This window comes from Cryptomeria japonica, chromosome 4, assembly GCF_030272615.1.
Source record: "Cryptomeria japonica chromosome 4, Sugi_1.0, whole genome shotgun sequence".
NCBI classification, from domain to species: domain Eukaryota; kingdom Viridiplantae; phylum Streptophyta; class Pinopsida; order Cupressales; family Cupressaceae; genus Cryptomeria; species Cryptomeria japonica.
The window spans coordinates 573,859,399-574,003,577 of record NC_081408.1 but is presented as its reverse complement, the minus strand read 5'-3'; the positions used below and the strand labels follow the sequence as shown (position 1 = coordinate 574,003,577).

At 34.4% G+C, this 144,179-nt stretch overlaps 2 protein-coding genes across 2 annotated transcripts; both read left to right on the top strand.

The window, feature by feature from the left end:
• Window positions 1-74,517: 74,517 nt before the first annotated feature.
• On the top strand, window positions 74,518-87,089 carry LOC131071038 (probable LRR receptor-like serine/threonine-protein kinase At1g05700). Its single transcript, XM_058006737.1, has 4 exons — window positions 74,518-74,749; window positions 85,318-85,867; window positions 86,178-86,659; window positions 86,938-87,089. The coding sequence occupies exons 1-4, from the start codon at window positions 74,518-74,520 to the stop codon at window positions 87,087-87,089; spliced, it is 1,416 nt and encodes a 471-aa protein (XP_057862720.1).
• A 1,930-nt stretch (window positions 87,090-89,019) lies between these two features.
• Window positions 89,020-122,438, top strand: LOC131071039 (probable LRR receptor-like serine/threonine-protein kinase At1g07560). The gene is made up of 12 exons (XM_058006738.1): window positions 89,020-89,196; window positions 118,957-118,967; window positions 119,326-119,397; window positions 119,828-119,899; window positions 120,059-120,130; window positions 120,276-120,451; window positions 120,542-120,759; window positions 120,859-120,985; window positions 121,470-121,538; window positions 121,619-121,808; window positions 121,906-122,038; window positions 122,142-122,438. Exons 1-12 carry the CDS (start codon window positions 89,020-89,022, stop codon window positions 122,436-122,438), a joined length of 1,614 nt encoding a protein of 537 aa, XP_057862721.1.
• The last annotated feature ends 21,741 nt before the right edge of the window (window positions 122,439-144,179 follow it).

Below are 144,179 nucleotides of genomic sequence, written 5' to 3'. Positions count from 1 at the left end.
ACTAAATATAATAGTATGTAGAAGATATAGAGTAGAGGACAAAATTAGCAAAAAAAATATAAGAGGGAAACATAGAGAGGAACCTAATACTAAAATATAAAGTAGAATATGTCAAACAAAAATATTGGCTGCCCTATTCTAGAGGTGACAAATGATTTGCGAGACAACTAAAAATGGAATTAGGAAGCTCTGTACACTTTTCTCCTAAAAATTTGGGTCAAATTAGTAGGATAGGGGCACTAGTAACCCTAGTCTATGGGTTTTCATCCATTAAAAGGATTGCATTATCTATCATTAGCTACTATACTCATATTTAGCTTTCTTACTCTCAAAGCTACACCCGCACACAGAGAATAGGAAAAAATGGGTTGTGTCATATAGGGACTTACCTAAGTCAAACCTAGTGTTAGTGTTCCCAATTCTACAACAACTAATGATATGATAATCCATGTGTCCTTTCAAGGAGAGAGGATTAACAAATGATGGAACCTGAAAATGACAAGATATTACCTTAAGTATGAAATCCTACCATGTAATCTCACAAAAGGCTTGATGTGATGCTCATGAACTCCTACAAAATTTTAGAGTTTTCTTGCAACATGATATGACATAACATACTTGACAATAATTGTTGTATTAGATTTGAATGCTTAGACTCTTGAGTTTTGAGCTCCTTAAATATTCTTGATTGATTATCCTTTTAAATATTATAAATTATATGTTTAGAAAGTGTTATAATGTTTGATAGACTTTGAAATAGTAAAGGAAGTTTTATTTACATAAAAATAACACCTTTTAGAAATAACATTTCAAGATAGGCTTACAAAGAAACTTTGATTCATGTAAATTGCAAGGTCAACTTTTATCCCTTGAAATTTGAGCCCATTTTTCTTTTACCACTACTTTCCTTTTGATGGATTCTTGTCTTTGGCTATCAAAGTTGACTCTACACTCTAAATTTTATTATTCGTATTCCTTGTCCTCTCTTCTTCTTGTATAAGGATACCTACCAAATTCTCAAATGGCTCTGGTGTCTTTTCCCTTGCATCTAAAATAGTAATGAAGACATGATAATCACTAACCATTCAATTAAATGTAATAATTACTAGATCATTACTAGATACTTGTTCACTAATATCAACTAATTTATCCCTTAACTCATTAACTTTGGATAAATTATAACTAATAATTTCATTTACTTCCATTTTGATTGAAAGTAATTTATTGTTTCAAAATAAAATTCTAAAGTGTTTCTAATCTCATACAAACCTTTCAAAGTTCTCCATGTACCATTAGAAGTAGTGATATCACTTATATGAGAGATGACTAAACCCTTTACAGACATCCACAAAAGAATATTAGCTTTGGATTCTCTTCTCTACCAATCTTGAATAGAAGATTGAGGTGCAGTAGGTTTGACTTTAGTACCATTAACAATGATTCATGCATTGTACCCTTCCATTAAATTCTGCATCTTGAACTTCCAATTAACATAATTGGAAGCATCTAGCTTGTTCGAATATGTTAGATAATAATCTGTGAGATTTTTCATATTAAAAAGATTAAACAACAAAAAATTTACAGGTCTCTTCAATCAATTCTACCTTATTTTAGTCTTTTCTTCGAAGGATGTTAGTTGTTCAAACTCTAATAGATCCTCTTTTCGTTTACGGGCAGACATGATGCCCAAACTCCAAAGTGATCATTTGGCCAAGAACAACCTCTTATCACCAATAGCAGTGAGAATCTTTCCTCTTCCAATTAATCACTATGTTTTAGAATGACACATATGGATTCCTCAAAAATGTAATTACAATTATAGTAGCATATAGCTCTATCTTTGATACCAAATTTAAAAAATAGATCATAGAGCATGAACAAATACTCACAAAGTAGAGCAGCTGAAGAGCCTGTTAGTTAATGCAAGAGCAAACAAGCTATATTTCTAGTTGCATAATGCCTAAATAACTTCCTAAGAATCTGCTACTTACTTTGGCGACAAACTACTGGAGATTGATAGGTAGCTAGAAATATTTGATAGCACAATGAAGATATTTGAAACCAAATAGAACACCTCCAGTTGTTTATTGATACCTAATGCACATTTAATTATACATCAAAAACAAATGTATAATTTTGTTATGAGTTATTCTAACAAATTAATCATACTTTATCCACTAAATATTGACTTATTATTTCCTCCTCTACCTAATGATTTTTATATATTAAGTGGGGAAGAGGCCCAACCCATTACAGTTCCAAATCGAAAACCACAAAAAAAGGCTTGGATATCAAGCCCATCAAACATAGGTTCATAAAAGTGTATAAGAACTACATATTGGAAATGGTCATGTCCACAGATAGAAAACTGAGAATAACAAAAAACACTAAATAGAACAACACTAAAAATAGGGTCACACTATGTCATGTAGTCTCAATCCTCTAGCATTTGGTCCAATGCATATTCCTAGGGAAATGACACATTAATCTATTTTCCCTTGGCCTTGCCTTCATTATTTATCACTGGCTCCTTTTTCTTCTTGTTTTTTTTCGTCTTCCTACCCACAATCACCACTCCTATGACAAACTTCTTCATTGGGTCAAATATCAATATTCACCAAGTTCTCAATTCGTTTTTCCAAACTTGTAATCTATTTCCTATTCTTCTCACAACCTAAACAGTTTTGAGGGCTCTCCAAATTTTTCACTTGAGCTCCAAGGTCTTCAAGCTTAGCTGTCAACACCTACTAATTATAAGAAGAATTTCCTTAATGTTAGCTTTCGTCCCCCTAACTAATTAATTTGTAAATTAATCAAATTAATTAATTTTAGCTTCCATCCCCCTAACTAATGAATTAATTAGTACTTTCTTTGTTGATTAGATCAATTAATTTTTGCTTAATATTTTTGTCAATTTTAATAGTGCATATCCATACTCGAAGAAAGAATTCTCTTTTCCTCCAACCAATTAACTAATCGATGCTTTCTTAGGCTAATTAATCCCTCTCCACCATTTTTATTTTAGATTCCTCATTCGTCGACAAAATAATTTGACTTTTAATATCCACCACCAAAATTATAAACAAATCAAATCCTCACTATATAGTCTCCTAAGTGCGAGAGGAGAGATATGTCCCCTCCCTTTCTTGTGAGAAAACTTGCTCTCACCTTGCATCTCTTATGAAACACTCTTCTAAAAGCTAAAGACTTGCTCATATAATTAGTCTTGACCCTTGATCCATCTCTTAATCTAAACAATCACTTATTAACACCCTTAAGATGTCAAATAAATACCTAAAAGACAAGAGGATCTACATATAATGATTAATATGCATCATCAAACATAATGCTTTAATTTATTTTACCTCCATTATTGTTTTATATGAATGTTGCTTCCCTTTGAATTTTTGTGTTTCATTATTTGCATTAATTACAGCTCAAATAGAAGATGCACAGAATAGAATTGTGGTAAACTTCACCATGAAAAGAAATAAAAAATAAAAAATTAACAATAATAATTATAGAAAGGGAATGAAGTCTTTATGATTGTGATACGGCTCGCATAAATATATTTCAAATTGATCGAATAATGGTAACCATTTGGAAGTTAGCCATTTGGAAGTTGTGGCAGAATCTAACGTGGGAGTCTAAACGACATTAAAAGGGAAGTCGATGTCAAGTCAAACTCCGTAAACCATTTGAGACGGAGGAGCTATTATCGCCAACTTTTTAATTAATTATTATTATTATTATTTTAAATGGCAATTGATGTTGTTATTAATGATTTTGAATTGTCTCCTTAAAATAGCCGGTCTGTTGCTTACAAGAAATATCAATGTCGAGTTTAAAACTACTGACAACTACTTTATTTCGGAGATATAGCCCAGAAATTGTTCGCTCTGGTTTATACCAAATGAATATTCTTTTGCACTTATCTTTTACTATTTATATAATACTTGAGAATATTTATCACTACCAACTTGGATAATAATGTGTGGTCACAAGAGATATATGTCATTGCAAAAACACCTCCAATAACACAAAAATTTAAAATAAATTTTTCCTTCCAAATTATGCTATAGGTCAATATATCGCTACAATTAGAATAAGGAAATATATATATAGCTATTAGCAGGTAGGATTGTCACTTCAAATAGGCTTACAAAACTAAATAATATTGTCTAGGAGTAATGATGGATTGAATGGAGGCGAGTTCTGAAAATTTTAAGAATTTTCAACGCTAAAATGATGTCGAATCTACAAACATGGCTATGGGAAAATGAATATCAAATCTCTTATCAACTAGTCAATTGTCTGAATGAGAAGGTAATTTACCTAGACGAAGCTTTGATAACATGTTGGAGAGATAAGGACCCATCATGAAGTTGTAGACTTCAAGTGATCAAACTACGAAAATAATCAACCATACACGAGAATGTTGCAACTTGAGCAATGGAGAACAATGAGAACGTAATGCAATGCTATACAAGAATTCACTATGAATTGATATGATATAATGTACAAATCATGAGCTTTCTTATATAGGCAAGTAAGGAGTGATTAGGTTTTGATTAGTGTAAAATAAGTTTTATAGGGACCCGAATCCCATACAAAAGAAATATTCATTAAAGACAAATCAGATGCCAAGCCATACTAGGGCAATAGCAACAAAAACAACAAAAAATAAGGCCTAACAACCTAGTAAACAATTTTATTTAGCATTTGAACAACTTCAACACTTTTAATAATAAAAGCCCTATGGATTTCAGCGAGCTCCTCCATATCACTAGCTTTGACTTGCTTACCTTTATCCCTGCTACAAGTTTGAGTTGAAGGTCCCTGATTATTCTAGGCCTCACCTTCCAAGATGGACTCCTTCACCTTACCTTTGCACTGCAAACCGAAATGGAGGGGGAAGCATGTGTGGCCGAGGGAGAAACATTAAGAGATTGAGCTTTTTCGTTTAGCATCCGAAGACCCTCTGTGGTGTTAGGCATAGTTGTTCTTCTCACTTCAACAATAACTCTCATCTTCTCATTGACCTTATCCAAAGCCATCTCTAGGTTCATTATTTTTTCTTCATGGTCATTCTTCATGGCTTTGACAGTCATCACCAGTTTCTGACTAAGACCAAGAAGTTTGTTTGTGTTGTCCAGGGAGGGTGAGTTCATGGTACTCTATCTTTGTGAAAGGTTATTGATCTTGATTTTCAATCCAGATATCTTTAAAACCACCTGTTGTGACCAAGTCACACATCGCCCCATTGCAAATGGGGACCTCTACTTTTTTCGTAAGAATAGTTGTAAATATAGGTGTCGTAGTTTAGTATAGCTTAGAATTAGTGTCTTAACAATGATTGATTGAAGGATATTTAATCGAGGTGGCGAATGGAAATACACATGATGCGAACTACTTGAGCAACCTACAAGGCTTGGAATCTCCATTATACAACTCTAAGATGCATTCAATGATCGATGTAGAATTTGATGAACAAAACCAAGATTGGCGAGGATTACAAAATGACGAAGCATAAAAGGAAAGGACGGGCATCTCAAGTTCATTTCTTTTAATCGCTGCTTTGTGTTGATTCGACAAGAATCAATAAGGTGGCTAAACTTACAAGTTTCAAGGAAGGTTTGATGCATCTCAATACCGAGCGATTAAGAGATATTTAATGAAAGTGACAAACTTTGTACTTGGTTATTCGATGATCATTCAAGGCATTGCTAAGTGCGTTGCTGTTCATTTAATGTATTGTGATTAAACTTCAATAAAGAAATGTGACTTGGGGTCACCTTCATTTCCAAACTCAATAAAATCATTAAGTGAAAGGCAACGAAAGTCACAAATTTTTAAATGCAATCCATTTAATAGAGATCGCTTAAACTTGTGATGAGGTACGAGCCTCTTTGAGCAATTATAACTTTCAGATTGATCAAACGATTTGATCAATGTGACATCAACTTTGCCTTCATATGTGCGGCTATCTGATCATTTGATACCAGTGATCTATATTTTGGCCATGACTTTCAACTAGGAGGCGATTATTGTTTTATGTTCCACCAAGATTACAAGCTAAATAGCGCAACTAAGAACAACGATGCATACCCAGGTAAAGGCAAATTCATGTGACGGGTAGCTCTGATTCAAACAGCTACAAGGACCATCAAGAATAGTGAATTGTTTTCATGAATCGATGAATTTGTCAGAAAGGACAACGATATTCTGGTTATAGCAAATTGAAGCCCAGCGCTCCTCATTTTTAGATATTTCTTACCAGCAACTTCATTTTGTCAGCAATTTAGATAATCAATTGGTGTTTTGAGGTGATTTTAAAATGATATAATTTTCAGTTCGTGAAGGATGCGATCAGCTAGCACATCATTGACTATAACCTTCACTCAATCTGGGCTGCATTCGAATTCATGGTTATACAGCGAATTATATCTGATTGAAGAGAGTGAATTTAATCACAACTCTCAATTTGATTATCAGATTTAATTCTGTCAGGATAATTGCTTTCTTAACAGTTCGAACTAATTTGATATCCTCAACAATCAACGATTTTCTTTGAACTGTCGAAGATAATGCTTTGATCTCGTTATTATACCACAGCAAACTTATAGCGAAATCGCTTCTAGGGTGGCGACTTTGGAGAATTCATTCCAATCAGCGATTTGTGTTTTCATTCATTCCAGGTTCCCGATCTTTGCATCAAAATACATTGTTATCTTGGCATTAGTTTCAACAGAGATTTTTATTTATAGGCGATTTTTTATCCAAACAACATATCAAAAAGAGATTATCCAGCAACTTTGAAAGGTGGTGAACTTGTCACATCAAATTCATATAAAGGAGATGGCACTATTTTGAATGTCGATTTACGTCTATTTTTATTATTTTGTTCCACTTGCAGGTTGGAGATCGGTTCACTTGATGACTTGATTAACGACAAAAATCAGATTGTACCTTATTGTGATTTCGATCACTGCATTCTCTTGATTATAATATTGAGGGCGTCGCTTAGAATTGCAATATTTTTAATAAAGTTTTCATCCCTAGATAATCGATTACATATTCGCAAGCGAATATCATTGCGTGACACTAATTTAGTCAATTTTCGTAGCTACATGGAAAGTAGCATCGTCAAGGCAGCTGGCTTCCCTTTAGCAACACAATGCAATGAGCTCACCATCGAATGCATGAGACACTACGATCTCGATACCGCAGTAAATGGCGACAGATTGAGTCGTCACAGATAAGCGAAAACAAGAAGTTTTACAAGAAAGATTAGCGTCACCCAAGCCAGTCAATGACGCAGCAGATACTGACACATACATAAATATTGAAGATGAAGATGAGCAACATGTGACATCTACATCTCCTCGATGAGAAGGGAAATAGGTGAAAGAGAGACAAATTGTCAAAGAAAGTGATCGTCAAGTTGCAAGATCACGCAAAGAGAAGTAGGATCAATGCATTTCAAGGCATGATGAGGACCATGTATAGGTGATGATAGGGTCGAATGCAAGAAATTGCTGTGATGAACAACTATCAACATCAAAACAAAAGATAAGTGTCAGCGCCATGCACTCAAGAAGAATTTTTACAATCTTGAATTTCCTTTGGAAATCCAAGAATCTTTGTCTGTATAGCCTAGTGAAAGCTCATTAATGTAGGTGATCGAGACAAAATGCTGATTTCAAAAGAATTCATCAACGTTAGAAGGTCAACATGAGCGGAGTCATCGCCACATCAAGCACTTGCACATGTTGAGTATCAAAAGACATGCCACAGTCAATTGCACACTTGTGATGAGTTACAAAGATTAAGCAAGTTGAGGTGGCAACTATTCATCATTACATCCAATCACATTATTTCAAGGGAAAATGAACCTAGCTCATCCAGATGAGTACTACAAGAGCACGAAGATTGAAGTACCTACCCTCATCATCTATTGGTTGGATTTTGTAAGAAGGAAATGTGTCCTATCAAATGTAAATATATCATTGATGAAGCATTTAATACTTTGTAATGGGTTCAACAAACCCTAATTAGGGTTTCAATCTATCGATCTTGGCCATTGAAATGTAATGAGAGCAGTATAGAAGGCCTCACTTCTTCATTTGTAAGGTTAATAGTTAGTAGTAAATAGACATTAGATAGATAGTATTTTAGAGTAGAATAGAAAGAGAAGGCATTTAGATTGTTGCTAAGACACTGTTGCAAAAGACATGTTAACTTCATTGAAGAAATGGTGAATTCTATGTGTTGATTCAACAATTTGCATGGTCTCTATACTTCTCAATTTCATTTCAAGTTATTTAAATGAATGGAAGAACTATGTGTGATCAATGGTGAAATTTGTATATCCATACTACTAAAACTTTGCTAATGGTAAAGTGCCTTGAATTATCAACTAGATCCCTATTAGCCCATACTTAACTTCAATTATCAATCCTTCATTGATATGCATCAACATGGTGGTATCTATGCTTGTGGTGGTGATTTGAAAATCATAAAGCTTTCCTTAGAAGATCGCACTAGCCTTGTAGAGATGTTCGTTGCATGTCGAAACAAGACTTAGTTAGAGTTTCATCAAAGATTGTTGATTGCTCTTACATTCTTGGAGTTAGAATTAAATCTCTCTTTAACCCTTATCTTTTTTTTCATTTTTTTAAAAATCAAATCCTTGAAGTCCCATGTTCTAGCAATATCCAAAGCAATTCGAGCATTTAGGTATTCAACATAAGTCCCCTTGCAGGTACAACAAATCACATCAATACCATTGAAGCTATCTGACATGTTGAGACCTAACATAGAAGAACCTTGGAGTCATCTCAAGTGTTCCTTCGCAGATCTTCAACATTTGAGAGTCTTTCTATCAATAGAGGACAGAGTACCATTGGTATTTTATTCTGTTTTTGATAGTGCATCAAAACACGATCAACACAACCCAGTTGAAAAAACTAGTTTGACCTTCCTTATCCTCCCTCACCACAACCTCTCTAGGCCCCAGAATCCACCTCAAAGGAGCTTGTATCTTTACCCACAAGGGTCGCCTTTTATGCTTCCATTGAAATTTCAATGTGAAAGTCCAGATTCTATTGATCCCCAACAAACCCAATGGGATTTCTAGTCACTTTTTCCTTGGGCACTTTATTTCCTTGATATTCTCCTAGTGGGGGAGTTTTCTTTTCACACCAAAGGTAGAGCCCAGCCCAAATTTCTTATTATATCTATCCGATGATGGGGTATAGGGGCTTTACCCTTTTGAGCAGAGCTTGGCTTATAGGAGTAAGGAACTAACTCATCCACATTGTTGTCCAATCTTTGTAAGGTAGTGATCCTTCTCTGGGTTGTTGCACTTTGTTGTATTTGAGTAGCAAGCTTTAGATATTATGTGTGAATGTATGTGAAATCCCCACTGTAATATTTACACATACTACTCTGGTGTTTCATCATATTGTGGGTAGGTTGCCATCATGGTTTTTCCTTTAATCAGGTTTTCCATGCCAAAAATCCTTGTGTTAGGTGTGTTTTCGATGTGAAGTTTGTCTTTTCTATTGTTGTTCCTAAGAAGATCTAAAGTTGAGGTTAATTTATTTGAGTTCAATGGTGAAAACTGATTCACTCTGCCCCCCTTCTTAGTTTTCCTGTATTGTTGTTGCGTTACTGCCAACATAGCCCTAGCTACAATCCCTAAGGAAGAGCTCTAGGCACTAGAATTCTGTTCCCTTGTTGTAAAAGATTGACATAATGATGTTTGTACCAATGAACTAGGCCAACAATGATTAAATGACTAAATATAATAGTATGTAGAAGATATAGAGTGGAGGACAAAATTAGGAAAAAAATATAAGATGGAAACATAGAGAGGAACCTAATACTAAAATATAAAGTAGAATATGTCAAACAAAAATATTGGCTGCCCTATTCTAGAGGTGACAATTGATTTGCGAGACAACTAAAAATGGAATTAGGAAGCTCTGTACACTTTTCTCCTAAAAATTTGGGTCAAATTAGTAGGATAGGGGCACTAGTAACCCTAGTCTATGGGTTTTCATCCATTAAAAGGATTGCATTATCTATCATTAGCTACTATACTCATATTTAGCTTTCTTACTATCAAAGCTACACGCGCACACAGAGAATAGGAAAAAATGGGTTGTGTCATATAGGGACTTACCTAAGTCAAACCTAGTGTTAGTGTTCCCATTTCTACAACAACTAATGATATGATAATCCATGTGTCCTTTCAAGGAGAGAGGATTAATAAATGATGGATCTTGAAAATGACAAGATATTACCTTAAGTATGAAATCCTATCATGTAATCTCACAAAAGGCTTGATGTGATGCTCATGAACTCCCACAAAATTTTAGAGTTTTCTTGCAACATGATATGACATAACATACTTGACAATAATTGTTGTATTAGATTTGAATGCTTAGACTCTTGAGTTTTGAGCTCCTTAAATATTCTTGATTGATTATCCTTTTAAATATTATAAATTACATGTTTAGAGAGTGTTATAATGTTTGATAGACTTTGAAATAGTAAAGGAAGTTTCATTTACATAAAAATAACACCTTTTAGGAATAACATTTCAAGATAGGCTTACAAAGAAACTTTGATTAATGTAAATTGTAAGGTCAACTTTTATCCCTTGAAATTTGAGCCCATTTTTCTTTTACCACTACTTTCCTTTTGATGGATTCTTGTCTTTGGCTATCAAAGTTGAATCTACACTCTAAATTTTATTATTCGTATTCTTTTTCCTCTCTTCTTCTTGTATAAGGATACCTACCAAATTCTCAAATGGCTCTGGTGTCTTTTCCCTTGCAACTAAAATAGTAATGAAGACATGATAATCACTAACCATTCAATTAAATGTAATAATTACTAGATCATTACTAGATACTTGTTCACTAATATCAACTAATTTATCCCTTAACTCATTAACTTTGGATAAATTATCACTAATAATTTCATTTACTTCCATTTTGATTGAAAGTAATTTATTGTTTCAAAATAAAATTCTAAAGTGTTTGTAATCTCATACAAACCTTTCAAAGTTATCCACGTACCATTAGAAGTAGTGATATCAATTATATGAGAGATGACTAAACCCTTTACAGACATCCACAAAAGAATATTAGCTTTGGATTCTCTTCTCTACGAATCTTGAATAGAAGATTGAGGTGCAGTAGGTTTGAACTTAGTACCATTAACAATGATTCATGCGTTGTACCCTTCCATTAAAGTCTGCATCTTGAACTTCCAATTAACATAATTGGAACCATCTAGCTTATTCGAATATGTTAGATAATAATTTGTGAGATTTTTCATATAAAAAAGATTAAACAACAAAAAATTTACAGGTCTCTTCAATCAATTCTACCTTATTTTAGTCTTTTCTTCGAAGGATGTTAGTTGTTCAAACTCTAATAGATCCTCTTTTCGTTTATGGGCAGACATGATGCCCAAACTCCAAAGTGATCATTTGGCCAAGAACAACCTCTTATCACCAATAGCAGTGAGAATCTTTCCTCTTCCAATTAATCACTATGTTTTAGAATGACACATATGGATTCCTCAAAAATGTAATTACAATTATAGTAGCATATAGCTCTATCTTTGATACCAAATTTAAAAAATAGATCATAGAGCATGAACAAATACTCACAAAGTAGAGCAGCTGAAGAGCCTGTTAGTTAATGCAAGAGCAAACAAGCTATATTTCTAGTTGCATAATGCCTAAATAACTTCCTAAGAATCTGCTACTTACTTTGGCGACAAACTACTGGAGATTGATAGGTAGCTAGAAATATTTGATAGCACAATGAAGATATTTGAAACCAAATAGAACACCTCCAGTTGTTTATTGATACCTAATGCACATTTAATTATACATCAAAAACAAATGTATAATTTTCTTATGAGTTATTCTAACAAATTAATCATACTTTATCCACTAAATATTGATTTATTATTTCCTCCTCTACCTAATGATTTTTATATATTAAGTGGGGAAGAGGCCCAACCCATTACAGTTCCAAATCGAAAACCACAAAAAAAGGCTTGGATATCAAGCCCATCAAACATAGGTTCATAAAAGTGTATAAGAACTACATATTGGAAATGGTCATGTCCACAGATAGAAAACTGAGAATAACAAAAAACACTAAATAGAACAACACTAAAAATAGGGTCACACTATGTCATGTAGTCTCAATCCTCTAGCATTTGGTCCAATGCATATTCCTAGGGAAATGACACATTAATCTATTTTCCCTTGGCCTTGCCTTCATTATTTATCACTGGCTCCTTTTTCTTCTTGTTTTTTTTCGTCTTCCTACCCACAATCACCACTCCTATGACAAACTTCTTCATTGGGTCAAATATCAATATTCACCAAGTTCTCAATTCGTTTTTCCAAACTTGTAATCTATTTCCTATTCTTCTCACAACCTAAACAGTTTTGAGGGCTCTCCAAATTTTTCACTTGAGCTCCAAGGTCTTCAAGCTTAGCTGTCAACACCTACTAATTCTGAGAAGAATTTCCTTAATGTTAGCTTTCATCCCCCTAACTAATTAATTTGTAAATTAATCAAATTAATTAATTTTAGCTTCCATCCCCCTAACTAATGAATTAATTAGTACTTTCTTTGTTGATTAGATCAATTAATTTTTGCTTAATATTTTTGTCAATTTTAATAGTGCATTTCCATACTCGAAGAAAGAATTCTCTTTTCCTCCAACCAATTAACTAATCGATGCTTTCTTAGGCTAATTAATCCCTCTCCACCATTTTTATTTTAGATTCCTCATTCGTCGACAAAATAATTTGACTTTTAATATCCACCACCAAAATTATAAACAAATCAAATCCTCACTATATAGTCTCCTAAGTGCGAGAGGAGAGATATGTCCCCTCCCTTTTTTGTGAGAAAACTTGCTCTCACCTTGCATCTCTTATGAAACACTCTTCTAAAAGCTAAAGACTTGCTCATATAATTAGTCTTGACCCTTGATCCATCTCTTAATCTAAACAATCACTTATTAACACCCTTAAGATGTCAAATAAATACCTAAAAGACAAGAGGATCTACATATAATGATTAATATGCATCATCAAACATAATGCTTTAATTTATTTTACCTCCATTATTGTTTTATATGAATGTTGCTTCCCTTTGAATTTTTGTGTTTCATTATTTGCATTAATTACAGCTCAAATAGAAGATGCACAGAATAGAATTGTGGTAAACTTCACCATGAAAAGAAATAAGAAATAAAAAATTAACAATAATAATTATAGAAAGAAAATGAAGTCTTTATGATTGTGATACGGCTCGCGTAAATATATTTCAAATTGATCGAATAATGGTAACCATTTGGAAGTTAGCCATTTGGAAGTTGTGGCAGAATCTAACGTGGGAGTCTAAACGACATTAAAAGGGAAGTCGATGTCAAGTCAAACTCCGTAAACCATACGAGACGAAGGAGCTATTATCGCCAACTTTTTAATTAATTATTATTATTATTATTTTAAATGGCAATTGATGTTGTTATTAATGATTTGGAATTGTCTCCTTAAAATAGCCGGTCTGTTGCTTACAAGAAATATCAATGTCGAGTTTAAAACTACTGACAACTACTTTATTTCGGAGATATAGCCCAGACATTGTTCGCTCTGGTTTATACCAAATGAATATTCTTTTGCACTTGTCTTTTACTATTTATATAATACTTGAGAATATTTATCACTACCAACTTGGATAATAATGTGTGGTCACAAGATATATATGTCATTGCAAAAACACCTCCAATAACACAAAAATTTAAAATAAATTTTTCCTTCCAAATTATGCTATAGGTCAATATATCGCTACAATTAGAATAAGGAAATATATATATAGCTATTAGCAGGTAGGATTGTCACTTCAAATAGGCTTACAAAACTAAATAATATTGTCTAGGAGTAATGATGGATTGAATGGAGGCGATTTCTGAAAATTTTAAGAATTTTCAATGCTAAAATGATGTCGAATCTACAAACATGGCTATGGGAAAATGAATATCAAATCTCTTATCAACTAGTCAATTGTCTGAATGAGAAGGTAATTTACCTAGACGAAGCTTTGATAACATGTTGGAGAGATAAGGACCCATCATGAAGTTGTAGACTTCAAGAGATCAAACTACGAAACTAATCAACCATACACGAGAATGTTGCAACTTGAGCAATGGAGAACAATGAGACCGTAATGCAATGCTATACAAGAATTCACTATGAATTGATATGATATAATGTACAAATCATGAGCTTTCTTATATAGGCAAGTAAGGAGTGATTAGGTTTTGATTAGTGTAAAATAAGTTTTATAGGGACCCGAATCCCATACAAAAGAAATATTCATTAAAGACAAATCAGATGCCAAGCCATACTAGGCGAATAGCAACAAAAACAACAAAAAATAAGGCCTAACAACCTAGTAAACAATTTTATTTAGCATTTGAACAACTTTAACACTTTTAATAATAAAAGCCCTATGGATTTCAGCGAGCTCCTCCATATCACTGGCTTTGACTTGCTTAACTTTATCCCTACTACAAGTTTGAGTTGAAGGTCCCTGATTATTCTAGGTCTCACCTTCTGAGATGGACTCCTTCACCTTACCTTTGCACTGCAAACCGAAATGGAGGGGGAAGCATGTGTGGCCGAGGGAGAAACATTAAGAGATTGAGCTTTTTCGTTTAGCATCCGAAGACCCTCTGTGGTGTTAGGCATAGTTGTTCTTCTCACTTCAACAATAACTCTCATCTTCTCATTGACCTTATCCAAAGCCATCTCTAGGTTCATTATTTTTTCTTCATGGTCATTCTTCATGGCTTTGACAGTCATCACCAGTTTCTGACTAAGATCAAGCAGTTTGTTTGTGTTGTCCAAGGAGGGCGAGTTCATGGTACTCTATCTTGGTGAAAGGTTATTGATCTTGATTTTCAATCCAGATATCTTTAAAACCACCTGTTGTGACCAAGTCACACATCGCCCCATTGCAAATGGGGACCTCTACTTTTTTCGTAAGCATAGTTGTAAATATAGGTGTCGTAGTTTAGTATAGCTTAGAATTAGTGTCTTAACAATGATTGATTGAAGGATATTTAATCGAGGTGGCGAATGGAAATACATATGATGTGAACTACTTGAGCAACCTACAAGGCTTGGAATCTCCATGATACAACTCTAAGATGCATTCAATGATCGATGTAGAATTTGATGAACAAAACCAAGATTGGCGAGGATTACAAAATGATGAAGCATAGAAGGAAAGGAGGGGCATCTCAAGTTCATTTCTTTTAATCGCTGCTTTGTGTTGATTCGACAAGAATCAATAAGGTGGCTAAACTTACAAGTTTCAAGGAAGGTTTGACGCATCTCAATACCGAGCGATTAAGAGATATTTAATGAAAGTGACAAACTTTGTACTTGGTTATTCGATGATCATTCAAGGCATTGCTAAGTGCGTTGCTATTCCTTTAATGGATTGTGATTAAACTTCAATAAAGAAATGTGACTTGGGGTCACCTTCATTTCCAAACTCAATAAAATCATTAAGTTAAAGGCAACGAAAGTCACAAATTTTTAAATGCAATCCATTTAATAGAGATCGCTTAAACTAGTGATGAGGTACAAGCCTCTTTGAGCAATTATAACTTTGAGATTGATCAAATGATTTGATCAATGTGACATCAACTTTGCCTTCATATGTGCGGCTATCTGATCATTTGATACCAGTGATCTATATTTTGGCCATGACTTTCAACTAGGAGGCGATTATTGTTTTATGTTCCACCAAGATTACAAGCTAAATAGCGCGACTAAGAACAACGATGCATACCCAGGTAAAGGCGAATTCATGTGACGGGTAGCTCTGATTCAAACAGCTATAAGGACCATCAAGAATAGTGAATTGTTTTCATGAATCGATGAATTTGTCAGAAAGAACAACGATATTCTAGTTATAGCAAATTGAATCCCAGTGCTCCGCATTTTCAGATATTTCTTACCAGCGACTTCATTTTGTCAATAATTTAGATAATCAATTGGTGTTTGAAGGTGATTTTAAAATGATGTAATTTTTAGTTTGTGAAGGATGCGATCAGCTAGCACATCATTGACGATAACCTTCACTCAATCTGGGCTGCATTCGAATTCATGGTTATACAGCGAATTATATCTGATTGAAGAGAGTGAATTTATTCACAACTCTCAATTTGATTATCAGATTTAATTCTATCAGGATAATTGCTTTCTTAACAGTTTGAACTAATTTGATATCCTCAACAATTAGCGATTTTCTTTGAACTGTCCAAGATAATGCTTTGATCTCGTTATTATACCACAGTGAACTTATAGAGAAATCGCTTCTAGGGTGGCGACTTTCGAGAATTCATTCCAATGAGCGATTTGTGTTTTCATTCATTCCAGGTTACCGATCTTTGCATCAAAATACATTGTTATCCTGGCATTAGTTTCAATAGAAATTTTTATTTATCGGCGATTTTTTATCCAAACAACATATCAAAAAGAGATTATCCAGCAACTTTGAAAGGTGGTGAACTTGTCACATCAAATTCATATAAAGGAGATGGCACTATTTTGAATGTCGATTTACGTCTATTTTTATTATTTTGTTCCACTTGCAGGTTGGAGATCGGTTCACTTGATGACTTGATTAACGACAAAAATCAGATTGTACCTTATTGTGATTTCGATCACTGCATTCTCTTGATTATAATATTGAGGGCGTCGCTTAGAATTGCAAGATTTTTAATAAAGTTTTCATCCCTAGATAATCGATTACATATTCGCAAGCAAATATCATTGCGTGACACTAATTTAGTCAATTTTCGTAGCTAGATGGAAAGTAGCATCGTCAAGGCAGCTGGCTTCCCTTTAGCAACACAATGCAATGAGCTCACCATCGAATGCATGAGACACTACGATCTCAATACCGCAGTAAATGGCGACAGATTGAGTCGTCACAGATAAGCGAAAACAAGAAGTTTTACAAGAAAGATTAGCGTCACCCAAGCCAGTCAATGACGCAGCAGATACTGACACATACATAAATATTGAAGATGAAGATGAGCAACATGTGACATCTACATCTCCTCGATGAGAAGGGAAATAGGTGAAAGAGAGACAAATTTTCAAAGAAAGTGATCGTCAAGTTGCAAGATCACGCAAAGAGAAGTAGGATCAATGCATTTCAAGGCATGATGAGGACCATGTATAGGTGACGATAGGGTCGAATGCAAGAAATTGCTGTGATGAACAACTATCAACATCAAAACAAAAGATAAGTGTCAGCGCCATGCACTCAAGAAGAATTTTTACAATCTTGAATTTCCTTTGGAAATCCAAGAATCTTTGTCTGTATAGCCTAGTAAAAGCTCATTAATGTAGGTGATCGAGACAAAACGCTGTTTTCAAAAGAATTCATCAACGTTAGAAGGTCAACATGAGCGGAGTCATCACCACATCAAGCACTTGCACATGTTCAGTATCAAAAGACATGCCACAGTCAATTGCACACTTGTGATGAGTTACAAAGATTAAGCAAGTTGAGGTGGCAACTATTCATCATTACATCCAATCACATTATTTCAAGGGAAAATGAACCTAGCTCATCCAGATGAGTACTACAAGAGCACGAAGATTGAAGTACCTACCCTCATCATCTATTGGTTGGATTTTGTAAGAAGGAAATGTGTCCTATCAAATGTAAATATATCATTGATGAAGCATTTAATACTTTGTAATGGGATCAACAAACCCTAATTAGGGTTTCTATCTATCGATCTTGGCCATTTATCTCAAATCAATCCGAGCCATTGAAATGTAATGAGAGCACTATAGAAGGCCTCACTTCTTCATTTGTAAGGTTAATAGTTAGTAGTAAATAGACATTAGATAGATAGTATTTTAGAGTAGAATAGAAAGAGAAGGCATTTAGATTGTTGCTAAGACACTGTTGCAAAAGACATGTTAACTTCACTAAAGAAATGGTGAATTCAATGTGTTGATTCAACAATTTGCATGGTCTCTATACTTCTCAATTTGATTTCAATTTATTTAAATGAATGGAAGAACTATGTGTGATCAATGGTGAAATTTGTATATCCATACTACTAAAACTTTGCTAATGGTAAAGTGCCTTGAATTATCAACTGGATCCCTATTAGCCCATACTTAACTTCAATTATCAATCCTTCATTGATATGCATCAACATGGTGGTATCTATGCTTGTGGTGGTGATTTGAAAATAATAAAGCTTTCCTTAGAGGATCGCACTAGCCTTGTAGAGATGTTCGTTGCATGTCGAAACAAGACTTAGTTAGAGTTTCATCAAAGATTGTCCATTGCTCTTACATTCTTGGAGTTAGAATTAGATCTCTCTTTAACCCTTATCTTTTTTTTTCATTTTTTTAAAAATCAAATCCTTGAAGTCCCATGTTCTAGCAATATCCAAAGCAATTCGAGCATTTAGGTATTCAACATAAGTCCCCTTGCAGGTACAACAAATCACATCAATACCATTGAAGCTATCTGACATGTTGAGACCTAACATAGAAGAACCTTGGAGTCATCTCAAGTGTTCCCTCGCAGATCTTCAACATTTGAGAGTCTTTCTATCAATAGAGGACAGAGTACCATTGGTATTTTATTCTGTTTTTGATAGTGCATCAAAACACGATCAACACAACCCAGTTGAAAAAACTAGTTTGACCTTCCTTATCCTCCCTCACCACAACCTCTCTAGGCCCCAGAATCCACCTCAAAGGAGCTTGTATCTTTACCCACAAGGGTCGCCTTTTATGCTTCGATTGAAATTTCAATGTGAAAGTCCAGATTCTATTGATCCCCAACAAACCCAATGGGATTTCTAGTCACTTTTTCCTTGGGCACTTTATTTCCTTGATATTCTCCTAGTGGGGGAGTTTTCTTTTCACACCAAAGGTAGAGCCCAGCCCGAATTTCTTATTATATCTATCCGATGATGGGGTATAGGGGCTTTACCCTTTTGAGCGGAGCCTGGCTTATAGGAGTCAGGAACTAACTCATCCACATTGTTGTCCAATCTTTGTAAGGTAGTGATCCTTCTCTGGGTTGTTGCACTTTGTTGTATTTGAGTAGCAAGCTTTAGATATTATGTGTGAATGCATGTGAAATCCCCACTGTAATATTTACACATACTACTCTGGTGTTTCATCATATTGTGGGTAGGTTGCCATCGTGGTTTTTCCCTTAATCAGGTTTTCCATGCCAAAAATCCTTGTGTTAGGTGTGTTTTCGATGTGAAGTTTGTCTTTTCTATTGTTGTTCCTAAGAAGATCTAAAGTTGAGGTTAATTTATTTGAGTTCAATGGTGAAAACTGATTCACTCTGCCCCCCTTCTTAGTTTTCCTGTATTGTTGTTGCGTTACTGCCAACATAGCCCTAGCTACAATCCCTAAGGAAGAGCTCTAGGCACTAGAATTCTGTTCCCTTGTTGTAAAAGATTGACATAATGATGTTTGTACCAATGAACTAGGCCAACAATGATTAAATGACTAAATATAATAGTATGTAGAAGATATAGAGTGGAGGACAAAATTAGGAAAAAAATATAGGATGGAAACATAGAGAGGAACCTAATACTAAATTATAAAGTAGAATATGTCAAACAAAAATATTGGCTGCCCTATTCTAGAGGTGACAAATGATTTGCGGGACAACTAAAAATGGAATTAGGAAGCTCTGTACACTTTTCTCCTAAAAATTTGGGTCAAATTAGTAGGATAGGGGCACTAGTAACCCTAGTCTATGGGTTTTCATCCATTAAAAGGATTGCATTATCTATCATTAGCTACTATACTCATATTTAGCTTTCTTACTATCAAAGCTACACCCGCACACAGAGAATAGGAAAAAATGGGTTGTGTCATATAGGGACTTACCTAAGTCAAACCTAGTGTTAGTGTTCCCATTTCTACAACAACTAATGATATGATAATCCATGTGTCCTTTCAAGGAGAGAGGATTAACAAATGATGGAACCTGAAAATGACAAGATATTACCTTAAGTATGAAATCCTATCATGTAATCTCACAAAAGGCTTGATGTGATGCTCATGAACTCCTACAAAATTTTAGAGTTTTCTTGCAACATGATATGACATAACATACTTGACAATAATTGTTGTATTAGATTTGAATGCTTAGACTCTTGAGTTTTGAGCTCCTTAAATATTCTTGATTGATTATCCTTTTAAATATTATAAATTACATGTTTAGAGAGTGTTATAATGTTTGATAGACTTTGAAATAGTAAAGGAAGTTTTATTTACATAAAAATAACACCTTTTAGAAATAACATTTCAAGATAGGCTTAGAAAGAAACTTTGATTGATGTAAATTGTAAGGTCAACTTTTATCCCTTGAAATTTGAGCCCATTTTTCTTTTACCACTACTTTCCTTTTGATGGATTCTTGTCTTTGGCTATCAAAGTTGAACCTACACTCTAAATTTTATTATTCGTATTCTTTTTCCTCTCTTCTTCTTGTATAAGGATACCTACCAAATTCTCAAATGGCTCTGGTGTCTTTTCCCTTGCAACTAAAATAGTAATGAAGACATGATAATAACTAACCATTCAATTAAATGTAATAATTACTAGATCATTACTAGATACTTGTTCACTAATATCAACTAATTTATCCCTTAACTCATTAACTTTGGATAAATTATCACTAATAATTTCATTTACTTCCATTTTGATTGAAAGTAATTTATTGTTTCAAAATAAAATTCTAAAGTGTTTGTAATCTCATACAAACCTTTCAAAGTTATCCACGTACCATTAGAAGTAGTGATATCACTTATATGATAGATGACTAAACCCTTTACAGACATCCACAAAAGAATATTAGCTTTGGATTCTCTTCTCTACCAATCTTGAATAGAAGATTGAGGTGCAGTAGGTTTGACCTTAGTACCGTTAACATTGATTCATGCATTGTACCCTTCCATTAAAGTCTGCATCTTGAACTTCCAATTAACATAATTGGAACCATCTAGCTTATTCGAATATGTTAGATAATAATCTGTGAGATTTTTCATATTAAAAAGATTAAACAACAAAAAATTTACAGGTCTCTTCAATCAATTCTACCTTATTTTAGTCTTTTCTTCGAAGGATGTTAGTTGTTCAAACTCTAATAGATCCTCTTTTCGTTTATGGGCAGACATGATGCCCAAACTCCAAAGTGATCATTTGGCCAAGAACAACCTCTTATCACCAATAGCAGTGAGAATCTTTCCTCTTCCAATTAATCACTATGTTTTAGAATGACACATATGGATTCCTCAAAAATGTAATTACAATTATAGTAGCATATAGCTCTATCTTTGATACCAAATTTAAAAAATAGATCATAGAGCATGAACAAAAACTCACAAAGTAGAGCAGCTGAAGAGCCTGTTAGTTTATGCAAGAGCAAACAAGCTATATTTCTAGTTGCATAATGCCTAAATAACTTCCTAAGAATCTGCTACTTACTTTGGCGACAAACTACTGGAGATTGATAGGTAGCTAGAAATATTTGATAGCACAATGAAGATATTTGAAACCAAATAGAACACCTCCAGTTGTTTATTGATACCTAATGCACATTTAATTATACATCAAAAACAAATGTATAATTTTGTTATGAGTTATTCTAACAAATTAATCATACTTTATCCACTAAATATTTACTTATTATTTCCTCCTCTACCTGATGATTTTTATATATTAAGTGGGGAAGAGGCCCAACCCATTACAGTTCCAAATCGAAAACCATAAAAAAAGGCTTGGATATCAAGCCCATCAAACATAGGCTCATAAAAGTGTATAAGAACTACATATTGGAAATGGTCATGTCCACAGATAGAAAACTGAGAATAACAAAAAACACTAAATAGAACAACACTAAAAATAGGGTCACACTATGTCATGTAGTCTCAATCCTCTAGCATTTGGTCCAATGCATATTCCTAGGGAAATGACACATTAATCTATTTTCCCTTGGCCTTGCCTTCATTATTTATCACTGGCTCCTTTTTCTTCTTGTTTATTTTCATCTTCCTACCCACAATCACCACTCCTATGACAAACTTCTTCATTGGGTCAAATATCAATATTCACCAATTTCTCAATTCGTTTTTCCAAACTTGTAATCTATTTCCTATTCTTCTCACAACCTAAACAGTTTTGAGCGGTCTCCAAATTTTTCACTTGAGCTCCAAGGTCTTCAAGATTAGCTGTCAACACCTACTAATTCTAAGAAGAATTTCCTTAATGTTAGCTTTCGTCCCCCTAACTAATTAATGTGTAAATTAATCAAATTAATTAATTTTAGCTTCCATCCCCCTAACTAATGAATTAATTAGTACTTTCTTTGTTGATTAGATCAATTAATTTTTACTTAATATTTTTGTCAATTTTAATAGTGCATATCCATACTCGAAGAAAGAATTCTCTTTTCCTCCAACCAATTAACTAATCGATGCTTTCTTAGGCTAATTAATCCCTCTCCACCATTTTTATTTTAGATTCCTCATTCGTCGACAAAATAATTTGACTTTTAATATCCACCCCCAAAATTATAAACAAATCAAATCCTCACTATATAGTCTCCTAAGTGCGAGGTGAGAGATATGTCCCCTCCCTTTCTTGTGAGAAAACTTGCTCTCACCTTGCATCTCTTATGAAACACTCTTCTAAAAGCTAAAGACTTGCTCATATAATTAGTCTTGACCCTTGATCCATCTCTTAATCTAAACAATCACTTATTAACACCCTTAAGATGTCAAATAAATACCTAAAAGACAAGAGGATCTACATATAATGATTAATATGCATCATCAAACATAATGCTTTAATTTATTTTATCTCCATTATTGTTTTATATGAATGTTGCTTCCCTTTGAATTTTTGTGTTTCATTATTTGCATTAATTACAGCTCAAATAGAAGATGCACAGAATAGAATTGTGGTAAACTTCACCATGAAAAGAAATAAGAAATAAAAAATTAACAATAATAATTATAGAAAGGGAATGAAGTCTTTATGATTGTGATACGGCTCGCATAAATATATTTCAAATTGATCGAATAATGGTAACCATTTGGAAGTTAGCCATTTGGAAGTTGTGGCAGAATCTAACGTGGGATTCTAAACGACATTAAAAGGGAAGTCGATGTCAAGTCAAACTCCGTAAACCATACGAGACGGAGGAGCTATTATCGCCAACTTTTTAATTAATTATTATTATTATTATTTTAAATGGCAATTGATGTTGTTATTAATGATTTGGAATTGTCTCCTTAAAATAGCCGGTCTGTTGCTTACAAGAAATATCAATGTCGAGTTTAAAACTACTGACAACTACTTTATTTCGGAGATATAGCCCAGAAATTGTTCGCTCTGGTTTATACCAAATGAATATTCTTTTGCACTTATCTTTTACTATTTATATAATACTTGAGAATATTTATCACTACCAACTTGGATAATAATGTGTGGTCACAAGAGATATATGTCATTGCAAAAACACCTCCAATAACACAAAAATTTAAAATAAATTTTTCCTTCCAAATTATGCTATAGGTCAATATATCGCTACAATTAGAATAAGGAAATATATATATAGCTATTAGCAGGTAGGATTGTCACTTCAAATAGGCTTACAAAACTAAATAATATTGTCTACGAGTAATGATGGATTGAATGGAGGCGATTTCTGAAAATGTTAAGAATTTTCAATGCTAAAATGATGTCGAATCTACAAACATGGCTATGGGAAAATGAATATCAAATCTCTTATCAACTAGTCAATTGTCTGAATGAGAAGGTAATTTACCTAGACGAAGCTTTGATAACATGTTGGAGAGATAAGGACCCATCATGAAGTTGTAGACTTCAAGCGATCAAACTACGAAACTAATCAACCATACACGAGAATGTTGCAACTTGAGCAATGGAGAACAATGAGACCGTAATGCAATGCTATACAAGAATTCACTATGAATTGATATGTTATAATGTACAAATCATGAGCTTTCTTATATAGGCAAGTAAGGAGTGATTAGGTTTTGATTAGTGTAAAATAAGTTTTATAGGGACCCGAATCCCATACAAAAGAAATATTCATTAAAGACAAATCAGATGCCAAGCCATACTAGGCCAATAGCAACAAAAACAACAAAAAATAAGGCCTAACAACCTAGTAAACAATTTTATTTAGCATTTGAACAACTTCAACACTTTTAATAATAAAAGCCCGATGGATTTCAGCGAGCTCCTCCATATCACTCGCTTTGACTTGCTTACCTTTATCCCTGCTACAAGTTTGAGTTGAAGGTCCCTGATTATTCTAGGCCTCACCTTCCAAGATGGACTCCTTCACCTTACCTTTGCACTGCAAACCGAAATGGAGGGGGAAGCATGTGTGGCCGAGGGAGAAACATTAAGAGATTGAGCTTTTTCGTTTAGCATCCGAAGACCCTCTGTGGTGTTAGGCATAGTTGTTCTTCTCACTTCAACAATAACTGTCATCTTCTCATTGACCTTATCCAAAGCCATCTCTAGGTTCATTATTTTTTCTTCATGGTCATTCTTCATGGCTTTGACAGTCATCACCAGTTTCTGACTAAGACCAAGAAGTTTGTTTGTGTTGTCCAAGGAGGGCGAGTTCATGGTACTCTATCTTGGTGAAAGGTTATTGATCTTGATTTTCAATCCATATATCTTTAAAACCACCTGTTGTGACCAAGTCACACATCGCCCCATTGCAAATGGGGACCTCTACTTTTTTCGTAAGCATAGTTGTAAATATAGGTGTCGTAGTTTAGTATAGCTTAGAATTAGTGTCTTAACAATGATTGATTGAAGGATATTTAATCGAGGTGCCGAATGGAAATACATATGATGCGAACTACTTGAGCAACCTACAAGGCTTGGAATCTCCATGATACAACTCTAAGATGCATTCAATGATCGATGTAGAATTTGATGAACAAAACCAAGATTGGTGAGGATTACAAAACGACGAAGCATAAAAGGAAAGCAGGGGCATCTCAAGTTCATTTCTTTTAATCGCTGCTTTGTGTTGATTCGACAAGAATCAATAAGGCGGCTAAACTTACAAGTTTCAAGGAAGGTTTGACGCATCTCAATACCGAGCGATTAAGAGATATTTAATGAAAGTGACAAACTTTGTACTTGGTTATTCGATGATCATTCAAGGCATTGCTAAGTGCGTTGCTGTTCACTTAATGTATTGTGATTAAACTTCAATAAAGAAATGTGACTTGGGGTCACCTTCATTTCCAAACTCAATAAAATCATTAAGTGAAAGGCAACGAAAGTCACAAATTTTTAAATGCAGTCCATTTAATAGAGATCGCTTAAACATGTGATGAGGTACGAGCCTCTTTGAGCAATTATAACTTTTAGATTGATCAAACGATTTGATCAATGTGACATCAACTTTGCCTTCATATGTGCGGCTATCTGATCATTTGATACCAGTGATCTATATTTTGGCCATGACTTTCAACTAGGAGGCGATTATTGTTTTATGTTCCACCAAGATTACAAGCTAAATAGTGCGACTAAGAACAACGATGCATACCCAGGTAAAGGCGAATTCATGTGACGGGTAGCTCTGATTCAAACAGCTACAAGGACCATCAAGAATAGTGAATTGTTTTCATGAATCGATGAATTTGTCAGAAAGAACAACGATATTCTGGTTATAGCAAATTGAAGCCCAGCGCTCCTCATTTTCAGATATTTCTTACTAGCAACTTCATTTTGTCAGCAATTTAGATAATCAGTTGGTGTTTTGAGGTGATTTTAAAATGATATAATTTTCAGTTTGTGAAGGATGCGATCAGCTAGCACATCATTGACTATAACCTTCAGTCAATCTGGGCTACATTCGAATTCATGGTTATACAGCGAATTATATCTGATTGAAGAGAGTGAATTTATTCACAACTCTCAATTTGATTATCAGATTTAATTCTGTCAGGATAATTGCTTTCTTAACAGTTCGAACTAATTTGATATCCTCAACAATCAGCGATTTTCTTTGAACTGTCCAAGATAATGCTTTGATCTCGTTATTATACCACAGCAACCTTATAGCGAAATCGTTTCTAGGGTGGCGACTTTGCATAATTCATTCCAATCAGCGATTTGTGTTTTCATTCATTCTAGGTTCCTGATGCTTGCATCAAAATACATTGTTATCTTGGCATTAGTTTCAACAGAGATTTTTATTTATAGGCGATTTTTTATCCAAACAACATATCAAAAAGAGATTATCCAGCAACTTTGAAAGGTGGTGAACTTGTCACATCAAATTCATATAAAGGAGACGACACTATTTTGAATGCCGATTTACGTCTATTTTTATAATTTTGTTCCACTTGCAGGTTGGAGATCGGTTCACTTGATGACTTGATTAATGACAAAAATCAGATTGTACCTTATTGTGATTTCGATCACTGCATTCTCTTGATTATAATATTGAGGGCGTCGCTTAGAATTGCAAGATTTTTAATAAAGTTTTCATCCCTAGATAATCGATTACATATTCGGAAGCGAATATCATTGCGTGACACTAATTTAGTCAATTTTCGTAGCTAGATGGAAAGTAGCATCGTCAAGGTAGCTGGCTTCCCTTTAGCAACACAGTGCAATGAGCTCACCATCGAATGCGCAAGACACTACGATCTCGATACTGCAGTAAATGGCGACAGATTGAGTTGTCATAGATAAGCGAAAACAAGAAGTTTTACAAGAAAGATTAGCGTCACCCAAGCCAGTCAATGACGCAGCAGATACTGACACATACATAAATATTGAAGATGAAGATGAGCAACATGTGACATCTAGATCTCCTCGATGAGAAGGGAAATAGGTGAAAGAGAGACAAATTGTCAAAGAAAGTGATCGTCAAGCTACAAGATCATGCAAAGAGAAGTAGGATCAATGCATTTCAAGGCATGATGAGGACCATGTATAGGGGATGATAGGGTCGAATGCAAGAAATTGCTGTGATGAACAACTATCAACATCAAAACAAAAGATAAGTGTCAGCGCCATGCACTCAAGAAGAATTTTTACAATCTTGAATTTCCTTTGGAAATCCAAGAATCTTTGTCAGTATAGCCAAGTGAAAGCTCATTAATGTAGGTGATCGAGACAAAATGCTGATTTCAAAAGAATTCATCAACGTTAGAAGGTCAACATGAGCGGAGTCATCGCCACATCAAGCACTCGCACATGTTGAGTATCAAAAGATATGCCACATTCAATTGCACACTTGTGATGAGTTACAAAGATTAAGCAAGTTGAGGTGGCAACTATTCATCATTACATCCAATCACATTATTTCAAGGGAAAATGAACCTAGCTCATCCAGATGACTACTACAAGAGCACGAAGATTGAAGTACCTACCCTCATCATCTATTGGATGGATTTTGTAAGAAGGAAATGTGTCCTATCAAATGTAAATATATCATTGATGAAGCATTTAATACTTTGTAATGGGTTCAACAAACCCTAATTAGGGTTTCTATCTATCGATCTTGGCCATTGAAATGTAATGAGAGCACTATAGAAGGCCTCACTTCTTCATTTGTAAGGTTAATAGTTAGTAGTCAATAGACATTAGATAGATAGTATTTTAGAGTAGAATAGAAAGAGAAGGCATTTAGATTGTTGATAAGACATTGTTGCAAAAGACATGTTAACTTCATTGAAGAAATGGTGAATTCTATGTGTTGATTCAACAATTTGCATGGTCTCTATACTTCTCAGTTTCATTTCAAGTTATTTAAATGAATGGAAGAACTATGTGTGATCAATGGTGAAATTTGTATATCCATACTACTAAAACTTTGCTAATGGTAAAGTGCCTTGAATTATCAACTAGATCCCTATTAGCCCATACTTAACTTCAATTATCAATCCTTCATTGATATGCATCAACATGGTGGTATCTATGCTTGTGGTGGTGATTTGAAAATCATAAAGCTTTCCTTAGAAGATCGCACTAGCCTTGTAGAGATGTTCGTTGCATGTCGAAACAAGACTTAGTTAGAGTTTCATCAAAGATTGTCCATTGCTCTTACATTCTTGGAGTTAGAATTAGATCTCTCTTTAACCCTTATCTTTTTTTTCATTTTTTTAAAAATCAAATCCTTGAAGTCCCATGTTCTAGCAATATCCAAAGCAATTCGAGCATTTAGGTATTCAACATAAGTCCCCTTGCAGGTACAGCAAATCACATCAATACCATTGAAGCTATCTGACATGTTGAGACCTAACATAGAAGAACCTTGGAGTCATCTCAAGTGTTCCTTCGCAGATCTTCAACATTTGAGAGTCTTTCTATCAATAGAGGACAGAGTACCATTGGTATTTTATTTTGTTTTTGATAGTGCATCAAAACACGATCAACACAACCCAATTGAAAAAACTAGTTTGACCTTCCTTATCCTCCCTCACCACAACCTCTCTAGGCCCCAGAATCCACCTCAAAGGAGCTTGTATCTTTACCCACAAGGGTCGCCTTTTATGCTTCGATTGAAATTTCAATGTGAAAGTCCAGATTCTATTGATCCCCAACAAACCCAATGGGGTTCTAGTCACTTTTTCCTTGGGCACTTTATTTCCCTGATATTTTCCTAGTGGGGGAGTTTTCTTTTCACACCAAAGGCAGAGCCCAGCCCAAATTTCTTATTATATCTATCCGATGATGGGGTATAGGGGCTTTACCCTTTTGAGCAGAGCCTGGCTTATAGGAGTCAGGAACTAACTCATCCACATTGTTGTCCAATCTTTGTAAGGTAGTGATCCTTCTCTGGGTTGTTGCACTTTGTTGTATTTGAGTAGCAAGCTTTAGATATTATGTGTGAATGCATGTGAAATCCGCACTGTAATATTTACACATACTACTGTGGTGTTTCATCATATTGTGGGTAGGTTGCCATCGTGGTTTTTCCCTTAATCAGGTTTTCCATGCCAAAAATCCTTGTGTTAGGTGTGTTTTCGATGTGAAGTTTGTCTTTTCTATTGTTGTTCCTAAGCAGATCTAAAGTTGAGGTTAATTTATTTGAGTTCAATGGTGAAAACTGATTCACTCTGCCCCCTTCTCAGTTTTCCTGTATTGTTGTTGTGTTACTGCCAACATAGCCCTAGCTACAATCCCTAAGGAAGAGCTCTAGGCACTAGAATTTTGTTCCCTTGTTGTAAAAGATTGACATAATGATGTTTGTACCAATGAACTAGGCCAACAATGATTAAATGACTAAATATAATAGTATGTAGAAGATATAGAGTGGAGGACAAAATTAGGAAAAAAATATAAGATGGAAACATAGAGAGGAACCTAATACTAAAATATAAAGTAGAATATGTCAAACAAAAATATTGGCTGCCCTATTCTAGAGGTGACAAATAATTTGCGGGACAACTAAAAATGGAATTAGGAAGCTCTGTACACTTTTCTCCTAAAAATTTGGGTCAAATTAGTAGGATAGGGGCACTAGTAATCCTAGTCTATGGGTTTTCATCCATTAAAAGGATTGCATTATCTATCATTAGCTACTATACTCATATTTAGCTTTCTTACTATCAAAGCTACACCCGCACACAGAGAATAGGAAAAAATGGGTTGTGTCATATAGGGACTTACCTAAGTCAAACCTAGTGTTAGTGTTCCCATTTCTACAACAACTAATGATATGATAATCCATGTGTCCTTTCAAGGAGAGAGGATTAACAAATGATGGATCTTGAAAATGACAAGATATTACCTTAAGTATGAAATCCTATCATGTAATCTCACAAAAGGCTTGATGTGATGCTCATGAACTCCTACAAAATTTTAGAGTTTTCTTGCAACATGATATGACATAACATACTTGACAATAATTGTTGTATTAGATTTGAATGCTTAGACTCTTGAGTTTTGAGCTCCTTAAATATTCTTGATTGATTATCCTTTTAAATATTATAAATTACATGTTTAGAGAGTGTTATAATGTTTGATAGACTTTGAAATAGTAAAGGAAGTTTTATTTACATAAAAATAACACCTTTTAGAAATAACATTTAGAGATAGGCTTAGAAAGAAACTTTGATTGATGTAAATTGTAAGGTCAACTTTTATCCCTTGAAATTTGAGCCCATTTTTCGTTTACCACTACTTTCCTTTTGATGGATTCTTGTCTTTGGCTATCAAAGTTGAACCTACACTCTAAATTTTATTATTCGTATTCTTTTTCCTCTCTTCTTCTTGTATAAGGATACCTACCAAATTCTCAAATGGCTCTGGTGTCTTTTCCCTTGCAACTAAAATAGTAATGAAGACATGATAATCACTAACCATTCAATTAAATGTAATAATTACTAGATCATTACTAGATACTTGTTCACTAATATCAACTAATTTATCCCTTAACTCATTAACTTTGGATAAATTATCACTAATAATTTCATTTACTTCCATTTTGATTGAAAGTAATTTATTGTTTCAAAATAAAATTCTAAAGTGTTTGTAATCTCATACAAACCTTTCAAAGTTATCCACGTACCATTAGAAGTAGTGATATCACTTATATGATAGATGACTAAACCCTTTACAGACATCCACAAAAGAATATTAGCTTTGGATTCTCTTCTCTACCAATCTTGAATAGAAGATTGAGGTGCAGTAGGTTTGACCTTAGTACCATTAACAATGATTCATGCATTGTACCCTTCCATTAATGTCTGCATCTTGAACTTCCAATTAACATAATTGGAACCATCTAGCTTATTCGAATATGTTAGATAATAATCTGTGAGATTTTTCATATTAAAAAGATTAAACAACAAAAAATTTACAGGTCTCTTCAATCAATTCTACCTTATTTTAGTCTTTTCTTCGAAGGATGTTAGTTGTTCAAACTCTAATAGATCCTCTTTTCGTTTATGGGAAGACATGATGCCCAAACTCCAAAGTGATCATTTGGCCAAGAACAACCTCTTATCACCAATAGCAGTGAGAATCTTTCCTCTTCCAATTAATCACTATGTTTTAGAATGACACATATGGATTCCTCAAAAATGTAATTACAATTATAGTAGCATATAGCTCTATCTTTGATACCAAATTTAAAAAATAGATCATAGAGCATGAACAAAAACTCACAAAGTAGAGCAGCTGAAGAGCCTGTTAGTTTATGCAAGAGCAAACAAGCTATATTTCTAGTTGCATAATGCCTAAATAACTTCCTAAGAATCTGCTACTTACTTTGGCGACAAACTACTGGAGATTGATAGGTAGCTAGAAATATTTGATAGCACAATGAAGATATTTGAAACCAAATAGAACACCTCCAGTTGTTTATTGATACCTAATGCACATTTAATTATACATCAAAAACAAATGTATAATTTTGTTATGAGTTATTCTAACAAATTAATCATACTTTATCCACTAAATATTTACTTATTATTTCCTCCTCTACCTGATGATTTTTATATATTAAGTGGGGAAGAGGCCCAACCCATTACAGTTCCAAATCGAAAACCATAAAAAAAGGCTTGGATATCAAGCCCATCAAACATAGGCTCAAAAAAGTGTATAAGAACTACATATTGGAAATGGTCATGTCCACAGATAGAAAACTGAGAATAATAAAAAAAACTAAATAGAACAACACTAAAAATAGGTTCACACTATGTCATGTAGTCTCAATCCTCTAGCATTTGGTCCAATGCATATTCCTAGGGAAATGACACATTAATCTATTTTCCCTTGGCCTTGCCTTCATTATTTATCACTGCCTCCTTTTTCTTCTTGTTTATTTTCATCTTCCTACCCACAATCACCACTCCTATGACAAACTTCTTCATTGGGTCAAATATCAATATTCACCAAGTTCTCAATTCGTATTTCCAAACTTGTAATCTATTTCCTATTCTTCTCACAACCTAAACAGTTTTGAGGGGTCTCCAAATTTTTCACTTGAGCTCCAAGGTCTTCAAGCTTAGCTGTCAACACCTACTAATTCTAAGAAGAATTTCCTTAATGTTAGCTTTCGTCCCCCTAACTAATTAATTTGTAAATTAATCAAATTAATTAATTTTAGCTTCCATCCCCCTAACTAATGAATTAATTAGTACTTTCTTTGTTGATTAGATCAATTAATTTTTACTTAATATTTTTGTCAATTTTAATAGTGCATATCCATACTCGAAGAAAGAATTCTCTTTTCCTCCAACCAATTAACTAATCGATGCTTTCTTAGGCTAATTAATCCCTCTCCACCATTTTTATTTTAGATTCCTAACAACAAAAAATAAGGCCTAACAACCTAGTAAACAATTTTATTTAGCATTTGAACAACTTTAACACTTTTAATAATAAAAGCCCTATGGATTTCAGCGAGCTCCTCCATATCACTGGCTTTGACTTGCTTAACTTTATCCCTGCTACAAGTTTGAGTTGAAGGTCCTTGATTATTCTAGGTCTCACCTTCCAAGACGGACTCCTTCACCTTACCTTTGCACTGCAAACCGAAATGGAGGGGGAAGCATGTGTGGCCGAGGGAGAAACATTAAGAGATTGAGCTTTTTCGTTTAGCATCCGAAGACCCTCTGTGGTGTTAGGCATAGTTGTTCTTCTCACTTCAACAATAACTCTCATCTTCTCATTGACCTTATCCAAAGCCATCTCTAGGTTCATTATTTTTTCTTCATGGTCATTCTTCATGGCTTTGACAGTCATCACCAGTTTCTGACTAAGATCAAGCAGTTTGTTTGTGTTGTCCAAGGAGGGCGAGTTCATGGTACTCTATCTTGGTGAAAGGTTATTGATCTTGATTTTCAATCCAGATATCTTTAAAACCACCTGTTGTGACCAAGTCACACATCGCCCCATTGCAAATGGGGACCTCTACTTTTTTCGTAAGCATAGTTGTAAATATAGGTGTCGTAGTTTAGTATAGCTTAGAATTAGTGTCTTAACAATGATTGATTGAAGGATATTTAATCGAGGTGGCGAATGGAAATACATATGATGTGAACTACTTGAGCAACCTACAAGGCTTGGAATCTCCATGATACAACTCTAAGATGCATTCAATGATCGATGTAGAATTTGATGAACAAAACCAAGATTGGCGAGGATTACAAAATGACGAAGCATAGAAGGAAAGGAGGGGCATCTCAAGTTCATTTCTTTTAATCGCTGCTTTGTGTTGATTCGACAAGAATCAATAAGGCGGCTAAACTTACAAGTTTCAAGGAAGGTTTGACGCATCTCAATACCGAGCGATTAAGAGATATTTAATGAAAGTGACAAACTTTGTACTTGGTTATTCGATGATCATTCAAGGCATTGCTAAGTGCGTTGCTGTTCATTTAATGGATTGTGATTAAACTTCAATAAAGAAATGTGACTTGGGGTCACCTTCATTTCCAAACTCAATAAAATCATTAAGTGAAAGGCAACGAAAGTCACAAATTTTTAAATGCAATCCATTTAATAGAGATCGCTTAAACTTGTGATGAGGTACAAGCCTCTTTGAGCAATTATAACTTTGAGATTGATCAAATGATTTGATCAATGTGACATCAACTTTGCCTTCATATGTGCGGTTATCTGATCATTTGATACCAGTGATCTATATTTTGGCCATGACTTTCAACTAGGAGGCGATTATTGTTTTATGTTCCACCAAGATTACAAGCTAAATAGCGCGACTAAGAACAACGATGCATACCCAGGTAAAGGCGAATTCATGTGACGGGTAGCTCTAATTCAAACAGCTATAAGGACCATCAAGAATAGTGAATTGTTTTCATGAATCGATGAATTTGTCAGAAAGAACAACGATATTCTGGTTATAGCAAATTGAATCCCAGTGCTCCTCATTTTCAGATATTTCTTACCAGCGACTTCATTTTGTCAACAATTTAGATAATCAATTGGTGTTTGGAGGTGATTTTAAAATGATGTAATTTTTAGTTTGTGAAGGATGCGATCAGCTAGCACATCATTGACGATAACCTTCACTCAATCTGGGCTGCATTCGAATTCATGGTTATACAGCGAATTATATCTGATTGAAGAGAGTGAATTGATGGGTTAAACCTTAGCATCTCGTGGCACCCTCTTCTTCTTGCCCTCCAGCGTCATCCCCGCCCCCCTCCCTGACTTCTCCTCCTCTTTCTTCTTCATTTATGCATCGCCCTCTCCCCCTTTGGTCTATTTTCCTATTTGTTTATTTAGTTTATAATTGATTTTAGACCTCCTCTTGTGTTTATTTTTATATGCTCATTCTTTTGGAATTGTAATTTTCTCTTTTCTTATTTGTTTCTGGTTTTTGTCTTTTGGTCTATGCCTTTGTGTTTATTCCGTTATGTATTTATAATCATTTTTTTATTCTTTTAGTTTTTTTTTTTATTTTTATCCCATTTTCTCTTCTTCTTTTTTGTTCTTTAGTGGTTTTGATTATGGTGCTGAGCTTTCCTTTTTTCTTTTTTGTGGGTGGTTTATTCCTTGGAGTGTTTTAGGTCTCTCATCCTTCAGGTGGTCTTTTCCTTTTCTCTTTCCTCTCTCCTTGTTTCCCGTGCCTTCCCCCACCCCTCTCCTCTTTATATTTTGCCTCAAATCTGCAACTCAACATCTTTCACATCTTGGGAATTCTTTTCATCCTGATGATGAATCACGGAGTGTGATTCGAAACGTTGATGGAAAAATATACACACAATCGAATCCAGAAAAAAATACACTAGAAAAGATTTAATTCTATCAGGATAATTGCTTTCTTAATAGTTTGAACTAATTTGATATCCTCAACAATCAGCGATTTTCTTTGAATTGTCCAAGATAATGCTTTGATCTCGTTATTATACCACAGTGAACTTATAGCGAAATCGCTTCTAGGGTGGCGACTTTAGAGAATTCATTCCAATGAGCGATTTGTGTTTTCATTCATTCCAGGTTCCCGATCTTTGCATCAAAATACATTGTTATCTTGGCATTAGTTTCAACAGAAATTTTTATTTATAGGCGATTTTTTATCCAAACAACATATCAAAAAGAGATTATCCAGCAACTTTGAAAGGTGGTGAACTTGTCACATCAAATTCATATAAAGGAGACGGCACTATTTTGAATGCCGATTTACGTCTATTTTTATTATTTTGTTCCACTTGCAGGTCGGAGATCGGTTCACTTGATGACTTGATTAACGACAAAAATCAGATTGTACCTTATTGTGATTTCAATCACTGCATTCTCTTGATTATAATATTGAGGGCGTCGCTTAGAATTGCAAGATTTTTAATAAAGTTTTCATCCCTAGATAATCGATTACATATTCGCAAGCGAATATCATTGCGTGACACTAATTTAGTCAATTTTCATAGCTAGATGGAAAGTGGCATCGTCAAGGCAGCTGGCTTCCCTTTAGCAACACAGTGCAATGAGCTCACCATCGAATGCACGAGACACTACGATCTCGATACCGCAGTAAATGGTGACAGATTGAGTCGTCACAGATAAGCGAAAACAAGAAGTTTTACAAGAAAGATTAGCGTCACCCAAGCCAGTCAATGACGTAGCAGATACTAACACATACATAAATATTGAAGACGAAGATGAGCAACATGTGACATCAAGATCTCCTCGATGAGAAGGGAAATAGGTGAAAGACAGACAAATTGTCAAAGAAAGTGATCATCAAGTTGCAAGATCATGCAAAGAGAAGTAGGATCAATGCATTTCAAGGCATGATGAGGACCATGTATAGGTGACGATAGGGTCGAATGCAAGAAATCGCTATGATGAACAACTATCAACATCAAAACAAAAGATAAGTGTCACCGCCATGCACTCAAGAAGAATTGTTACAATCTTGAATTTCCTTTGGAAATCCAAGAATCTTTGTCAGTATAGCCAACTAAAAGCTCATTAATGTAGGTGATCGAGACAAACGCTGATTTCAAAAGAATTCATCAACGTTAGAAGGTCAACATGAGCGGAGTCATCGCCACATCAAGCACTCGCACATGTTGAGTATCAAAAGATATGCCACATTCAATTGCACACTTGTGATGAGTTACAAAGATTAACCAAGTTGAGGTGGCAACTATTCATCATTACATCCAATCACATTATTTGAAGGGAAAATGAACCTAGCTCATCCAGATGAGTAGTACAAGAGCACGAAGATTGAAGTACCTACCCTCATCATCTATTGGTTGGATTTTGTAAGAAGGAAATGTGTCCTATCAAATGTAAATATATCATTGATGAAGCATTTAATACTTTGTAATGGGTTCAACAAACCCTAATTAGGGTTTCTATCTATCGATCTTGGCCATTTATCTCAAATCAATCCGAGCCATTGAAATGTAATGAGAGCACTATAGAAGGCCTCACTTCTTCATTTGTAAGGTTAATAGTTAGTAGTAAATAGACATTAGATAGATAGTATTTTAGAGTAGAATAGAAAGAGAAGGCATTTAGATTGTTGCTAAGACACTGTTGCAAAAGACATGTTAACTTCACTGAAGAAATGGTGAATTCTATGTGTTGATTCAACAATTTGCATGTTCTCTATACTTCTCAATTTGATTTCAATTTATTTAAATGAATGGAAGAACTATGTGTGATCAATGGTGAAATTTGTATATCCATACTACTAAAACTTTGCTAATGGTAAAGTGCCTTGAATTATCAACTAGATCCCTATTAGCCCATACTTAACTTCAATTATCAATCCTTCATTGATATGCATCAACATGGTGGTATCTATGCTTGTGGTGGTGATTTGAAAATCATAAAGCTTTCCTTAGAAGATCGCACTAGCCTTGTAGAGATGTTCGTTGCATGTCGAAACAAGACTTAGTTAGAGTTTCATCAAAGATTGTCCATTGCTCTTACATTCTTGGAGTTAGAATTAGATCTCTCTTTAACCCTTATCTTTTTTTTCATTTTTTTAAAAATCAAATCCTTGACGTCCCATGTTCTAGCAATATCCAAAGCAATTCGAGCATTTAGGTATTCAACATAAGTCCCCTTGCAGGTACAACAAATCACATCAATATCATTGAAGCTATCTGACATGTTGAGACCTAACATAGAAGAACCTTGGAGTTATCTCAAGTGTTCCTTCGCAGATCTTCAACATTTGAGAGTCTTTCTATCAATAGAGGACAGAGTACCATTGGTATTTTATTCTGTTTTTGATAGTGCATCAAAACACGATCAACACAACCCAGTTGAAAAAACTAGTTTGACCTTCCTTATCCTCCCTCACCACAACCTCTCTAGGCCCCAGAATCCACCTCAAAGGAGCTTGTATCTTTACCCACAAGGGTCGCCTTTTATGCTTCGATTGAAATTTCAATGTGAAAGTCCAGATTCTATTGATCCCCAACAAACCCAATGGGATTTCTAGTCACTTTTTCCTTGGGCACTTTATTTCCTTGATATTCTCCTAGTGGGGGAGTTTTCTTTTCACACCAAAGGTAGAGCCCAGCCCAAATTTCTTATTATATCTATCCGATGAAGGGGTATAGGGGCTTTACCCTTTTGAGCAGAGCCTGGCTTATAGGAGTCAGGAACTAACTCATCCACATTGTTGTCCAATCTTTGTAAGGTAGTGATCCTTCTCTAGGTTGTTGCACTTTGTTGTATTTGAGTAGCAAGCTTTAGATATTATGTGTGAATGCATGTGAAATCCCCACTGTAATGTTTACACATACTACTCTGGTGTTTCATCATATTGTGGGTAGGTTGCCATCGTGGTTTTTCCCTTAATCAGGTTTTCCATGCCAAAAATCCTTGTGTTAGGTGTGTTTTCGATGTGAAGTTTGTCTTTTCTATTGTTGTTCCTAAGAAGATCTAAAGTTGAGGTTAATTTATTTGAGTTCAATGGTGAAAACTGATTCACTCTGCCCCCCTTCTGAGTTTTCCTGTATTGTTGTTGCGTTACTGCCAACATAGCCCTAGCTACAATCCCTAAGGAAGAGCTCTAGGCACTAGAATTCTATTCCCTTGTTGTAAAAGATTGACATAATGATGTTTGTACCAATGAACTAGGCCAACAATGATTAAATGACTAAATATAATAGTATGTAGAAGATATAGAGTGGAGGACAAAATTAGGAAAAAAATATAAGATGGAAACATAGAGAGGAACCTAATACTAAAATATAAAGTAGAATATGTCAAACAAAAATATTGGCTACCCTATTCTAGAGGTGAAAAATGATTTGCGGGACAACTAAAAATGGAATTAGGAAGCTCTGTACACTTTTCTCCTAAAAATTTGGGTCAAATTAGTAGGATAGGGGCACTAGTAACCCTAGTCTATGGGTTTTCATCCATTAAAAGGATTGCATTATCTATCATTAGCTACTATACTCATATTTAGCTTTCTTACTATCAAAGCTACACCCGCACACAGAGAATAGGAAAAAATGGGTTGTGTCATATAGGGACTTACCTAAGTCAAACCTAGTGTTAGTGTTCCCATTTCTACAACAACTAATGATATGATAATCCATGTGTCCTTTCAAGGAGAGAGGATTAACAAATGATGGAACCTGAAAATGACAAGATATTACCTTAAGTATGAAATCCTATCATGTAATCTCACAAAAGGCTTGATGTGATGCTCATGAACTCCTACAAAATTTTAGAGTTTTCTTGCAACATGATATGACATAACATACTTGACAATAATTGTTGTATTAGATTTGAATGCTTAGACTCTTGAGTTTTGAGCTCCTTAAATATTCTTGATTGATTATCCTTTTAAATATTATAAATTACATGTTTAGAGAGTGTTATAATGTTTGATAGACTTTGAAATAGTAAAGGAAGTTTTATTTACATAAAAATAACACCTTTTAGAAATAACATTTCAAGATAGGCTTAGAAAGAAACTTTGATTGATGTAAATTGTAAGGTCAACTTTTATCCCTTGAAATTTGAGCCCATTTTTCTTTTACCACTACTTTCCTTTTGATGGATTCTTGTCTTTGGCTATCAAAGTTGAATCTACACTCTAAATTTTATTATTCGTATTCTTTTTCCTCTCTTCTTCTTGTGTAAGGATACCTACCAAATTCTCAAATGGCTCTGGTGTCTTTTCCCTTGCAACTAAAATAGTAATGAAGACATGATAATCACTAACCATTCAATTAAATGTAATAATTACTATATCATTACTAGATACTTGTTCACTAATATCAACTAATTTATCCCTTAACTCATTAACTTTGGATAAATTATCACTAATAATTTCATTTACTTCCATTTTGATTGAAAGTAATTTATTGTTTCAAAATAAAATTCTAAAGTGTTTGTAATCTCATACAAACCTTTCAAAGTTATCCACGTACCATTAGAAGTAGTGATATCACTTATATGAGAGATGACTAAACCCTTTACAGACATCCACAAAAGAATATTAGCTTTGGATTCTCTTCTCTACCAATCTTGAATAGAAGATTGAGGTGCAGTAGGTTTGACCTTAGTACCATTAACAATGATTCATGAATTGTACCCTTCCATTAATGTCTGCATCTTGAACTTCCAATTAACATAATTGGAACCATCTAGCTTATTCGAATATGTTAGATAATAATCTGTGAGATTTTTCATATTAAAAAGATTAAACAACAAAAAATTTACAGGTCTCTTCAATCAATTCTACCTTATTTTAGTCTTTTCTTCGAAGGATGTTAGTTGTTCAAACTCTAATAGGTCCTCTTTTCATTTATGGGCAGACATGATGCCCAAACTCCAAAGTGATCATTTGGCCAAGAACAACCTCTTATCACCAATAGCAGTGAGAATCTTTCCTCTTCCAATTAATCACTATGTTTTAGAATGACACATATGGATTCCTCAAAAATGTAATTACAATTATAGTAGCATATAGCTCTATCTTTGATACCAAATTTAAAAAATAGATCATAGAGCATGAACAAATACTCACAAAGTAGAGCAGCTGAAGAGCCTGTTAGTTAATGCAAGAGCAAACAAGCTATATTTCTAGTTGCATAATGCCTAAATAACTTCCTAAGAATCTGCTACTTACTTTGGCGACAAACTACTGGAGATTGATAGGTAGCTAGAAACATTTGATAGCACAATGAAGATATTTGAAACCAAATAGAACACCTCCAGTTGTTTATTGATACCTAATGCACATTTAATTATACATCAAAAACAAATGTATAATTTTGTTATGAGTTATTCTAACAAATTAATCATACTTTATCCACTAAATATTTACTTATTATTTCCTCCTCTACCTGATGATTTTTATATATTAAGTGGGGAAGAGGCCCAACCCATTACAGTTCCAAATCGAAAACCATAAAAAAAGGCTTGGATATCAAGCCCATCAAACATAGGCTCAAAAAAGTGTATAAGAACTACATATTGGAAATGGTCATGTCCACAGATAGAAAACTGAGAATAACAAAAAACACTAAATAGAACAACACTAAAAATAGGGTCACACTATGTCATGTAGTCTCAATCCTCTAGCATTTGGTCCAATGCATATTCCTAGGGAAATGACACATTAATCTATTTTCCCTTGGACTTGCCTTCATTATTTATCACTGGCTCCTTTTTCTTCTTGTTTATTTTCATCTTCCTACCCACAATCACCACTCCTATGACAAACTTCTTCATTGGGTCAAATATCAATATTCACCAATTTCTCAATTCGTTTTTCCAAACTTGTAATCTATTTCCTATTCTTCTCACAACCTAAACAGTTTTGAGGGCTCTCCAAATTTTTCACTTGAGCTGCAAGGTCTTCAAGCTTAGCTGTCAACACCTACTAATTCTAAGAAGAATTTCCTTAATGTTAGCTTTCGTCCCCCTAACTAATTAATGTGTAAATTAATCAAATTAATTAATTTTAGCTTCCATCCCCCTAACTAATGAATTAATTAGTACTTTCTTTGTTGATTAGATCAATTAATTTTTACTTAATATTTTTGTCAATTTTAATAGTGCATATACATACTCGAAGAAAGAATTCTCTTTTCCTCCAACCAATTAACTAATCGATGCTTTCTTAGGCTAATTAATCCCTCTCCACCATTTTTATTTTAGATTCCTCATTCGTCGACTAAATAATTTGACTTCTAATATCCACCCCCAAAATTATAAACAAATCAAATCCTCACTATATAGTCTCCTAAGTGCGAGAGGAGAGATATGTCCCCTCCCTTTCTTGTGAGAAAACTTGCTCTCACCTTGCATCTCTTATGAAACACTCTTCTAAAAGCTAAAGACTTGCTCATATAATTAGTCTTGACCCTTGATCCATCTCTTAATCTAAACAATCACTTATTAACACCCTTAAGATGTCAAATAAATACCTAAAAGACAAGAGGATCTACATATAATGATTAATATGCATCATCAAACATAATGCTTTAATTTATTTTACCTCCATTATTGTTTTATCTGAATGTTGCTTCCCTTTGAATTTTTGTGTTTCATTATTTGCATTAATTACAGCTCAAATAGAAGATGCACAGAATAGAATTGTGGTAAACTTCACCATGAAAAGAAATAAGAAATAAAAAATTAACAATAATAATTATAGAAAGGGAATGAAGTCTTTATGATTGTGATACGGCTCGCATAAATATATTTCAAATTGATCGAATAATGGTAACCATTTGGAAGTTAGCCATTTGGAAGTTGTGGCAGAATCTAACGTGGGAGTCTAAACGACATTAAAAGGGAAGTCGATGTCAAGTCAAACTCCGTAAACCATACGAGACGGAGGAGCTATTATCGCCAACTTTTTAATTAATTATTATTATTATTATTTTAAATGGCAATTGATGTTGTTATTAATGATTTGGAATTGTCTCCTTAAAATAGCCGGTCTGTTGCTTACAAGAAATATCAATGTCGAGTTTAAAACTACTGACAACTACTTTATTTCGGAGATATAGCCCAGAAATTGTTCGCTCTGGTTTATACCAAATGAATATTCTTTTGCACTTATCTTTTACTATTTATATAATACTTGAGAATATTTATCACTACCAACTTGGATAATAATGTGTGGTCACAAGAGATATATGTCATTGCAAAAACACCTCCAATAACACAAAAATTTAAAATAAATTTTTCCTTCCAAATTATGCTATAGGTCAATATATCGCTACAATTAGAATAAGGAAATATATATATAGCTATTAGCAGGTAGGATTGTCACTTCAAATAGGCTTACAAAACTAAATAATATTGTCTACGAGTAATGATGGATTGAATGGAGGCGATTTCTGAAAATGTTAAGAATTTTCAACGCTAAAATGATGTCGAATCTACAAACATGGCTATGGGAAAATGAATATCAAATCTCTTATCAACTAGTCAATTGTCTGAATGAGAAGGTAATTTACCTAGACGAAGCTTTGATAACATGTTGGAGAGATAAGGACCCATCATGAAGTTGTAGACTTCAAGCGATCAAACTACGAAACTAATCAACCATACACGAGAATGTTGCAACTTGAGCAATGGAGAACAATGAGACCATAATGCAATGCTATACAAGAATTCACTATGAATTGATATGTTATAATGTACAAATCATGAGCTTTCTTATATAGGCAAGTAAGGAGTGATTAGGTTTTGATTAGTGTAAAATAAGTTTTATAGGGACCCGAATCCCATACAAAAGAAATATTCATTAAAGACAAATCAGATGCCAAGCCATACTAGGCCAATAGCAACAAAAACAACAAAAAATAAGGCCTAACAACCTAGTAAACAATTTTATTTAGCATTTGAACAACTTCAACACTTTTAATAATAAAAGCCCTATGGATTTCAGCGAGCTCCTCCATATCACTCACTTTGACTTGCTTACCTTTATCCCTGCTACAAGTTTGAGTTGAAGGTCCCTGATTATTCTAGGCCTCACCTTCCAAGATGGACTCCTTCACCTTACCTTTGCACTGCAAACCGAAATGGAGGGGGAAGCATGTGTGGCCAAGGGAGAAACATTAAGAGATTGAGCTTTTTCGTTTAGCATCCGAAGACCCTCTGTGGTGTTAGGCATAGTTGTTCTTCTCACTTCAACAATAACTCTCATCTTCTCATTGACCTTATCCAAAGCCATCTCTAGGTTCATTATTTTTTCTTCATGGTCATTCTTCATGGCTTTGACAGTCATCACCAGTTTCTGACTAAGACCAAGAAGTTTGTTTGTGTTGTCCAAGGAGGGCGAGTTCATGGTACTCTATCTTGGTGAAAGGTTATTGATCTTGATTTTCAATCCAGATATCTTTAAAACCACCTGTTGTGACCAAGTCACACATCGCCCCATTGCAAAAGGGGACCTCTACTTTTTTCGTAAGCATAGTTGTAAATATAGGTGTCGTAGTTTAGTATAGCTTAGAATTAGTGTCTTAACAATGATTGATTGAAGGATATTTAATCGAGGTGCCGAATGGAAATACATATGATGCGAACTACTTGAGCAACCTACAAGGCTTGGAATTTCCATGATACAACTCTAAGATGCATTCAATGATCGATGTAGAATTTGATGAACAAAACCAAGATTGGCGAGGATTACAAAATGACGAAGCATAAAAGGAAAGGACGGGCATCTCAAGTTCATTTCTTTTAATCGCTGCTTTGTGTTGATTCGACAAGAATCAATAAGGTGGCTAAACTTACAAGTTTCAAGGAAGGTTTGATGCATCTCAATACCGAGCGATTAAGAGATATTTAATGAAAGTGACAAACTTTGTACTTGGTTATTCGATGATCATTCAAGGCATTGCTAAGTGCGTTGCTGTTCATTTAATGTATTGTGATTAAACTTCAATAAAGAAATGTGACTTGGGGTCACCTTCATTTCCAAACTCAATAAAATCATTAAGTGAAAGGCAACGAAAGTCACAAATTTTTAAATGCAATCCATTTAATAGAGATCGCTTAAACTTGTGATGAGGTACGAGCCTCTTTGAGCAATTATAACTTTCAGATTGATCAAACGATTTGATCAATGTGACATCAACTTTGCCTTCATATGTGCGGCTATCTAATCATTTGATACCAGTGATCTATATTTTGGCCATGACTTTCAACTAGGAGGCGATTATTGTTTTATGTTCCACCAAGATTACAAGCTAAATAGCGCAACTAAGAACAACGATGCATACCCAGGTAAAGGCGAATTCATGTGACGGGTAGCTCTGATTCAAACAGCTACAAGGACCATCAAGAATAGTGAATTGTTTTCATGAATCGATGAATTTGTCAGAAAGGACAACGATATTCTGGTTATAGCAAATTGAAGCCCAGCGCTCCTCATTTTTAGATATTTCTTACCAGCAACTTCATTTTGTCAGCAATTTAGATAATCAATTGGTGTTTTGAGGTGATTTTAAAATGATATAATTTTCAGTTCGTGAAGGATGCGATCAGCTAGCACATCATTGACTATAACCTTCACTCAATCTGGGCTGCATTCGAATTCATGGTTATACAACGAATTATATCTGATTGAAGAGAGTAAATTTAATCACAACTCTCAATTTGATTATCAGATTTAATTCTGTCAGGATAATTGCTTTCTTAACAGTTCGAACTAATTTGATATCCTCAACAATCAACGATTTTCTTTGAACTGTCGAAGATAATGCTTTGATCTCGTTATTATACCACAGCAAACTTATAGCGAAATCGCTTCTAGGGTGGTGACTTTGGAGAATTCATTCCAATCAGCGATTTGTGTTTTCATTCATTCCAGGTTCCCGATCTTTGCATCAAAATACATTGTTATCTTGGCATTAGTTTCAACAGAGATTTTTATTTATAGGCGATTTTTTATCCAAACAACATATCAAAAAGAGATTATCCAGCAACTTTGAAAGGTGGTGAACTTGTCACATCAAATTCATATAAAGGAGATGGCACTATTTTGAATGTCTATTTACGTCTATTTTTATTATTTTGTTCCACTTGCAGGTTGCAGATCGGTTCACTTGATGACTTGATTAACGACAAAAATCAGATTGTACCTTATTGTGATTTCGATCACTGCATTCTCTTGATTATAATATTGAGGGCGTCGCTTAGAATTGCAAGATTTTTAATAAAGTTTTCATCCCTAGATAATCGATTACATATTCGCAAGCGAATATCATTGCGTCACACTAATTTATTTAATTTTCGTAGCTACATGGAAAGTAGCATCGTCAAGGCAGCTGGCTTCCCTTTAGCAACACAATGCAATGAGCTCACCATCGAATGCATGAGACACTACGATCTCGATACCGCAGTAAATGGCGACAGATTGAGTCGTCACAGATAAGCGAAAACAAGAAGTTTTACAAGAAAGATTAGCGTCACCCAAGCCAGTCAATGACGCAGCAGATACTGACACATACATAAATATTGAAGATGAAGATGAGCAACATGTGACATCTACATCTCCTCGATGAGAAGGGAAATAGGTGAAAGAGAGACAAATTGTCAAAGAAAGTGATCGTCAAGTTGCAAGATCACGCAAAGAGAAGTAGGATCAATGCATTTCAAGGCATGATGAGGACCATGTATAGGTGACGATAGGGTCGAATGCAAGAAATTGCTGTGATGAACAACTATCAACATCAAAACAAAAGATAAGTGTCAGCGCCATGCACTCAAGAAGAATTTTTACAATCTTGAATTTCCTTTGGAAATCCAAGAATCTTTGTCTGTATAGCCTAGTGAAAGCTCATTAATGTAGGTGATCGACACAAAACGCTGATTTCAAAAGAATTCATCAACGTTAGAAGGTCAACATGAGCGGAGTCATCGCCACATCAAGCACTTGCACATGTTGAGTATCAAAAGACATGCCATAGTCAATTGCACACTTGTGATGAGTTACAAAGATTAAGCAAGTTGAGGTGGCAACTATTCATCATTACATCCAATCACATTATTTCAAGGGAAAATGAACCTAGCTCATCCAGATGACTACTACAAGAGCACGAAGATTGAAGTACCTACCCTCATCATCTATTGGTTGGATTTTGTAAGAAGGAAATGTGTCCTATCAAATGTAAATATATCATTGATGAAGCATTTAATACTTTGTAATGGGTTCAACAAACCCTAATTAGGGTTTCAATCTATCGATCTTGGCCATCGAAATGTACTGAGAGCACTATAGAAGGCCTCACTTCTTCATTTGTAAGGTTAATAGTTAGTCGTAAATAGACATTAGATAGATAGTATTTTAGAGTAGAATAGAAAGAGAAGGCATTTAGATTGTTGCTAAGACACTGTTGCAAAAGACATGTTAACTTCATTGAAGAAATGGTGAATTCTATGTGTTGATTCAACAATTTGCATGGTCTCTATACTTCTCAATTTCATTTCAAGTTATTTAAATGAATGGAAGAACTATGTGTGATCAATGGTGAAATTTGTATATCCATACTACTAAAACTTTGCTAATGGTAAAGTGCCTTGAATTATCAACTAGATCCCTATTAGCCCATACTTAACTTCAATTATCAATCCTTCATTGATATGCATCAACATGGTGGTATCTATGCTTGTGGTGGTGATTTGAAAATCATAAAGCTTTCCTTAGAAGATCGCACTAGCCTTGTAGAGATGTTCGTTGCATGTCGAAACAAGACTTAGTTAGAGTTTCATCAAAGATTGTCGATCGCTCTTACATTCTTGGAGTTAGAATTAGATCTCTCTTTAACCCTTATCTTTTTTTTCATTTTTTAAAAAATCAAATCCATGAAGTCCCATGTTCTAGCAATATCCAAAGCAATTCGAGCATTTAGGTATTCAACATAAGTCCCCTTGCAGGTACAGCAAATCACATCAATACCATTGAAGCTATCTGACATGTTGAGACCTAACATAGAAGAACCTTGGAGTCATCTCAAGTGTTCCTTCGCAGATATTCAACATTTGAGAGTCTTTCTATCAATAGAGGACAGAGTACCATTGGTATTTTATTTTGTTTTTGATAGTGCATCAAAACACGATCAACACAACCCAATTGAAAAAACTAGTTTGACCTTCCTTATCCTCCCTCACCACAGCCTCTCTAGGCCCCAGAATCCACCTCAAAGGAGCTTGTATCTTTACCCACAAGGGTCGCCTTTTATGCTTCGATTGAAATTTCAATGTGAAAGTCCAGATTCTATTGATCCCCAACAAACCCAATGGGGTTCTAGTCACTTTTTCCTTGGGCACTTTATTTCCCTGATATTTTCCTAGTGGGGGAGTTTTCTTTTCACACCAAAGGTAGAGCCCAGCCCAAATTTCTTATTATATCTATCCGATGATGGGGTATAGGGGATTTACCCTTTTGAGCAGAGCCTGGCTTATAGGAGTCAGGAACTAACTCATCCACATTGTTGTCCAATCTTTGTAAGGTAGTGATCCTTCTCTGGGTTGTTGCACTTTGTTGTATTTGAGTAGCAAGCTTTAGATATTATGTGTGAATGCATGTGAAATCCGCACTGTAATATTTACACATACTACTGTGGTGTTTCATCATATTGTGGGTAGGTTGCCATCGTGGTTTTTCCCTTAATCAGGTTTTCCATGCCAAAAATCCTTGTGTTAGGTGTGTTTTCGATGTGAAGTTTGTCTTTTCTATTGTTGTTCCTAAGCAGATCTAAAGTTGAGGTTAATTTATTTGAGTTCAATGGTGAAAACTGATTCACTCTGCCCCCTTCTCAGTTTTCCTGTATTGTTGTTGTGTTACTGCCAACATAGCCCTAGCTACAATCCCTAAGGAAGAGCTCTAGGCACTAGAATTCTGTTCCCTTGTTGTAAAAGATTGACATAATGATGTTTGTACCAATGAACTAGGCCAACAATGATTAAATGACTAAATATAATAGTATGTAGAAGATATAGAGTGGAGGACAAAATTAGGAAAAAAATATAAGATGGAAACATAGAGAGGAACCTAATACTAAAATATAAAGTAGAATATGTCAAACAAAAATATTGGCTGCCCTATTCTAGAGGTGACAAATGATTTGCGGGACAACTAAAAATGGAATTAGGAAGCTCTGTACACTTTTCTCCTAAAAATTTGGGTCAAATTAGTAGGATAGGGGCACTAGTAATCCTAGTCTATGGGTTTTCATCCATTAAAAGGATTGCATTATCTATCATTAGCTACTATACTCATATTTAGCTTTCTTACTATCAAAGCTACACCCGGACACAGAGAATAGGAAAAAATGGGTTGTGTCATATAGGGACTTACCTAAGTCAAACCTAGTGTTAGTGTTCCCATTTCTACAACAACTAATGATATGATAATCCATGTGTCCTTTCAAGGAGAGAGGATTAACAAATGATGGATCTTGAAAATGACAAGATATTACCTTAAGTATGAAATCCTATCATGTAATCTCACAAAAGGCTTGATGTGATGCTCATGAACTCCTACAAAATTTTAGAGTTTTCTTGCAACATGATATGACATAACATACTTGACAATAATTGTTGTATTAGATTTGAATGCTTAGACTCTTGAGTTTTGAGCTCCTTAAATATTCTTGATTGATTATCCTTTTAAATATTATAAATTACATGTTTAGAGAGTGTTATAATGTTTGATAGACTTTGAAATAGTAAAGGAAGTTTTATTTACATAAAAATAACACCTTTTAGAAATAACATTTAGAGATAGGCTTAGAAAGAAACTTTGATTGATGTAAATTGTAAGGTCAACTTTTATCCCTTGAAATTTGAGCCCATTTTTCGTTTACCACTACTTTCCTTTTGATGGATTCTTGTCTTTGGCTATCAAAGTTGAACCTACACTCTAAATTTTATTATTCGTATTCTTTTTCCTCTCTTCTTCTTGTATAAGGATACCTACCAAATTCTCAAATGGCTCTGGTGTCTTTTCCCTTGCAACTAAAATAGTAATGAAGACATGATAATCACTAACCATTCAATTAAATGTAATAATTACTAGATCATTACTAGATACTTGTTCACTAATATCAACTAATTTATCCCTTAACTCATTAACTTTGGATAAATTATCACTAATAATTTCATTTACTTCCATTTTGATTGAAAGTAATTTATTGTTTCAAAATAAAATTCTAAAGTGTTTGTAATCTCATACAAACCTTTCAAAGTTATCCACGTACCATTAGAAGTAGTGATATCACTTATATGATAGATGACTAAACCCTTTACAGACATCCACAAAAGAATATTAGCTTTGGATTCTCTTCTCTACCAATCTTGAATAGAAGATTGAGGTGCAGTAGGTTTGACCTTAGTACCATTAACACTGATTCATGCATTGTACCCTTCCATTAATGTCTGCATCTTGAACTTCCAATTAACATAATTGGAACCATCTAGCTTATTCGAATATGTTAGATAATAATCTGTGAGATTTTTCATATTAAAAAGATTAAACAACAAAAAATTTACAGGTCTCTTCAATCAATTCTACCTTATTTTAGTCTTTTCTTTGAAGGATGTTAGTTGTTCAAACTCTAATAGATCCTCTTTTCGTTTATGGGCAGACATGATGCCCAAACTCCAAAGTGATCATTTGGCCAAGAACAACCTCTTATCACCAATAGCAGTGAGAATCTTTCCTCTTCCAATTAATCACTATGTTTTAGAATGACACATATGGATTCCTCAAAAATGTAATTACAATTATAGTAGCATATAGCTCTATCTTTGATACCAAATTTAAAAAATAGATCATAGAGCATGAACAAAAACTCACAAAGTAGAGCAGCTGAAGAGCCTGTTAGTTTATGCAAGAGCAAACAAGCTATATTTCTAGTTGCATAATGCCTAAATAACTTCCTAAGAATCTGCTACTTACTTTGGCGACAAACTACTGGAGATTGATAGGTAGCTAGAAATATTTGATAGCACAATGAAGATATTTGAAACCAAATAGAACACCTCCAGTTGTTTATTGATACCTAATGCACATTTAATTATACATCAAAAACAAATGTATAATTTTGTTATGAGTTATTCTAACAAATTAATCATACTTTATCCACTAAATATTTACTTATTATTTCCTCCTCTACCTGATGATTTTTATATATTAAGTGGGGAAGAGGCCCAACCCATTACAGTTCCAAATCGAAAACCATAAAAAAAGGCTTGGATATCAAGCCCATCAAACATAGGCTCAAAAAAGTGTATAAGAACTACATATTGGAAATGGTCATGTCCACAGATAGAAAACTGAGAATAACAAAAAACACTAAATAGAACAACACTAAAAATAGGGTCACACTATGTCATGTAGTCTCAATCCTCTAGCATTTGGTCCAATGCATATTCCTAGGGAAATGACACATTAATCTATTTTCCCTTGGCCTTGCCTTCATTATTTATCACTGGCTCCTTTTTCTTCTTGTTTATTTTCATCTTCCTACCCACAATCACCACTCCTATGACAAACTTCTTCATTGGGTCAAATATCAATATTCACCAAGTTCTCAATTCGTATTTCCAAACTTGTAATCTATTTCCTATTCTTCTCACAACCTAAATAGTTTTGAGGGGTCTCCAAATTTTTCACTTGAGCTCCAAGGTCTTCAAGCTTAGCTGTCAACACCTACTAATTCTAAGAAGAATTTCCTTAATGTTAGCTTTCGTCCCCCTAACTAATTAATTTGTAAATTAATCAAATTAATTAATTTTAGCTTCCATCCCCCTAACTAATGAATTAATTAGTACTTTCTTTGTTGATTAGATCAATTAATTTTTACTTAATATTTTTGTCAATTTTAATAGTGCATATCCATACTCGAAGAAAGAATTCTCTTTTCCTCCAACCAATTAACTAATCGATGCTTTCTTAGGCTAATTAATCCCTCTCCACCATTTTTATTTTAGATTCCTCATTCGTCGACAAAATAATTTGACTTTTAATATCCACCACCAAAATTATAAACAAATCAAATCCTCACTATATAGTCTCCTAAGTGCGAGAGGAGAGATATGTCCCCTCCCTTTCTTGTGAGAAAACTTGCTCTCACCTTGCATCTCTTATGAAACACTCTTCTAAAAGCTAAAGACTTGCTCATATAATTAGTCTTGACCCTTGATCCATCTCTTAATCTAAACAATCACTTATTAACACCCTTAAGATGTCAAATAAATACCTAAAAGACAAGAGGATCTACATATAATGATTAATATGCATCATCAAACATAATGCTTTAATTTATTTTACCTCCATTATTGTTTTATATGAATGTTGCTTCCCTTTGAATTTTTGTGTTTCATTATTTGCATTAATTACAGCTCAAATAGAAGATGCACAGAATAGAATTGTGGTAAACTTCACCATGAAAAGAAATAAGAAATAAAAAATTAACAATAATAATTATAGAAAGGGAATGAAGTCTTTATGATTGTGATACGGCTCGCATAAATATATTTCAAATTGATCGAATAATGGTAACCATTTGGAAGTTAGCCATTAGGAAGTTGTGGCAAAATCTAACGTGGGAGTCTAAACGACATTAAAAGGGAAGTCGATGTCAAGTCAAACTCCGTAAACCATACGAGACGGAGGAGCTATTATCGCCAACTTTTTAATTAATTATTATTATTATTATTTTAAATGGCAATTGATGTTGTTATTAATGATTTGGAATTGTCTCCTTAAAATAGCCGGTCTGTTGCTTACAAGAAATATCAATGTCGAGTTTAAAACTACTGACAACTACTTTATTTCGGAGATATAGCCCAGAAATTGTTCGCTCTGGTTTATACCAAATGAATATTCTTTTGCACTTGTCTTTTACTATTTATATAATACTTGAGAATATTTATCACTACCAACTTGGATAATAATGTGTGGTCACAAGAGATATATGTCATTGCAAAAACACCTCCAATAACACAAAAATTTAAAATAAATTTTTCCTTCCAAATTATGCTATAGGTCAATATATCGCTACAATTAGAATAAGGAAATATATATATAGCTATTAGCAGGTAGGATTGTCACTTCAAATAGGCTTACAAAACTAAATAATATTGTCTACGAGTAATGATGGATTGAATGGAGGCGATTTCTGAAAATTTTAAGAATTTTCAATGCTAAAATGATGTCGAATCTACAAACATGGCTATGGGAAAATGAATATCAAATCTCTTATCAACTAGTCAATTGTCTGAATGAGAAGGTAATTTACCTAGACGAAGCTTTGATAACATGTTGGAGAGATAAGGACCCATCATGAAGTTGTAGACTTCAAGCGATCAAACTACGAAACTAATCAACCATACACGAGAATGTTGCAACTTGAGCAATGGAGAACAATGAGACCGTAATGCAATGCTATACAAGAATTCACTATGAATTGATATGATATAATGTACAAATCATGAGCTTTCTTATATAGGCAAGTAAGGAGTGATTAGGTTTTGATTAGTGTAAAATAAGTTTTATAGGGACCCGAATCCCATACAAAAGAAATATTCATTAAAGACAAATCAGATGCCAAGCCATACTAGGCGAATAGCAACAAAAACAACAAAAAATAAGGCCTAACAACCTAGTAAACAATTTTATTTAGCATTTGAACAACTTTAACACTTTTAATAATAAAAGCCCTATGGATTTCAGCGAGCTCCTCCATATCACTGGCTTTGACTTGCTTAACTTTATCCCTGCTACAAGTTTGAGTTGAAGGTCCTTGATTATTCTAGGTCTCACCTTCCAAGACGGACTCCTTCACCTTACCTTTGCACTGCAAACCGAAATGGAGGGGGAAGCATGTGTGGCCGAGGGAGAAACATTAAGAGATTGAGCTTTTTCGTTTAGCATCCGAAGACCCTCTGTGGTGTTAGGCATAGTTGTTCTTCTCACTTCAACAATAACTCTCATCTTCTCATTGACCTTATCCAAAGCCATCTCTAGGTTCATTATTTTTTCTTCATGGTCATTCTTCATGGCTTTGACAGTCATCACCAGTTTCTGACTAAGATCAAGCAGTTTGTTTGTGTTTTCCAAGGAGGGCGAGTTCATGGTACTCTATCTTGGTGAAAGGTTATTGATCTTGATTTTCAATCCAGATATCTTTAAAACCACCTGTTGTGACCAAGTCACACATCGCCCCATTGCAAATGGGGACCTCTACTTTTTTCGTAAGCATAGTTGTAAATATAGGTGTCGTAGTTTAGTATAGCTTAGAATTAGTGTCTTAACAATGATTGATTGAAGGATATTTAATCGAGGTGGCGAATGGAAATACATATGATGTGAACTACTTGAGCAACCTACAAGGCTTGGAATCTCCATGATACAACTCTAAGATGCATTCAATGATCGATGTAGAATTTGATGAACAAAACCAAGATTGGCGAGGATTACAAAATGACGAAGCATAGAAGGAAAGGAGGGGCATCTCAAGTTCATTTCTTTTAATCGCTGCTTTGTGTTGATTCGACAAGAATCAATAAGGCGGCTAAACTTACAAGTTTCAAGGAAGGTTTGATGCATCTCAATACCGAGCGATTAAGAGATATTTAATGAAAGTGACAAACTTTGTACTTGGTTATTCGATGATCATTCAAGGCATTGCTAAGTGCGTTGCTGTTCATTTAATGGATTGTGATTAAACTTCAATAAAGAAATGTGACTTGGGGTCACCTTCATTTCCAAACTCAATAAAATCATTAAGTGAAAGGCAACGAAAGTCACAAATTTTTAAATGCAATCCATTTAATAGAGATCGCTTAAACTTGTGATGAGGTACAAGCCTCTTTGAGCAATTATAACTTTGAGATTGATCAAATGATTTGATCAATGTGACATCAACTTTGCCTTCATATGTGCGGCTATCTGATCATTTGATACCAGTGATCTATATTTTGGCCATGACTTTCAACTAGGAGGCGATTATTGTTTTATGTTCCACCAAGATTACAAGCTAAATAGCGCGACTAAGAACAACGATGCATACCCAGGTAAAGGCGAATTCATGTGACGGGTAGCTCTGATTCAAACAGCTATAAGGACCATCAAGAATAGTGAATTGTTTTCATGAATCGATGAATTTGTCAGAAAGAACAACGATATTCTGGTTATAGCAAATTGAATCCCAGTGCTCCTCATTTTCAGATATTTCTTACCAGCGACTTCATTTTGTCAACAATTTAGATAATCAATTGGTGTTTGAAGGTGATTTTAAAATGATGTAATTTTTAGTTTGTGAAGGATGCGATCAGCTAGCACATCATTGACGATAACCTTCACTCAATCTGGGCTGCATTCGAATTCATGGTTATACAGCGAATTATATCTGATTGAAGAGAGTGAATTTATTCACAACTCTCAATTTGATTATCAGATTTAATTCTATCAGGATAATTGCTTTCTTAATAGTTTGAACTAATTTGATATCCTCAACAATCAACGATTTTCTTTGAACTGTCCAAGATAATGCTTTGATCTCGTTATTATACCACAGTGAACTTATAGCGAAATCGCTTCTAGGGTGGCGACTTTAGAGAATTCATTCCAATGAGCGATTTGTGTTTTCATTCATTCCAGGTTCCCGATCTTTGCATCAAAATACATTGTTATCTTGGCATTAGTTTCAACAGAAATTTTTATTTATAGGCGATTTTTTATCCAAACAACATATCAAAAAGAGATTATCCAGCAACTTTGAAAGGTGGTGAACTTGTCACATCAAATTCATATAAAGGAGACGACACTATTTTGAATGCCGATTTACATCTATTTTTATTATTTTGTTCCACTTGCAGGTCGGAGATCGGTTCACTTGATGACTTGATTAACGACAAAAATCAGATTGTACCTTATTGTGATTTCAATCACTGCATTCTCTTGATTATAATATTGAGGGCGTCGCTTAGAATTGCAAGATTTTTAATAAAGTTTTCATCCCTAGATAATCGATTACATATTCGCAAGCGAATATCATTGCGTGACACTAATTTAGTCAATTTTCATAGCTAGATGGAAAGTGGCATCGTCAAGGCAGCTGGCTTCCCTTTAGCAACACAGTGCAATGAGCTCACCATCGAATGCACGAGACACTACGATCTCGATACCGCAGTAAATGGTGACAGATTGAGTCGTCACAGATAAGCGAAAACAAGAAGTTTTACAAGAAAGATTAGCGTCACCCAAGCCAGTCAATGACGTAGCAGATACTAACACATACATAAATATTGAAGACGAAGATGAGCAACATGTGACATCTAGATCTCCTCGATGAGAAGGGAAATAGGTGAAAGACAGACAAATTGTCAAAGAAAGTGATCATCAAGTTGCAAGATCATGCAAAGAGAAGTAGGATCAATGCATTTCAAGGCATGATGAGGACCATGTATAGGTGACGATAGGGTCGAATGCAAGAAATCGCTATGATGAACAACTATCAACATCAAAACAAAAGATAAGTGTCAGCGCCATGCACTCAAGAAGAATTGTTACAATGTTGAATTTCCTTTGGAAATCCAAGAATCTTTGTCAGTATAGCCAACTAAAAGCTCATTAATGTAGGTGATCAAGACAAACGCTGATTTCAAAAGAATTCATCAACGTTAGAAGGTCAACATGAGCGGAGTCATCGAAACATCAAGCACTCGCACATGTTGAGTATCAAAAGATATGCCACATTCAATTGCACACTTGTGATGAGTTACAAAGATTAAGCAAGTTGAGGTGGCAACTATTCATCATTACATCCAATCACATTATTTGAAGGGAAAATGAACCTAGCTCATCCAGATGAGTACTACAAGAGCACGAAGATTGAAGTACCTACCCTCATCATCTATTGGTTGGATTTTGTAAGAAGGAAATGTGTCCTATCAAATGTAAATATATCATTGATGAAGCATTTAATACTTTGTAATGGGTTCAACAAACCCTAATTAGGGTTTCTATCTATCGATCTTGGCCATTTATCTCAAATCAATCCGAGCCATTGAAATGTAATGAGAGCACTATAGAAGGCCTCACTTCTTCATTTGTAAGGTTAATAGTTAGTAGTAAATAGACATTAGATAGATAGTATTTTAGAGTAGAATAGAAAGAGAAGGCATTTAGATTGTTGCTAAGACACTGTTGCAAAAGACATGTTAACTTCACTGAAGAAATGGTGAATTCTATGTGTTGATTCAACAATTTGCATGGTCTCTATACTTCTCAATTTGATTTCAATTTATTTAAATGAATGGAAGAACTATGTGTGATCAATGGTGAAATTTGTATATCCATACTACTAAAACTTTGCTAATGGTAAAGTGCCTTGAATTATCAACTGGATCCCTATTAGCCCATACTTAACTTCAATTATCAATCCTTCATTGATATGCATCAACATGGTGGTATCTATGCTTGTGGTGGTGATTTGAAAATCATAAAGCTTTCCTTAGAAGATCGCACTAGCCTTGTAGAGATGTTCGTTGCATGTCGAAACAAGACTTAGTTAGAGTTTCATCAAAGATTGTCCATTGCTCTTACATTCTTGGAGTTAGAATTAGATCTCTCTTTAACCCTTATCTTTTTTTTCATTTTTTTAAAAATCAAATCCTTGAAGTCCCATGTTCTAGCAATATCCAAAGCAATTCGAGCATTTAGGTATTCAACATAAGTCCCCTTGCAGGTACAACAAATCACATCAATACCATTGAAGCTATCTAACATGTTGAGACCTAACATAGAAGAACCTTGGAGTCATCTCAAGTGTTCCTTCGCAGATCTTCAACATTTGAGAGTCTTTCTATCAATAGAGGACAGAGTACCATTGGTATTTTATTCTGTTTTTGATAGTGCATCAAAACACGATCAACACAACCCAGTTGAAAAAACTAGTTTGACCTTCCTTATCCTCCCTCACCACAACCTCTCTAGGCCCCAGAATCCACCTCAAAGGAGCTTGTATCTTTACCCACAAGGGTCGCCTTTTATGCTTCGATTGAAATTTCAATGTGAAAGTCCAGATTCTATTGATCCCCAACAAACCCAATGGGATTTCTAGTCACTTTTTCCTTGGGCACTTTATTTCCTTGATATTCTCCTAGTGGGGGAGTTTTCTTTTCACACCAAAGGTAGAGCCCAGCCCAAATTTCTTATTATATCTATCCGATGAAGGGGTATAGGGGCTTTACCCTTTTGAGCAGAGCCTGGCTTATAGGAGTCAGGAACTAACTCATCCACATTGTTGTCCAATCTTTGTAAGGTAGTGATCCTTCTCTAGGTTGTTGCACTTTGTTGTATTTGAGTAGCAAGCTTTAGATATTATGTGTGAATGCATGTGAAATCCCCACTGTAATGTTTACACATACTACTCTGGTGTTTCATCATATTGTGGGTAGGTTGCCATCGTGGTTTTTCCCTTAATCAGGTTTTCCATGCCAAAAATCCTTGTGTTAGGTGTGTTTTCGATGTGAAGTTTGTCTTTTCTATTGTTGTTCCTAAGAAGATCTAAAGTTGAGGTTAATTTATTTGAGTTCAATGGTGAAAACTGATTCACTCTGCCCCCCTTCTTAGTTTTCCTGTATTGTTGTTGCGTTACTGCCAACATAGCCCTAGCTACAATCCCTAAGGAAGAGCTCTAGGCACTAGAATTCTATTCCCTTGTTGTAAAAGATTGACATAATGATGTTTGTACCAATGAACTAGGCCAACAATGATTAAATGACTAAATATAATAGTATGTAGAAGATATAGAGTGGAGGACAAAATTAGGAAAAAAATATAAGATGGAAACATAGAGAGGAACCTAATACTAAAATATAAAGTAGAATATGTCAAACAAAAATATTGGCTGCCCTATTCTAGAGGTGAAAAATGATTTGCGGGACAACTAAAAATGGAATTAGGAAGCTCTGTACACTTTTCTCCTAAAAATTTGGGTCAAATTAGTAGGATAGGGGCACTAGTAACCCTAGTCTATGGGTTTTCATCCATTAAAAGGATTGCATTATCTATCATTAGCTACTATACTCATATTTAGCTTTCTTACTATCAAAGCTACACCCGCACACAGAGAATAGGAAAAAATGGGTTGTGTCATATAGGGACTTACCTAAGTCAAACCTAGTGTTAGTGTTCCCATTTCTACAACAACTAATGATATGATAATCCATGTGTCCTTTCAAGGAGAGAGGATTAACAAATGATGGAACCTGAAAATGACAAGATATTACCTTAAGTATGAAATCCTATCATGTAATCTCACAAAAGGCTTGATGTGATGCTCATGAACTCCTACAAAATTTTAGAGTTTTCTTGCAACATGATATGACATAACATACTTGACAATAATTGTTGTATTAGATTTGAATGCTTAGACTCTTGAGTTTTGAGCTCCTTAAATATTCTTGATTGATTATCCTTTTAAATATTATAAATTACATGTTTAGAGAGTGTTATAATGTTTGATAGACTTTGAAATAGTAAAGGAAGTTTTATTTACATAAAAATAACACCTTTTAGAAATAACATTTCAAGATAGGCTTAGAAAGAAACTTTGATTGATGTAAATTGTAAGGTCAACTTTTATCCCTTGAAATTTGAGCCCATTTTTCTTTTACCACTACTTTCCTTTTGATGGATTCTTGTCTTTGGCTATCAAAGTTGAATCTACACTCTAAATTTTATTATTCGTATTCTTTTTCCTCTCTTCTTCTTGTATAAGGATACCTACCAAATTCTCAAATGGCTCTGGTGTCTTTTCCCTTGCAACTAAAATAGTAATGAAGACATGATAATCACTAACCATTCAATTAAATGTAATAATTACTAGATCATTACTAGATACTTGTTCACTAATATCAACTAATTTATCCCTTAACTCATTAACTTTGGATAAATTATCACTAATAATTTCATTTACTTCCATTTTGATTGAAAGTAATTTATTGTTTCAAAATAAAATTCTAAAGTGTTTGTAATCTCATACAAACCTTTCAAAGTTATCCACGTACCATTAGAAGTAGTGATATCACTTATATGAGAGATGACTAAACCCTTTACAGACATCCACAAAAGAATATTAGCTTTGGATTCTCTTCTCTACCAATCTTGAATAGAAGATTGAGGTGCAGTAGGTTTGACCTTAGTACCATTAACAATGATTCATGCATTGTACCCTTCCATTAATGTCTGCATCTTGAACTTCCAATTAACATAATTGGAACCATCTAGCTTATTCGAATATGTTAGATAATAATCTGTGAGATTTTTCATATTAAAAAGATTAAACAACAAAAAATTTACAGGTCTCTTCAATCAATTCTACCTTATTTTAGTCTTTTCTTCGAAGGATGTTAGTTGTTCAAACTCTAATAGGTCCTCTTTTCGTTTATGGGCAGACATGATGCCCAAACTCCAAAGTGATCATTTGGCCAAGAACAACCTCTTATCACCAATAGCAGTGAGAATCTTTCCTCTTCCAACTAATCACTATGTTTTAGAATGACACATATGGATTCCTCAAAAATGTAATTACAATTATAGTAGCATATAGCTCTATCTTTGATACCAAATTTAAAAAATAGATCATAGAGCATGAACAAATACTCACAAAGTAGAGCAGCTGAAGAGCCTGTTAGTTTATGCAAGAGCAAACAAGCTATATTTCTAGTTGCATAATGCCTAAATAACTTCCTAAGAATCTGCTACTTACTTTGGCGACAAACTACTGGAGATTGATAGGTAGCTAGAAATATTTGATAGCACAATGAAGATATTTGAAACCAAATAGAACACCTCCAGTTGTTTATTGATACCTAATGCACATTTAATTATACATCAAAAACAAATGTATAATTTTGTTATGAGTTATTCTAACAAATTAATCATACTTTATCCACTAAATATTTACTTATTATTTCCTCCTCTACCTGATGATTTTTATATATTAAGTGGGGAAGAGGCCCAACCCATTACAGTTCCAAATCGAAAACCATAAAAAAAGGCTTGGATATCAAGCCCATCAAACATAGGCTCAAAAAAGTGTATAAGAACTACATATTGGAAATGGTCATGTCCACAGATAGAAAACTGAGAATAACAAAAAACACTAAATAGAACAACACTAAAAATAGGGTCACACTATGTCATGTAGTCTCAATCCTCTAGCATTTGGTCCAATGCATATTCCTAGGGAAATGACACATTAATCTATTTTCCCTTGGCCTTGCCTTCATTATTTATCACTGGCTCCTTTTTCTTCTTGTTTATTTTCATCTTCCTACCCACAATCACCACTCCTATGACAAACTTCTTCATTGGGTCAAATATCAATATTCACCAATTTCTCAATTCGTTTTTCCAAACTTGTAATCTATTTCCTATTCTTCTCACAACCTAAACAGTTTTGAGGGGTCTCCAAATTTTTCACTTGAGCTCCAAGGTCTTCAAGCTTAGCTGTCAACACCTACTAATTCTAAGAAGAATTTCCTTAATGTTAGCTTTCGTCCCCCTAACTAATTAATGTGTAAATTAATCAAATTAATTAATTTTAGCTTCCATCCCCCTAACTAATGAATTAATTAGTACTTTCTTTGTTGATTAGATCAATTAATTTTTACTTAATATTTTTGTCAATTTTAATAGTGCATATCCATACTCGAAGAAAGAATTCTCTTTTCCTCCAACCAATTAACTAATCGATGCTTTCTTAGGCTAATTAATCCCTCTCCACCATTTTTATTTTAGATTCCTCATTCGTCGACAAAATAATTTGACTTTTAATATCCACCCCCAAAATTATAAACAAATCAAATCCTCACTATATAGTCTCCTAAGTGCGAGAGGAGAGATATGTCCCCTCCCTTTCTTGTGAGAAAACTTGCTCTCACCTTGCATCTCTTATGAAACACTCTTCTAAAAGCTAAAGACTTGCTCATATAATTAGTCTTGACCCTTGATCCATCTCTTAATCTAAACAATCACTTATTAACACCCTTAAGATGTCAAATAAATACCTAAAAGACAAGAGGATCTACATATAATGATTAATATGCATCATCAAACATAATGCTTTAATTTATTTTATCTCCATTATTGTTTTATCTGAATGTTGCTTCCCTTTGAATTTTTGTGTTTCATTATTTGCATTAATTACAGCTCAAATAGAAGATGCACAGAATAGAATTGTGGTAAACTTCACCATGAAAAGAAATAAGAAATAAAAAATTAACAATAATAATTATAGAAAGGGAATGAAGTCTTTATGATTGTGATACGGCTCGCATAAATATATTTCAAATTGATCGAATAATGGTAACCATTTGGAAGTTAGCCATTTGGAAGTTGTGGCAGAATCTAACGTGGGAGTCTAAACGACATTAAAAGGGAAGTCGATGTCAAGTCAAACTCCGTAAACCATTTGAGACGGAGGAGCTATTATCGCCAACTTTTTAATTAATTATTATTATTATTATTTTAAATGGCAATTGATGTTGTTATTAATGATTTGGAATTGTCTCCTTAAAATAGCCGGTCTGTTGCTTACAAGAAATATCAATGTCGAGTTTAAAACTACTGACAACTACTTTATTTCGGAGATATAGCCCAGAAATTGTTCGCTCTGGTTTATACCAAATGAATATTCTTTTGCACTTATCTTTTACTATTTATATAATACTTGAGAATATTTATCACTACCAACTTGGATAATAATGTGTGGTCACAAGAGATATATGTCACTGTAAAAACACCTCCAATAACACAAAAATTTAAAATAAATTTTTCCTTCCAAATTATGCTATAGGTCAATATATCGCTACAATTAGAATAAGGAAATATATATATAGCTATTAGCAGGTAGGATTGTCACTTCAAATAGGCTTACAAAACTAAATAATATTGTCTACGAGTAATGATGGATTGAATGGAGGCGATTTCTGAAAATTTTAAGAATTTTCAATGCTAAAATGATGTCGAATCTACAAACATGGCTATGGGAAAATGAATATCAAATCTCTTATCAACTAGTCAATTGTCTGAATGAGAAGGTAATTTACCTAGACGAAGCTTTGATAACATGTTGGAGAGATAAGGACCCATCATGAAGTTGTAGACTTCAAGCGATCAAACTACGAAACTAATCAACCATACACGAGAATGTTGCAACTTGAGCAATGGAGAACAATGAGACCATAATGCAATGCTATACAAGAATTCACTATGAATTGATATGTTATAATGTACAAATCATGAGCTTTCTTATATAGGCAAGTAAGGAGTGATTAGGTTTTGATTAGTGTAAAATAAGTTTTATAGGGACCCGAATCCCATACAAAAGAAATATTCATTAAAGACAAATCAGATGCCAAGCCATACTAGGCCAATAGCAACAAAAACAACAAAAAATAAGGCCTAACAACCTAGTAAACAATTTTATTTAGCATTTGAACAACTTCAACACTTTTAATAATAAAAGCCCTATGGATTTCAGCGAGCTCCTCCATATCACTCACTTTGACTTGCTTACCTTTATCCCTGCTACAAGTTTGAGTTGAAGGTCCCTGATTATTCTAGGCCTCACCTTCCAAGATGGACTCCTTCACCTTACCTTTGCACTGCAAACCGAAATGGAGGGGGAAGCATGTGTGGCCAAGGGAGAAACATTAAGAGATTGAGCTTTTTCGTTTAGCATCCGAAGACCCTCTGTGGTGTTAGGCATAGTTGTTCTTCTCACTTCAACAATAACTCTCATCTTCTCATTGACCTTATCCAAAGCCATCTCTAGGTTCATTATTTTTTCTTCATGGTCATTCTTCATGGCTTTGACAGTCATCACCAGTTTCTGACTAAGACCAAGAAGTTTGTTTGTGTTGTCCAAGGAGGGCGAGTTCATGGTACTCTATCTTGGTGAAAGGTTATTGATCTTGATTTTCAATCCAGATATCTTTAAAACCACCTGTTGTGACCAAGTCACACATCGCCCCATTGCAAATGGGGACCTCTACTTTTTTCGTAAGCATAGTTGTAAATATAGGTGTCGTAGTTTAGTATAGCTTAGAATTAGTGTCTTAACAATGATTGATTGAAGGATATTTAATCGAGGTGCCGAATGGAAATACATATGATGCGAACTACTTGAGCAACCTACAAGGCTTGGAATCTCCATGATACAAATCTAAGATGCATTCAATGATCGATGTAGAATTTGATGAACAAAACCAAGATTGGCGAGGATTACAAAATGACGAAGCATAAAAGGAAAGGAGGGGCATCTCAAGTTCATTTCTTTTAATCACTGCTTTGTGTTGATTCGACAAGAATCAATAAGGCGGCTAAACTTACAAGTTTCAAGGAAGGTTTGACGCATCTCAATACCGAGCGATTAAGAGATATTTAATGAAAGTGACAAACTTTGTACTGGGTTATTCGATGATCATTCAAGGCATTGCTAAGTGCGTTGCTGTTCACTTAATGTATTGTGATTAAACTTCAATAAAGAAATGTGACTTGGGGTCACCTTCATTTCCAAACTCAATAAAATCATTAAGTGAAAGGCAACGAAAGTCACAAATTTTTAAATGCAATCCATTTAATAGAGATCGCTTAAACATGTGATGAGGTACGAGCCTCTTTGAGCAATTATACCTTTTAGATTGATCAAACGATTTGATCAATGTGACATCAACTTTGCCTTCATATGTGCGGCTATCTGATCATTTGATACCAGTGATCTACATTTTGGCCATGACTTTCAACTAGGAGGCGATTATTGTTTTATTTTCCACCAAGATTACAAGCTAAATAGTGTGACTAAGAACAACGATGCATACCCAGGTAAAGGCGAATTCATGTGACGGGTAGCTCTGATTCAAACAGCTACAAGGACCATCAAGAATAGTGAATTGTTTTCATGAATCGATGAATTTGTCAAAAAGAAGAACGATATTCTGGTTATAGCAAATTGAAGCCCAGCGCTCCCCATTTTCAGATATTTCTTACCAGCAACTTCATTTTGTCAGCAATTTAGATAATCAGTTCGTGTTTTGAGGTGATTTTAAAATGATATAATTTTCAGTTTGTGAAGGATGCGATCAGCTAGCACATCATTGACTATAACCTTCACTCAATCTGGGCTACATTCGAATTCATGGTTATACAGTGAATTATATCTGATTGAAGAGAGTGAATTTATTCACAACTCTGAATTTGATTATCAGATTTAATTCTGTCAGGATAATTGCTTTCTTAACAGTTCGAACTAATTTGATATCCTCAACAATCAGCGATTTTCTTTGAACTGTCCAAGATAATGCTTTGATCTCATTATTATACCACAGCAACCTTATAGCGAAATCGTTTCTAGGGTGGCGACTTTGCAGAATTCATTCCAATCAGCGATTTGTGTTTTCATTCATTCCAGGTTCCTGATCCTTGCATCAAAATACATTGTTATCTTGGCATTAGTTTCAACAAAGATTTTTATTTTTAGGCGATTTTTTATCCAAACAACATATCAAAAAGAGATTATCCAGCAACTTTGAAAGGTGGTGAACTTGTCACATCAAATTCATATAAAGGAGACGGCACTATTTTGAATGCCGATTTACATCTATTTTTATTATTTTGTTCCACTTGCAGGTTGGAGATCGGTTCACTTGATGACTTGATTAATGACAAAAATCAGATTGTAGCTTATTGTGATTTCGATCACTGCATTCTCTTGATTATAATATTGAGGGCGTCGCTTAGAATTGCAAGATTTTTAATAAAGTTTTCATCCCTAGATAATCGATTACATATTCGCAAGCGAATATCATTGCGTGACACTAATTTAGTCAATTTTCGTAGCTAGATGGAAAGTAGCATCGTCAAGGCAGCTGGCTTCCCTTTAGCAACACTTTGCAATGAGCTCACCATCGAATGCGCAAGACACTACGATCTCGATACTGCAGTAAATGGCGACAGATTGAGTTGTCACAGATAAGCGAAAACAAGAAGTTTTACAAGAAAGATTAGCGTCACCCAAGCCAGTCAATGACGCAGCGGATACTGACACATACATAAATATTGAAGATGAAGATGAGCAACATGTGACATCTAGATCTCCTCGCTGAGAAGGGAAATAGGTGAAAGAGAGACAAATTGTCAAAGAAAGTGATCGTCAAGCTACAAGATCATGCAAAGAGAAGTAGGATCAACGCATTTCAAGGCATGATGAGGACCATGTATAGGGGATGATAGGGTCGAATGCAAGAAATTGCTGTGATGAACAACTATCAACATCAAAACAAAAGATAAGTGTGAGCGCCATGCACTCAAGAAGAATTTTTACAATCTTGAATTTCCTTTGGAAATCCAAGAATCTTCGTCAGTATAGCCAAGTGAAAGCTCATTAATGTAGGTGATCGAGACAAAACGCTGATTTCAAAAGAATTCATCAACATTAGAAGGTCATCATGAGCGGAGTCATCGCCACATCAAGCACTCGCACATGTTGAGTATCAAAAGATATGCCACATTCAATTGCACACTTGTGATGAGTTACAAAGATTAAGCAAGTTGAGGTGGCAACTATTCATCATTACATCCAATCACATTATTTCAAGGGAAAATGAACCTAGCTCATCCAGATGACTACTACAAGAGCACGAAGATTGAAGTACCTACCCTCATCATCTATTGGATGGATTTTGTAAGAAGGAAATGTGTCCTATCAAATGTAAATATATCATTGATGAAGCATTTAATACTTTGTAATGGGTTCAACAAACCCTAATTAGGGTTTCTATCTATCGATCTTGGCCATTGAAATGTAATGAGAGCACTATAGAAGGCCTCACTTCTTCATTTGTAAGGTTAATAGTTAGTAGTCAATAGACATTAGATAGATAGTATTTTAGAGTAGAATAGAAAGAGAAGGCATTTAGATCGTTGCTAAGACATTGTTGCAAAAGACATGTTAACTTCATTGAAGAAATGGTGAATTCTATGTGTTGATTCAACAATTTGCATGGTCTCTATACTTCTCAGTTTCATTTCAAGTTATTTAAATGAATGGAAGAACTATGTGTGATCAATGGCGAAATTTGTATATCCATACTACTAAAACTTTGCTAATGGTAAAGTGCCTTGAATTATCAACTAGATCCCTATTAGCCCATACTTAACTTCAATTATCAATCCTTCATTGATATGCATCAACATGGTGGTATCTATGCTTGTGGTGGTGATTTGAAAATCATAAAGCTTTCCTTAGAAGATCGCACTAGCCTTGTAGAGATGTTCGTTGCATGTCGAAACAAGACTTAGTTAGAGTTTCATCAAAGATTGTCCATTGCTCTTACATTCTTGGAGTTAGAATTAGATCTCTCTTTAACCCTTATCTTTTTTTTCATTTTTTTAAAAATCAAATCCTTGAAGTCCCATGTTCTAGCAATATCCAAAGCAATTCGAGCATTTAGGTATTCAACATAAGTCCCCTTGCAGGTACAACAAATCACATCAATACCATTGAAGCTATCTGACATGTTGAGACCTAACATAGAAGAACCTTGGAGTCATCTCAAGTGTTCCTTCGCAGATCTTCAACATTTGAGAGTCTTTCTATCAATAGAGGACAGAGTACCATTGGTATTTTATTTTGTTTTTGATAGTGCATCAAAACACGATCAACACAACCCAATTGAAAAAACTAGTTTGACCTTCCTTATCCTCCCTCACCACAACCTCTCTAGGCCCCAGAATCCACCTCAAAGGAGCTTGTATCTTTACCCACAAGGGTCGCCTTTTATGCTTCGATTGAAATTTCAATGTGAAAGACCAGATTCTATTGATCCCCAACAAACCCAATGGGCTTTCTAGTCACTTTTTCCTTGGGCACTTTATTTCCCTGATATTTTCCTAGTGGGGGAGTTTTCTTTTCACACCAAAGGTAGAGCCCAGCCCAAATTTCTTATTATATCTATCCGATGATGGGGTATAGGGGCTTTACCCTTTTGAGCAGAGCCTGGCTTATAGGAGTCAGGAACTAACTCATCCACATTGTTGTCCAATCTTTGTAAGGTAGTGATCCTTCTCTGGGTTGTTGCACTTTGTTGTATTTGAGTAGCAAGCTTTAGATATTATGTGTGAATGCATGTGAAATCCGCACTGTAATATTTACACATACTACTGTGGTGTTTCATCATATTGTGGGTAGGTTGCCATCGTGGTTTTTCCCTTAATCAGGTTTTCCATGCCAAAAATCCTTGTGTTAGGTGTGTTTTCGATGTGAAGTTTGTCTTTTCTATTGTTGTTCCTAAGCAGATCTAAAGTTGAGGTTAATTTATTTGAGTTCAATGGTGAAAACTGATTCACTCTGCCCCCTTCTCAATTTTCCTGTATTGTTGTTGTGTTACTGCCAACATAGCCCTAGCTACAATCCCTAAGGAAGAGCTCTAGGCACTAGAATTCTGTTCCCTTGTTGTAAAAGATTGACATAATGATGTTTGTACCAATGAACTAGGCCAACAATGATTAAATGACTAAATATAATAGTATGTAGAAGATATAGAGTGGAGGACAAAATTAGGAAAAAAATATAAGATGGAAACATAGAGAGGAACCTAATACTAAAATATAAAGTAGAATATGTCAAACAAAAATATTGGCTGCCCTATTCTAGAGGTGACAAATGATTTGCGGGACAACTAAAAATGGAATTAGGAAGCTCTGTACACTTTTCTCCTAAAAATTTGGGTCAAATTAGTAGGATAGGGGCACTAGTAATCCTAGTCTATGGGTTTTCATCCATTAAAAGGATTGCATTATCTATCATTAGCTACTATACTCATATTTAGCTTTCTTACTATCAAAGCTACACCCGCACACAGAGAATAGGAAAAAATGGGTTGTGTCATATAGGGACTTACCTAAGTCAAACCTAGTGTTAGTGTTCCCATTTCTACAACAACTAATGATATGATAATCCATGTGTCCTTTCAAGGAGAGAGGATTAACAAATGATGGATCTTGAAAATGACAAGATATTACCTTAAGTATGAAATCCTATCATGTAATCTCACAAAAGGCTTGATGTGATGCTCATGAACTCCTACAAAATTTTAGAGTTTTCTTGCAACATGATATGACATAACATACTTGACAATAATTGTTGTATTAGATTTGAATGCTTAGACTCTTGAGTTTTGAGCTCCTTAAATATTCTTGATTGATTATCCTTTTAAATATTATAAATTACATGTTTAGAGAGTGTTATAATGTTTGATAGACTTTGAAATAGTAAAGGAAGTTTTATTTACATAAAAATAACACCTTTTAGAAATAACATTTAGAGATAGGCTTAGAAAGAAACTTTGATTGATGTAAATTGTAAGGTCAACTTTTATCCCTTGAAATTTGAGCCCATTTTTCGTTTACCACTACTTTCCTTTTGATGGATTCTTGTCTTTGGCTATCAAAGTTGAACCTACACTCTAAATTTTATTATTCGTATTCTTTTTCCTCTCTTCTTCTTGTATAAGGATACCTACCAAATTCTCAAATGGCTCTGGTGTCTTTTCCCTTGCAACTAAAATAGTAATGAAGACATGATAATCACTAACCATTCAATTAAATGTAATAATTACTAGATCATTACTAGATACTTGTTCACTAATATCAACTAATTTATCCCTTAACTCATTAACTTTGGATAAATTATCACTAATAATTTCATTTACTTCCATTTTGATTGAAAGTAATTTATTGTTTCAAAATAAAATTCTAAAGTGTTTGTAATCTCATACAAACCTTTCAAAGTTATCCACGTACCATTAGAAGTAGTGATATCACTTATATGATAGATGACTAAACCCTTTACAGACATCCACAAAAGAATATTAGCTTTGGATTCTCTTCTCTACCAATCTTGAATAGAAGATTGAGGTGCAGTAGGTTTGACCTTAGTACCATTAACACTGATTCATGCATTGTACCCTTCCATTAATGTCTGCATCTTGAACTTCCAATTAACATAATTGGAACCATCTAGCTTATTCGAATATGTTAGATAATAATCTGTGAGATTTTTCATATTAAAAAGATTAAACAACAAAAAATTTACAGGTCTCTTCAATCAATTCTACCTTATTTTAGTCTTTTCTTCGAAGGATGTTAGTTGTTCAAACTCTAATAGATCCTCTTTTCGTTTATGGGAAGACATGATGCCCAAACTCCAAAGTGATCATTTGGCCAAGAACAACCTCTTATCACCAATAGCAGCGAGAATCTTTCCTCTTCCAATTAATCACTATGTTTTAGAATGACACATATGGATTCCTCAAAAATGTAATTACAATTATAGTAGCATATAGCTCTATCTTTGATACCAAATTTAAAAAATAGATCATAGAGCATGAACAAAAACTCACAAAGTAGAGCAGCTGAAGAGCCTGTTAGTTTATGCAAGAGCAAACAAGCTATATTTCTAGTTGCATAATGCCTAAATAACTTCCTAAGAATCTGCTACTTACTTTGGCGACAAACTACTGGAGATTGATAGGTAGCTAGAAATATTTGATAGCACAATGAAGATATTTGAAACCAAATAGAACACCTCCAGTTGTTTATTGATACCTAATGCACATTTAATTATACATCAAAAACAAATGTATAATTTTGTTATGAGTTATTCTAACAAATTAATCATACTTTATCCACTAAATATTTACTTATTATTTCCTCCTCTACCTGATGATTTTTATATATTAAGTGGGGAAGAGGCCCAACCCATTACAGTTCCAAATCGAAAACCATAAAAAAAGGCTTGGATATCAAGCCCATCAAACATAGGCTCAAAAAAGTGTATAAGAACTACATATTGGAAATGGTCATGTCCACAGATAGAAAACTGAGAATAATAAAAAAAACTAAATAGAACAACACTAAAAATAGGTTCACACTATGTCATGTAGTCTCAATCCTCTAGCATTTGGTCCAATGCATATTCCTAGGGAAATGACACATTAATCTATTTTCCCTTGGCCTTGCCTTCATTATTTATCACTGCCTCCTTTTTCTTCTTGTTTATTTTCATCTTCCTACCCACAATCACCACTCCTATGACAAACTTCTTCATTGGGTCAAATATCAATATTCACCAAGTTCTCAATTCGTATTTCCAAACTTGTAATCTATTTCCTATTCTTCTCACAACCTAAACAGTTTTGAGGGGTCTCCAAATTTTTCACTTGAGCTCCAAGGTCTTCAAGCTTAGCTGTCAACACCTACTAATTCTAAGAAGAATTTCCTTAATGTTAGCTTTCGTCCCCCTAACTAATTAATTTGTAAATTAATCAAATTAATTAATTTTAGCTTCCATCCCCCTAACTAATGAATTAATTAGTACTTTCTTTGTTGATTAGATCAATTAATTTTTACTTAATATTTTTGTCAATTTTAATAGTGCATATCCATACTCGAAGAAAGAATTCTCTTTTCCTCCAACCAATTAACTAATCGATGCTTTCTTAGGCTAATTAATCCCTCTCCACCATTTTTATTTTAGATTCCTAACAACAAAAAATAAGGCCTAACAACCTAGTAAACAATTTTATTTAGCATTTGAACAACTTTAACACTTTTAATAATAAAAGCCCTATGGATTTCAGCGAGCTCCTCCATATCACTGGCTTTGACTTGCTTAACTTTATCCCTGCTACAAGTTTGAGTTGAAGGTCCTTGATTGTTCTAGGTCTCACCTTCCAAGACGGACTCCTTCACCTTACCTTTGCACTGCAAACCGAAATGGAGGGGGAAGCATGTGTGGCCGAGGGAGAAACATTAAGAGATTGAGCTTTTTCGTTTAGCATCCGAAGACCCTCTGTGGTGTTAGGCATAGTTGTTCTTCTCACTTCAACAATAACTCTCATCTTCTCATTGACCTTATCCAAAGCCATCTCTAGGTAATGAATTTTAAATTAATCAAATTAATTAATTTTAGCTTCCATCCCCCTAACTAATGAATTAATTAGTACTTTCTTTGTTGATTAGATCAATTAATTTTTACTTAATATTTTTGTCAATTTTAATAGTGCATATCCATACTCGAAGAAAGAATTCTCTTTTCCTCCAACCAATTAAATAATCGATGCTTTCTTAGGCTAATTAATCCCTCTCCACCATTTATCAAATCAATCCGAGCCATTGAAATGTAATGAGAGCACTATAGAAGGCCTCACTTCTTCATTTGTAAGGTTAATAGTTATTAGTCAATAGACATTAGATAGATAGTATTTTAGAGTAGAATAGAAAGAGAAGGCATTTAGATTGTTGCTAAGACATTGTTGCAAAAGACATGTTAACTTCATTGAAGAAATGGTGAATTCTATGTGTTGATTCAACAATTTGCATGGTCTCTATACTTCTCAATTTCATTTCAAGTTATTTAAATGAATGGAAGAACTATGTGTGATCAATGGTGAAATTTGTATATCCATACTACTAAAACTTTGCTAATGGTAAAGTGCCTTGAATTATGAACTGTATCCCTATTAGCCCATACTTAACTTCAATTATCATTCCTTCATTGATATGCATCAACATGGTGGTATCTATGCTTGTGGTGGTGATTTGAAAATCATAAAGCTTTCCTTAGAAGATCACACTAGCCTTGTAGAGATGTTCGTTGCATGTCGAAACAAGACTTAGTTAGAGTTTCATCAAAGATTGTCCATTGCTCTTACATTCTTGGAGTTAGAATTAGATCTCTCTTCAACCCTTATCTTTTTTTTCATTTTTTTAAAAATCAAGTTCATGAAGTCCCATGTTCTAGCAATATCCAAAGCAATTCGAGCATTTAGGTATTCAACATAAGTCCCCTTGCAGGTACAACAAATCACATCAATACCATTGAAGCTATCTAACATGTTGAGACCTAACATAGAAGAACCTTGGAGTCATCTCAAGTGTTCCTTCGCAGATCTTCAACATTTGAGAGTCTTTCTATCAATAGAGGACAGAGTACCATTGGTATTTTATTCTATTTTTGATAGTGCATCAAAACACGATCAACACAACCCAATTGGAAAAACTAGTTTGACCTTCCTTATCCTCCTTCACCACAACCTCTCTAGGCCCCATAATCCACCTCAAAGGAGCTTGTATCTGTACCCACAAGGGTCGCCTTTTATGCTTCGATTGAAATTTCAATGTGAAAGTCCAGATTCTATTGATCCCCAACAAACCCAATGGGATTTCTAGTCACTTTTTCCTTGGGCACTTTATTTCCTTGATATTTTCCTACTGGGGGAGTTTTCTTTTCACACCAAAGGTAGAGCCCAGCCCAAATTTCTTATTATATCTATCCGATGATGGGGTATAGGGGCTTTACCCTTTTGAGCAGAGCCTGGCTTATAGGAGTCAGGAACTAACTCATCCAAAGGGGCATAATTAGAGTCATCCTTATTAGACACATCCTTCTTAGAAATAATTCCCTTACACTTAGAAGAGGAATTTTTACGAGTTCCTAGGTGGAAGGCATCTATGTTACAACTATGTTGTGATAAAATTAAATGCAAGACGCTGACTCATCTCTATCTAGAAGGACACCTAGGATAACTAACATGAACAATATTAAATGATTGTGTCATATGACAACTAAGTTATCCTAAGTAAACTTATCATGTGTGATTAGGTGCTAACTAAGAACTTGTTAGGAAATATCCATATTCACACCCATATCATACACACATCGCAATCTCAAATATTTTTCAACAAAGGAATAAAACACCATGTGCCCTGCTCTCTACTACAATTGAACCTATTCCCATTCAAATGTTAGGCAAGGGAATTTCATATCTTTGTTTGCATTGATAAGCTGATGATCTCATTTCCTTACATAACAATTTATACCGTAATTTTCATGTTTTAAAAAAAAAATAGTTTTCTTTAAAAAATTATACAATGCAACATTGCAATGAGAATGAAATAATTTATTGAAAACATTCATATGTAAGTGTTTCATGATGTAATCCATATTTTTTATTGGTGAATGTATAAATGATTTCAACATGTTATAAGCAATTTACGCTTTACTGTTAAAATTTGTATTTCTTTGTCTACTTTAAATTTTAAAATGTGAACTTTTTACATCAACCTATTTTTTTTTTTATAAATATGCATAAGACAATTTGACAAATGATGGTATAAACACTATTAAAAAAACGAAATGAAATAATGCTAAACAGGAACATGAATAAAATATAGTGAACGGTGATTAACAATAATAATAATTGTGAAAAGACATGCGAGCCTCATGGTTCTGATATGGCTGGCATAGATATATTTCAAATTTTATAGAATTTACCTAACCATTGGGAAGTTAGTTGATTATCGCCCATTTTATAATTACGGAAGTAAACATCCAAAAAAGAAAGTTAATATCGCCCACTTCATAGAGATTATCGAAGAAAATGTTTGCTCATAATTTTTCTTTTATTGATATTTGTTTAGTAATGATCTCCTGTAAATAGCCGGCATTGTGCTTTCAAGAAATACAGTGGAGAAATCGCTCGCGTTGGTTTATACCTAATGACTATTCTTATGCACTTATTTTTCATTTCTTATTTATACTTGAGACTATCGTAATGCGACGCCATTTCTGCTTTTCACAATGATTCAGAAGACGTTGAGTTTGTTGATGGTGGCTGCCATTTTTGCTTCTCCTGTATCTAGTCAACCCGGTGAGTCCTAAACTACTGATTAGCCTTTCCGGGTCCCTTCTACCTATATTATGAAATACAAATATCTGATATGTGCTTATAAAATTGATCCTCAAAAAGGAGCTTGACCACTTAAGGTGATATGGGATGGCAACCTATGGTTAGAAGAAGAATAGTCCAAGATTTGATGCAACAAATTACACTCTTTGGAAGAACTAGTTAGAATGTCACTTGGGATGCATTGGTGAAGATTATTGGAAGATTACTAAGAATATATATAATGTTCTTCCAAATGGTCCTACAACTCCGAATGAGATAAAGGAAGTTGAATTCAATATCAGAGCTAAGGAATAATTGTTGAGTGCCTTGTCTGATTATGGGATGACTAATGTGATAGATTTGCAGACTTCTCATGAGATCTAGAAGAAGCTAGAAACTTTATATTAAGGTGATAGCCATGTTAAATTTGCTAAATTGCAAAGCTTGAAGGGAAAGTATGAGATGCTAAAGATGGGTGAAGATGAGACAATTACATCTTTTATGCAGAAAGTGAATGAGCTTGTGTTGAATATCAGATGTGCCAGTGGAGTGTTGGAACAATTAGAGATTGTTTCTTTAAAGTGATGAGATCCTTGCCTCCCAATTACAAGCACGAGGCTTCTTCTATTGAGGAGATCTAGATGGTGATAGATGTGACTAGAGACATGCTGATTAGAAAGCTTGCTGCCTTTGAGTTGAGTGAATTCGGTGAATCCATTCCTAAGTTAGAATCTACATTTAAAGCTATTATTTCTAGGAAGCAAAAATATAATCGGAGAGAAATTTATACAAGGGTGTCCAGTTATGTGAAGGAGATGAGAGAGCTTGAAGAGCTTGAAGCCCTGATTACCAGAAGGTTGCCTAAAGGAGCTGGTAAGTATGAAGGAAAATTGCCTCAAATGTTTTTCACATAATAAGATAGGACATTTTTCCTCAAGGTGTTCAGAAAGAGTTCCTAAGAAGCCATTAAAGCCATATAAGCCTAAATATCAGAAGAAATTTTATTATCTTGCTGATGAAGGTGTGACAGATGATGAATCTAATAAGGGAAATTTAGGAGATGAATGGGTGTTCATTGCTATTAAGGAAGATGATCCGATGATTGCTGATTCTACTAGCTGCATTAATGAGCAAAAAGCTTTGGCTTCTAAAGTTGAAGAGAAAGATGAATGGGTTATTGATAGTGGTTTCTCTCATTATATGACAGGTAATAAGAGTAAGTTTGTGAGTATGGAAAAGTATTATGGTGGTGTAGTAAGATTTGGTGATAACAAAGCTAGTATAATTTGTGGTAGAGGTTCTATTTCTCTTGATGGTAAGCATAACATTGTTGATTTCTTATATGTAGAAGGTCTAAAGCATAATATTTTTAGTGTTGGATAGATGGTTAACAAAGGTTATGATTTGAAATTCAAGAATGGAAAATGTAAGATCTTGAGTAGCTCCGAAATTGAGATTACATTAGGTAAAAAGACTAAAGGCAATATCTTTCACTTGAATGTTAATGGTAAAAGTTGTTTGATTTCTCAGATTGATGAAAGTTGGTTATGACATAGAATGATATGTTATTTGAATTTTGAATGCATGTTTAAGATAAGTTCTACTCAAGCAGTGAGAGATCTTCCTAAATAGGTAAAACCTACTAATCCGGTATGCAAGGAATGTCAATTAGGGAAGCACACAAGAGTTACTTTCAAAAGAAGACAACATACTTCTAATAGAATATTGGATCTTATGCATACTGGTTTGTGTGCTCCTTCTAGAGTGAGAAGCTTGGAGGGTGACATGTATTTAATGTTGCTGATTAATGACTATTCAAGGATGATGTGGGTTAATTTCTTAAGGGAAAAGTATGAAGAATTGGAGAAGTTCAATATTTTCAAAGTTATGGTAGAGGCTAAGATTGGATTGAAGCTAAAGTGTCTGAAATCTGATAGAGGTGGTGAATTTACTTCCTGTGAGTTCAATGCATTATGTGAAGAACATGGAGTGAAGAGACAGTTATTCACTTTATGGACCCCTCAACAGAATGGTGTTGTGGAGAGGAAGGATAGAACAATTTAGGAAGTTTCTAAAACAATGATTATTGAAGAAAATGTTTCGCATATCTATTTGAGAGAAGCCATGAGTTATATATACATTTAACCAGGTCCATATCGAAGGTGATACCGATAAGATTCCTTATGAGTTGTCATTTGGTCATATTCCTACAGTTAGATATCTCTAAAATTTTGGTAGTAAATGCTATATCAAAAAAGATGAAGATCTAGGGAAGTTTTATGCTAGAAGTAATGAAGGAACTTTTCTTGGTTATTCTACTAAAATCAAGACCTACTGGTGTTATAATACAAGATTGACGAAAATAGGTGGCAGTGCTAATGTGAAAGTTGATGAAGGTAATGAGAGATAGATCAAATGTGGCGGATATGTTTTAGATGATCAAGATGTCAGTTCACATAAAGGAAATCAAGTGCAGACCCAAAATCAAATTCAGATTGTTCTGGAAAAGCTCGAGAATGAAGGAGAAGGTATAAGTGCTAGTGCAGAAGTATAAGAGCTCAAGAGTCTAGAAATCAGGAAAAATCCTAAGACTTGCAAGTATGTAAGGTTGAATAATTCAAAAAAATAGATCATAGGAGATAAGAATAGAGGTGTGATGACTAGGAGAAGAATTGTTGAAGAGTATTTCTTGATTTCTAAGATTGAACCTAAAGATGTTAGTGAAGCATGCAAAGATGAAAATTGAGTTAAAGCAATGGAAGAAGAATTGAATCATATTGAAAAGAATAATACATGGATTCTTGTTCCTAGACCTAAGGATAAGAATTTAATTGGAACTAAATGGGTGTTTCAAAATAAATCGGATGAAAAAGGTGAAGTTGTTAGGAATATAACAAGACTTGTTTGTAAGGGTTATTCTCAGATGAAAGGAATTGATCTTGAGGAGACTTTTTCTCTGGTAACTAGAATTGAAGCTGTTAGATTATTTATTATTTATGTTGCTTACAAAGATTTTAAAGTTTATCAGATGGATGTCAAGTCAATCTTTCTTAATGGTGTGTTGGAAGAGGAGGTTTATATTGAAGAACTGGACGGATTTCAGTTGACAGATCAGAAATATATGGTTTGGAAATTCAAGAAAGCACTATATGGATTGAAGCAAGCCCCAAGAGCTTGGTATGGTAGGTTGGATAAGTATTTGATGACGTTGGAATTCAATAACGGTACTATTGATAGTAATTTGTACTTCAAGATTGATCATGATAACATCTTGATTGTTTACGTTTTTATTGATGACATTATATTTTATGAAAATGATGGTTTGTGCAAGAAGTTTGTTGATGATATGTAGAATGAGTTTGAGATGTCTATGATTGGTGAAATGAAATTCTTTTTGGGATTGAAAATTACTCAGTTGGATAAAAGAATTTGTATATCACAATCTAAGTATGTGAAGGAATTGTTGAAGACTTTTGGATTAGATGATGCAAAGCCAGTTTGTACCCCTATGGTGACTGGATGTAAGTTGACAAAGGATGATGATTCTCCAAAAGAAAATCAGACTAGTTACATATCTATGATTGGTGAATTGGTGTAGTTGACTTAGAATAGATTAAATATTATGAATTTTGTTTGTCATGTTGCTAGATTTCAAGTTGATCCTAAGAAATATCATGTTGTTGATTTTGAATGAATTTTCAGATATTTGAAAGGGGCAATTGACTTTTGTTTGTGGTATCCTAAATATGATGATTTTACTTTGAGTGCTTTTACTGATGTTGATTGGGTAGGTGATGTGGATGAAAGAAAGAGTGCTAGTGGTGGTTTATTTTTCTTGGGTAAAAGATTGGTTTCATAGATGAGTAAGAAGTAGAATGTTATTTCTTTATCTACTACAGAAGCTCAATACATTGTTACCACTAGCAATTGTACTCAGGTGGTATGGATGAAGCAAATGTTGAAGGATATCAGAGTTGTTTTTTATAAGCCTACTGCTATATAGTGGGATAATTAAAGTATTGTCAATATTTCTAATAATATGGTACTGCATTCAAAGACTAAGCATATATCAATCAAGTTTCATTTCTTGAGAAAGAAGATGAATGAGAAGGAAGTCAGATTGGATTAAATATCTACAAAGGAACAAATTGTAGATATCTTCACAAAGCCTTTACCTAAGGATAGTTATGAGTATATCTAAGAGAATCTAGGGTGATGAGAACTAAGATGCATGGATTTGGATCAGTCTAGTAGACTTCATAGAGATATCTTGTGATCCAAATTGATGAGTGAGGCTGCTACTCAAGGGGAGTACTTAGTGTCGTGGTTCAATTGTTTAGATTTGTGAGTTTGTCCAAAGGGGAAGAGATTATCTAGTAAGGGTGAGAGAATCATGATTTGCATATGTTCCTTTTGCATTGATGTCAAAGGGGGAGAAGAGCATTTGAAAAACTACTGTATCATGTCCTAGATCTTAGGGGAATATTGTTGAGTTATGAGGAGATTGTTGATAATTGAATTCTTTCTTTGCATTGATTATTTTTTACATTCATATGTTTCCATCAATGCTAAAGGGGGATATTGTTGGATATTCTTGAGAAGTTTGCTGGAATGATGTGTTTTCATTGATGTCAACATATTCTTGTGTATTCTAGTGTTGCAGTCAGATTAAATGAGTTGGTTTGGCCAATGTGTTGTAGTTGACTTGTTACAAATTAAAGGGTTTTGAGATAAGTATCTCTAGTTGATTTGACTCAAGTTTCAGAGGTCGGCATGGTTATTTGATTGAGTTATGAGATTTGGTATTGAGGTTGGTTTTCTATTGTTTAGTGTTGATCAGTGTTGTAGAGTTTGCTCCACATTGCTCTAAAATTGCAATATCTTGGTTTGTAGATTTGGAAGAGTATTTGGGACATTCACATGTGTCCTCAATCTAGATTGTTCATGATTTGGTGGTCCTCAAGTGAATCTTTCAGTTTCACAGTATGTATGGTTGATGTTATTGAGATTAGGTATAATGATGATGAAGATTCTGGTAAGTGGTGATGTTGTGGTTGTTTCTGTGGTAATTCATGATTCTTGTGGATGTTTCTATATCGTGCTCCATCTGTGTTGATGGTTTGCATTAATCATTATGCTCATTATGTAATATTTCTCTGGTATGTTCATGTTATGTGGTGTTCTTGATCGGCCGAATGATTGTACCATGTTCCAAATGTTTGAAGCATAATTTTTGAAGGTGTTGCATGTTTGAGGTGGTGATTTAGGTCCATACTATGTCTTAGCTAGCATTTTTTTGGTCTGAATGTAATATTGTAGCATGTGTGGTTATGTTCTTGTAATGTGTAATGAGCATTGACCTGACCTTGAAAGATAGTTTGATGAATTGTATAAATAAATGTAATAATCATGTGAGAGATGTATTTGTGTGTGAGAATGATGATTTGATGTTTCAGTAGCAGAGGAGAAGTACGAAGAGCTTTGAATAAGTGTGAAAGAGAATAGTTTGTGTTATGTGCTTAACTGGAACTCTAAGAAGGCATAAGGAGATATTGTTTTATCAGTTTATGATACTCTAGATGTAATCTGAATATTTTTGTAAGGTAGTGAGCCTTCCTAGGGTTGTAGCCCTTTGTTGTTTTTGATTAGTGAGCTCTAGGTACTGTGTCTGAATGCATGTGTGCATTCCCCATTGTAATATTTCATTTATTCCTAATAGGGCATTATCTCATTGTGGGTAGGTTCCCATTGTGGTTTTTCCCTTAACCAGGTTTTGCAAGTCAAAAATATTGGTTTTATGTGTCTTATTGATGTGGTGTTGATTTGTTCTTTTATTCTTAATAATCAGATCTGAAATTTTGTTTGAGTTAAGTAGAGTTTGTGAGAAAATTGATTCATCCCCCCCTCTTAGTTTGCTGCATTGTTGCCAATAGAAGGAAGATGAGGAACACCTTTTATCATCTCTTGGGAACTAAGATGATGGAGAGATCAAGAAAAATGTCCATATCTATAATTCTAGAGAGAAGATAAGTACATGGTTAGGGGAGCATGAAGGAGAAGAAGCCATTCTATGAGCAATGAAGAGTCATGCATAAAAATGATTATAGCCTATGCACAAACAGGAGTGTATGAAAATTGTAGACCCATGTGCGAAGAGGATTACAACCATATGAGAAAGATCAAGTACATTGTAAAGGAGAACCACATTGAAAATTAGCAATGGTGGAGATTAGCCATGTTGAAGATGATGTGAGAAGTATTCCTTAATCTGCAAGACTTGTCTTCTAGGTATATTGTGAAGAAATAAGGTGATAAAAGGCAGATTTCTTTTGAATGTTGAATTTGTATGATGTTTCCAGTAGCATTTTTTAGTAATCATGGTGATCATAATGTATTTCTAAATAGTATTGGTTTTTATTTTGCTTTGTTAGATGCTCCTCAAAATACTAGAAATTTACAATTGGATGAGCTTATGTGAAAAGAACTTCTAGAATATTTCATTTTTGATGTATGCTTTCAAGCACAAAACAAAATGTGTGCATCTTGAAGAGGGTTATGATGTTGATGATGAAGACAAGGTAGAATTCCCATATAGTGTCCCTATCTCACAACATGAACCTATTGTGCTCTCCTTAATTATTCTTATCATCTATAGAAGAATGTATTTATCTTTGTAAAAATGTGTACGTCATTACACTACTAATAAAATTCCTCTTTTTCTGTGAAATATATTTTATTCTGGTGTTTATCATGTCTACTCCAAAGATTCTACTTTCAAATGCACAACTTCTTAAAGAATCCAATTATGCTGCATGGAATACTAAGATGAAAACAATTCTTCAGTTTGATTAATTATGGGAAATTGTTAGTAGAGCAACTACATGTCCTAATAATGTCAATAAGAAAAAGAAGTTTGACAAGGCTAGTATCAAAGCCTTGATGTTAATTATAAATAGCATCACTGATGAAGTTAAACCATATGTTCAAGATATAACAACATAAAAGGTGGCTTGGGATGCACTTTCCACCATCTACTAGGCAAAGAACCAAACTAAGATTCTCCATCTTTAGTCTATGCTTCATACACTTAGTATAGAAGCTGGTGAGAAAGTTGAGAGCTTCTTGTGTCATGTGTCTTCCCTCCTAGTAGAGCTTCTTGGCCTTGGTGAAAAAGTAAAAGGCAAATTGCTTGTTCGAATCACCTTGCGAGCTCTTCCTTTGCAATTTCAAACATTTGTCCCGACTTTGAATATCACCAAAAAAAAATAATCTTTTGAAGAATTGGTAAATCTTATTTAATATGAAGAGGCCTCAAACCTATAGTCTCTCAACAATAATGAGGAAAGAAGTCTCAAAAGGGAGCCTCCATAAAGAAGACTCTTCTCAGAAGTAGCCTTCACAACCTCAGTAGCCTCCCAGAGTGAATTGTTGGTGTCACATTTGTCATATGACTAACACAAATGATACTAATCATTGTTGGTACAATAGCTTTACATAAGGAAATTCTAGTAAGGAAGGTCCATCTGGTCAAAGTCATTCTAGACAATCTAGGGCATATCCTCATCACTGACAACAAAGAGGACATATTTCCACATAACAAGATGAGGCATTTGATTAAGATACACCTAATGCTGCAAATCATGGTGTTAGTTAGAACTTAGTTGTAGTCCCCCAAACCTCTCAATCATCAAGGGATGTTTGGTTAATTGGCTCTGATACCAACTAAAAGAGTAGATAGGATGAAACAAATGTCATCTGATGACTTGTATTATGAACAACAACCAATATATACAAGAAAAAAATAACTGATCAATCATAGGAAACTGTTGAGGAACTAGTGGCTATTGAGAAATGAGATTGACAAAAAAAATGCAAGAAATCACACTAACAATACCTTTCTCAACTTGGAGATGTCTTGTCTCTTGAATGCCTCAATGAAAGAACCTTTGGCTTCTCTACACATTATTATGGGTATGAGAATAAGTTCATTATCCTACTAAAGTAGAGGATAAATTTAGTGTTGTAAATTATATACTTAAAAATTTTCATACTAGGTTTGGACCTGCTTTGATGAATGTGCCAAATTTATTTTTGATTGTACATAATTTTGGGACCATTTCCATAAAATTATCTTGTTACTCTATTCACCACCTTTTCTATGGTTCTTTTTTTCAGGACTAGGTCATTCAACACCCCTATATAGGCAATTTGAGCTCAAGTTTCGAAGAATAAAAGTCAACTTTGAAAATAGAAATAATTTATATTACTCTACCAGTCTTCTCCCACAACTAATCCTAAAATGATGTAAGTTTCATATAAATACAATTTCCTTTCCTTTTTCAAAGTCTAGCAAGTTCAATTTAGAATTATATCATCATAAAAATCAAATTAAGAATAAATTTATATTCATAGAGAAAATCATTCAAGCATACAAGTTTGTTACAACAATTATCATCTATTACATTATGTTTCTTCATGGTGAAAGTATGGTTTAACAAATAGTAAGACTTACCCCATCATATCAAGCATTGTGTAAGATTCCATGCAAAGGGTTTCATAGATAAGGTAATATCATTTTCTTTTAGCATTTCATTATTTCTTTAGGCTTTTTCCTTACAAAGACATGCACTATTTTCATCATCATAGTTGTTGTGGAGGTAGGCACAACAACATGGGATTTGACTTAGGCAAGGCCCTATACAAGACAATATTTTTATCTCATTTTTTCTATGTACAAGGCTAAAGTTAGGAAATTATAATGACTAACATAGATGACTAACATAGATGATACTAATCATTGTTGGTACAATGGCCTTACATAGGGAAATTCTAGTAAGGAAGGTCCATCCGGTCAAAGTCATTCTAGATAATTGAGACGATATCCTCATCACTGACAACAAAGAGGACATATTGCCACACAATAAGATGAGGCATTTGATTAAGATACACCTAATGTTGTAAATTATGGTGTCAATCAGAGCTTAGTTCTAGTCCCCCAAACCTCTCAATCATCAAGGGATGTTTGGTTAATTGGCTTTGATACCAATTAAAAGAGTAGATAGGATGAAACAAATGCAATCCGATGACTTGTATTATGAACAACGGCCAATATATACAAGAAAAAAAAAACTGATCAATGGTAGGAAATTGTTGAGGAACTAGTGACTGTTGAGAAACGAGAGTGACAAAAACAATGCAAGAAATTACACTAGCAATACCTTGCTCAACTTGGAGATGTCTTGTCTCTTGAATTCCTCAATGAAAGAACCTTTGACTTCTCTATACATTATTATGGGTATGAGAATAATTTTATTATCCTACTAAAGTAGAGGATAAATTTAGTGTTGTAAATTATATACCTTAAAAATTTCATACTAGGTTTAGACCTGCTTTGATGAATGTGCCAAATTTATGTCTAATTGTATGTAATTTTGGGACCATTTTCATAAAATTGGTTTGTTACTCTATTCACCATCTTTTCTATGGCTCTTTTTTCCAAGACTAGGGCATTCGGCTCCCCTATCTAAGCAATTTGAGCTCAAATTTTGAAGAATAAAAGTCAACTTTACAAATAGAAATAATTTATGTTACTCTACCAGCCTTCTCCCACAACTAATCCTAAGAAGATCTAAGTTGCATATAAATACAATTTCCTTTCCTTTTTCAAAGTCAAGCAAGTTCAATTGAGAATTATATCATCATAACAATGAAATTAAGAATAAATTTGTATTCATGGAGAAAACCATTCAAGCATACAAGTTTGTTACAACAATTATCATCAATTACATTATGTTTCTTCATGATGAAAGTATGGTTTAACAAATAGTAAGACTTACTCCATCATATCAAGCATTGTGTAAGATTCCATGCAAAGGGTTTCATAGATAAGGTAATATCATTTTCTTTTAGCATTTCATTATTTCTTTAGGCTTTGTATTTAGAAAGACATGCACTATTTTCATCATCATAGTTGTTGTGGAGGTAGGTACAACAACACGAGGTTTGACTTAGGCAAGGCCCTATACAAGACAACATTTTTTCTCATTTTTTCTATGTACAGGGCTAAAGTTAATAGCAAAATGGTTACATAAGTGGAGAGTAGATAGTTACAGGTTGCAATAAATTTTAAACAAATAAAAAGCCATAGACAAAATTGACCTAGAACCCCTATAATACTATTTGAGCTAGGTTTTTGGAAGATAGTGTTTTATAACCTTCTAAATTAAATTTCAAATCACATTTTTTAGTTTCAAACAATTTCGGACTAGGGCACCCAACACCCATGTCTGACACTTTGTATTCAAAATTTTAGATCCATATTTCTCTTTGTATCTTTGTTCTAGATATGGCTTTTTGTTTCTATTATTCTTTCTATATCTATTTTTAATTACTGAAATAAATTATTTTACTATCATAACTCTAAAGATATACACAAAAAGCACAACCACAATTCTTTTGCAACAAGGGAACATAATCCCTAGTGCTCAACTCTCCTATTAAGACTATAGCTGAGCCTTTTCGTATTCCAATGTTATGCAAGACATTTTGATATCTTTCTTTTCCTTTGATAGGCTTAAGATCTCATTTCCTTACATATTAACTTTTAATATATGGTAATTTCCATGTTTTTTAAATTTTTAATTTTTCTTTGAAAAGTTATACAATGCAACCCAATAATGAGAATGAAGAAATGTATTGAAAACCTTCATTTGGAGGTGCATCATGATGTATTCCATATTTTTGCTAGGTGAATGAATAAAACATTTTAATGTATTGTAAGCAATTTATGTTTACTGTGCAATTCACGTTTCTTTGTCAAATTTGGACTCTAAAATGTGAATAATTTTTATCCACCTCTTTTCATACAATTAAAATGAAATAATCCTAAACATCAACATGAATAGAAAATATTGACAGGTGATTAACAATAATAAAAATTGTGAAAAAAGATGGGAGATTTATGGCTGTGATATGGCTAGCATAATTATAATTCAAATTGATAGAATTTATGTAGCCATTTGGAAGATACGAATGCCGTAAGTATATTTGAAATTGATAGAATTTATGTAACCATTGGGAATTTGCACAACATTGGATTGTACCATGCAATACGTGAAAAAAAAACCATTATCGCCCTATTTACGAAAAAAACGTTGCAGAGAAATCGCTCCCGTTGGTTTATACCTAATGACTGTTCTTGTCCTATTATTTTTCATTGCTTATTTATACTCGAGACTGAGAGAATGCAACGCAATTAGATTAGGTGATTGTTCTGCATAATGATTCGGAAAATGTTGAGTTTGTTGATGGTGGCTTTAATTTTTGCTTCTCCTGTATGTAGTCAACCCGGTAAGTCCTTAAATTCTGATTAGTCTTTTCGGGTCCCTTCTGGCTATATTATGAAAATGCAAATATTTGATATATGTTAATAACATTTGCAGGATTCATTAGCCTCGACTGCGGAGGCACCGAAAACTACACAGATGATGCTGGAATACAATGGATGCCAGATGACCCTTACATCAATTCTGGACAGAAATTTAATCTTTCAAATACTGCTGTTGGAGGAGAAGGATCTAGGCAATTGACCAGCCTTAGAAGATTTCCCGAGAAAAGGAAAAGTTGTTACCAGTTAACGCCAGTGCAGATTGGAACAAAATATCTTCTCCGCGGAACATTCTTTTATGGGAACCATGACAATCTCAGCTCACCTCCAAAGTTTGATCTCCTTTTGGACGCCGACGTTTGGGACAGATTGCCATTTAGTGATCCAAAAGAATTAGTTGTTCAGAGAGAAATCATTTTCATGGCAAAGTTCGATCCAACTAATGTCTGCCTTGCCCGAAATAATCTGAGTATTGGATCACCCATCATTTCTTCTTTGGAACTGCGACCTCTCAATCATAACATGTATTGGCCTGTCAACAGAGATTTTTCACTATTGAGGATAGTGCACAGAAACTATGCACCTCAAGGTTCTAGCGACCTCAGGTAAGCTTTTCCATAACATACATAATCTTCTGGTAGAAATTTTACATGTTAATTTATTGGCGAATATAGCAAAAATCCGGAAAAAGAACTCACAAGCACAGAAGATTCATAATCGTCGTTTAAAAGTAAAAATGAAGTGCGTTTTGCAGATGGCAACAATTTCGTATGTTTATTATGAAAATTTATAAGGGAAATGTTAAGGTAAATCTTGATTAATACTGTATTTATGAAAAAAAGTGGTAAATATTGTTTTAGTTTATTATTTACCATTAATCATCTTTTTTTTTTTTCTTAAATCTTTGATAAACAGGTACCCGGATGACCAATTTGATAGACTTTGGTATCCAGCTTCACTACACCTTCCACCTATCACAACCAGTATGGAAGTATCTATGGGAGTGGCTTATGACCAACCTCCATCTCTTGTCATGCAAGGAGCAGTAAGAAGCAACCTCAACTCCCCCTCTGTGATAGATATACCTTTCAAGTTGAATGCGCGTAATGGATACCTTTATATTTCTGCGTATTTCGCTGAGTTAGAAGCTGATTTGAATGCAACAAGGCTTCGAGAATTTGACTTCTTTCTAGATGATAAAAAGCTTAATAGTGATCCCATTCAGCCCAAATATCTGCAATCATCAAATGTATCTGTCCTCGTACGATATGGCATTACTAATGGTATAGCATTTCGCTTCCAAGCAACAAATCGTTCTACTTTGCCTCCAATAGCAAATGCTCTTGAATGGTATCTTCAAAGTTCTCAAAATCAACAAGGAACATTCACTAAAGATGGTATGTATCAAATATTTAGATGACACATAAATAGTAGTTAAAAAGACATTTTAGCATGAAGGCTTATCTTTTATGTTATCTAATTTCCACTACAACGTGTCTATTAGTTTTCATTTTATTTAGATTCCTTTATGTTCGTAGTCTCCGTTTTCTAATTCGAACGGAGGGCATTCTATGTTTAAAATCAATATTATCCTAGAAGACAAGTATATTGGACGTGAAGGTCACACATTTGCAAGCAAATGTCTTCCTTTTGTTGATCAATGTCTGTGGGCCAGTTTCCCCTGCTTCCAAACGTGCTTTCTGGTCGGACCTAGATGGGATGATTTCTCAGTATCTGGATCAAAATATTCTCATAAGAGGGGACTTTAATGCCATTAGAAGTTCAAAGGATAAAAGTGGTGGCATTTCGAGACTTGTTAGATCTTAATAGGACTTTAATGCCTGGATGGATAGAAATGGTCTCGTTGAGATAGACTCGGGTGATAGTATTTTCACTTTAATCGCATGCAAGGGTTTATTAATATAGCAGAGAAAATAGACAGATTCTTCTGGCTGGGAGATCTTTCATCATTTTCATTTTCTTTAGACTGTAATGTTTACCTTGTTCTAGCTCTAATCATCACTTGCTTCTTTTGTCCCTTCAAGGTGATTCTACATTCATAAAACCACCTTTTAGATTTTAGAATATGTGGATGAAGGACTCAAATTTTCTAAATCTTATTGGTCAATGGTGGCAAGAAGTTAGCTTTGAGGGCATTAGGCTTTTCTGTTTTGTGTCAAAATTAAAATATGTTAAGAAGAAATTACTGGAATGGAATGGAATGCTGCTCATTTCAAGAATATCTTTGTTATTAAAAGGGAACTGGAAGTACAAATAGAGGATTTGAAAGAGAATGTTATCAAGGAAGGCATGTCGCAGACTATGTTTGTCAAAGAAAAGCAATTTTCGGCAGAGTATGAGGGTATCCTCTCTAAAGAGGAAATCTTTTGGAAACGAAAATCAAGGGAGAGTTGGCTACAGGCTGGGAACAAGAACACCAAATATTTTCATAATGTTACTAGGATTCAGAGGAGTATTAATAAAATAACCAGATTGGGAGTCCAAGGCAATTGCATTATAGAGGACCCACAGGTTATAAGAAATGAAATCGTTAATTTCTTCTCTAATCTGCTAAACAATATGGATGTCTCTGACTTAAGGGAACAAAGGAAGTTCCTCTCAATAATTCCAAAAGTAATTTTAGATGCTCAAAATAGAAAACTCAATGAAAGCATCTCTATGGAGGAGGTGTTCACTACTCTAAATTAACTTCCCTCGGACACTTGGCCCCAGGCCCAAATGGCTTCCCCACAAGCTTCTTTAAGAAATGTTGGGAGATTCTAGGGAATGATCTAGTGGACGCGCTAGAATCCTCAAGAAAATTAGGAAATATTCTAAAGGAGACTAATAATAATTTTATAGCCCTTGTCTCAAAGAAAGACAAGGCAGTTCGATTAGAGGATTTTAGGCCAATCTCGCTCTACAATACAATATATAAAATTTTCTCAAAGTTGCTGATGAACAGTTTGAAACCTCTGATGGATAGCATTATTTCAGAAGAGCAAACATGGTTTCTTCCAAGTCGTTCAATTCTAGAAGGGGTAATTATAGCTCAGGAGGCAATTCATACTCTTTAGAGCATGAACATACCTGGTATGATTTTTAAATTGGACATTTCCAAAGCCTATGATAATGTGGAGTGGCATTTCTTATGCAAAATATTATAGGCTTTTGGCTTCAATAGGCAATGGGTCAACTAGATCTTCCAATGCATTTCCTCTCCAATACTTTCTATTTTCATTAATGGGAAACCAGAAGGACTCTTCTCCTCCTCTAAAGGCTTATGCCAAGGAGATCCAATCTTCCCATTTCTTTTTATTATTATGTCTAAAGTCTTGGGGAGAGCTATCAAAGATAGACATTCTAAAAAAGAGTTGGAAGGCATCAAGATAACCTCAAAATTTGTAGTGACTCATCAGTAGTTTGTTGATGATAACCTCCTTCATGGCATAGCTTAATCTAAGGAAGATGCTTAGCTCCAAGAGCTTTTGCTTTCCTATGGCAAAGCTTTGGGACAAGTAGTTAGTAGGAAAAAACTATGAGATATTTTTCTTCTCCACCCCATTATCCATAGAAATAAGGATTCTAAAAATTTTAAACTGTAACAATTGGTATTAAAGCCTTGGTCCTCTGTGTGCAGAAAGCCTAACAGCTTGAGGGAAAGATTTTGTAAGAGATGATGAAGAAGGAGGGTCCTAAGTTTACCAAGGACAACTACTAGATATGGAGTGATCGGATGAAGATCTACATTAAAGGAATGGGTGCACTATATTGGAACCATGTGATAATCAAGTATGTTGCTCTGACTACTAGTCCTTTAACACTGGATGAACTCAAAGAACAACAGGCAAACATTCAAGCTCTTGAAGCAACTGTAAGTACTTTATCCGACTCTAAGTATATTGATGTTCATGGATTAGAGACTACAAATGAGGTATGGGATAGATTTAATTTAATTTATGGAGGAGATGAACATGTACAAAGGGCAAAGGAAGAGAGTTTGAGAGGAAAATTTGATGATATGAAAGTGATTGATGGTGAGAACATAGCTCAATATGGTCAAAGGATCAAGGAAGTTGTAGGTGGTATAAAGAGTGTTGGAGGTAAGATTGAAGATGATACTACTGTTAGTAAAATGCTTAGAACTCTTTTGCCATAGTATTCTATCAGAGTGTCTACTATTCAAGAACTGAGATCCATTTCAAAAGATAAAGTCACTGTTGACTCTCTAATTGGAAAGCTAACTGCAATTGAGCTAAATAGTTTTGATAATAGTATTTCTAAACCTTTTGAATTTGCATTTAAGGCTTCTATAACCAGTACATCAACAAGGAAAGGAAAATATGTTTGTCATAATCATGACTATTGGTCTAGTCATGGCGGTAATAGAGATGATGGTGATGATGAAGATCTTCTTATGAAACTTGAGACATTACTGGCTAGAAGATTGCTTAGAGGAACAGGTAAATATAAAGGTAAATTACCCTTGAAGTGTATCTCTTGTAGTAAAATTAGACACATAGCTGCTAACTACCCTAACTCTGATAAGAAAGAGATGTTTAGGAGATTCAAAGGAAAAGGCAAGAAACATTATTATGTTGTAGTGGATGAAGTGTGACTGATGATGAATCAGAAGAAGATGACAATGAGGAAATAGTCTTTGTTGTTGTGAAGGAGGATCTAATTGATGAGAAGGCATTAGTGTCTCACATCGATAACAATGATGAATGGATAATAGATAGTGGTTGCTCACACCACATGACCACTGACAAAAGTAAGTTCTTATCCCTTGAAGAGTTTGGTGGAGGTGTTGTAAGATTTGGTAATAACTCTCCCTGCATAGTTAAAGGTAAAGGATCAATTTCATTAAATGGGAAGAGTAATGTAGATGATGCCTTTTTGGTTGAAGGAATAAAACATAACCTCTCAAGTGTTGGATAGCTTAATGATAAGGGATATCTACTTGAATTCAAAAGTGGAGTGTGCAAGATTCTTGGAAATAATGGAGAATTGATTGCTACTACAAAGCAAACTAGAGCTAATCTATTTAATCTCAATACTAATGTAAATGATTCTTTTATGGTGAAGATTGAAGACAACTGGTTGTGGCACATGATATTTTTTCATGTCAATTTTGACAATCTGATTAAAGTTAGTAAGTTGTATTGTGAGAAGTTTGCCCAGCTTGTGAAACCAAACAATGTGTTATGCAAGGATTGTGAGATGGGTAAGATGACCTCTATATCTCGTAAGAGTAAGTATTTCTCTTTAGGGAATATTCTTGATTTGGTGCATACTAATCTTTGTGGTCCTATGAGGACTAAGAGATATTTTGGTGATAAGTATTTTATGATCTTTATTGATTATTATTCTAAAATGATGCGGGTAACTTTTCTGAGAGAAAAGTCTGAGGCATTCAGTAAGTTTAAAACATTTAAAGCTCTTGTTGAGAAAGATACTAGGAAGAATCTAAAATGTTTGAGATCTAACCATGAAGATGAATTTACTTGTAATGAATTTGTGAAGTTTTGTGATGAAGAGGGAATTAAGAGGTAGATGTCAGCTCCTAGAATTCCACAACAGAATGGTATAGCAAAGAGAATGAATAGAACAGTTATTGAAGCTGCTAGAACCATGATGATTCAAGGTGAAGTATTGAAGATGTTTTGGAGAGAAGTAGTCAACAATACCATTTATACTTTGAACCAAGTACTTGTCAAAAAAGGTAATAATAAAATACCTTATGAATTATGGCATGGAAAGACTCCTAGTGTATGTTATTTCAAAATATTTGGGAGTAAATGTTATATTAAGAGACATAATTACATTGAAAAGTTTGATGCTAAGTGTGATCAAGACATTTTTTTTTATTACTCTACAAAGAGTAAGGCATTTAAATATTATAACAAGAGAACTAAGAAGATCATTGAGAGTGATAATGTGAATATAGATGAACTCTCTTAGAAATATAGAGAGATCGACAGATCTGAGCCTAAGAAAGATGAAGAAAGACTTGTGTTAATAGAACCAGAAGTGCAGAAGACTGGTGAGCAAAATGTTGTAGAAATAGGTGCTCAACTAGTAAATGTAGAGAGTAATAAAGAACATGAAGAACATGAAGCATGAAGCACAACACTGAAACTAGTCATTCCAAGGTATGTCAGGCTAAATCACTCAGAAGAACAAATAGTTGGATACAAAAATGTTGAAGTACAAACAAGGAGGAAAATCATAGAAAATTCTTGTCTGATTTCTACCATTGAGCCCAAAATAGTAAGAGAGGCATTAAAGGATGATGACTAGATTAATGCAATGAATGAGGAGTTGGATCAGATAGAGAAGAAAATGGCATGGCCACTTGTTCCCAGACTGGAAGACTATTAGACAACTCAAATAACCAGAGGACAACTGAGAGATGGGGTGAATTAGTTGTCAATAGATTACGGAACTTTAAGCATTCAAATCCTTATTACCGGAACACATAAACCCAATACCAAAATGCATAAACCAAATAATAGAACAAATGATATAACAATTAAACATAAACATAAATCATAGAACAATTACCATCCATCCAAAACACATGACACCAAGATTTGTATGTGGAAAACCCGATAAAGGGGAAAACCATGGTGGGAAGCCTACCCACAGTTAGATAATACTGCTCTAGTAAGTATGCTATTAAAAAATGAAGGTTTTGCACATACAGGAAGGCCAACAACTTAGAGTGCACTGCTCATCACAAAAGGAGCCTCACTGACTAAAAAATAAATCCAGACTACAATCCATAAAGAAGAGTGAACTGCAAAGATAACATTTCCTATGCTTGAGTACAATTCTAGTTAAGCTTACTAGAGGCCTTAAACCTCTCTTACTAACCCAATTCGATAACCTATGATCGACCAAAACTTCTAGATATGATTACAAAATTATTCACATAGGTAATCGCATAACCAACCCATAGCCATAATCCCATTACCATGATCTACAAAGAGATCTTACATCATATTTATACCAACCCAGGACCTAAACAATTAGGTTAGCCACATAAAAGATAATACAATAAATTCATAAAATAAACCCACAATCCAATGATCAACCAAGTCATCTTAGGTCGAAAACAATGTAAACCAATCATTAAATTCTGTTAGTAACACATCAGGAACATCCTCCAACACATTACATAAACCAGTCCATAAACTAGATAACACCAGACTCAAAATAGGTCACCATAAACCAAATCTAACACCACTAATGAACTGGAACACGAACATGATAACCATCAACATCCTAAGAACCATCTAGAAGCTGCACCAACACCACTTATCACGTGCATCAAAAGATCATCAACAAAGCTTTGTCGGTAAAACCCTTACCGATAACCAAAAGGCTTACTAGAACAAATGATAGTATTTAAGTCATCAAATCCCAAACCAACTGACCGTGATAAGCATCTGAATAGCATGAATGATAGATCCAAATCAATTCCACAAAGCAAAGAATACCAGAGCATACCAGATCAATATCATAACCCAACCACTCTACCAGAACCAACTGGAAACCAGTAAACAACCAAAATAGTCGGTGTTGCCATCAATGCAACACATAATAAATTCCTTCAAATTACCAACAACCTTCCCATTTTGCATTGATGGCAACACTAGATGTGAAAAACATCCAAGTGCTAAGAAAAGCCAAACAAGTCTCCTCCTATGGAAGACAACCAATAGTCTCCCACATAATGATATAGCAATGAAGCTTTGAACTAAACTTCCCTAATGAATATATCTCTCCCTTATGTTTTTCACAAGAATAACTCTCCCCCTTTGACATCAATTCTAAAGATCTGACATAAATATCAAAGAAAAATCATAAATCCTCTGATTCTTATAGCTAACTACTCCACCTAAGTAGTAGCACCACCACATCAATCTGGAATGAGTAATAGCTCTGATAATAGATATCGAACTGATGCCAATTAGAATCACTCAGGTCTCTATCGAAGGGGCAGAAACCACCAATTTGTCTCTAAAGTACTCGAATGATTTTTTAGGTAAAGGTTTAGTGAAGATATCTGCAATCTTCTCTTTAGTGTTCACATAAACCAGTCTGACTTCATTTTCTTCCACCTTCTCCTTCAAAAAGTTATACTTGATAGATATGTACTTTGTCTTAGAATGAAATACCAGATTCTTTGATATATCAATAGCAGTAGAGTTATCACAGTGAATAACTACCGATTCATTACAATTCACCTTTATATCCTTCAACATTTGCTTCATCCATAGAACTTGTGTACAGTTAGTAGCAACAACAACATACTCAGCTTCAGCAGTAGATAAAGAGGTACATGACTTCTTTTTCCTGATCCATGAAATAAGTTTATTTTCAAGAAAGATAGCTCCACCGAATGTGAACTTCTGGTCATCAACATCTCCAACCCAATCTACATCTGTATATGCACATAATGTAAAGTCATCATTTTTAGGATACCACAAACCATATTTAATTGTTCTCAATAAATACTTAAGAATCCTTTTCACCACACTCTCATGATTTTCTCTAGGATCACTCTAATATCTTGCTATAATATAAACTACATTTATTATATCCAGTCTAGTCTAAGTTAGATATAACAAACCTCCAATCATAGACTTGTATCTTGTAGGTTTTATCAATGTAGATGCATCTTTCTTTGTCAATTTCTCACTTGTAACCATCGAAGTACCAACCGGTTAAAAATTTTCCATACCAGATTTCTTCAACAACTCCCTAGAATACTTATTTTGACAAATGAAAATACCTTTATAAGTCTGACTTATTTGCAAACCTAAGAAAAATTTCATCTCCCCAATCATAGACATCTCAAATTCATTCTTCATATTGTTAGAGAAATCCATATACAACTTATCTTCACCTCCAAAAATGATATCATGAACAAAGACTTCAATAATAAATATGTCATCATCAGTGATCTTATAATATAAACTACTATCAGCATTACCTTTAGTGAAATCAAGCTTCAAAAGATATTTATCCAGTCTTGCATACCAAGCTCTAGGGGCTTATTTCAATCCATATAAAGATTTCTTTAACTTGCAAGCCATGTTTTTGTCATCTAAAAGTGAAAATCCATCAGGTTGCTCAATATAAACTTCCTCTTCAAGAACTTCATTCAAAAATTCACACTTAACATCCATTTGATATAACCTTGTAGTTCTTATGTGCAGCATAAGCAAGAAATAATCTCACATCTTCAATCCTAGATACCGATGTAAAGGTTTCATCATTATCAATTTCTTCCTTTTGAGAATATCCTTTACAAACCAATCTAGCTTTATTCCTCACAACTTGTCCATCTTCATTCAATTTATTCCTAAAACCACATTTAGTTCCAATAATATTCTTATTTTTAGGCCGAGGAACTAAAGTCAATGTGTTATTCTTTTCTATTTGATCGAATTCTTCTTCCATAGGTTTCAACCAACATTCATCTTTACAAGCTTCAATTACTAATGTCGGTTCAACTTGAGAAATTAAACATACCTCATTAGCTACCAACCTTCTTCTTGTCATCACTCCTTTATTTTTGTCTCCAATTATCTGATCTTCTAAATGATTCAACATTACATACCTAGGAGTCTTCAGATTTTATGTTCCTCTGTCCTGATCTTCAGTTACTGTTCAATTTTTTGATTTTGTTGGAGTAACTAGTTCAATATTGTGTTCTAGTGTAGGTGCTACCAGTTTAGTTATGACCATTTCCACTACCGGTTCTCTCTTATAAGTTCTGATTTGACTTCTGTTCTTCTCATCCCCCTTGACATTAGTTCTCTCCACAATTCTTTGAAATCTCTTATTATAACATCTATATGCTTTTCTTTCATTAGAATAACAAAGAAATATTCCTTCATCACATCTAGGATCAAACTTTCCAATGTAATCATCTCTTTTGATATAGAATTTACTACCAAAGATTCTAAAATACTTAACTGTCACTGTATGACCAAACCATAGCTCATAAGGTGTCTTATTGGTTTCTCCTTTGATATGAACTCTATTGAATATGTATACTATCGTGCTTACAGCTTCTCTCCAGTAGACATGAGGTAGATTAGATTTTATCATCATACTTCTAGATGCATCCAAGATAGTTTTGTTCTTCCTTTCCACAACCAGATATTACTTTAGTGGTGAATATTCACCAATGGCGAATTTTTCACATCAGCGACCTGGGAAATGGCAAATATTTTGTACCGACTAGGGGGTGGGCATGTCACCAAAACATTATCAATTTCTATCAAATTCATGGCCTGATCGCCATATGTTTTATGTAATTAAATGTTTCTATGTGAGGATTTTGCCAATACAATATACGGTGGACACATGATAAATTTAATTTTTTCGACTACACTCTCCGAGGTTGCCTTAATAGACAACCATAATTCGCCTATAGGCATATGAAGATTTGTTATCCAGAAGGACCCAATTCACCCAACATTTTTTCAATGTGTGTCTCCATTCACCCTAACTTTAACCAACTATATTGTATTTGGGAATTATCTGGATGACCCATAATCACCTCGAAAATTACATAAGTCGTGTTATAGTTAAGTGAGATTCACCAAATATTTGTATACCATATAAAATTCCCATAGAATTCACCATATAAGGATTGATATAAATACATTCAAAGATCAGATGTATCTCTACACAATTTGGTGGGTTCTAGGCTCTAAATTATGATCAATAACAAAGTTTCGGACTGAGGAAAATCATTGTTGTTGACTACATTAGTGACTGGTAGTGACCTAAAGGTGAGCGATCATATTTGTTTGTATCATTAAGTTCATTATTATTTAATGGGTTCCCATTAGTACCAAGTGGTTAGCTGGGAGATTCAGACCCCAGACATCTAGATTGTAGGTCATAGGGCCAATGAAACATATATTATACTTTATAGTGTATTATTGCTTCTTCAACAAATTAAAAAAATTTTGCCAGCCTTTATTTTGTTGGAGATGTTGAATAGGAAGAAGGGTAGGAAACCTGAATGTGGGTAAGGACATGAGAGGCCAAAAAAAAGTAGAACGTTGTCTTTGTACTTTGGCTTTGGAAAAGATTGTGGTGAAAATCATGAAGGTACCTCATCACAAGTACAAGTACAAAATTCGCAACCTACACCGCATGTTGAAGACGACGATGAACCTGATATCTCAGATTAGGATGATCTTGAAGAAGATTATCTGGTAGATGCCCAAGTTAGCCGGAATGATATAATCGACTTGGGTGATAATTCCATTGATGATAATGCATGGAAGGGGAAAAGAAAAGCCAAATAAAAAAAGTATCAACCACAATCCAAAAAGGATTGGGAGTGGGATATGTCAGTGAGGAATTTTCAAATTAATTGGGAATCAAAGTATCCATTCATTGAACCAGTGGAGAATCCAATCGAAGGCGAGCCTCCAATAGAATGTAGGTGTAAGATTTGTACTTCAAAACATAACAAGGAAACTAAGTTGCAACTAAAATTTGACACCATAGAAAAGCATATGGGTAAAGTTTATGAAAAATAAATGATAGACAGAGTTGAAAAATTAGTGATAAGATGGAAAACAAAGGAGGAATGTAAGCATGTGAGGAATGTTGAAGAGTATTATTTTCATGAGAAAATACAGACGAAGCCTATTGAAGTTAAAGGTTCTATTGAAGCTAGTTTTGGAAAACCAATGCAAATAGAACAATAGGGAAAAGTTGTTCAATTAAGCGTTGTTTTTTATATTTTGAGTAGAGGGCATGCTATGATAGATATCCCATCAATTAGTGGTTTATTACACTTTTTGAAAGTTCCTAACTATCCTAATAGACACTAGTTAGTAAACAGTGGATGAGAATGGGCAAGATGTCTTGTTGAGGTTGAAAAATAAGGCGTAAAGGAAAAAATAAGAGAGTCAAACTTTATTGCATTTTCTTTAGACAAATTTACGACAGTAGACAATACTTCATGGGTATGCATGCATGTTTATACTGTACAAAATCATGGCCGTCAACATCATCTATTATCTGTTGCTAAAATGAAGGAGAGTGTGACAACGGAAAATTTATTTCAACTAGTAAAGAGAAGTTTAATTGAATATGAAGGTATGGATGACATGACAATTGCCAAAAAATTGGTGTGTGTTGGAGCAGATGGAGCTTCAGTAATGCAAGGTCATAGGAACAATCTTTGTACAAAGATTGAAACTTCATTTGCTCCATACATTACTACAATTCACTGCATGGCTCACAGAATGAATCTAGCTTTTGGAATTGTGAGCAAGTATGCTTCGGTAAAAAAATTAAAATTTTAATTAGAGAGCTCTACTCAGACTTCTATTGAAGTCCCAATCGATTTATGGAATTTCAACACTTTGCTGATGGAATAACTGATAGGAAGAAGCTTCTCAAGGATAATGATACCAAATGGATCTCTTTGGATGGTCCACTGGAGTTTTTTTAGAATATCCATCCTTGATTGGACTATTTCACACAACTCGTGATGAATCAGAGCAACTGAAATTTCTTGACCTTCTTCGGAGGTTAAGTAATCTAGAGACACTCTTAACTTTAGTAGCTATTCTGCCCATGCTAGAGGAAATGAGGAATATTATGAAGGCTTCCCAAAAAAGAGCTCTGTATATTGTAAAATATGCTATGCTGCGTAAGATGACATACATGACCCTCGACAATCTCTATCAAAATCAACCAACACTATCTGATGAAAAATTTGTTAAGTGGTGGAAACTCATAGATTTGAACAATCCTGATAACTTTTTACAAATCAATTCAAAAAGAGAGGCATGTGCCAATGTATGGGGAGCTGAGACACCAATGCACTTCTATGCCACGGTCGACCCCAAGGAACCAAGAAAGTATCCCAGAAAGCAACTAGCAAGAGTTACAAGGGAAGGTTTCGACAAAATTGTTGAGTCTGTAACTACTTCTGTGAAGAAAATTGCCTATAATCTTTCCTCACAAATTAGAAGCAGATTCCCTCCTGATGACCTACTCGAATCCATGTCTATTATTTTTCCTCAATATTGGAGCCTCAACAGTGCAGCTAATTTTTGAAGTAAGCTATTGACTTTGATAAAACAATTTGGCATATCCAGAGAATTGAATGGAGTAACTATAAATGGAATATTAGATGAAACTCATCTTAGAGAGAAATCATCTCATTTTGCTTACACTATGAGGGAACAATATGGCACAATGGAGAACCCCCGCGAAGAGGGATCAATAACAAGGCTTTGGAAATATATAGCTGAGAATGTAGGGTCGCATGATTCAATGCCAAAATATTTGAAGCTTGTTGATTTATGTCTTACCATGATATTGGGTTTGGTGGAATATTTGAGAGTTTTTAGTTTGGGGTTCCTAAAATCAAAGCTAAGAAACAAACTAGACAAAAATTTGGAAAATTGCTTGAGGTTCTATACATCTAGGTATGATGTCCACACATTTTCTTACAATAGGGCACTACAAATTTGGAGGTCCAAATGTGAAAGAAGAGGTTTGGGAAACACTTCAAACCAAAGTGTTAGTAGGACTATTGACTCATGTACTAGACCTATTGGTAGCATTGAGATGCAATTCAATGAAGGTATGCAGACCCAAAGTGAAGAAAACATAGACAAGAATCAAGAAAGCTCTGAATTTGATGAGGATGAATGGCAACTTTAAGAGATTGGTATCTATTAGTCTTATTACTGTATCTAATCATTCATATTATAAAAGCATATTATTATGGTTGATAACTTGATGATATTTTATGAGTCTATCAACTTTTTGCAATTAGAATTTAATATTGATTTGTAATTGTATTTTTCAACTTTCTATTTCTAGATTTAAAATAGCATAAAAGACCATAATGTGTTTATTGTTACAAAGATGTTTATTTAGACATGTTGAGAACTTAGATTTTCATTAATTCTTTTAAAATATAACCATATGATACAATTCATTCAGTACACCACTCTATGTGATTCTCCATGCAAAAGTCAATACAAAGTTTCAGAACCATTTGCAAATGACCCCCAATTCCTTTTTATAGAAACTAGGGAGAAATAATAGCTTCAGGTCAATTTACAACATGTCAAGACTCAAAATCAAAATCACAAAGTTAGCACAAATTTACATGGCCATCATAGGCCAGATTAGCAATTTAACAATTGCTACATGTCTGATGTCTCTTGTTCAAAAAATAGAGTTCAAAATTAAATATTAATTCAAGCCAGGACAAATTAAATATAGATAATAACAGTGCCCAAAACCTAGTAATCAAAAATAGAGAAATGCAGAAATGTTAAAACTTGGAGAATTTGAGAATACAAATTTATAGGCTGAAGGTTTGCACTATGCATCATAGATTCATAGGCTGGATTAGCAATAGTGAGTGCTGGTTTTTTCCTGTTCAAAAAATACAATTATTTTAAGTGATGCCAAATTCCAAACAAAAAAAACATAAAACCTTGAAATTAAGAGTAAAAGCAAAAAATTATGCAATACATACTATGATTCTTAAGATTTTTGTGCCAATTTTTGTAGGGTGATCCACTCTTTGTCTGATGGAAGGTCAATATTCTTTAAACTATGGAAAGTCAATTGCAACTTCATCAACAATTCATATTTAGAAGAGTGACTTGACATCACTATTTCACGCAATACTGCATTCAGAGTTGTAAATGGTTCGATGAATGCTAGAAAATTTTGGGGACTTGTGTTCTTAGGAAGCAAGTCTAAATCAGACTTCATTTTTATCTCCATGTTTTTTTTGTAAGCTTCTTTTCCAATGAATTTATTTGATGGGTCAATGGTCTTAGGCAAACAAAGTTTAATAAAAGTAGTCTTTTCTTGTAGCTTCAATATCTTTTTGCCACATTTATCCATAACTTTTGATGTTTCCCTTAGTTTTTGGCACTTTTGAAGGATAGATGATGTCTTAATTGTGGCATCAATGCGGCTCTTAATTCCCTTGGATGACAAATAGCTGTCACTGGTACTGTAGACTACTTGCAAAATCTGTTTTACCATATCCTCTTTTGAATAAACATGTATGCTCTTCTCAATGTGCCCTTTGATTTTCATATAAATTAATCTCAGACTTTCATTCAATTCAAACGATTCACACAACTTGTCACTCCTCTACATTATTTGCCCCCAAATGTTTTCTTATATATACTTCATTGTATTTTTCATATTATCTTTCAATCTATCCTCTGAAGTTTTAATTTTATCTTTTGCATTCTGCAGGTCTTCTTTCATTTGTGCACATTTTTTTCTTTCTTCCTCTACTTCCATATCCAAATGTTTTTCTTTTTCCTTCTCATGATCCAATAGGTCCTGTATTTTTCTTATTTCGACAGCAACAGACTCATAACTTTTGTATAATTTTTAAAAATTGGCTCTTTCCTCATCAATTTTTTACTGATTTTAGCCAGTGTTTCTCTCAAGTCCTTCAATTCTACATCCATATTTTCTTGCTCTGCAATTTCTACTACGGAGCCCAAATTTTTTATCCTTTTCTATAAATCATTTCTTTCCTCTTTGATTTTTTGTTTACTAGGTCTTCCTGTAACAATCTATTTGTTTCTCCAATTTATTATTTTCTCTCTCTGTAAAGACGTAAATTGACCTAACTTCAATAATGAGCCGAAATACTCTTTATTATTAAATAAACTCATAAATCAGTTGATAAGTCTATTTCATTCCATTTTTCCATTCATAGCTTCAATTGATCGTTCCATATAGATTGTAATAAACACAAAATTTCTATAATAGATAACGATTCTTCATTCAATAAATTGATATAAGTAGTTTTTCAATCATACAATACTTACACATTTCAAGTTGTCGTAAGTTCAATAATAAAATAATACAAAATAAAGGGTGAGATACGTTCGTTGATCTACAACCCAAGCTATTGCTAATGCAATCTTTAGCATGAAGACGAGAACAAGATTCAGGCACTTTTTTCGCCCAACCTTGAAGCTTACATTTCCCCGAAATTCTTGGTCAATCAAGAATACCCGACCCTACATGAATTGGTTAGCAAAAGAAATTCGAAAGGCAAGATGGAATTTGGTGCATGCCTAGATGATACAAGCATTTTCATTTTTCTAACTCTTTTAAGAAACAAGCATTCATTATCAATCTAGGATATGGTAGACAGGATAAAATAAAAGAATTCCATTATTTCAATGGTTAATTCAATTTGATTACTTGGCCGAGTATAATGCCATGCACAACAAAAATAGATAGTTGGAAAAGAAACTATTCTCTCTATAATCCACATTCAGCACCCATCCTGGAAGGTAACTTTCCACAAACACAAGCCTATCTAGCTTTGTTCACATACATTCATACAGAAGACAATCTTTCGTCTTTTAATTCTAGCTTCCTATTTCTTGTAAGATAAAAATAGTATGCTAAGAAGACAATCTTTCATTTGAATAGAAATTGATAGAGTAAATCTTTTATTACAATCAATCCTATCTGACAGGAAACAATATTCTATGGATAATCAAATATACATTTAAAAGAAAACATTCTTTTCCTTCTATCTTTCAAACAATTTTAAAGACAAGATTAAAATATTAAGAAGGTGTAACACATGTATGTATCTTACATATAAATTGAATAAAATGAGTACACATTCTTTTATTCAATTATCAAAACATAGCATAATCATTAACATGCATTCCATTTCTTATGGTTTAGAATTTTAAGCTTATCTCATCTAAACTCTCTCTATCTTTCCAAGTGTCATGGTTTATTTACCACTTTTCTCAAAACATCATATTTAGTTTAATACTAATATGTGACTTTTCATGATTTAAAACTTAACACACTGACTTCACTAATTTACCATATCGACAATCTAATATGATACAAGTTCATAAATGCCTATCTATAAGGCTTTTCAAATGAGACACTCGATAACCAACTTTATTTTTCTTGTAAAATTTGAAAGTCTAAGTCTTTCCTTGTGATATCAAAATAACTTCATTATTTATAAGTCGTTATCCTATTATTTCATCTTCTTTGTAGTTTAATCTCAAAGTTTCTCTCTCTATCCTCTTACTTAATTTCTAGAGGATCGGGTAATCTCATTTATGAGAGTTTTACTAAGTTTATCAACAAACTTTAAGAAATTATTTCACTATTGTATCTTTATTTACATGATCGTAATATTTAAACAATTAACAATAATTCCTTTTTCAACTCCAACTCTTCCATTAGTATATTGCATAGGTCTAAAACTAGATCATCCTTTAGAGAATATGTAAAGCAACCTATAATGCAATTCCTACCACTCTTTAACATCTTCCATGCATGTTCTTAGTTATTTTATCATATGTACCTCATAATACATTTCTCTATAAGACTATTCAAAAGCGAGTTCACACAATTTTGTTCTAATCATGGCTTGACTCAATCAAACTTCATTCTAATAAACAGTATATAACTTCATGACTCACTCACTATCCTTGCATAATGATCAAAGAATTAAGGTAGATCCTACATCCTTATGCTCTTGTTACTAGCTTGAGGTGATGGATTTTCTTCCCTCTTCACATTTGCCTTCTCTCTTTCAAAATGGTACACAACCTCTTTGTCGCTCTCCATCTGTCGATTTTTCTATTAACTCTATCCTTCCTTTCTATCTTTTATTTCTAAACTTTACTCTGAAATTTGGCTCTAAATCTAAGATGATCATGATCGATCTTTTATGATTCGATTGTAAACAAATCTAAATCTCACTACTTTTCTCTTCTTCATTCCATTCTCTAATCCTTGGTTGCATCTCTTCCCTTTTTCCTCTTCCATCTCCCTTCCCCTCTCTTCCAACTCAATGGTCTATATATAGTGTTTTTGTCTACCTTCCTTTCCTACTTTTGGGCCATCTCTCCTCAAGGTGGATTGATTCTAAGTGACACCACTCATGATCTAATTGCAACATAACAATCCTAAATGGTTTTGAACACTTATGTGTTCTCCATGCAATGTTATCCATTATCCATTTCATGACACCACACCACTAAGTTGTTAAATTCATAATTATTGATTATCCGTGTGGCTTTTAACTCCAAGACTAAGTCCACTTTACTAAAAATGACTTCCCTAAAATATGTAAAGTTTAAATAACTATCTTATACATTTCAATCACGATGTAGGCATTGGTGGGTTTACGTGGGCTGATAAACCATGTTTCTATTAATTCATGTCATATGTTTTGGCAGCTGCAACGTGTGTAAAATATGGTCGGTGTTTTAATTTAGTAGTAAAGGGAGGAGGTGTGTCGACTCCCTCTAAACTACACCTGCCTTAATTTACATAAAACTGGCCAACTACCATAACAGATCTGGAGCGTAAGTTTTTGATTCTTAATGGCTGCTATGTGGGTTTATACTTTAATAGCTTGGTCGGTGTTTTGCAACATGGTGCAGTTGTACGTATAAAAGGGAGGAGGGGTGGTTGGTGGTAATATCGACTCCTCTCTTTAAATAAGGGGGGTGGTCGATATTACTATCGACCACCTTCTTTAAGTTTTAATAACCCGCCACCTTTAAAATATCGACCACCTTCTTTAAGTTTTAATAACCTACCACCTTTAATCATTGGTTATTATTTGTTATTATATTTTTATTTTATTTTTTAATTTTTAATTTTTATTTATATTTATACAAATACAAATATAAATAATGACTTTTCATTAAAACAATATTTATAATTTTAAAAATATGTTTTTATATATCATAATTACATATGTTTATACTTGTATATGGTTGAATCATTATTAAAATTCATAAACATATAATACGTATATATATTTATTTTAATTTCAATTGATTTCGTAGATATAAACAAAATATCATGAAGTAATCATTTTTCATGATAATTGGATATTTATAACTATATATATATTATACTATTATCCAATTTACAATAGTAAACTCATAAGTATGATTTTTCATACATTTATACCTATCTGAACAAAAAGAACATATAACCTAGATTCAATATTCATTTTCGAATCATTTACACATTTTATCTCTTTTAACTATAAAGCATAATATTTCACAGTCACTCATACAACTTAGATTTAATTCAAACACCACTCACATCATGTAATCAATGCACATGTATAATTATTTAAATCAATCTACTACTCATTCCAAATTCATCATTTCAATTTGAACAAACACTCAAATAAGGTCATTTAAATCATCCATCTTTCAAGATGCAAATATAAATCCTAATGTGGTGTGTGAGAGATTCCATCTATCCTAACAAAATACAAGAGCTAAGACAACTCTACCTAAACCATGTTCTCGTCTTCATCATTGTTCACCTGTTCCTGCATTCACTTTGCACTCAATTGCTCATTAGCAATGACGATCCCAATTTACAATAAAAATTATTACTGATCATTCAATTATATATAAATCATATCAGTACATTTGATATCCTATCTTATTTCATTAACATTTCTATTTTCATTTCATTTCAATTTCATTTGAAAAATGAACATTATTTTCCTAATTAAATAATTATTGGAAAAATAGGGTTCGTGACACTCTCCACCTTTAGCAATGAAGTATAGACCAGTTCATTAGTCCTGTTTGACACACTAATTTTGTCCACATTATGTACTTTGGAAAAATCCATTTGGAGGGTGCTAACTTGAAATTTAGAGGGATCTATCTAACTGTGTGGTGGATTTTAATCTTTAGTTGGGGGCATAACAACCATGAACTCCATCATATCTTTGTGTGGATCATATGTTGGAAATACCCTGTTCCTTGCAGGTTGTTTGTCTAAAACTTTAATTAGGGCAACCCTATGAAATGAACTCTTTTTTTCTTTATTTGCATTTGTTGTGTGTTCAAATTTTTCATAGTAATCACAAAATTAAAAATCTTGGCTTGCTGAAGCAATTGAATGTTTGAAAGGTGAAATAGGAATAGATGAGGCTCTAGTTCCACCTATGGTTGTGGTTTTAACTAATGCATTATGAGGATTACAAACAACCATTCTTGATCATGTCTTGCTGTCACTTTCATGTGTAGTTTTTATAGTCTTTTGAGGGGTCTGATCTGAAGCTGCAAATGATAGATTTTTAGTGTTGGTGCCACTTGACATAGGATTCTGAATAGTATGAGTATCTACCACTAGTGGCCTCTTGCGAGAGATATTTTGTTGTTACCCTTGTCCAACACCAAGACAACTAGTATCAGTAGTAGTACCCATGCCAACCCCACCAATCACAGTGGTACTTGACTGAACACTAATAGGATACTATCCCCAGATTCCCCACCAATGGCAATGGTACTTAATTCAGCACCAATAGGAATACCATGATGTGGTGGTGGTTGTGGATTTGAACCTGAAACAAATGCAGGTGGACCCTCAGGGTAATGAGTAGTACCTTTCCATGATGAATCTGAAGAATCAAGTCCAATGATTGGTTTAATAGGAGATTTTGATTTTGAATTTGATGGAAGTTGTACCTCAAGTAGATACCAAATGCCTTCTCCTCTGGGACCTAGACCACCACCTTCAAAACCCACTTTTTCGACAATGTTTTTGCCTTTGCTATATTTTTCTTTCATGGACTCATTGACTCCACCTAATATTTTAGGGACTGTAGTAGTTGTTGCAGTGGGCTCAACCTCCTACTCATTTTCATCTTCACTCCTGTCATATGATATTGTGGGATGCTCCGTATTCCACAATTTGCTAAATTTTTCATCCTCGTCGATTGACTAAAATTCTGCATTGGTTTTTGGTTCACCAACAATCTTCCTCATAGTCCAAAAAACTTTTTTTTCGGTTTGATTTCAATAACTATCTTTACATTCTTGCAGAATTGTTTGGGAATAGATTTGTTAGACGGATTAGCAGATTTTTGGTAGAAATTGTAGGACCTATTTTGGATGCCCTAACCCTCCTCTGATGTCCTCTGTGTGTGTAATGCCATAATTTGTGATGGTATTTCTTCTGTTGAAATGTTATTGTCAGCAACAATTTTCTCCATCTCTTTTTTCCCCTCATCCGAGGAGTCCATGTTTCTAAGCTTTCCTAGCAATGGTTTACTTTCATGTTGACATAACGCTGAAGAGTTCCCATATTTCTTAAGCCTTGCTTGAACTACAATGATTGGATCATACTGCTAGAGACCCTCATCACCAAAGCTAAAAAATGTCAAAAAGTCATGTGCCACATTGAATTTTTTTGTCTCAAATGTGAACCCTCCACATGAGAAAGGCAAGGAAGGAAATATGCTCTTCTTTTGTTGACCATGGAAGTTCGTATCTATTCTCTCCAACTACCATACATGTTCCAATGCAAATACCCTCTCTATCACATGTATTGGAAGTCTGTAGGGTTTTACTATTGATCCATAAAACCTTAACACGGTGTATTCTTCCATGAAGAACCAATCAGCCAATTGTATTTGACTTCTAAGTTGAATGCAATCTCTACAAGACACAAGCAATCTAGGCATTAGAGTTCTTTTAATTTTATTAGACATCTGTGCCAAAAAGAAGTCTACAAAATGGTTGTAGTTCTTTCTGTTATCATGCATCCTTATCTTTGGTGTTCATTCATATATTGGACACCCTGTTCTATTCTGAGTCTTCTCATCAATCTTATAGTTCAGAATGTGAAGATTGTTGGTCTCAAATATTGCATGATACTTGGATAGAAGGAGGTACCATAAGTAGGATGAGAACCTAAATATCTTACAGGAGCCTTTTTTGATCATTAGTAATTGTTTTTGCATGGATTGAACAACGTGCTCAACAAAATTATATCTTACTGGTTGAGTTACACAATGGATGTTAAAAATAATTTCAAGAAGGCTAGCACCCACTTCCTTATCATTTTCCAATTCCAAGTAAAATGCCAACAAGGAAATAGTATCCCGAACCCATAGAACAAAATGTTAGAATGATAAGGAGGCTTATGATTCGGATCCAATAGTGTACCAAACATTATTAGAGATCTGATAAATGAATCTCTATAGTTCTTGCATCGAGAATCTCATAATTCTATGCCATCTTTCCTAGATCAATGTGGATGTTTGAGTTTTGTTCTTCAAACCTTAGGTTCAACAAATGAGCAAATTTTATCCCACGTTTATGGACAGAATTTCCTCTTTTGTATTTTTATTGACAATTGCTTTTTTAGCTTCATGATAATTTTTGGGGCAAACCAAGACAAAATTAGGGCAAGGGAATACTTCAGGTAACACCATGCTTCCCAATCTAGCATCCCACGATGCGATTTTATTTGTTATTTGTTTTAACATTGTGTTGAAAATAGTAAATTTTTTCCTGCTTGGATTTGCCACCTTATTAGAAAATTCATATCTAATATCTATGATACACTTTTCACCATGGATAGTAGGGTCATAAATATCATGGTATTCATCAGTGAAACCTAGTTTTTTAACTAGTTCGGTTAGGTACATTTTTTTTCACTTGGCTTCCTGTTGAACTACTGCTTCCCATTTTCCCCTTTGCTATTATTGTTAATAATTCAAAATAATGCTAGATACAAGCCTAAAAATCCTAAACCTCAAATTGAACCATGAGATTAAAAAAAGTAAAAAACGTGGGATGTAGGTGTTCTAGATTTTACCCAAAATTTCTATTTTGCTAGATTGGCGTAGACAAACTCTATTGCAACTTGCATTCCTCAATCTAGTAGCTAGTTATCCCTCGATTTACTAGTTTATCCATGAAATGAAATATGATTATGATTTATGAGTCACTTATTTTTGAAAACACTAAAAAGTACAAAAGTAATACCTAAAGGGTAAAATATCTAGAATCTTGTTGTAATTTTATTAATTATTATTAATATATATTCACTACTAAAGGACAAAACATTAATTGCTTCAATCTAACTTCTAAAGACAATGAGCACATCACCAGACTTAAGTGATGAGTCACTTTTGCAGACTGCTTTTGAAGTCTTTTTAATCCTTTTCAACTTTTGCCCGAAGTAGAGCTTAATTATAGATAATTAAATGTAAAACATTCAATTCCAGGTCAAGTTCTCAAAAATGTGTTTACTTCCCACATTCGGGCCGAAATCCACCCTAAGACATTGATCTATGCTCATCTAATGGACGATGGTATCTGTTGTCAATTGTCGTGGATCCCATGACTTTTGCCATTTTTTCGGGTACGTCACCACACTCGAGTGACTTTTTCGGACTATTTTTTAAGTCTTTTTAATCCTTCAACTTTTGCCCAAAATAGAGCTTTATAGACTTAATTATATTTAATTAAATGTAAAATGTTCAATTCCGGCCGAAGTTCTCACAAATGTGTTTACTTCCCACATTCGGGCCCAAATCCACCCTAAGTTGTTGATCTGTGCTCATCCAACGAACGATGGTATATGTTGTCAATTGTTGTGGGTCCCATGAATTTTGCCATTTTTCGGGCACGTCACCACGCTCGAGTCACTTTTTTGGACTATTTTTTAAGTCTTTTTAATCCTTCAACTTCCACCCAAAATAGAGCTTTATAGACTTAATTGTATTTAATTAAATGTAAAACATTCAATTCTGGTCAAAGCTCTCACAAATGTGTTTACTTCCCACATTCAGGCCAAAATCCACCCTAAGTCGTTGATCTATGCTCATCCAATGGATGATGGTATCTGTTGTCAGTTTTCGTCGGTCCCATGACTTTTGCCATTTTTTGGGCATGTAACCAGACTCGAGTCACTTTTTCGGACTATTTTTAAAGTCTTTTTAATCCTTTTCAACTTCTGTGAGAAATAGAGCTTTATAGACTTAATTATAGTTAATTAAATGTAAAACATTCAATTCTAGGTGAAGTTCTCACAAATGTGTTTACTTCCCACATTCGGGCCAAAATCCACCCTAAGTCGTTGATCTATGCTCATCCAATGGACGATGGTATCTGTTGTCAGTTGTCATGGGTCCCATGAATTTTGCCATTTTTTAGACACGTCACTAGACTCGAGTCACTTTTCCAGATAGTTTTTGAAGTCTTTTTAATCCTTTAAAACTTTTGCCTGAAATAGAGCTTTATAGACTTAATTATAGTTAGTTAAATGTAAAACGTTCAATTCCGGGTGAAGTTCTCACAAATGTGTTTAATTCCCACATTCAGGCCGAAATCCACCCTAAGACATTGATCTAATTGATCTAATCCTGTTCTCTAATTGAGTATGAGAATCTTGAATTTTCTTCTAATGACTTTGGCCTTTAGTCTAATAATGTGGTTAATCTTATTGATAAACCTGCACCTCCTAAGGACCTATGAAATATGCATTACCTTTAATCCTAGTGAGACTATTGAAACACCTGATGGCCCACTATATATCATTGCAAAGATCAAAGGCATACTCTCACGAGGGGTTCTCATTGATCCAACATGTATGGTGAATGTAATAACTTAAGAATATCTTTATACTTTACAATTGCATGAAGTAACATATGATAAATTTGATTTAGTGGTTAAGATTATTGATGGTTTCTCTTGTCTTACTATAGGTTCTATTACTCTTCCCATTAAGGTTGATACTAAGTGCTTAGCTGTCATTTTGCTATCATTCCTGCATCAGATCAATTTTGTGTGAAGTTGGGATATCCTTGGTTCCCTTCCATGAAAGCGATCCCATCTACAGTTCATAAATGTCTCAAATTTCTTCATAATGAAAAAATCATAACTATAAACCATAGCATGTACCAACCCATGCATGAACTAGTTCAAAACTTCAACCACAAGTAAGTTGGACTTTTAATTCACTTGTTTTTTGCAAGAAACTTTTTTTTTTCATATTTATAAAATTATAATCAACCATAATCAATGTACAAATAATTAATGGAACGAACTAGAACTTTTTTTTATATATTAAATATAGAGGAAGAAGAATTACATAAAAAAGATCACAATATTAAATTTATTTCTATTGTTTAACAAAATATTGAAATAATGTAGCTCATAGACAAAAAACATTTGCAAAATTATCATTAATAAAATGAAATAGAAAGCATTTTTATATCCATAAGAGGCAAACTGAAATGAACTGGAATTTGAAAACTTATCATTAATATTTATGTGTCAGAAATTTATAATTTTTACATGTCTAAGACTTGAGTCCCTCAAAAACTTTAAAGCCAAAATGAGTGAGCCACTGAGCTTGTGATGTTACGAGGACATAGACAAAAAAACAAAAATACTAGGGGTTCGGCACTAGGGCACAAGTAGTGGACATATTCATGGTTTACGCTAAGAATCTTGCCCTCCCTCCATGTAGAATTCTTCAGACATTATAAGCTAGGAAAATTCTAAAAGCCAATTGTAGTTTGGAAAGTCATCTAGGAGTAACCATTTCCAGAGAAAGTCCCTATCAATATGCACCCATTTCCTATGATGTATCAACTGCTTCGCATTCAGGTTCAAAAAAAATGGTTACGTGGCTACTGACACTGTTTGGTTAGGGAGGAGAAGCTTGGTTAATTCACTCACCCAAGGGATGCCCACCCTTACTTTTGCAAGGTTGACAACAATAATGTCATCTCCAAGGAATTCTTCTTTAAACACCTTCCTTAATAACATCAACATATCCACCTTGTCTCCTCCGAGGTCCAGAAGAGGCACCAAGAACCAGGACATAATGTGCATGTTAACACAATATCTATTTTCGTTATTCAGTCTCTGCCTAGGACCATCCTCATAGCCTCATTAGTGAACATCCCAACCTCCTTGTAGACTGATTGGAGGGTTGGGTCACTAACAGAGCCCAAAAAGGCTCTTTGGCCCTCCGCAGAAATGCTTCTCAAGCGAATAGGAGTGTTCATCTTGAGAAATCAGATTACCAAATTAAACAGCCTAAGCCTATAGATGTAGACTAGAGGCAAAATTTAAATACTACAAGCTCCAATGATTTATCTACCAAAGGCTAATTGAAGCTGAAAGAAGAAGAGATCATATACAAATAGCTGAAGCTCTTGATTGTAATAATACCTTCTCTAACTGTATTAATTGCTTTAAAATTTTTTAAATCTTTCGTATATCTCTACAAATATTTCCAATAAATGCAAAAGTGCCAAATTGGAAACAATTATAAACCAGTACCAAATTAGAAACAGCTATAATTTATAAACCAGTACCAAGTACCACATTGGAAGTCGTAGGGACAAAGTGGATTGCAGTTAGTGACTAGACATATATTAAGTGACTGATATTATCGATTGAGACATTTGATACATGTCTATTGAATCCAATTCGATTCCAGGCACTTTCTCCTGAACTACATTCTCTTCAAAAGTTTGGGCTGAAATAAAAATTCAGCCATTGATCAACAATCATCGAATGGTTTAAAATCATTGATGGATTTTAGGTACGTGTCACCCTTCACTTGACAAAGAGGTCACACTTATCAATACGTCATGCAGAGTCTTGACTCAATGTGATGTATCATGTGCCTTGTCTATTAATGACAATGAATTCATGAAATTGGCAATAAAATATATATTTTTCCATAAATAACAAAATATTAGCCAAATAAATTAAATAATTTTCAGGCGGTGGATAAAAATCGCCAATATGCTTAAATAATTTTTCCTTCGGACTAAAATTTTTTGCCCATACAATTATATATTTGTTCCTTTAAACAAAAAATATTTACCTCCTACAATATATATATATTTACCCACAGAAGAAGGTATTATTCGTGAGAATTTTATGTAAATTTCATACCCTAGGAAAAAATCGCCAATACAAAATAAATTTTTTTCCTACTTTGAAAAAAAAAAATTCGCCATCAATATGAAAATTTCCCCCCAAAAATAATGTCTAATTCGCCAGGATTTTACACTTTTTCCTAAGGGGTGGTTTCTTAAAGTTATTCCTATCCACAACTCCATTCAGTTGAGGTGTCTGGGGTGTAGACAACTGTCTTCTTATCCCATTCTTCTCACAATAGCTGTTAAATTCACTGGATGTGAATTCTTCACCCTGATCTAGCCTTAAGTATTTAATCTTCAATCATGTCTCTTTTGCAACTTTAGCTTTAAAGATTTTAAACTTTTAAAATGCTTAAGACTTCTCCCTTAGAAAAGTAACCAACATCATTCTTGAATAGTCATCAATGATTAGCATGAAATATCTATCATCTTGAAAACTTTTGATTCTAGCAAGACCACACAAATTAGTATGAATAAGATCAAGAACATCATTAGATTTGTCTTGTATACTCTTAAAAGAAGTTCTTATTTTTTTTCCCATTTGCCATTCCTTACATACCAAATTATAAGGCTTCACAATCTTAGGTATATCTCTAACTACCCTAGTAGAACTGATCTTTACAATGCAATTAAAATTCACATGACAAAACCTCTTATGCCATAGCCAACTCTCATCAGTTTGTGCAATCAAACATTTCTTCTCACCAGAGTTCAAATGAAAGATATTATCTTTAGTCTGTGTACCAGTTGCAATCTTCAATCCAGATCTATTGATAATCTTGCATTTTCCATCCTTGAACTATAACTGACATCGCTTATCCACCAACTTTCCTACACTCAAAAGATTATGCCTTAAACCTTCAATATAATAAACATTATCAGTGTTATGCTTACCATCCAATGATATTGTTCCTCTTCACTTAATTATGCATTTTTTGTCATCTCCAAATCTAACTAGACCACCATCAAATTCTTGCAAAGATAAGAAATTCCTTTTATCTCTAGTCATATGATGTAAACATCCACTATCAATTACCCATTCATCCTTGTCTTCAATTTTAGCAGCAAGGGACTTCTCTTCAAGTACCAGATCATCTTCCTTGATAGCCAAAAATGCCCATTCCTTTCTATTGTCAGATCCACTAGCTAAATCTTGTGTCGGTTCATCATCAAAATCAGTCAGACCTTCCTCATCAACAAAGTAGCATGATTTTTCTTTATTCCTCTTGTACTTATGCTTGTTATAATAATCATGGTTAGGCCTAAAAGGTCTTCTAGCTCTTTCTTCAAATCTTATAATTACTTCACATATAAAGCTTTCCAATCACTCTTTCCGGTAGATGATGTAGATACATGAAAAGAAGGTTCAAATTTTACATCTCAAGAAGGTCCAAATTCCTCAAGTTCAAAAGAAGATAACTTACCAACCAAGGTATCCCTATTAACAAAGGTGTTTTCTATAGTTCATAGCTCATTAATTGTAGCATCCTCCATCTTATAAGATGGTGGAAAATCTCTTAGTACTTTAGAAACTATTTCATCTTTTCTTAGAGATCCACCACGACATTGAATTCCCATAACAATCTCATTAACTCTCTCCATAAAAGCGGTAATCATTTCATCTTCTTCCATCTTTAGGTTCTCATATCTCACCAAGTAGCCATCAAGTTTAGCAATTTTAATAGTAGGGTCACCTTCATTCAAAGTCTCCAATTTGTCCCATATAGCCTTTGTAGCTGATTTGTCAGTTAGTCTCATTATTTGTTGATCAGAAAGTGCACACAAAAGGGCTTCTCTAGCTCTACAATCATTTTCAAGATCCTTATCTAGGTCTACCGGAGGAGGATTGCCAGATGTCAGATTATGAGGTATATATCCTTTCTCATTGATCTCCCAAATTCCTTGCCAAGATATCTCAGATGAGTCTCCATCTGAATCTTCCATACTCTGTAATTTATTCCATCAAGCCTAGGAATTTCTCTCCAGAAAATAGCTACATATGTATTTGATGAACTTGAACTATTAGATGCCATAGGATCTTCCTCAAGCTTTTAAGCTTCTACAGAGAGGACCAAGCTCTAAAACCAATTTTTAGACAACTCAAATAACTAGAGGACAAGTGAGAGGGGTGGGTGAATCAGTTGTCAACAGATTACAAAATTTTAAGCATTCAAATCCTTATTTTTGGAAAACATAAAACCAATACCAAAATGCATAAACTAAATACTAGAATAACCGATATAGCAATTAAACATAAAAATAAATCATAGAACAATTACCATCCATCCAGAACACATGACACCAATATTTGTACATGGAAAACCCGGTAAAGGGAAATACTACGATGGGAAGCCAGCCTACAGTTAGATAATACTTTTGCAGTAAGTATGTGATTACAAAATGAGAGGCGTACACATACAGGAAGGCCAACGGCCTATAACACATTGCTCATCACAAAAGGAGCCTCACTTACTACAAAATAAATCTAGAAAATAATCTGGAAAGAAGAGTGAACTACAAAGATAGCATCTCCTATGCCTAAGTATAGTTCCAGTTAAGTTCAGTGCTAGAGGCCTTAAACCTCTCTTACCAACCTAATTCGATCAGCTATGATCAACCAAAACTCCTGCATATGATTACAACATTATTCATATAGGTAATCACCTAACCAACCCATAACCATAATCCCATTACCATGATCTACAAAGAGATCTTACATCATATTTATACCAACCCAAGACCTAAACAATTAGGTCAGCCACCTAAAAGATAATACAATAAATTCATAACATAAACCTATAATCCAATGATTAACCAAGTCGTCTTAGGCTAAAAACAATGTAACCCAATCATTAAATCCTTCCGGTAACGCATCGGGAACATCCTCCAACACATTACATAAACTGGTCCATAACCTAGATAATGCTAGACCCAAAATAGGTTGCCATAAACCAAATCCAACACCACCGATGAACTGGAGCATGAACATGATAACCATCAACATCTTGAGAAGCATCTAGAAGCACCACCAACACCACTTATCATGCACATAAATAAATATTCAACAAAGCTTTGTCAGTAAAACCATTACCAGTAACCAAAAGGCTTACTAGAACAAATGATAGTATCTAAGTCATCAAATCCCAAACCAACTGATCGTGATATGCATCTGAATAGCATGGATGACAAATCCAAATCAATTTCACAAACCAAAGCATACCAGAACATACTAGATCAATATCATAATCCAACCACTCTACTAGAACCAACTGAAAACCGATAAACAACCAAAATAGTCAGTGTTGCCATGAATGACAAAACATCAATGCAACACATGATCAATTCCTCCAAATTGCTAACAAATACAAGAATCTAATTGGCACTAAATGGGTCTTTATAAACAAGTTAATTGAAGAAGGCAAGTTTGTGAGAAAAAAAGAAAGATTGGTTTGAAAAGGCTATGGACAAGAAGAAGGAGAAGATTATGGTGAAACCATCACACCTGTGGCGAGATTGGAAGGAGTAAGGATGCTACTTTCTTATATTGCATTTAAAGGATTTAAAGTCTATCAGATGGATGTTAAACCATCTTTTCATAATGGCATCCTTGAAGAAGAAGTATACATTGAACAACTAGATAGATTTGCTTTGTGTCAAGACAAAGATATGGTTTGCAAACTACATAAGGCTCTGTATGGATTGAAGCAAGCACTGAGAGCATGGTTTCAAAGGTTGCATGCACACTTGATCAAGATAGGATTCCAGCATACCAATGAAGATAGTAACATATATCTAATGACTGATGGAGATAAAGTATTGATAGCTGAAGTATTTGTGGATGACATATTTTTTTGTAGTAATCATGACTTATGCATGGATTTTGTTGAGGAGATAAAAAAAGAATTTGAGATGTCTCTTATTGATGAAATTAAATTTTTCATTCGGTTGCAAATCCAATAATTGGATGGTGGAATTTATCTGTCAGAGTAAGTATGTCAAAGAGATGTTGAAAATATTTGGCATGGAGGATTGTAGACCGGTTGGTACTCTGATGGTGATAGGCTACAAGTTGTCTAAACAAGATGATTCACCATCTATTGATGAGAAATAATACAGGTCTATGATTGGTAAATTGCATTATGTCATTCATAGAAAAACTGATATTGCACATGTTGTTGGATTAGTTTCTAGATTTAAAAAGGATGCCTAGGAGACTCACTTGGTAACAGTGAAAAGGATATTATGATGCCTGAAAGGCACAGTAGATTATGGTTTATGGTATCCTTATAAAAGAAAATTTTCTTTGAATATGTTTAGTGATGCTGATTGGACAGGCAATGTTGATGACCAGAAAAGAACTACCAATGGAGCTTTTCTTCTTGGAGGCAGATTGGTTGCTTAGACAAGTAAGAAGAAAACCTGTGTTTCTCATTCAACTACAGAAGCAGAGTATGTTGTAGCATCAATGAATTGCACGTAGGCAATCTGGATGAGACATGTGCTTGAATGATTCAGATTTGATATGTCTAAACTGGTAACTATTTACTGTGATAATACTAATGCAATTAATATTTTGAAAAATCTTGTGCTACATGCAAGAACAAAGCACATAGAATTAAAATATTATTTTCTAAGGGAAAGAGTACAGGAAAACCAAGTTAGAATGGAGTATGTGACAAGAAAAGAGCAGCTTGCTAATATTTTCACTAAACCATTGTCGAAGATAAACTTTGAGTACCTCAGAGGTAAATTAGGGGTCAGACCCTACTCAAAAAGCACTAGGATGCAGGAGATGCATCAATCCAGTGGGCTTATTGACTAATTTTCACTTTGGATTGATGGGATGCATGCTACTCCGTAGGGGGAGAAACTTAGATGAGTTTTGCAGATATGTTGAAGACAACAGCAACATCAGATTTGATGATTAGTGATGCTTGTGCATCTTTGGCATTATTGTCAAAGCGGGAGAAGAAATATGATTAGTCATGAGAGAAGAAATATGATGAGGAGGAGATGGATGTGTAATAGAAAAGAGGAGAAGAAATGAAGATAAAGTGTAACCGGTAGATGAGGTGCAATAGAGAAGAGTAGAGCTGCAGAGAATGTCTAGAATAGAACAGAACAATATGAGTTGAGTATGTTGATGTTTAGTGTTTCCATCAATGCCAAAGGGGGCGATTGTTGGCATATTTGGTATAACTGATATAGATAGAGAACAATCACTGAACCGGTACAAGGCTATTTAAGATGAAATTGTGATGAAGAGATTGAGATTGCATAATGGATGACTCTAATAAGTTATTTCTGTTCTCATTGCTGGAAACTAATGTTTATTCATGTCTACTGATGATTTCTTATATTTTATTGTTTCATCTAAATCTTTTGGTCTACCGAAGAGAGCTTACTGGTAAAGAATGAAGAAATTGGGTTTTAGGACCTTAACCGGTATATGAGGAAATATTCTGATTGTATCTGGTGATTGGTGATGATTGAGGTTTTATGGTTTTGAATATGAGTTCCTATCATTGTAACATGTATCTAACCAAAACCGCATCATGTTGTGACAACTAAAAGTTATGTTTATAATTTTTGTTGATTTTTTGTAAGGGTTTAAGAAGTGTTTAAGGACCAGTAAAGAATTCTCTTAACCGGTAATGATTTTTGGTTTGGCGATGATCTACATCAAATTCACATGTTGATGATAACACGACACAAACCGTGTGATGTGTTTGAAAGATGTTTTGGCACGTTTGGAGAACAAATTTCTTGGGAATGTGCAAAGTGCTTAGCGAAATGAGCTAAGGGTTTGACTTTGTACTAGATTGACTTGCGATGATGACTTATGATCATTCAATGACTGATATTGATTTGTAATTGATTGTAATGATCCATATGATGATCTATAATGAGTTGTAAAGATCTGTGATTATCTATGTAGTAAGTCTTAGGGTTTTGATGCCAACCTAGTTGTAAAGGTTATTCAGCTGAGTAAGGTTGATGTTTTGAAGTGTTGGTGATTTTGAGAAGTGTGTGAAGCTGAACCAAGGTGTGAGAGATCTACCAGAGTGATGTAGACTTAGAACTTAATTGGATCTGATCAAGCAAGTAGTTGAGTTCTATACACAGATCGTTCACTATTGTTCTCTAACAATTACATCAGCTAAAATCCCTTAACTGGGTAGGTCCCGAGAGGCCTCATATTGTAAAATCCCCTAATAGGATGACTCAATATCTGAGTTCTAAATCCTCTTGTGAGGTTGATCCTAACAAATCAAATCTCCTAATAGGGCTGAAGTAAATCCCTTAACCGGGTGACTTCTAACAGGGCATCATTGTAAGCTTCTAACTGGGCTTGGCTCCTAACAGGGCACATTTTGAAAGAGTGCAAAATATTTGTGGGTACCAATTCCCACCGTGGTTTTTCCCTATTTGGGTTTCCACATGAAAATCGTGGTGTTCATATGGTGAATGTTTTTGATGTGATGGTATGCTTTACTTTCAGTTTATGCATGGTTAATGAACACTTAAAGTGTAGCATTGATATATCAGTTTACCAGATGTTTATCAGTAGATAGCGGTAGTGATAAATGACTTTAGTGTTGATTTATATTTGATTTGGTGAAATTTTTATGAGTCTAAGTTTCTAATTTCAAATTATTGTTAATACTGATTCGCCTCCCCTCTCAGTATTAACCGGATGCAGATAGTGATACTGGTAAATGACTCTAGTGTTGATCTATATTTGATTTGGTGAAATTTTTATGAGTTTAAGTTTCTGATTTCAAATTATTGTTAATATTGATTCATCCCCCCTCTCAGTATTAACCGGATCCTCTAAGATTAACAATATATCCTTTCTTTTATTTCCAATTTTTAACTTAACGAATTCATGAATGAATGTCTTTGCAGATGGTTTTGATGTAATATTAATTTTTTTTCATTAAATGTAATGGAATATAGAATATGAGATTAGAAGAAATTATGATTTAAATAATATTATATATCCTTTAAGTTATTAGAAGTTAAGTCTAATAAGAGGTCTAATTCAACTATTTTGAAAATGTAGTGGAAGCATCAGCCATCATTCAACAACAAATAAACTATACTTATGTTGGTGACCCATGCTTGCCCTTACATTATTCTTGGGATTGGTTAACTTGCAATGATGATGAATCACCTAGAATTGTGATCCTGTAAGTGATACTTAAAATTTATATTTAATTCATTTAACTTTAACTTGTTATGTTAATCTAACATTTATATTTTTGCATTCTTCAGGAATCTATCAAGAAAAGGCTTAACGGGTAGTATTCCTGCTAACATTAGCAGTCTTACAGCATTGGAGATTATGTAAGTTTTATTTTCTAACAAATTTTATAAAGATAATAGTTTTATTAATAAGTATATTGATAATATACATATGATTTATATTTTAAAAAATATTTAGAAAACAACTTAACTGCTCAATCAATAGGTTGAGACTACTTTTTAAGCAACAGAAGAGGCCAGATATATCTATTTACTTTCGCCAGAAAACATGCGGGCCACTGTCATATATACTTCATTCTTGATGTTTAACCTTTAGGATCACCTTGTACTGTTTTATACGCCTCAATATTTCCAAGAACCACTGTTCCCCTCATTTTCTTCTTCCGGTGAAGATAAGTTTAAAGACTATGATGATATGGTTGGAAGTTATAAGTCATTAGAGTTATTTCCAAAACCGAAACACCTATTTGTTCAGTCTCCTAGTAAAAAAATTTGTTATATGTGTTTTCAGTGATCTGTCTAACAACAACTTAAACGGAACAATACCCGAATCGCTGGCTACTTTGACAAACTTGAAGAAACTGTGAGTGTTCTCTTGACATTTACAAATTGTGCAATCTATATTCTTTTAGTTCTGCTACTATTTTATGTCAAGAGATTTGTTTGACTTGTTATGGAATTCACATAGAAGCTATTGTTTCTTGAATGGGAACGTCTTTTGTGAATGAAAACTTTCTTTCAGTGATTTGGAGAACAACGACCTCGGGGGAACAGTGCCCGCAGCTTTGAAAAGTAAAAAGAACCTAAATCTCAGGTGAAGTCTCAAAATCCATTACAAATGATGAATTTTGATTACAATATTGTGGGTCATTTTACTGTCTGAGGAAAATTTTATTCGGTTTGAAACCTAAAAGTTAGGAGTTCATAATTTACTGATTTCAGATATATTTGTTTTGTAGTCTTTCGGGAAATGTACATCTTTGTTATGAAGGCCACAATTTTTGTAGAAGGAAATCCACAAGCAAAGGTTTGATTATCGGTTTAGCTGTTGGTTGTAGCGTCATAGCACTATTAATAGGCGCCTTCACTGCCGTCGTAATTAATCGTAGAAATTCCAGAAGAAGCAATGCTACAGGCTAGTATGCTTGTTTTACTTCCCCATTTTTTTCGACTCTAACCATCGGATGTAGTCAGTTTTAATAATATAAAGATTGTCACGCTACAGAATCCGCGGTTTCCGATAACACGCAAGTTGTAATCGAACCAATTCGCAGAGAATACAGCTACGAAGAGGTCAAAGAAATGACTTATGAGTTTAAAAGGCAAATTGGGAAAGGAGGATATGGACCTGTATTCTACGGTCAGTTAAAGAACAAACAGGAAGTAGCAGTCAAAATATCCTCAGAAACATCTAACCAGGGGACGCATGAATTTACTACGGAGGTCTGTATGTTTCCTTGATGAATTGGGCCATAACAGGAATTCGAGCACGAATCTATAATTTGGTTTCTAATTTCTTCTTAAATGAAAATTTGTTCGCAGACTGTCTTTCTCTCAAGACTACATCACAAAAATCTTGTGTCTTTACTGGGATATTGTTGTGAAGGACCACACCGAATATTGATTTACGAGTTTATGCCTAGGGGAAGCTTGCATAGAATTCTCCATGGCAATCTTCTGCTCCTTTCTTTTTCTAAAGTAACAGTTAAAATTTAGCTTTATCACGTTCAAATTTCTCATGGTTGACCTAAATAACCTGAGTAACCAATTTTTAATTAAAATCAGTCTTGAACAAAAGCGAAAGGTTATTATTCATTGAAGAAGAGCAATGTTTTTATTAAAATAATGATAGTAGACTGTCAATAGTTGAGCAAAAATCATTTACTACAACTGGAAAAAAGGGGCAAGCAAGTGATTTGACAGCTTTCCTTCCATTTTCTTTTCCCTCTTAATTTGAACTTGCATATGATAAGTATAGTTACATTAAGAAAAAGACAAGTTGCCTAGTGAACTGATGATATCTCTACCATTTTGAAAGATAATCAATAGTTATGAAGGCCGCCTAGAGTTTTTATTTTCTAAGCCCACTGATTGTTAGTAGGAAAGTGTTTTTTTTTTCTCTCTTGGACTAAAATATGGCTCCATGCTTGCAGGAACGTCTTCATCAAAGCAGTGCCTTGACTGGGGAAGAAGGCTTGACATAGCCTTAAATGCAGCTCAAGGTATATCCATTCCTTTATACAACACAAGACAGTTTGTAATCTAATTTTATTTAAGGAATAACTGATGGTGTGATAATCAGGATTGGAGTACTTACATTCTGGATGCAAACCTCCCATAATTCATAGAGATATCAAATCAGACAATATATTACTAAGTGAAAGAATGGAAGCAAAAATAGCAGATTTTGGGCTGTCAAAGGATGGGCCAGCTAGTGAAGCAAGTCATGTCTCAACAAATGTGAAGGGCACATTTGGCTACCTTGATCCACAGTAAATTAAGTTCTGATAATTTTCATAATTGTTAATACATGTAAAATAAATTATACCACAAATGCTGAAAGTGTTTTCAGTGCTTTTCTTTGGATAGATATGCCAACACTGGGAATTTAACAGAAAAAAGTGACGTATATAGCTTTGGCGTTTTAATTTTAGAGATCATCTCGGGAAGAAAGCCTATTTATACGAATAGTTCAGATGAAAGGATTAACATTCTAAGCTCGGTAAGCACAAGGATAACAATGTTCTAAACACTTAAAAATTATTCAATCAAGAAACAAGATATGGTGCAGTTTGATTTAATAATATTGATTTATGTTGCTGCAGTCAAGGTTGATGATTTCTGGAGGAGATATTGACAGCTTGATAGATCAAGATGTAGGGGAAATCTTTCACCCGGGTGCAATGTCTAAGCTTGCAGGACTAATAATGTCGTGTACAGAGGAGCAAAAAAATCATAGAACCAATATGAGCCACGTTGTGAGTGAACTGAAAGAAGCTCTTCAACTACAACATACAATAGGTAGGGGAGAGGATGGAGTAGTAGAACACCCTAGCTACACTCCAATTAATGTTGAATTCTCAGCGGCTACCATAGAGAGCTCCGTTCTCTCTCCCAGATAAGATAGTGTATGGGTCAGCAACGATCATTGTCCCACTTCATTCACGTTTTAGGGGACGGTCTGTTAACCATTAAATAATTCTGCACACGCTTTTTTATCCATGTATGTTGTGACATCTAATATTTATGTGTGTTTGTGTGTTGTTGTAAAAGAAAATTGAATGTTTGTTAGTAATAGTCTTGGGCAATAAGAATTTCAATGGTTGAAATACTAGATAGTTAAGTTCATAATCATAGTTTCTTATTATATTTAGTTTCTTGATAATAAGAATTTGTTGTGTTTATATAATTATATTCAAGTCATTTTTTTCTTTTTACACACTCTCTCTTAAAATAAAAAGATTACACACACCCCATCAAAATTGTTTGTTAAAATTGTAAAGATTCTATAATTTTATTATTTAATATTAATGCAAACAAATAAAATTAGATAATTAAATTTATTATGTTTAATTTCTTGATAATAATCTTACATGGGAGGTCTTGGGTTCGAGTCTGCTCAAGCCCATTTGTCCCACAAATATGAGGATGAGGCCCCTGAAATGATCTCAATGGTCTCTTAAAATAAAAGAGATTACAAGCACTCCATCTTGTATTTTTTGATAATAAGAGTTTGTTATGTTTATATAATTATATTCAAGACATTTTTGTCTTTCTACATTCTCTGTCTTAACATAAAAAGATTACAAGGACTCCATCAAAATTATTTACTGAAATTGTAAAGATTCCATGATTTTATTATTTAATATATATATGTGTGTGTGTTTACTTTCTTGATAAAAAAAAGTTCTTGTGTTTATATAAATATGTTCAAGTCATTTTTGTTTCTCTAAACTCTCAATATCTTAAAATAAAAGAGACTATAAACACACTATTAAAATTATTTACTGAAATTATAAAGAATCCATAATTTTATTATTTAATATTTTAAAAAAGAAAATCAGAAAAAAAATTCAAATTTCACAGTTTACATCTAAAATATAGGCCCTCGTTATATTTAAATTGGCATGTTTAAATATATTTGCTTAGAAGCATCGGTGAAAGAATAAACATTATTTGCGTAGAAAAGCTTATGAAATGCGAACCCTACATTCCACGTTAGGTCAAAGCTTAGGCTATACTATCTATGTAAGGGATTCACGGGGTCACACTGTCTATCCCGCGGGCTACTTCTTTCTTGCTAAATTCTCAACTCACCGCACTTGCTTGTTGTTAAATGCTGAACAACCTGCCAAAGTGTTGACTGGATCATCGTCAAAGTCCATGCCGTGTTGAATGCTTTGAATATCAAAGGAAAACAATGACCTCTCTCCCCCAGTCATTTTTAAATTGGCAAAATTTTATTTCTTTCCCCGCAGCTTCCTCAAACTCACTAACACAATTTATACACGAACCCTCTGTGTCTCTCTTGACACGAGATAACGAATTTGAGGTTAGAAAACCTTGGTATTAAATACTAGCAGTCTATTACGAAATCTTTGAACTGTTTGATCCCAGGTTTCCAACGGGATTCAGCGAACATGATGCATCGACTAAGCCGTGGGGTTTGGAGGATATGAGAAGAAGAACAATCTAGCCTTAACAAAACTAAAGAATTCTTACTTTTGACTCCATTGCGCTGGAGAGGCAGTGGAATCAGTGCGCACCTTCCTTTGCAGCTTCTGAAGATTGAATATGATGACTGAATCATCACTTCTGTCATATCCTTGTCAGCTTCTGAAGCTTGAATGTGATGATTTCTATCGTATTCTCTCTCTTCTAGGCTTTTAATATTTCCTTCACCTACTTCCTTATCCTTTATTTTTTCATCTCTTTGACATATTCCATTATGTCATTAGGTGCAAGAATAACATTGTTATAAGATTTGATTCCAAATTCTATTGATATTTATTTTATTGTTATATTTTCAAGTAATATTCTTTCGAGAGCATTTGTAAATGTAAGTGATTTCATTATTTTTCAAATATATCTTTATTTGATTTGATGAATGATCATTTTCGAAAATTCATTGGTTTTTCTATTTTTAAATTAGATATTAGTTTTTCTATTTCCAAATTAGATATTTCCTCTTGCAATCCATCTTCTTAACTCTCAAATATTTGAATTCCAATATCTACTAACTTATCGTATTTTATCTCTCCTAAACAATTGTAACTTTCCAATTTGACCAACTTTCCGATTAGACCAGCTAAATCCATGAGATAGAAATACTTTTAATAAATATCTAGTAATGGATAGAAAGGTTGATGTGTAGGCTGATGTATATTTTCTAGCTTTCCAAGCCATGGCATTCACATCAACCATGATAAGTAATACCGTTGAATTTCAAATCTTTGGTAGGATTGGTGGATCCCAATACTTTGAAGGAAGTTTGTTAGAGTGGTCTTAGAAATCGTGCACTTAGTAGGACCAAAATTTGTCTCACTCTCTATGGTAGACTCCAACACCATCCACCATCTAGGAAAATGTTAGAATAGATTCTGCTATTACATTATTTGCCAACGGTTAACACATGACGGGCAGTTACACTATTATAGTTATACCAACTGTGACACAACTCTTATGTAAATTCTATTGCATTTAATCAAATGATCATAAAAATTTACCCTCATTTTAGTAGCAGATCTCATATTTCTCCTATACCTGGGAGTATGAAGGTTGTTTGAGGAGCAACATCGAGAGGGAAGACAAGGATGCGTGGAGTCATCGCGGTGTCTCTGTTTTTCAACGATGATGAATTCATTTTAGTAAATCTGCCACTATGGTGCGATGTGAATATGAATGCTACAATAAACGTTTTGGAAGTTATCCAACTACTCCCTAAATCAATTTTCTCAAACAAAAAATGTTCTCTCCTCTTTTCTAATGTAAGGGTGGCACCAATCATCGAATTGAAAATGTGTTTTATAGAGGCATTGAAGTAAGCATAAAGTGTTGGGTATATGAAGCCCAACATTCACATGATCTTTTGGCTCCTTCAACTCTTCGATTTATACCTTTGTATGAATATATAAATGTGTATGCAGTCCATGTATGGTTATTGGATTGATAACGATTGATAAGAGTATTCCCTACTTTGAGTGGGATGTAGGCATATTTGCCGAACCATGATAAATTATGTGTTGTCTCTTGTTTTTCTTTATTTTGTTTTTGTTATCGTTTTTCTGTTCGTTTTAATCTTTACAATTGGTATCAGAGCTCGGGTTAAGACTTTGAGCAGAGATGGAAGAAGATGGAGCAAATTGCGTCATTGACGAGTTTCTCAGCAATTTAGACGCGGAAGGGAGTGAAGTTGTGCAAGTGAAAGCTAAAACAATTCGCCATGTACATTGGTGGGATGGTTGGAAAGATGAAGAAGAAGATGCCAATTTTGTGGACAAGATCCAAGAATATGATGAAGAAGAAAAGAGGGAAGAGCAAAAGAGATCATGAGAAATTGTGAAGAAGGTCAAACTACAAACCTAGAGGTCAAACTTTTTCATAATATCTTTCTTCCTTTCACATTTTGGGTTGACAAACATGAATAAAATTTTTAGTAGTGGTTTAAAATTTACACTGTTTCCCTCATTATTGTGACTTGATGTTTAAACTATGTCCCTTGATGGCTAGTAGTTTATTATTTTAGCAAAAAGGTCACATTACTTTATTCCTAAGTTCAAGACTTTGGAGAAACTCATCAAGTATAGTTATAAGCCTCTCTGTTTGATTTTGTCTAATTTAATTCCCCAAAAGGGATTGGACTTGCACATGAAATTTAAAGTCACAATCTTATGTTCATAGTTTATTTGACTATTTCTTGCATATATTGTTTTTTTTTGTCAAATACATTTGAAAAGTGCCTAAATATAGTTTCTCCTCCAAAAATCACTACCCATTTTGGAGTACCTACTAGGATTGTTGGATTACAATATTGTTTCACCTTCATTTTTTTGCTTGGATTTGTATTTTTTCCTCAATATCTTTGATTCCTTTTATTTTTGTCTAAATATCCAATCCAATTTCCATTTATACTAATTAGTTGATAGGATATATATGGTGAGGAACTTCCCATGGGAATTCAGGAGTCTCATGCTAGAATTCTAATGTCAAAATTTTTACGTCAATTTTTCACGTTAGTAGTTTTCACATGGGATTGTGAATCATTAGTTTACAAATTTGGTCAAAGTGTCTGCAAGGGTCTTTTTCACTACTTCATTGATCTTTATAGCTCACTCATCTTCACCTATGTTAAAAAAAAAATAGTCAAGTTTGTACTTTTTAATCAACCATTTGTGTCATCATTTTGTTTCTTGGGTTCTCATTTCTTCAGTGATTTGGACTTTGAAACAACCAATGGGAGAGGAAATTTACTAAAAAATAGGTTTATCTATTTACCTTAGAAAAAATATATTTTGGAAAATTGACAAATTGGGAAACTGGTTATAGATAGAGCTACCAAATTTGAATGAGAAATTGTTATGGTTGTGACAAGATAGGTCATTTTGTAAGTGATTTCGCAATGAAGAGAAGGAAGAATGGTTCAAATTTCAATCCAAAGAACCAACATAAATAGTATTTGAACTAGTGACCTATAACAAGAAACAATTCTTTTCTTGGTTTTTATTTGCTTTAAAACATCATGAACTAGAACACAGTCATTTTACAACACTAGCTATTGTCATTGCTTCAATGTACATCTATTCCATTTAAGTGATAAACACACCTCAAATTACCCCTAGACCATAAGTCTTTAATTCTTAAATTATTTTTATTATATAGATGAATATAAACAGATGGTTCTTTAGCTGAACAAAAAGAAATTCTAGCAGAACATCTGGAATAAGATTATTTAAATAATATTCATCTGTTTGAAAAATGACGTAACACCACCTAATCATCTAGACAACAATATTTCATTTTGTTGTACCGTGGACAAATTAATATCTCCATTGGTTGGAATTACAAACAATTTCAAGGGTTGATTTCGTTACAACCTATTTTTATGTGTAATTTACTCCTAATTATGCTAAATTTTTAGATCATCTCGAATATTTAATGTGTTACTCTAAAGAATTAGTCTCATTGGGGAGATTAATGTTGTATTCCTCAGAAAAGCTTGAGCATACGTTTACCTACTGTTCTTTGCTTCTTATGTGTCATGTTGCAAGTATATGGATAGATGGTTCAGTAGGGTCCAATTTCAACCAGGAGAATAAATGTTGCCATGAAATTGTTAGAAAAAATCTCATCTCAAATTTACAATAAGGTTTTTCTTCATGGCCTTTGCATTTGTCTGAAGATTATTCCAATATTTGTAGTGGCAACCTAAAGTGAATTGGCATCTTTTAAGTGAAAATAAGACTCTCAAGGATGAAAAGAAGGAATAGGTTGAGCAAATTGTTGGAGAAATTAGGGGTTTTTATGCAAAAGAAAAAGTGGAAACATTAGTTGTTCTCTTGACTACCAACATAGAATGATACAATGATTTTTGTGCTAGAGCTAAATGACACAAAAGAGACCCAAATTGCATCTCCTAAAACAAATGAATGAATTTATTCATAAGTTGACTTGCAACTTTCACTGTTTTTTATTTTTTCTAATATTTAAAACTCTTAGTGACTACTATTGTTCATAATTTTAAGAATTTGTCTTACATATTTCTAGTTCATTGCTAATATGTGTAATAGGACTTCTTTCTGACTAGTTTGAATTATGTTGAATCATTGACTGTACCTTATGTTACCTTATGTTACCCGTAGTTTTCCAATAAATCTAGTCACTATGCATTGATTAAAAAAATAGCATATTAGTTTAAAAAGGAGGTGGTGTGGAATCCTATTACAAAAATATAGGCAACCTTTGGCAATATCATCCCAACTCATTCTTAGATGATTGTGTTACATTTATCAAAATGTATATAAAATATGAACACTAATACAATATGTGAATATTTATCTAGATTTTAAAACTCCTCAAAATTTATTTTCATCTCTTCCTCTTCTTCATTCTATTGGACTTCTTTCTATCTTTGATAAGTAATGCCAAGAGGCATTCTACAATGGCAGCAAGGGGTGGAGGGAAATGGTGTGAATGTGTTAATGTTAACTTTTATCTTTTGGCTTAAATTTGACAACTGTTCACATGCTAAAATATTAATATTATTTATAAACTTAATATTTTAAAAATATATATAAATATAAAATAAAAATATATATATTTAAAAATAATCCACATTTTCATAATTAAAATATTTTCTTAAAAAAATATCATTTAATAATTTTTTATTTTTAACACAATGATAAGAAAATTAAAATTTAAATATTAAAAACTAAATGTCAATTATTGAATAAAAATTTTGAATTAGAGAAAGAATAATTAATGTACATACAATATAATTTAAATATTTTTGTATGTAGTAAATATAATATAAAATGAAATAAAATAATTTTAAGATAAATATAATAATTTCAATTGATATCTCTCAGTATTTCTTTAAATAGATGTATTTAAGATATCTATACTATATTTTACCATTCTCTAACAAAATTGTCCAGTTGGACTAAATATCTAATTCCCTTCTTTTTTTTCCACCGAGAAAGTTGAATGATTAAAAAAAAAGCTTGAAAGTGGCCTTCATAAATGATTTTTTGCAATTAAAACATGAAACATGATTTTGGTCACATTTATGGTAACAAAGCTTCGACGTTGAAGCTAGGTATCGTCACAATGATATAAACAGTTTCCAGAGGAAGCCTTATTTTGTGCATGATATTCCTCACAAGCATTCCAAATCTTAATTACTACTATAAAATACAATGAATTTAATTTTAACAAGTTTCTTTCAAAATCTTAACATGCTTCTTATTAACAGTCAAAATGATAGTAAAACAAAGTAAGAAAACATACTTCACAAAAAACAAAGCAACTTAACATTGAATTATTACATACAATCATATAGTAGTATGATGTTATACTCATACGTACATACTGAAGGGAGTGATGAGCTTAAAAAATGCTCATAATTTGGATGTTTTGATAAAACTTTTAAATGCCTTTACTTTTGTTATTTCATGGATGTTCAGACTTTGTGAAACCTTTTTGGGATATCTTGTAGCAAGAAACTTTTATATTCCTGCAGCTCTTTGTGATTAACTTGATTGCATTTATTGCCCCGTTGAGTCCCTAAAATGACCAGTATATCATATACAGTTTTTGAATGATGAAGTAAATCTAAAATGTGTGATCAATGAAAGTTCTTACAACAGGGTACTACTGGCCAACATTACATAAGGATGTTGTGGCCTATACAAGAAAATGTGACAAATGCCAGTGTATGGGAAGACCAACTAAGTCTGATGAAATGCCACTACATCCATAGATAATAGTCACCCCTTTTGATAAATGGGGGATGGATTTTGTAGGACCAATTGATCCACCATCCAATGGAAAGACATACATTCTAGTTTGCACAGACTATGTCACAAAATGGGTTGAGGTAACAGCTATGGCTCATGCTCGAGATAACAAAGTTGCTGAGTTTCTGTATGAACAAATTTTCACAAGATTTGGGGTTCCTAGAGAGCTTGTAACCGATCAAGGAGCTCAGTTTACATCTAATCTGATCACAGCACTAATGAATGAATATAAAATCAAACATAGAAAGTCCAGCCCTTATCACCCTCAAGCCAATGGTCAGGCAGAGGTAACAAACAGAGAAATTGAGGTGATCCTCACAAAGACAGTATAGATACATAGAAAAAATTGGAGCAATAGACTTCCTGAAGCAGTTTGGGCTTACAGAACTACATGGAAAACAACAACTGGGTTTACACCTTTTGAGATGTTTTATGGGAAAACAACCATGTTACCCATAGAATTTGAACACAAAACTTTGAGGAAAGCTCTTGAACTCAATATAGACATATCTGAAGCACAGAAGGACCGTCTCCTGCAGCTAAATGCTTTGGACGAAATGAGAAAAGTCGCCCTGCAGCATAGAGAAGCAATCCAATAGCAAAGGAAAAAATGGCATGATCAGCACATCAAAACCAGGAAATTTTCTACTAGAGATTGGGCTCTGTTATATGATTCCAGATATCAAGAAAACCAAGGTAAGCTCACCACACGTTGGCTTAGCCCCTATGAAGTTGAAAATGTGTTCGATAATGGAGCTGTACAGCTAGTAACAATAGACCCAGTCCGCTTCAAATTGTTAGTGAATGGCCACCGACTCCGGTTATACCATAAACCAGTCTCCAAGGAAGAATTCATGCAGCAGTTTGTTCAGGTTCCTCCCGCTACTCTTCCTGCAGCCGAAGGCTTTTGCCTTTCTCCTGCAGCGTCACCGTAATTTTCAAAAAGCATGCCCATAATAAAGGTTTTCTTTTTAAAAAAAGGAAACCCCTTTTCTCCATTCTCATTTATTGCCTCCATTTCACTTCTTTCACTTTCATCCATTCAATTCATTTGTTCATTTCATCCATCCATTTCACCCATCCACGTCATCCATCCGCTTCAAGCTTAATTAAAATATCTTTCCCATTCGTCAATCCATGCAGCTGCCGTCATATTTCTTCACAGGTACATGCAATTATCAAAGGTATGCCATATCTTTTCTTATCGCATATTTGATTTATTTCCTTCAATTCATTTTCTGATATGCATGTACCGGTCATTATTGCCTGAACTTCTGCCTGTTCTTTGTGACGTATGAGGATACATGTCATATTTTAAGTAGGGGGCGGGGTAATCCATCTTTTAAAACCTGTCTTTTTGCCGCTACCATAACTGCAAAATAATCTTCTTTAATACTTTTTTGGTACTTTCCAACTATGATCGCATGTCTTTCTTTATTGCATAATCATGATTAAGACTGCTTGTTCAAAAAAGTTTATTTTTGGAAAAGAAAGAAAGTAATGTGACAGCACGAAAAAAAACCAGAACAGAAGGGAAGTAGTGAATTTGAATCTTCACCAAAGAATTGAGTTCAGCTGTAGGAAAACTGCAAACATGGGTGGTCAGTTGGTGCGACATGAGCCTACAGCTCATGAAACATTATTGCAAAATCCGCAAACAGTCCATGCATTCAGCGTCTGTGGATGGTTAAATTATTTTTTGAGCTTAAATGATTTTAATGAAGAGGCTGCTGCAGAATTTCTGAGAACCCTTTCTGAAGGGAAAGCCACCATATGGGGTCTAACGGTTGTTGCAATCGAAAACAAAATTGCAGAAGTAACTAGGCTTCCAGCCATTGGAGAAAACTTTTCTTCAGATGCTGCAGCAGCAAGGGCCGCGTTTTCAATGCCTACTGATGGACCTCTGGAAGTCTCCAAGTAGGGATGCAAGCGCGTATCGTTGCCTCCTCCTTATTCAAAGTATGCTATTTACATAATCAGGTATTTGACTTGTGAAGGCCGTTTTTCCTATTTGCATTCTCATCATTTCAAATTATTGAGCCATATGAGGCATGGGTTAGCTATAAATGTTCTGAATTTCTTGTTAAAATTTTTAGAACACAATGCCCACGGAACTCAACAAGGGAAAGATAATTCTGTCACTCATCATGGCCTCATTAAATTACCGATTGAGCGCTCTTTAAGGGATGTCTCATCTCTCTCCTGGCAACAATTTGTTGCCCAAAAGAGTTTGCAAATTCCACAACCTCCTAGGGTACTTACCCCACGGCCTCAGAAAAAGAAGAAAGAAAGTCCATCTACCAGTAAAACAGGGCAAGGGTCATCTACTCCTGTAACACCTAGTCCTGCAGCTTTCGTACCCGAATCCTCTACTAGGATTCAAACTAGGTCTGCCACTAGGAGTGAGAAGGGAAAAGCAAAGGCAGAAGGGTCCCCTGAATCTGACCCTCATTCTTGAAAAAGGCAATGCCCTTCTCCTGCAGCACCTTCCCTTGCAGCTGTTTCTCCTATAGCAACGCCTGTTGCTATTTCTAGTTCGCCGTCATCCTCTGGTAGGGCAAAGCCCTCTAAGCAAACAAAGAAGAGGAAAACCACCGGAACACCTCCTGCAGCCGCATTAGTGCCAAGAAGGGTTTCCGCGAGAAAACAATCTAAGACCTCCCCTGCTTCACCACAACCAGAGGTGATTATAATTTCAGAAGAATCTGTTGAGTCTGAATTTAATGTTTCTCAGAATGTGTCCGAAAATGCTGCCCAGAATTCGATCGTTCCTGAAGTGGAACAAGTTGAGACCAAGGAAACAGGCCATAATGAGCAAGGGTTACCAAATCTTGATGATTTGGCTACTGCTGCTATGCAATTTTCGGAGGAAGTACAGACTTCTCCACCACAGGAACAAGAAGAATTTATCTTATAGCAAGAGGAAGAACAGGCTGAACAATCAAATGTGCCTAGTGAAGTTGTATCTCATCCTGAAGTTTGCAAAGCCATTGTTGTGTATAAGAAAATATTTTTAATGGAATTTCGAGAATGTGTTAAAACTAATTGGGAAACAGTTACATTGCAAACCCTGACTTTCCGATACATAGCCCAGACTGTCATGCAGCAAAGTCTATGGGAAATAGAAAAGAAGAAATTAAATAAGAAAATTGAAAGTCAGAAGCAAGAAATTGCTGAGCTGAAAGCAAAAACAAACGAAATGTTGAAAGTAACTGGCCAGATTATGGAATGTAGACCCCCACCCAGAGTTTATGCTCTGTGCCTTAAAGAACAGTTTTTATGGTTCCAATTAATAAGAATTTCCAGAAACCAAGATCCTATAATTCATAATGCCAAAGACTTCTATGAAGCATACCAGGCAGCCCCTAACTGGTTAAGAAATTCTCTCTGTGAATTCTATTTGCATGGCTTTCTAATACCATTTGAAACAGAATGGAATCCACTTCTTTATATTGGTGATGTTCATTTATGAACATTTATGTCATGGGCAGCAAATGAGGCAAATTATGGCAGGCAATGGGAAACATATGAGGAAGTTGAGAAAACAGAGCCTATTCTATTACGATCTCACTGTTCAAATCCTTATGCAATGTTGAAAGATTGGTTTGCTCTGACATATAGAGTTAATAATGTTTCAGCAAGAGGAAAATATTTGATATCAGAAAATAGGTATATGAGGAATTCTAGGCACAACAATATTCATTTTGGAAATCGGCATTCTCCAGAAGTGAGAAAAGATGGGAAAAGTTAACTGTTGGGTTAAGAAAGTCAGAACCGCATAGTCCCTTAAATTTCACAGCAGCTCTCAAACAAACCAGCAGATATATTCAATTGGGACTTCAAACAAGATTTAAACTATGGTTGCCGCTGACATTCAGACCTCCTGTGCTAATGTGACCACTTTATCCTCACCAAGCTATAAAACTCAACAATGAATTAGAAGACCAAAGGTATGAAAAATGCTGGGATTTCAGAGGATTTTATTATAAGTTTAAAAATTTGTTTCAGAGTTATGTAGCAGCCACCGACTTCAAAGAAACCACCAAGAAAGTTAATGTTGAAGGACCAGCATTGGGCTAAGTAGGGGCCAGTGATGAGCTTAAAAAATGCTCATAATTTGGATGTTTTGATAAAACTTTTAAATGCCTTTACTTTTGTTATTTCATGGATGTTCAGACTTTGTGAAACCTTTTTGGGATATCCTGTAGCAAGAAACTTTTATATTCCTGCAGCTCTTTGTGATTAACTTGATTGCATTTATTGCCCCGTTGACTCCCTAAAAGGACTGGTATATCGTGTACAGTTTTTGAATGATGAAGTAAATCTAAAATGTGTGATTAATGAGTGGATATCGTGTATGTGCCATACGCCTTTTCTGTTGCCTGTTACCTTTTGTTTCGTAGGTTGTTGAGGAATGATCGAATCAAGCGCAGCCAATCTCGGCCTTGCAGTAAAGTCCATTTTCTGCCCGACTTCGAGGAAGCTCCGGCAAAGACTCTTTGATTGAAATCATGGGAAAGAATTTTAATGACAAAGAGTGGAGTGCTAGATTCTCTCTGATTGGGTTGAACGCATAAACTCATTTATGAAGTTTGTTCCTTGATTTGAGGATATGTTTTTACTTCCACGTCTTTCTTTTATGGAGTTAGTTAGTTAGTTGCTCCCCTGTTTTTAAATAAAGCTTCTCCTCCTGCATGAGAGAAGGGGGGATAGAATAAGAATAGTAGATGTCATGTAAGAATGAAGATGATAATGAAAGACAGAATCTGTTTAACCAGAAGCAAAGTTTGTTGTTAGTTTCCATATCAACAAAGTAATGTATATCATTCTGTTTTTATGAATAAAGTTCAATGAAGTTCTGAGTTTCATATTTGCGTAATCAGGAGATGCTTGCTAAGGGGGCCCACTTAGCAGGTATCTGTAGCTAGTTAGTTAGTTGTTCTTTCCTGTTAAGCTTCAGTTTACTTTCATCTTTAAAGTTTTTATACAAACTCAGCTTTACATTGCTCCTACAGCATAAGGAATCCATCACTGTGTCTGTTCCTACAGCATAAGGCCAGTTCATAGTTTGTGTTTCAGTTGTAGTTATTATGGTTTCAGTCGTAATCAAATCATAGTTGAGTTAAAAAGCTTTGCATTACCTTCCTGTAGCGTAGGTAAGATTTCTTTTCAGTATGTATTTCCGCTAGGATTTGACCAAAATAAGTTCCTAGTGCATATATTTTGCTGCACTATTTAAAGTATACATCCCCTGGTTTGACAAGTAAATGAACGTCTAGAGAAGAGAGATATTGGTCACCTGTTGGAATGCCCAATTCCCAAGAAAGGTTTTATTGTGATTTTTATATCCTTTTGTGGGCGCGACCATCATTTTTGGCACCGTTGCTGAGGATGGCGTCTAGCTAGGAGTTTATCAGAAGTCATTTTTGGCATTAGTTTAGCTTGTTAGTAAAATTTCCTAGATTTTTCAAGCCACTATTCATTATATTGCATGCATAGAAGAAGAAGAGACACACTGGGAAGGTTCATCCTTGAAAATCTATTTATTGACCTACCATTTGACCCAGCTGACAATGAACCTGAGGAAAATCTATTCGCTCTGTTATTCCAGCAACCAAATATGGCAAATAATCAACCCAATAATCCGCCTCCTGCATTTGAGTTTCCTATTGTTCCCGAGGGAGATACTGACAATCTTAAAAACATTCCCTCTTCTTTGCTCCCAAAGTTTTATGGCCTGGTTACAGAGGACCCAGAAACCTTTCTGTTTGAATTTGATGTCCTCTGTCGCAATTATGACTACAACACAGATGCTCATAAATTGAAGTTATTCCCTTCCACCTTGAAGGAAGGAGCTTTCAGATGGTTCATGAGTCTGGGAAGAGGTGTAGTTGATAGTTGGGAGGTCATGCAGACAAAATTCCTTGAAAAATATAAGGAATATTGTAAGAGCACCAGCAAGGGTGATGATATATTCTGAATTCAGCAGAAGGAGGATGAAAGTCTGGAAGATTACATTTCTAGATTCTTGTTTGCACTACAGAGGAACTCAAACCATACTCTTAACGAGGACTCTCAAAAACTGTTGTTTCTAAAGGGAATCAGTGATGCTTGTATAGATGCCCTGGACCTGATAGGAGGAGGTGATATAGCCCAGGTGCCTTGGGATGATATAAAGAAAATATGCCTTAACTACTCTCGAGCAATAGTTAAGAAAGGTAGAGGTCATCATGCTACAATAGGGAAGTCTTCTTCTAGCGGAGTTTCCCGAATAGAGATAACAAATTTGCTATCTGACTTTAAGCAGGACATCATTAATAATATGGCTACGCAACTGGACACTATGCAAGCTCGAAACAAACATGAGGAGGCTGACGCAGTTTTGGCCGAGTTTTGTCCATACTGCAGACAAAAAAAGCATGACTGCAGATGCAAGATGGTGGCTAATTTGGAAGCTAAACAACTACCTACTGACTTTAAACCAGTAGAAGGAGATGATGATCACATGTTCTTTGTTGCACAAAGGAGACCATGGGCCCAGAGACAAGGTATGCCTCAAGACCCTTTAACTTTTGGTAATTCTTATTCTGGATATAATAATCAATGGCAACATGCATATGGACCACCACCATCCTGGAACCCACCTCAACCAAATTGGCCTAATTATCAGAACCAGCAATGGCAACCCCCTCAAGGGGGATGGCAGCAGCCACAGGGGCAATGGACCCCACCTTCAGGAAATTGGCAGTAAAATTCTCAATGGTGAGGCCCTCAACAATGGCAAAACCAATCCTCTGGATTCCTACAGCTTCCACAACCGCAACCACAAACCCTTATGCCACCTCCTGCAGTAACTGCCACAAATCCTGGACCTCCGAAACAAACGCCTATGCCTGCCCAGCCAATGCCCAACCCCAATAATAAACCTCAGCAGCCTGCATATCTTGCCGAAGCCAACCAATATCAAGCTTATGCCTTAAACATTAATGATATCCATTTGAGGTCTGGCACTACTTTACCTGCTCCAAAACCGCCTTGAATTACTGAAATATCAGATCCTCCCCATGAAGAACCTACTACACCTGTTGTTTCTACTGAGCACATGCCAATAACAGATACCGTAACTAAGGAGCCTATTCTACAAAATCAAGATAACCCACCTTTTCCTCAGAGGTTGCAAAGTACTACATATAAACCCATGGAACAACCCACTTTTGACATTATGGATCAGCTCAAAAATGTGCAGATTCAAGTTCTTTTATTTCAGGCTATTAAAGATATTCCTATTTTTGGAAAAGCTATTAAAGAAGCCTGGATGAAAAAAAAAGGACCCTCAAACAATTCATGTCTTAGAAAAATTGGCTGATATAATGTTGGGAAATGCAGTTATGCCAAAGTATATTGACCCTAGAAGTCGTGTAGTACAGATAAATGTAAATGGCCAAGTTGTAAAAAAATGTTTTGATTGATTTAGGTGCTGCCATTAATGTCATGACAAAGCATACTATGGACTCCTTGAACATTTCAAACATTAGGTCTACACCCACAGTCCTGCAGTTTGCAGACAGTTCCACAGTTAAGCCTGATGGGATTGTAGAAGATGTAATTGTCATTCTTGAATCTTGGGAGTACCCTGCTGATTTCACAATATTATCAGTTAAGGCAACTTTAGGAGGGTATCCAGTTATTCTTGGTAGACCATGGTTAGCAACTGCCGATGCTTTTATAGGATGTCGTTCTGGAGATATGACTATTTCTGATGGGCAGTCCACAAAGAAATTGGCTCTGTATCCTCCTGCTAGACCTCAGCCAGATTTGTCCCAACCTATTTGGCCAGATGTGGGGGAGGAAATTGAAGAAACCAATTCCTTGGCTAAATTGATGATGATTCAAAATGACCCATTCTCACAACTGCAGAGTGAAGATGCCTTATTATTTCAAATTCTACAAAACAACTCTAATAAAGAAGGTTCACCTGATCCAAATGATATTCATTTACAATATTTCCTGCAGCAACCAGATTCTGAAAATTCATTGCCTAAACTTCTAGCGATTTTTTATAACTTGCTTCCACAGGAGATACAAAAATTACCTATAGACTCTATGAGTGATCTCACGGAGCAGATAGAATTGTCTCAAGGTCATTGTTTGAATATCAATAATAAGCTGTCACAGTCTCAACAGGCTGATCTATTAAAAATGCTACAAGAACACCATAAAGCTTTTGCATGGGAATATGGGGACATGCAAGGAATAGATCCTCGAGTTTGTACTCATAGAATATATATCAAAGAAGATTGTTCACCAATTAGACAACCTCAAAGAAGAGTAAATCCAGCACTTAGGGAAATAGTTAAAAGTGAATTTCAAAAATTGCTTGATGTTGGCTTTATTTATCCAATCTTTGACAGTCAATAGGTTTTTCCCTTAGTTATTGTTCCCAAGAAAGGTGGAAAATGGAGAGTATGTGTAGATTATAGAGAATTGAACAGTGCCACTAAAAAAGATCACTTTTCACTATCTTTTGTAGATCAAGTACTAGACTCACTATCTGGCAAAAAATATTTTTCCTTTTTGGATGGTTACAGTGGATACAATCAGATAAAAATAGCCCCTGAAGATCAAGATAAGACCACTTTTACCTATCCATGGGGAACATTTGCTTATTCGGTCTTGCCTTTTGGCTTATGCAATGCGCCAACAACATTTCAAAGAGCAGTAATTAGTATCTTTGCTGATATATCTCATGAATATATGGAGATTTACATGGATGATTTCACTACCTATGGAGTCACATTTGAAGAAGCATTGGTAAATTTAGAAAAAGTATTGAAAATATGTAGAGAGCAAAATTTGTCTCTAAACAGTGAGAAGTGTTTTCTAATGATGGAAAAAGGTATTGTTCTAGGTCATCATGTTTCAAAAAATGGAATTCAGGTTGACCCTACTAAAATTGAAGTAATTCAGAATTTACAAACTCTTGCAAAACAGAAAGATGTTAGAAGTTTTCTTGGTCATGCAGGGTATTATAGAAGGTTTATAAAAGACTTCAGTAAAATTGCCAATCCACTTTATGCTTTGTTAACAAAGGATTCCCAATTTGAGTGGATAGAGGCCTATGAAAAATCCTTCCTACAATTAAAAGACTTGCTTACTAAAGCCCCTGTTCTTCAAGGTCCAAAATGGAATTTGCCTTTTCACATACATGCTGATGGTTCTGACTTTGGCATAGGAGCAGTTCTGAATCAAAAAGAAAATTCAGTTGAACATGCTATTTAATTTATCAGCAAGAACCTTCAAGGTCCTGAGCTCAATTATACTGTCACAGAAAAGGAGTTGCTTGCAGTAGTATATGCTTTGAATAAATTTAGACATTATGTCACAGGCTATCAGATATTCGTCCATACTGACCATGCAGCAATCAAATATCTGATGAACAAACCTGCCATTTCTGGTAGGTTGGCATGATGGCTCCTGTTGTTACAAGAATTTGACATTTCTATAATTGACAAACCAGGGAGAGCTAATGTTGTAGCTGACTTTTTATCAAGACTCCAATCAGCTACACCTGTTGAACATGAGATCATTGATGATAGGTTCCTAGATGAACACTTGTTTTCCATCACTGCACATATACCCTGGTATGCAGACATTGCCAATTATCTAGCAGCAAACAGAATACCAGACTACTTTTCTCCAAAAGAAAAAAAGTTATTAATAGAGAAAAGTTTTAACTTTTCCTGGATTGCAAATAGTTTGTTTTATACTGGAGTTGATCAGGTAATGCGAAGATGTGTAAGAGAAGACGAGACTTATGACATATTGCATGCTTGCCATGATGAACCATGTGGAGGACATTTTGCAGCAAAAAGAACATCAATGAAAGTTCAACAACAAGGTACTACTGGCCAACATTACATAAGGATGCTGTGGCCTATACAAGAAAATGTGACAAATGCCAGCATATGGGAAGACCAACTAAGTCTGATGAAATGCCACTACATCCACAAATAATAGTCACCCCTTTTGATAAATGGGGGATGGATTTTGTAGGACCAATTGATCCACCATCCAATGGAAAGTCATACATTCTAGTTTGCACAGACTATGTAACAAAATGAGTTGAGGTAACAGCTATGGCTCATGCTCGAGATAACAAAGTTGTTGAGTTTTTGTATGAACAAATTTTCACAAGATTTGGGGTTCCCAGAGAGCTTGTAACCGATTAAGGAGCTCAGTTTACATCTAATCTGATCACAGCACTAATGAATGAATATAAAATAAAACATAGGAAGTCCAGCCCTTATCACCCTCAAGCCAATGGTCAGGCAGAGGTAACAAACAGAGAAATTGAGGCGATCCTCACAAAGATAGTACAGATACATAGAAAAGATTGGAGCAATAGACTTCCTGAAGCAGTTTGGGCTTACAGAACTACATGGAAAACAACAACTGGGTTTACACCTTTTGAGCTGCTTTATGGGAAAACAGCCATGTTACCCATAGAATTTGAACACAAAACTTTGAGGACAGCTCTTGAACTCAATATAGACATATCTGAAGCATAGAAGGACCATCTCCTACAGCTAAATGCTTTGGACGAAATGAGAAAAGCCGCCCTGCAGCATACAGAAGCAATCCAATAGCAAAGGAAAAAATGGCATGATCAGCACATCAAAACCAAGAAATTTTCTACTAAAGATTGGGCTCTGTTATATGATTCCAGATATCAAGAAAACCAAGGTAAGCTCACCACACGTTGGCTTGGCCCCTATGAAAATGAAAATGTGTTCGATAATGGAACTGTACAGCTGGTAACAATAGACCCAGTCCACTTCAAATTGTTAGTGAATGGCCACCGACTCCGGTTATACCATAAACCAGTCTCCAAGGAAGAATTCATGCAGCAGTTTGTTCAGGTTCCTCCCGCTACTCTTCCTGCAGCCGAAGGCTTTTGCCTTTCTCCTGCAGCGTCACCGTAATTTTCAAAAAGCATGCCCATAATAAAGGTTTTCTTTTTAAAAAAAGGAAACCCCTTTTCTCTTTTCTCATTTATCGCCTCCATTTCACTTCTTTCACTTTCGTCCATTCAATTCATTTGTTCATTTCATCCATCCATTTCACCCATCCACATCATCCATCTGCTTCAAACTTAATTAAAATATCTTTCTCATTTGTCAATCCATGCAGCTGCCGTCATATTTCTTCACACGTACGTGCAATTATCAAAGGTACGTCATATCTTTTCTTATCGCATATTTGATTTATTTCCTTCAATTCATTTTTTGATATGCATGTACCGGTCATTATTGCCTGAACTTCTGCCTATTCTTTGTGACATGTGAGGACACATGTCATATTTTAAGTAGGGGGCGAGGTAATCCATCTTTTAAAACCTGTCTTTTCGCCACTGCCATAACTACAAAATAATCTTCTTTAATACTTTTTTGGTACTTTCCAACTATGATCGCATGTCTTTCTTTATTGCATAATCATGATTAAGACTGCTTGTTCAAAAAAGTTCATTTTTAGAAAAGAAAGAAAGTAATGTGATGGCATGAAAAAAAACCAGAACAGAAGGGAAGTAGTGAATTTGAATCTTCACCAAAGAATTGAGTTCAGCTGTAGGAAAACTGCAAACATGGGTGGTCAGTTGGTGCGACATGAGCCTACAACTCATGAAACATTATTGCAAAATCCGTAAACAGTCCATGCATTCAGCCTCTATGGATGGCTAAATTATTTTTTCAGCTTAAATGATTTTAATGAAGAGGCTGCTACAGAATTTCTAAGAACCCTTTCTGAAGGGGAAGCCACCGTATGGGGTCTAACGGTTGTTGCAATCGAAAGTAGAATTACAGAAGTAACTGGGCTTCCAGTCGTTGGAGAAAACTTTTTTTCAGACGCTGCAGCAGCAAGGGCCGCATTTTCAATGCCTACTGATGGACCTCTGGAAGTCTCCAAGCAGGGATGCAAGCGCGTATCGTTGCCTCCTCCTTATTTAGAGTATGCTATTTACATAATCAGGTATTTGACCTGTGAAGGCCGTTTTTCCTATTTGCATTCTCATCATTTCAAATTATTGAGCCATATGAGGCATGGGTTAGCTATAAATGTTCTGAATTTCTTGTTAAAATTTTTAGAACACAATGCCCACGGAACTCAACAAGGGAAAGATAATTCTGTCACTCATCATGGCCTCATTAAATTACTGATTGAGCGCTCTTTAAGGGATGTCTCATCTCTCTCCTGGCAACAATTTGTTGCCCAAAAGAGTTTGCAAATTCCACAACCTCCTAGGGTACTTACCCCACGACCTCAGAAAAAGAAGAAAGAAAGTCCATCTACCAATAAAACAGGGCAAGGGTCATCTACTCCTGTAACACCTGGTCTTGCAGCTTTCGTACCCGAATCCTCTGCTAGGATTCAAATTAGGTCTGCCACTAGGAGTGAGAAGGGAAAAGCAAAGGCAGAAGGGTCCCCTGAATCTGACCCTCATTGTCGGAAAAGGCAATGCTCTTCTCCTGTAGCACCTTCCCCTGTAGCTGTTTCTCCTACAGCAACCCCTATTGCTATTTCAAGTTCACCGTCATCCTCTGGTAGGGCAAAGCCCTCTAAGCAAACAAAGAAGAGGAAAACCACTGGAACACCTCCTGTAGCCTCATCAGTGCCAAGAAGGGTTTCTACGAGGAAACAATCTAAGACCTCCCCTGCTTCACCACAACCAGAGGTGATTGTAATTTCAGAAGAATCTGTTGAGTCTGAATTTAATGTTTCTCAGAATGTGTCCGAAAATGCTGCCCAGAGTTCGATTGTTCCTGAAGTGGAACAAGTTGAGACCAAGGAAACAGGCCATAATGAGCAAGGGTTACCAAATGTTGATGATTTGGCTACTGCTGCTATGCAATTTTCGGAGGAAGCACAGGCTTCTCCACCATAGGAACAAGAAGAATTTATCTTACAGCAAGAGGAAGAACAGGCTAAACAATCAAATGTGCCTAGTGAAGTTGTATCTCATCCTGAAGTTTGCAAAGCCATTGTTGTGTATAAGAAAACATTTTTAATGGAATTTCGAGAATATGTTAAAACTAATTGGGAAACAGTTACATTGCAAACCCTGACTTTCCGATACATAGCCCAGACTGTCATGCAGCAAAGTCTATGGGAAATAGAAAAGAAGAAATTAAATAAGAAAATTGAAAGTCAGAAGCAAGAAATTACTTAGCTGAAAGCAAAAACAAATGAAATGTTGAAAGTAACTGGCCAGATTATGGAATGTAGACCCCCACCCAGAGTTTATACTCTGTGCCTTAAAGAATAGTTTTTATGGTTCCAATTAATGAGAATTTCCAGAAACCAAGATCCTATAATTCATAATGCCAAAGACTTCTATGAAGCATACTAGGCAGCCCCTAACTGGTTAAGAAATTCTCTCTGTGAATTCTATTTGCATGGCTTTCTAATACCATTTGAAACAGAATGGAATCCACTTCTTTATATTGGTGATGTTCATTTAAGAGCATTTATGTCATGGGCAGCAAATGAGGCAAATTATGGCAGGCAATGGGAAACATATGAGGAAGTTGAGAAAATAGAGCCTGTTCCATTACGATCTCACAGTTCAAATCCTTATGCAATGTTGAAAGATTGGTTTGCTCTGACATATGGAGTTAATAATGTTTCAGCAAGAGGAAAATATTTGATATCAGAAAATAGGTATATGATGAATTCTAGGCACAACAATATTCATTTTGGAAATTGGCATTCTCCAGAAGTGAGAAAAGATGGGAAAAGTTAACTGTTGGGTTAAGAAAGTCAGAACTGCATAGTCCCTTAAATTTCACAGCAGCTCTCAAACGAACTAGCAGATATATTCAATTGGGACTTCAAACAAGATTTGAACTATGGTTGCCGCTAACATTCAAACCTCCTGTGCTAATGTGGCCACTTTATCCTCACCAAGCTACAAAACTCAACAATGAATTAGAAGACCAAAGGTATGAAAAATGCCGGGATTTCAGAGGATTTTATTACAAGTTTAAAAATCTATTTCAGAGTCATGTAGCAGCCACCGACTTCAGAGAAACCACTAGGAAAGTTAATGCTGGAGGACCAGTATTGGGCTAAGTAGGGGGCAGTGATGAGCTTAAAAAATGCTCATAATTTGGATGTTTTGATAAAACTTTTAAATGCCTTTACTTTTGTTATTTCATGGATGTTCAGACTTTTTGAAACCTTTTTGGGATATCCTGTAGCAAGAAACTTTTATATTCCTGCAGCTCTTTATGATTAACTTGATTGCATTTATTGCCCCGTTGACTCCCTAAAATGACTAGTATATCGTATACA

Bases quoted from the DNA above. Each gene is read 5' to 3' on its own strand.
- LOC131071038 (XM_058006737.1), top strand. From the start codon at position 74,518: ATGGTGATAGATGTGACTAGAGACATGCTGATTAGAAAGCTTGCTGCC. The intron at 74,750-85,317 runs GTAAGTATGAAG...TAACATTTGCAG, and splicing joins AAGGTTGCCTAAAGGAGCTG to GATTCATTAGCCTCGACTGC. The intron at 85,868-86,177 runs GTAAGCTTTTCC...TTTGATAAACAG, and splicing joins CAAGGTTCTAGCGACCTCAG to GTACCCGGATGACCAATTTG.
- LOC131071039 (XM_058006738.1), top strand. From the start codon at position 89,020: ATGGGTGCACTATATTGGAACCATGTGATAATCAAGTATGTTGCTCTG. The intron at 119,398-119,827 runs GTAAGTTTTATT...ATGTGTTTTCAG, and splicing joins CTTACAGCATTGGAGATTAT to TGATCTGTCTAACAACAACT. The intron at 119,900-120,058 runs GTGAGTGTTCTC...ACTTTCTTTCAG, and splicing joins TTGACAAACTTGAAGAAACT to TGATTTGGAGAACAACGACC.